General features: G+C 42.5%; 5 protein-coding genes and 1 pseudogene across 5 annotated transcripts; 2 read left to right on the top strand and 4 right to left on the bottom strand.

Annotated features, from left to right (window-relative positions):
• Positions 1-42175: 42175 nt before the first annotated feature.
• LOC145413435 (PRELI domain-containing protein 2-like) lies at positions 42176-46434 on the bottom strand. The gene is made up of 4 exons (XM_080283124.1): positions 46231-46434; positions 44467-44627; positions 43099-43179; positions 42176-42291 (listed from the first exon to the last, which is right to left on the bottom strand). The coding sequence occupies exons 1-4, from the start codon at positions 46432-46434 to the stop codon at positions 42183-42185; spliced, it is 555 nt and encodes a 184-aa protein (XP_080139250.1). The 3' UTR covers positions 42176-42182.
• Positions 46435-48625: 2191 nt separating this feature from the next.
• Positions 48626-57923, top strand: LOC145413431 (mitochondrial import inner membrane translocase subunit Tim29-like). Its single transcript, XM_080283121.1, has 5 exons — positions 48626-48679; positions 49704-49829; positions 51887-51988; positions 53033-53207; positions 57577-57923. The coding sequence occupies exons 2-5, from the start codon at positions 49730-49732 to the stop codon at positions 57875-57877; spliced, it is 678 nt and encodes a 225-aa protein (XP_080139247.1). The 5' UTR covers positions 48626-48679; positions 49704-49729; the 3' UTR covers positions 57878-57923.
• A 6708-nt stretch (positions 57924-64631) lies between these two features.
• On the bottom strand, positions 64632-65492 carry LOC145413467 (transmembrane protein 203-like). The gene is made up of 2 exons (XM_080283165.1): positions 65439-65492; positions 64632-64985 (listed from the first exon to the last, which is right to left on the bottom strand). The coding sequence occupies exons 1-2, from the start codon at positions 65490-65492 to the stop codon at positions 64632-64634; spliced, it is 408 nt and encodes a 135-aa protein (XP_080139291.1).
• On the bottom strand, positions 64723-73726 carry LOC145413388 (ribonuclease P protein subunit p20-like). The gene is made up of 5 exons (XM_080283076.1): positions 73618-73726; positions 67672-67850; positions 67292-67457; positions 65439-65820; positions 64723-64985 (listed from the first exon to the last, which is right to left on the bottom strand). The coding sequence occupies exons 2-4, from the start codon at positions 67825-67827 to the stop codon at positions 65681-65683; spliced, it is 462 nt and encodes a 153-aa protein (XP_080139202.1). The 5' UTR covers positions 67828-67850; positions 73618-73726; the 3' UTR covers positions 64723-64985; positions 65439-65680.
• LOC145413466 (small ribosomal subunit protein eS8-like) lies at positions 68278-86636 on the top strand. Its single transcript, XM_080283164.1, has 6 exons — positions 68278-68443; positions 81318-81424; positions 82836-82935; positions 84909-85084; positions 85998-86127; positions 86506-86636. The coding sequence occupies exons 1-6, from the start codon at positions 68278-68280 to the stop codon at positions 86613-86615; spliced, it is 789 nt and encodes a 262-aa protein (XP_080139290.1). The 3' UTR covers positions 86616-86636.
• Positions 86637-94448: 7812 nt separating this feature from the next.
• On the bottom strand, positions 94449-116210 carry LOC145413465 (lys-63-specific deubiquitinase BRCC36-like; annotated as a pseudogene).
• Positions 116211-117500: the final 1290 nt, after the last annotated feature.

Genomic DNA, 117500 nt, shown 5'->3' with positions numbered 1-117500 from the left:
GTGTACTCAAGCAACAGACCAGCTTAGTTATATCAGTGCCACCACATGAGGGCATCCCTCTCCAACACCAACCATACCCTGTCCTGACATTCATTCACGTTGCTGACCTGGGAAATTTCATAACATCTCTCCCTCAGTGATTTATTTTGCCCATCACACCTCCATATCCTATTGTATAATACTCCTGTAAACCATGTTGATAACAGTAGGATATAAACAATGATTTAGAAATACCTGTAAAATGTTCTATGCAAGGGAAACTGCTAGGGAAGAAATGCCACAAACTCTCTTCTGTCAACGAGAATATGGCAGGCCAACCCGCTGACTGCACACAGCCTTGTAATTCCTATATTTCTCCACAGCACCTTCCTTGGTACAAGCAGTTACAACCTCACCATCTGCAATCAGCAACTCCCAGGGCAACTCAGATATAATATCCCATGGCAGTTCTCCATGCACCATGATAAACAGAATGGAACCACAGACAGACCACAGATGTGCACCAATTCTTAACATAACGACCTATACTCCGTCCACTTTAACTTGGCCTAAAATTGCCATCTACCGGTATCTTAAATGCTGAGCTATCACACGAGATTAATGCTACAATATGGTGACATTCAGGAAGAAGTCCTATGGAAAAGATTCAAAACATACAATTTTGCAAATTATGTAAGTTCAGTGCCATCAATTCTCTTTGTTTCTCAATTTGTATGATTTCAGTAACCTGTTTCTTTATATAATACTTTTTATATTTAACATCATATAACATCTCCCATGTAATACAATTCTGAAACTGTTCTCTACCTCTTTCAACCTCTGGCAAGTGGGTATTTTCCTCTTCATCTACTTATTCCTTTTACTGTCACTGTTTAACTGAACTTTGGAATTTAAGTGAAGTCTTTTCCTTATCCTCTGTTTAGTTATCTAATCATTTTGTTGATTTGCCTTAACATGGAATCACTTGGGTACATCAGCTTCTCTCTCACTTAAAGCTTGAAACATGTTATTTGAGACATTATTATACAGTACTAACTGTGACACCAGAGATCACAGCAGCTGTCGCTCCTTCTTGCAGTTGGGTAAAAACAATAACAGTTTACACAGGAGCATCTCCCTCTAGCTGCACTAGCTGCTCCCCCACCATCCTTTCATACCATATTTCATTCTATCTGGTTATTTCTATACTGTAACTTGGGTTAAAGATACTATATACATTTGATCTTTTCATTGCACAACCCTGGTATTTTGACTGTTGTCAAATTAAGCATAATAACTTATTGCTGCCTTAAGCTTTTCAACATCAGAATCTCTTCATTTGTATTCTGGAAGCTACTGGTAATGTTTACCACTACTCCTTAATGCCTGTGTCTTGGTTGAGGTCACTGGTGTGAGTGTGTAGTATACTGCTGGATTACACTGGCATCTGCCAAATGTCCAGAAAATTTATCAAACAAAATATTTTTGATGAGGGACTTCCTCAACTGATTTAATTATGTGTAGTATTAACACAAAACATCTTCCAGAACTGCAAACTACAATGTCCTGAGAGATATGAAGACAATCTTGGTTAAATATCCTGGTTGGTTCTGAATCATTTTGGATGACAAAAACTGCACCTTGGTTTTACTGAACACGATTTTCAATCCGATCCATCAGCATGGAAGAAAAATTACATTTTTAAATATACTGTAGTACGATACTGAACCGACAGCACCATTTTGTTGTATGCTGGACACTTTTTTACCTACACTACAACACAGTGTTAGTCTATACTATGTCTGTTGGTGCTGTGTTGGAGTAACTCACATTTTGGTGTTGTGTACAGTAGGCTATATGGCATACGAGTGTACTGATTCCCCACCTAACCTAACAAACCAGGTTCACCACCACAGGACACAGTTCAACTGATCCACTGTGGTTGCTGGTGTGGTGCTTGAGCAATTCACAAAACATAAACATGATTGAATAGCAAATATCACAAACTATGACCGTCCCTTAAAAAAAAAAAATACTTTGGCACACGGACACGACCTTTCCATATTTCCTATTGAAATTAATCCTTCACAGGAGACTTATGTTTCATAGATTATCATAGTTACAGGGCGTGTTTTAATAATGTTATCTGTGAAATATGTAAAGACATGTTTATATCACACATTCCATCACCCACATAAAGGTACCACCAAGAGGCAAACCTTGCTGACAAACTCTACAAATGCATGTCTTACTTTTGGCATAAGTCGAAAGTCCCAACTGATATGTCAGGTTTGGAGAATTTCAATTGATTAAATTACTGTAGGATTAGCTAGGTTAAGATGGGCTTGGATTGGTTGTTTGAATAGGTTAGGTTATGACAGATTAGATTTATTGTTAGGACTCAAGACTGGGATTTGGCCTGACAGATACTCAAGGGGTCTCTAAGTAAGTGGCAATCCAAGGTGGTTAATATCAGGGGGGATGGGGGCAAAGCCCCCAGTTGGAATAGGTTAGACCTCCTCTCTTCCTGTTTCTCTCATCTTTCTTGTCTTTTTATTACTCTTCTTTCCTCCAGGTGGTTTTACATTGATATGGTAGGTGGCGGCGCTGACCATCCACTCACTCGATGTAGTGTTCCTCTCGGGTGTCTGCCCTTTCCTCTCGTCTCTCCATTCCTACCTTCCTCATCGGTCTTTCTTTACTTCATTCTTTCCTTGTCCTTCTGCCTACGGACCGAATTTCCTAGCCCCGGGCTTCTACGCTCCTCATGGGGCAAAGTAGAATTGGATGATGGATGGATGGATGGCTTTACATTCAGTGACCAGCCTAACGGGTTCCTATAAGCCTGGAAACCATTTACAACGGTGGGTGGTAACCATATAACCAATCCATACGTGTTCCTTAAGTGTCACCAAGTGGGACGGTAGAGGGTTAGTGCTCCTCCCGGCAAAACAATCTTCTCAAGACAAAAGGCCACCCCTTACGGGATTATGGCGTCTGGCTATAGATAGATAAGATACGTTAGGTTTGACTGGATCCTTTGGTTTCGTATAGAGTTCAATGTTTGATGCACCAACGTGTCCCGTTGCCAAGATAGTAATCAACGAATCCAGTCAGTAAACAGGCTGACACAGCCAAACTGGCGGCATCCTTAAATACTCCAAACAGTATATTTTATTTTTCCTCTACACATTTTGCAGTTTAAAATAACCAGATAACTATCTATGTTGCATATGGTAATAAAATTACTTTCCTGAAGATCATGAGATTGTAAGAAGACAGTTGCAATCACCACAACCATTTGCGATATCAAAATATTAAAGAACATAAAACGAAAGTTCGTCCATTAAAAAAACGTTATAACATATTAAGGAAACTTAGACCAGAGAAAGAAATATAGGTAAATAAAGAGAGCACAGTGTATTTTTCCCCCTTTGGAGCAGAGGGGCCTAAGGCTGGGCTGGTGTAGTGCAGAACACTTAAGGACAGGAGGCTGACCTACGCCCCTGGTAATGTCTACAAGACAGAAATACTTGTGGGACTCCAACCACAGTGCACAGCCACAGGCCACTGTGCATTCTGACCCAAAAGCTCTACTACCACACCACCATTAAAAAGGTAACAAAAGTGGTAACAAAGTAACAAATAACTCAGCACACAAAGTATACTCCCTCTGGCTACCTCTGGGACTTGAACCACAGCACATTTTGACCCGAGGGCTCTACCTCCACGCCACCATTAAAAAAAGTAACAAAGAGGGTAAAAAAGTGAGTAACAAGTAACATCAAAGAAAGTAAATGTCCCTCCAATAAGACAGAGTAAACTGAGAGTAACAAATAACATCAGAGAGTAATGTCTGTCCATAGAGATAATTCTCAGCACTAAGCAAAAAGACAAAACAAAATGTAGATTCCATTAAAGTAAAACAAAAACTTATAAGATGAATCAAATCACACCAGGTGTGGGGGTGGGGCCTGCCGCTGTGTGGGGTGGTGGTAAATCACACCAGGTGTGGGGGTGGGGCCTGCCGCTGTGTGGGGTGGTGGTAAATCACACCAGGTGTGGGGCTGGGACCTGCCGCTGTGTGGGGTGGTGGTAAATCACACCAGGTGTGGGGGTAGGGCCTGCCGCTGTGTGGGGTGGTGGTAAATCACACCAGTAGTGTGGGTGGGGCCTGCCGCTGTGTGGGGTGGTGGTAAATCACACCAGGTGTGGGGGTGGGGCCTGCCGCTGTGTGGGGTGGTGGTAAATCACACCAGGTGTGGGGCTGGGACCTGCCGCTGTGTGGGGTGGTGGTAAATCTCACCAAGTGTGGGGGTGGGGCCTGCCGCTGTGTGGGGTGGTGGTAAATCACACCAGGTGTGGGGGTGGGGCCTGCCGCTGTGTGGGGTGGTGGTAAATCACACCAGGTGTGGGGGTGGGGCCTGCCGCTGTGTGGGGTGGTGGTAGCGGTGGTTCAGGTACAGGGCCGAGACACTGACCAACAGTTTGACCACAAACCACGCCACCACCCCCACCCAAGCCCCATTCCACACCTCCCACACCTCTATCACCCCAACTATGGCCTCCAGGGGGTGAAGCAGCTGGGCACAATAGATGGCACTCAGTGCCAGCTGCCAACTCAGCATACTGACACCCAGAATTACACTCAGCACCAACAGCACAACCTGAAACACGTCATTTTTGACAAACCAAAAGCCAACCCAAGTGGTGAGGAACCAACAGTGATAAACAATAAGCCAAGTTAGACCCGCGTTGAGCTCATACCGCAATTGTGAAGAAATTACCATCCCGGTCAATTCAGACAACATTAGCCTACCGGGATAGTGACTATATTGTTCTCCTAATGACTTAATTGCCCAGTTAAGCCTTGATGGCTCAATATTATGTCGCAAAATTGTGTCTACAGGAACACCATTCTCAACAAATTTGGAAACAATATCAGAAATATCCTTACGGAAATAGGGAACACATGTTTTGACAAAAATGGTGAAACCTAAATCAGTAAGTGACACAATTACGAACCAACAAGTTATGAGTACGAACAATATCTTTTTGAGGAGGGGCCGAATCCCGTTAGTGTTGACGGGGATAGTGGTGGGGCGGTAGACCCCGTTGTCCATGTGTACAACTGTGTGGGACATTTTGGGATGAGCTTACCAAAACTTAATCGTAAGCTATATCACAATCCAATATCGTACTACACAGTACGATTAATTTTAACCTTACTAACCGTTATAAAATTACGAGTCACAATGAAAATGCGAGAGCGCGGACAACACACCCTCTCGCTAACTCGTCCACTAGAGTCGCTCACGCAGGTGCTCACCTTTTATAGCCCCAAGACGCCGGAAGTGGATATTATGAATACTTCGCGCTGCCAATATTTCGTTATTTTTCTGCCATAATTACCTCACTGCCATTCAAACCCTTTACACTTACACATTTTAAGAAAAAATAAAATCCGTGTTCTTAATTCTAGTAAATTAAGATTGATTTAGTGTTAAAATCGCATAATAAGAAAGGTCAAGTAGGTAATATTTTCGAGACTGCCTTTTTTCGGTCGTATCAACTTAAATTCAAATCGGCGTTTGTATTTTTGAATGCACCAAAGCAAAGGCAACATAAACCAGCCATATTGTTTTGTGAATATTGTTTCCTTTTTCATTTCCTACCTATTGTTTCTTCAAAGATGACAGAAATAAATGACTTTTCACAAAAACTTCTCCAACCTCCTTGGAAAATATCACGCATAGTTATGACACCTACCACAATACTAACCTACTGGCCTCTAACTCCATATCCTTTCCATAGCACCTCTTCGTGACTAGCACCATAGTCTATGTTAGTGCTAATCTCTTATTACAGCACAACACTGAAGATGGTTAGATGGCAATTTTACGCCAAGTTAAAGTAAACAGAGTTTAGTATCGTCACTATTTACTTTCCTCTAACTTCTCCTAAAGGCCTTACTTTGATCAGCTGGATTGGTGATAATTACAGTATAAGGGAAAAACATTCAAGCACCAGATTCTGTGGCTACTAATGGTGCTTTTAATAACAAAATCAAACAATTTATGGATGCTGTGAACTCTCTTCAGCTACAATTAGGGTGAGGTGGGGGTCAACCCTACTATTAGTGGCAAAATATTACACCAAACATTCAGATAAAGGTTTTATTATGAAATGTAAATATCAAAAGAAGCTTCAGGAATAGGGCTATCTTTGGTATGGTTATCACTTCTTTTGAAAAAAGATAAGTTGACTTAAAAGTGTATTTTCCAAAAGGTAGCCATGTGTATAGATAGTGGGGGTGAAGCCAACATCCTATTTGACAACACTTTAATGTGGTACCAAAGTAAATCTAAGTTTATATATGAAGTAGGCAATGTAAGAATTCAGAGCAGAGACATTTATCTACTCCATGACTTTCATATTGCCTTACAAGCAACACAACAATTTAATATTCCATTATTAAATGTTTAACCTGGCTGAATACTGAAATGTGGTGCTAAATTATTGTAAAAGTAAAGGACATATGCTGTCCCAGTACAAAAATGTTGGCCACATGTTACAGAAATATATATGCCATGAATGAAGAAAAACAGGCCAGGTTAAGACGTAGGACTGTTATTATTTAAAAAAGATATATGCTATAACAGTACATAAATAAAGGTGAAGGTACACACTGCACTCTTTAATCTACCTCGGGTGTTATGCCAGCATGTTAACCTGATGTTACAAGTCTACTTCATATTGTACTGAGTTAGAGCCACATTGAATTTAATTATTCTGGCAAGCCTCTGTTTTACCTCCCCCCCATTTGCAAGGCATGTTGATAAACCTGTGAAAGACATATTACGTGAGTTCTTCACACACAAATCACCTTACTAATACTGTATTTTGTAATTTGTGGTGGACCGTAGAGAAATTAATTGGTATTGTACGCCCTACAACTATTGGTAAAAATAAAATGACACAATATCTTTATTGGGTTATAGGCCAAATAATTCAATCTGCAAGGCTCAACTGCATATCCCATATCAACAAAACTATACATATATCCCTGCAACAAAATCGTACCGTATATGACTGAAAATCATGTTGCACCAAACACATGTACATAATTTCATGCTGGATTGCTAGCAGTAATGTTCTGTGAGTATCCAGGTACCTTCTAGGTATTTATTTTGTATGATGTGTCCACTACCCACGCCATAATATTTATAAATTCGACACAGGCCTCGGGATTCGATGGTCATCAATTTCTTCATATATATTATAGCAGCTAAGTAGACAGACTCTAATTACGACAGAATGCCCTACCATCAGAATCTACCAGTATTCATTGTCGATATACGATGTATCAGCAGTGCTAAATGTTATACCAGATATCCAAAAAACTGAAAACTCACCTCCCACATCCAGCTTTCCACATGTAAACATGGCGCTACCAGGCGGCCCAGCTGTCCTGCCGCGTTTTCTTCTTCTTAAGCGGTTACTATTCTAGACCCAATAGGGAGTAAAGGAAAGCGTCTGTACCACTCCCTAGAACGGTTTATACCAACCTCACCCTACCCTAGAGCGTCTGTATCACTCCCTAGCACGGCTTATGCCCACCTCACTCAACCCAAGAGTGTCTGTACTGTACCCTGGACTATGCATGTGACAAATGCCACGCGTAAAGAATATTATGGTTATAATCTCGTGGCATCAAATATATTTCATACTAATTATCCCAACAACATGCTAAAACACAAGATATTCGCCTACGTGGATATACACGTATAAACTTTTCTACTTCATGGAGTGCACGATTAACCTATACCTATTCTTCGCAAACATTCATATTTACTGGAATTCAATGTATAACAAAATCGTTTTATAAATACCTTTAACAATTATACTTACATAACACCGTGGGTGAATGATATTGTTGTAGTGTCTACACTATATTCTTTTACAGTAACTGTACAGATAAACTGGTATACACCACTATTATGTGATTAAACTGTGTACTATGCATTACGACTAGCCATTCAACATACCATGCAATGCTATCTGCAGCTGTGGTAGTCCATCTCTGTTCACTTCCAGGAGAGTTTCACCATGCAGTGCCTTCTCCAGCTGTGGTACTCTATCTCTGTCCTCTTCCATGGGAGTCTGACCATCAGGGTGGAAGGAATGGATGCTGCCATCTGTGTAATGTCATAAATAGTTTGGGATCAACGAGACATACCTAACCAATAATGTTGTTATATGTGTGCAATATGGACACCATCAGTATAAGGAGAGTGCATTGATAAAAAGACAGTTTACAAGCATTATCTTCACCATAATCACTGGGACAGGGGAGACTGCCTAACTCATAGTGCAGCTACTCTGTAATGTCCTCATCACAAATTGGTTATGCTATCATATTTTGTACATAAGACTACATGACACTTGTATATTATGACTATATGCCATAATGTGTTCTGTATCATAACATGTTATGGACATCCATACATCGTACTAGAGGAAACGTCTGTCAATCATTTGTGCCCCTTTTACAAAATTAGTCATTGCCATCAAGTTGCATGTGTTACATATAATCATTATACAATCCTGGAGGAGGAATGGGTGAATATCTACCATAGTCTGCTGGTGTCAACTAATGATGTACAACAGCATCTGGATGGACGTTGATGGAAGGACAATCTTCAGCACTTGTAGCGGGATGTACTGGTGGATCCTCGATTGACATATCCCCTGTGGAGGTGGAGCCAATTAATACAAACTATACTGTTACTCATAATACATAAGGGGAACAGTAGGTAATATGTGCAACATTTATCCATACATGAAGTACAGTACATAAATGTTTGGCAATGTAGCTTTGTTCTGTCTGCAACTGTTATGCAGGTTATTAATATAAAAATATCCACTTTATGGTATGCGGATGGCGGTGGCTGAATTGGTATAGAGGCTGCCTGCAGTCCTAATGGATCAAGGTTCGAATCCCAGCTGGGGCTGGGAACAGTTTAAGGATTTAAATTTCATAAAAAGCAGACTTTTTTGATCTACCAGAGACCCGCCGACATGTCATAAAAGTACCCCCGCTAATACCAGTACACCAGTCTTGTATGAGACAGCCATAGCATGTATTCAATATGGATGGTGTGTTAGCGCTGAAGTGGTGACATGTGGTAGGCCTATTGGGACTTAGGAATATATATATATATATATATATATATATATATATATATATATATATATATATATATATATATATATCAGCAGCAGCAGCCGTTTGAGTACGATATCCAATGCAGGACCGGCCTATCCCGACCGAAGTCGGGACGATACAGCCAATGTATCTCTGCCATGTGGCTTAGGCTGTCTGGTAGAGATTGTATGTAGGGTGAGAAGCGCTTGGAAGTGTAATTGTAGTTTTGGAGTGGCTTTGGATATGTGTGTAGTCTGTGAACCAAGTGTAATCGGCCCGCGGAAGCCGACTAGGTGCAAGCATACTTTACAGTAAGCGACACTGGTTCTACACAGCACCCCTTGTGTCCGCCAATGAAGTACATGGCCGGGTGAACACTCCCAAAGTTTAATACCCTGGCGGGGCGCGAACCCTGGCCCACTCGTGTACGAAACGCACACTCTACCACAAAGGCTATATATATATATATATATATATATATATATATATATATATATATATATATATATATATATATATATATATATATATATATATATATATATATATACATATATATATATATATATATATATATATATATATATATATATATATATATATATTGTGGTAGGTGGGGGCGCTCACCATCCACTCACTTGATGTAGTGCTGCTCTCGGATGTCTGCCCTTTCCTCTCCTCCATCCTTCTTTCCATCCATCATCTGTCTTTCTTTCCTTCATTCTTTCCTCTTTCTTCTGCCTGTGGGTGACTTTGCACTGCCCCTTGTGTCTTTCTTTCTTTCATTTTTTCCTCCTCCTTCTGCCTATGGGTCTCTACACTGAGTGACAAGCCAAATGGTTTCCTGTACTACAGGAAACCATTTACTACGCTGGGTGGTAACCATATAACCAAATTTTGGCGCCTGGTGGTTTAGTGGGTAATAACGGTGTCCCAATCGGATTGAGCCAGTGAAGGTTTATATCCAAGGGATGGTTGGGGTTTATTGCTCACGTAATGCCACTCAGGGATGAGTGAGGCTGGTCACTCTCATCTTAAATGCCAGGACCAACTATATTTTTCGTTTTCTTGGGGGGTGGGGTTGGTTGTGGGGATGGGGGAAGGGGTGGGACAGCTCCAGCAGCCCAAGTTATCAGCATCACCTGGAATTTCCTAGTTGAAGTAACATGTATTAATCGGTCACGCCTGGGTAAGCTGAAATTAAGCCAGGTCTGTATGTGGGGCAATATCACGCTGATCACATTATACAGACTGGGGTCAGACATGGGGCCCAAGCCGGATTAGGCTTCAAGACGCCATGGTTTTTAGGTCTTGGTTTTGGCTTCATGAAGCCATGGTTTTTAGGTCTTGGTTTTGGCTTCATGAAGCCATGGTTTTTAGGTCTTGGTTTTGGCTTCATGAAGGCATGGTTTTTGGTCGCGGCTTAGGTATCATGAAGCCATGGTTTTTAGGTCGCGGTTTCGGCTTCGGCTTCGAAGCCAAGGGCCTGGCTTCAGCCCCAACTGCTGGCTAAAGCACCAGACCCAGAAAATTCGTTACAGGAACAGAATATGCATAAAAACTGCCTGATTTTCATATTTTCAAGTCCTTTCTTTTGCATCCACTTCAGCTCAATAAAAATATCAAATATTATATACAGAATCCTTTATTTCCAGACTGACGATTCCTAGGGTCAACATTTGTATGTAAGAGATAATGGTACTGTACCTATTTGCCCCTAGGTAAGATGCAAGGTATTATGCACTCACTCACTTGCAAGGACTCACTACGTTTGAAGTTATGATTTTCTTACTGGCTGGTTACAACTGGCATACTGTGACACGAAGCTGATTACTGGCTTCATAAAATTCTGACAGCTTCGGCTTTGTCTCTGTGAATGTCTACCTGGCTTTGGCTTCGGCTTCACGACTTTCCAAGGCAGCCGGCTTCGGCTTCATGACTTTTGAAGGGCTTCGGCTTGGAAGCCAAAGAGGTGGCTTCAGCCCCATGTCTGACTGGGGTTGAGAAATCCATTGGTTGGGTACAGTGGTATGACAATACAAGTTGTTGATCCACTAACTGGATGGTAATACATAATTACTGACAAATGACATAACATTAATGGTACTGACAAGCAAATATGACTTATGGAAGGGGTCACTTTACTACTTTATACATATTTTGTATAAGACATGTATTGATGTTATCCATTCTGTGTACAAATACACAATTTAAGAATGCTGTAAATATCATTCAGACGAGTAAATATTCTATTAGGGAGTGCAACACATAACTATTACTGGTGGAATGGCGACAGCTGTTGGAACAAGTCTGCGTTAATAATATTCATCACAGAAATGATCGCAGCTTTAAGACAGATGGGGACAACGTCTATGTTCTTTTAATACAAATTTCAGCTATTCTGTGAAAATAAGACTATGTTTGATATAGGTAATGATAACACATTTATTGCTGGTGATGGAAGAAGAGGAAGAAAGTTCAAATTATTTACCTGTATCAAGAGATTTACCTTACTGTACACATGTACAGTTGCGGACATATCAAACAGAAACACCCCATCCATCAGCAAGGTGATGTAATGCTTTCCGCATCTGGTAACACTGATAGGTATGGAACTTAACTGGGATTCGTTCGGTCGCTAAGACGAACCGAACGCGGTGATAATTGCCGCTGTGCGCAGTTACTGGTATGTGCCACCTGGCAATATACTGAAAATAACATCGTTTTGTGATTATGGCAATAAAATAATATCACACCATATATATTCGTATTTTAATCACATTAAACACTAACGTTTCGTAAGTGTGACTTTCGACAAACTTCACAAATCAATCAACAATTACTGACGGCCAGCATTTAAGCAATTATAACATTACCTGCATTCCCGCACCCATCATAATAATCACAAAATTATCGTGACCCCCCTCCTCTCTGACCATGAACCTGAAACTGGTAGACTTCTTTAATCCACGCAATTTTATAAGAGGTGGCGCCACAGGAGGAGACAGGGTGGGGCGCCTGGGAGACAAGAGGAAGGATGTGGGTGAAGTGGGGGCAATAGTGGGAGGGGGCTGGTGGGAGGGGGACTCTACAAGAACTGAGTGATGGGGTAGGGGAGTGTGGACTGTGGCAGGAAGCTAGAATGGGATGGATAAATGATACGCTGGTGACATGGTGCCAAACCTGCTATAGTTCAATGTTGATTATCGAATTTGATAGTCAGGCAGTTAAACGTTATGTAGACTTTGGCACGTTACGCAGTCTGCCAGCATGTTTTGTTATACCGTCTATAGGACGACCAACTCCCCACTGGGTGGCGCATCACTCAAACCCTGCAATATTGGTGATATATGAAATGCCCCTAGAATGTTTGCCTGATGTCACACCTATCGGGTTGTCGTAAGGGATTATTCTCCGGGGCTAGACCTTGATAAATCATATACCCGTGCTTGGTGACACGAGAGCGCTACTTCTACCAGCAAGGCAGCTACCTGGGCAGGAAGCTAACATCACACCTGTTGTCATTGCGACTGGGGTTATTCTTGTTGCGTTTACGTAGCAACATCATGAATGACGACTGTGATATCGAAAGCAGGGGAGGGGGGGAAAGGAATCTTATCTTGCCACAACAGACAATAGTTAACAGTAGTGATTCGTGCTTATGGTTCTCGTTAATATCTGTATGGCACAGATGTAAACGAAAACGTGATTTACTAGGGGAGGGGGATGAACTATGTTCCAGAACTTAGGATGGGTTAATAGGCGAGTTGAGAGATGCCTTATCAACACGTTGGTTCGTTCGTTTACAGATTCCCTGCACCTATAGTGCAGGCCGGGCCATACACTGGCCCGGTCAGTGGGGTATGGGTTGATTGAAAAATAGTAAGGTGGGAGGACAGGGCCTGGGGATTGCCCAGCACACACGCCCTGTCTCCTGGCTGGCTTTGTGGTGTGTGTGCTTATCAGCTGTATTACATGATCTTTATGTCGAACCACTGCAGACCTCATACTAATAGAGTAAATTGTGGTATGGCGGACGTGTAACTTAAGAAAACTGATTCACCACCTCAGTATCCAGTTCACTGTCCGCCCCTCCCTCTTCCCGACACTGCGTGCATTCAAACATGGTCTCTCAATCTTGGGTACTGACAGGGAGGGGGAGATGGCCGTAATGCTACACCATGAACAGGGGATCACATGTTTATACATCAACGACAGTGGTTCACCAGTCCTCCTTAATGAATTGCAACACACACCGTTACTCAACCAGGACGGCAGCCCCATATTCGGACACTGCTGAGATGTGTGGCTCAATAGTTGCTTTCCATGAACAGGGCAATAGTCCTCGTATTTATCTTTATCCTGTCAATTGCATACAATGTGAACGCTACTTGGTTGTTAAGCATAACCAAAAAACACTCAGATATAATGTGTGTTTGCATTTAATACAAGCGATTTCTGTAACTCATGGCAAATTTGATGTAATATGCACGTGCTCAGACTGGATAACTGCAAACATTACAACTTTGTTCCACCATTTTTGGCGCGAGGATTTTGCTCGAGGATTTGTGAAGGAAGGCTTAGGGCATACGACAGTTGCTCAGTATGAACCTAAATATAACTAACAACAACAGGCAATGTGTAAAAATCAACAGTCAAACACGGCATACAGAAAACGGTAACGTAAACCTGGGTTAAGTAAATCCACCTTTATTTTAATTCGGTATCATAGATATTAATGAGAACCATAGGGGCCATCATTACTGTCAGACTGTTTATATTTATTGGTAATAAAGGAAAACTCTACATTGGTCTATCCCTACTCTGTTTACGATATTAGTCGTCTATCATCATACTACGTAACAGGCTACAAGAGTCATTCCCAATCACTATGACAACATCTGCAACATCTGACGAACTGTAGGGACATGCCATATATTTGCACATTAACAAATAGTCACCATACTCAAAATACACGAGTACTGAGCCACCCAGTGGAAAGTGTGTCGTGAACTGTCACAAACCATGACGGTCAGTTACAACATGTGGCAACGTCAACAAAACGTTTCATAATCTGACTAAAAGTCCATATTCTCCAAGAAATAATTATATGGCCCAGTCATCACCTTGCAATCTATCCCTCCCACTATAGCTTCTGTCGTCTACCAAAGTCCACCGTCCCCTACCCCATCACCCCTCTCCTCTAGCCCCCAGTTCGACCATTACTGTCCCCATCCTCACACACCTCCCTCCTCCTGTCTCCCACCCCCACCCTGCAGCCTCCTGTGGCGCCACCTCCTGTATGCAGTGAACTTGCTTCGATTTCAGAGGTCTACCAACGTCAGGTTCATGGTAGGGAGGATGGGCGTCACGATAATTCACTGTTCAGTGATACTTGTGGGACAGCTATTAACTATGACTTATATATATGATGAATTGTTAACTGTTGCATGGTTCGTGACTCAAAACTAACCCACTCAAGAAATCCGTTTCATTTATAATAACTGCCATTATCTTGTGTGATATAATTTTTAAAATCTTATCATAATCATGACATGCTATAACAAGTATATTTTCTGGCGGGACATTGCTTATTTACCACCAATAACTGCGCGCAGCGGCAACGATCATAACGTTCGGTTCGTCCAATCGACCAAACGAAACCAGGTGAAGTTCCGTACCTGTCAGTGTTACCAGATGCGTACAGCATTACACCACCTCGATGGTGGACGGGGTGCTTCTGTTTGACATGTCCGCAACTGTACCTAACATCACTCGTTCACTCCCTCACTCACGCATTCCCTCAGAAAATACACTACTGTATGTGTGTGCACACAAGAATAACATTTGTGGCAACTCATTTATTCCAGAGTACCCGGTATGCAATGCTGTCATCAGCACTGCACTGTTGCATTTCCCAGTGGCTAATTATCTCAAAGCTAATGTCACTTTACATCTGCAGATAAAAACACGCAGCCGGCCGGGGTAGGACGAGTTTAGAGGACTGGTTGGAATTTGGGGATGGTCGGACGTGGGATATGGGTGTGGCTAGAAATGGTTGGGATTTGGGGCGACATTAGACGTGGGATATGGGTGTGGCTAGGACTAGTTGGGATTGGGCGGGGCTGGATGTGGGATACTGGTATGGCTAGAACAGGATGGGATTTGAGTGTGGCTGGACGTGGGATATGGGCGTGGCTAGAACTGGTTGGAATTGGGCGTGTCTAGGTGTAGGATTTGGCTCTGGCTGGGCCTGAGAGTTGAATGTGGCTGAGCTTGTGGCTGGGCGTGAGATCTGGGTGCGGCGGGGAGGGGAATTTGGGTGAGGCGGGGCAAAGGATGTGGGTGAGGCGGGGCAAGGGATTTGGGTGGGGCGGAGCAAAGGATGTGGGTGAGGCGGGGCAAGAGATTTGGGTGGGGCGGGGAGGGGGATTTGGGTGAGGTGGGGCGAGGGATTTGGGTGGGGCGGGGCAAGGGATTTGGGTGGGGAGGGGTATGGGATTTGGCTATGGTTGTGCTTGGTAATTGCGCGTGGGATCTGGGCGTGATTGGGAGGATGGATGAGGAGTAGACAGGATTCAGGTAGGGCTGAGTGGGATTTGGGCGTGTTTGGGAATGGGATTTAGGCGTGGGATCTAAGACAGACGGGGGATTGGGGGGATTTGGGCGTGGTTGGAATGGAATTTGGCCGTTGTTGAATGCGGAGAGGTGTGGCTGCTGGGACTTGGGCTGGAGGCTGGAGAGATGTGGTGGAGTGAGGTCTGGTGGGGTGGGGTATACTGATGAAATCTGGTATGGTGTGGTGTTATGTGGTGGGCTGGTGAGACGTGTAGTGTGATGGGATGTCGTGTGGTATGTGGTGTTATGTGGTGTGCCGTGCTGTGATGCGTTGTGAGATGTACTATTATAAAGAATGGGAGTATATGAGGCTGCTGTAAGGAATGATGTGGTCTAAAGCCTGGTGTTGTGGTGGGTTGTGGTGTGGTGGGGCCACTTTTATATTATGTGGTGTGGTGTGGTTCAGTGTGGTGTGCAGTGGTGGTGTGTAACGATGAGTGGCGTGGAGGGAAAGGTAGTGTAATCCTATAGTGTTAGGCGTGGTGTGGTGCGGTGCAGTGTGGTGTGGTGTGGAGGGGAAGGTAGTGTAATCCATTAGTGTTAGGTGTGATGTGGTGTGGAGGGAAGGTAGTGTAATCCTTTGGTGTTTGTGTGGTGTGGTGTGGTGTGGTGTGGTGTGGAGGGGAAGGTAGTGTAATCCTTTGGTGTTTGTGTGGTGTGGTGTGGTGTGGAGGGGAAGGTAGTGTAATCCTTTGGTGTTTGTGTGGTGTGGTGTGGAGGGGAAGGTAGTGTAATCCTTTGGTGTTTGTGTGGTGTGGTGTGGAGGGGAAGGTAGTGTAATCCTTCAGTGCAGTGGTTCATAAATCTTTTAGACCCGATACCCCAAGATTCAACTGCGAGTCAACCCGATAGCCTACTCCCTCTGTAATACTGCTACTCCTTCCACTTTCAGTTTCCTGGAGGAAAAAAAAAAAAAAAAAGAGAGGACGGCTATGAACAAACAGTTGAATTCTATAGATTCGTTTATTTATATTTTCAACAAAATAACGTTCATACACAGATTAGTTAGTAGTTACCATACACGATTTTTTTTTTTTTTTCAGGATACCTTTCTGGATACCCCCAAGAAGCCATTTCGATACCCCCTGGAGGTATCGAGGCACTACTTTAAGAACACCTGCTTTAGTGTTAGGAAAAATGTATAATGCCGTGGTGAGGATGTGTGGTTGGTTAAGGTGCTGCAAACAGATACGCAGATCACACAGACCCTTATGGCAGTGTGGAATGTGACGACGTGAGGTGGAATTTGTGGTAGGCAGAGTGACAGGAAGCTTGGTAGGGGGGTAGAAGGGACCAGGACCAGGCTAGGTGGGGTTGGTTGGGGTGGAGCCAAGTTATAATAGGCTGTCGTGAGGTGGAACGGGATTATAGTGGATGGTGGTGAGGTGGAGTGGGGTTATAGGGATAGTGGTGAGGTGGAGTGGGGTTATAGGGATTGTGGTGAGGTAGAGTGGTGTTACAAGGATTGTGGTGAGGTGGAGTGAGGTTATAGGGATTGTGGTGATGTAGAGTGGTGTTACAAGGATTGTGGTGAGGTGGATTGGGGTTATAGGGATTGTGGTGAGGTGGATTGGGGTTATAGGGATTGTGGTGAGGTGGAGTGGTGTTACAGGGATTGTGGTGAGGTGGAGTGGTGTTACAGGGATTGTGATGAGGTGGAGTGTGGTTATAGGGATTGTGGTGAGGTGGAGTGGGGTTATAGGTATTGTGGTGATGTGGAGTGGGGTTATAGGGATTGTGGTGAGATGGAGTGGGGTTTAAGGGATTGAAGTGTGTGGTGAGGTGGAGTTGAGTTACAGAGGATTGTGGATGGCATTAGGTTGTGGTGGGGTGAAGTGGAGCTAAATTAAGTAGCAAATTACTGAAGTAATAGGTAAATTGTGGTAAGATGGAGTCAGGTTGGCAGTGGAGTAATACTGGCAAATGTGTGGTACGGTGGACTTAATAGTGTGGTAAGATGGAGTCAGGTTGGCAGTGGAGTAATACTGGCAAATGTGTGGTACGGTGGAGTTAATAGTGTGGTAAGACAGGGCTCTTGTTTGGCGAGCCACAGCTCGCAAATGCGAATATTTTTTCCCTTCTGCGAACAAGTTTTACATCCAAGTCGCCTTTCGGCGAGGAGAAAATACATCCACTTCAAACCCAGAAAACTACAAAATAAGTAAATCGCATTTAAATGAATAAACAAAGCACGTTGTGATCGATTATTAAGTCTTTCCTTGTCGCCATTCTGAATGTATATAAACAGACCGACGAATGTTGCCGAGCGTACCCGAACTAAAGCCCGAACGTTCCAGAGATGGTTTGTTTACAAATATTGCGGCTCGTAGTCAGTTTGGCCACTAAAAACTTATTTGGCTCGTAAATCTGAAACCTTAGGAGCCAAGTGGTTCGAAACCATTTGCAGTTAGCAAGAGCCCTGTAAGATGGAGTGATGTAATAGCATGTGATGAGGTGCAGCCAGATTATATGGAGAGTTATGAACCACAATGGGGAGTTATGAAGCAGTGTATTTTATGACTGGCTACAATGACATTATAGCACAACGGCACGTATGATGAGTGCCATAGCAGGCTTCGTGGCTCTTTACTTTAGCGATTTACCTTGCGTGGGACACCTTCACATTCCCTTGTATAGTATGTTTCCATTTATATCGATATAAGAGTTGTTTCCATCAACAACATAAAAAAGAACCTTAAGGTGCAATGTGCGGAATAAATCGGCTAATAACGGGTGTTGCGAAATTTCCAAAGGCACTCAGAGTGTGACTGGTCATGTGGCAATGGAGAGGACCTGCTGTATATGAGGGCGGTGGCATGGAGTGGAGGTAACACAGTATGAAGTCTACGGTACACCAGGGTAGCAAGAATAGACTGGTGTTGTGCTGTATAGTGTGGCGTTGTGTTGTATTCCTTGGCGTGGTGTTGCGTTGTGTTAAACGAAGAAATAAAGAAGAATTAGCACCAAGTCATAACACGGCCTTATGTACAGTCGTCAGCATAAATTCGCTGCAAGTCTACTCGTGTGATGTGAGTCCTTTTGTCTGGCAACAATGTAAGGGGACAGTTGCCACGTAGCCTTTTATACACTTTAACGAAGTGTTTTTTAAAAATGGTACTAGAGGCTGGCTAGAGTACAATATTATGTATACAGTATTTAATCATTATAAAAAAAAAAAACTGCAAAAGCTGACAATGTTATGAAACGACGTACGAGCGTAATACTCTGACATTCCTCATAACCTTGTCTACACTCCCTTCCCCTCTCTCCCCCTTTCTCCTCCTGATGTCCCCCCACCCCTCCTTCCCCCTCCTACTCCCCACTCACCTTCATGCCTCTCCACTTTCTCCTCTCCTCACTCTACCTTCATTCATTTATCCACGGCACTAACCCGACTGGTGCATCACAATTCTCTCTTTGTTTACTAAACCAATATTGTCCTGTTCTCAATTGCTCGAAAAGCTTTAATAAAATGTATCCAAGGCTAATTACCAATATTCCTTCCTGTCCTAATCCCATTCTCACCCTCCCCGTCTGATTCCCACTCTTTTTATTCCAGTTGTCATTCTTTTCTCCACCCCTTGTCACTAACAACAGCCTCTAGACACAGAAACGTTTGAGGTCTCGTTCTTGTGATATATTATTCCTTACTGTGTGTGTGTGTGTGTGTGTTTAGTGAGCCTGGCAGTTGGTGGCTATTATATCAGTAGGCGAAATTAAACAAACATTTGTGCCCATTCCTCCTACTTATTCTCTCTCTCTCTCTCTCTGTCTCAGTCTCTGTCTGTCTGTCTCTCTCTCTCTCTCTGTCTGTCTCTCTCTCTCGTTCCAAGGAAAATGTTCCCATCCTCCTCATACTGTTCACTGATTCATGATGCAGGATCGAACCCATCATGTTTCGAACTACTGTATCACGTTTGGAGTAAAGAGTGGGTGAAAAAGACTGAGGCATGGCAAGATACTCTCGAATGTAAGGAGCTACAAGGTTACAGGAATAGACAAGAAATGGAGAAGAGTGCAGTTCATTACGTAGATCTGCGCCGTGGTTAAGGTAGACAGGGTGCGGAGAGAGGGGAGTGGAAATGAAGGAGCATGGAGGGGGTGGGAGTTGAGAGGCAGGGTGGGGAGGGACATGGGGTGGGTACGAGGGAGAGAGCAGAAGTTTCATCACTCTACAACATTTTTCTGTCGTCTTTTGCTCACTTTTATGCTAATCAGATATAAAGACCATTGCATTCTGGGCAATTTATAGTACTAATTCTTACGAACACGTCTTTAAAGCGCATAAAAGCCTGTGTGGCAACTAGTTCCTATACACTGTTGCCAGACAAAACAACCACATCACACGAGCAGGCTTGCAGCGAATTTGTGCTGACGACTGTACACACACACACACACACACACACAATCTATCTATACAGCAGCCCAACGCCCCAATCCCGCAAAGGGTGGCCGCAGACAAAACGCCTACAAGTCTCTGTCACCAACCATTTGACTGCCCTCCCCCCGCCCTCATATACCTCTCAACTCCATCCCTCCACCTCATCCTCGGTCTACCCCTCCCTCTCCCTCCCTCCACATCACCTACACACACCCTCTCAGTCAGCGCTTCATTCTCCATTCTCTCCACATGTCCAAACCACCTCAGTGTATTTCTCCTAATTTTCTCAACCATATCCACATCCACCCCACAACGTTCCCTCACTTCTTCATTCGTCAACCTGTCCCTCCATGTCACTCTACATCCTCCTCTCAAGTAACTCATTTCCACTGCTCTCACTCTTGACTTGTTCCCTTCTAGCAAGGTCCATGCCTCGCTTCCATACGTCAGGGTAGGGATCACAATACTATCATGCAGTGATTTCTTAACCTCCATACTCACCTCCCTATTTCTCATCACTGCTTTCAGTAAACCAACAACCTTCCTTCCCTGCTCCACTCTTTCAAGAACTTCATTCCCCAAAGTTCCATCCTTACTCATCACAATACCCAAGTACTTGAATGCACTCACATTCTCCATATCCTCACCATCCAACGTCACTGTGCATTCTGTGACTTCATTTCTCTCAAACACCGTAATTTAACTCCTGTTTACATTCACTTTCAGATTCCTCTTCCTACACACTGTCCCAAATTCATTCACCAAACCTTGCAACTCCCATTCATCTTCACTCAACAATACTGTGTCATCAGCAAACAGCTACACCGGAATCTTCCACATCTCACCCTCATTCATTAGAGCCACCTCCACATCCACTGCCCTACCTTGCAACTCCTTTACAACCCCATCCATGTATATATTAAACAGCCATGGAGACATCACACATTCCTGTTTCAGTCCCACATTTAGATCAGAGAACTCTGCTCACCATCCACTCGCACCGTAACCCTAGCTCCGTCGTACATACTCTTCACAGCACTCAACAACTTCCCCTCCACTCCATATATTCTTAATACCTTCCACATACCTTGCCTATCTAGGCTATTCTGTCATAAGCTTTCTCCAAGTCCATGAAGGCAGCATACACTTTCTTTCCCTTCTCTAAATACTTCTCCACTACACATTTTAGAACAAATATCTGATCTACACATCCTTTTCCCTTCCTAAATCCCCCCTGTTCTTCTCCAACTAGCTCCTCTGTTATATGCCTAACCCTATCAATGAGTATTCTACCAAATATTTTTCCAGTCACACTAAGAAGGCAAATACCCCTATGGTTACCACATACTTCTCTCTCTCCCCCTTTCCTTTGTACAATGGAACAATAATACCTGATTTCTAGTCCTCTGGAACCCTTCCCTCTTCCCAAGCCAATCTACACAACTTCCATATCCACTCCACAACAATCTCACCCCCATACTTCAGCATATCACCACACACTCCATTAATTCCTGGGGCTTGTATACCTACTTTCATCCACACCCATACAATCCTTGCACCCACTTTTCCAAACTCTTTTATAGTCTTCTTCCACTTCTTACTTATCATCAGATATACTCCCTCTCTTGCCCTCTCATTCTTATTAACTCCCGCACATACAGTATTCCTAAACCGTATTCCCATGCTCTCACCTTACTATTTTGTTTGTCAATCCACATAGATCCACTCCTGCATCCTCAAGCATCTGAACAATCTCTCTTTCACTTCATCATTCACTCCTCTCACATTCCATGTCCCCACCCTTAGAATGTCCTTTGTCCGTTCCTTAGTCGTCAACGTATGGTCCGTCCTGGTCCGAGACGCTTTATTTGCTTATTTAGTTCGTTCTTTTTACGGGTTGGGGCACTAACCCACCACCAACCCTTTTAGTCGCCTCATACGACAAGTAGGGATACTGGGGGAGTATTCTTGAAACCCCCCTACCCTCAGAGGGGGTGTTATCATGATGCACGGGTTAGCGTTAACCTCTATCTCTACGATACATATATACAAGGTGCTACACCAAAGTTCCAATAATTTGAGCAGAGGGAGCCAACTGTTTGCAGTTTTGCCTTTTGCCACTAGGAGTCAGCAGCACCCCTTGTGCGTCAGTGTGGCCCCGGCCGTGTCTGTGGGCGGATGCGTTGTTGAGCTACGCTTACTACTGTAACGTGGTGTGTAGGTGGTTTGACGGTTTTGCAATGGCGGACCAATGGCGCAGCAATGTCAAGTCGATGTTGATCGTTTTCTTAAATATCCTAGGAATTGTTCACAACGATTTCGTCCCACCCGGTCAATCTGTCAGCGGAAAGTTTTACTGTGAAGTTTTGCTGCGTCTGAGGGAGAACATCCACCACAAACGTCCAGAACAGTGGAAGAACAAGGACTGGGCCCTGCATCATGACAACGCCCCCGCCCACACATCAATTGTTGTCCAGCAGTTCCTGGCTTCCACTAACACGGTAGTCATTCCCCACCCACCCTATTTGCCTGACTTTGCCCCTTGTGACTTTTTCCTGTTTCCCAAGCTGAAATTACGACTGAAAGGGCATCGATTTGACTCGATTGAGGAGATCCAGACAGAATCACAGGAGGCGCTCAAGACCATCACGCCTGAAGCCTTCCAGGGATGCACAGACTCGTGGAAAAAAACGATGGGACCACTGTATACATGCCCAAGGACACTACGTCGAAGGCAACTGTGAGAACTGGGAGGTTGTTACTTTTTTTCCTACAATATTCAAATTACTGGAACTTTTGGGTGGCACCTCGTGTGTATGTGTTATATATACGGTATATATATATATATATATATATATATATATATATATATATATATATATATATATATATATATATATATATATATATATATATATATATATCGTAGAGGTAAAGGTTAAACACTAACTCATGCATCATAATACCTTTTTACCACCAGTATAACGAGCAGGTAGTTACTTTACTCGCCTCTATACACGTGATAGTTTATGTGTCTGTCTCTCCGTCTGTTCTACTAACTATGAAAAAGCCTTGATCGACGAACTTAATCTTCTGTACAGTAGGTTGGTACCCACTGACCCTATCTAGGTCAAGTTCCTGTCGTAAAGTCATTAGGTCAAAGTTCAAGGTTGAGATACGACATCTATTTCTACCGGATGGTTGTCCTTACATTATATTTTTACCATTCTTCATCAATTCTATTGTGATTTGCAAGGGTTGATCGGACTGAAGGGATTTCAAAGATCTTAGAAAGTGAACGGTGTTGAGAGAGAGAGAGAGAGAGAGAGAGAGAGAGAGAGAGAGAGAGCACATAAGTACGATGGCTGGGCTGTAAACAAAGCAATTAAGGATGGTTTGGGGGTGATGGTGGAAAATGAAAGAAAAGGGTTTAGCCGTGAAGGTGTTTGAATGTATGGGTGTGGTGGTGTTCACGTTTACTGTAGTGTGGGAAGGGAAGTGTGGTGGTGTTAAGGTGTAACTTGTGGAAGGAGGAGGAGAAGTAAAAGTGTAAGAGGTGCAGTTTGTGAGAAAAAGTGGTGTGGTGAGTAGGTGACAATGAATGGAAAACGGAAGTGTGGGCAGAGACATGTTAAAGGCACGGTTTTGGGAGAGAGAAAAAAAAAAAAAAAGTGTGACTGTGTGGGGAGTGGGATAAAAGATGTTGGAAGGGATTGGAGTTTGATGTGAGGAAAACAAGAGGCTTTCACAGAGATGTGTAGGTGTAAAATGTGTAAACAAAAAGTGTGGGAAGAGCTACAAGTTAGATGTACGGTGGGGGAACAAAAAAAGAGGTAGGGAGAAAAGATGTAAAGGAAGGAGGTGTTAAAACAGGAGGAACTGAAAGATGCAGGATGAGATGAAAGATGGAAATGTAGGCTATGACCCGAAAGGTACAGGGGAAAAAAATCGATGTTAAGTGTGGAGGCATAAGTGTTTGAGGTGCAGAAAAAGGGTTGGTGGAGCAGAAAAGAGCTAGTTATGGACAAAAAAAAATAATAATAATAATAAAATAAAACTGTTGGAAAAAACTGTGAGGAGAGATGAATGTGAAAATAAAAAAAAAAATGTGTAAGGTGTGTACAAATGAAGCATACAAATGTGTATTTGTTATAATATATATTAGCTGCAGAGAAAGACGGTGTAGAAAAAAGACGTGCATGGAACTGAGAGAGAGAGAGAGAGAGAGAGAGAGAGGATCAAAACCTCTCGATAGGCTATGCGAGCCACCCAGTGACTGGACAACGATAATAGTGACTGGTATATACATATATATTTTTTAGGGGGGAGGGGGAGGACGAAGAGGAAAAACAAACTTAACAAAATAAAAACCCACAGCTACACCAGATTACAGGTGTCCTCCTTTCATAAACTGTAACAGCTGGACTTGAAGAACTGCTGGACGCTGAAGTTTGGGGGAAAACTATTCTGGGGAAGAGAATTCCAGGGAGATGCAGTTCGGGGAATAAAAGAATTTTGACTAGCATAAGTTCTGCAATATGGCAATGTGACAGTCAAGAGCGATACCAGATGCCCATGTAACGCGGGGGAAGGCGTGGAGAGGTGGCACAATGGATGCAACTTCGTCTAAGCATTTGCCATAAAAGTATCTGTAAAATATTGCAAGGGAGGCAACATTCCTTCTTTCTTGTAGGGGAGGAAGTTCATTTGTAACTGCAGGGTTAATAATAATCCTTCCAGCTTTGTCCATAATTTTGTCCAGTTGTTTTAGTGCAACCTCTCCAACCACTGCACTTAACATCCAGCTGTTTATCACGGCTACAAAATGGCAGTCCTTAAGGGGACATACGACCACCTCATCTTGCAGTTTTGTCTTTACCATAGTTTTCCATGGGATTCTATTTCATGATTACGTTTTCAAGTTTATAAAATATTTAAAATTCTTTAAAAAGTGGGGAAGAGTTTTTAAAGCGGTTTGTTTACAGTTCCTACCGACACCGAAGTCAGACGGACGCCATTTTGTGGGGTGAGAAGTCAGACAGACGCCATCTTGTGAGTCCAGAAGACAGACGGGCGCCATCTTGTGGGGCGAGAAGACAAACGGACGCCATCTTGTGGGGCGACAAGACAGATGGACGCCATCTTGTATGGCGAGAAGACAGACGGACGCCATCTTGTGGGGCAAGACAGACGGACGCCATCTTGTGGGGCAAGAACGCTATCTTGTGGGGCAAGAACGCCATCTTGTGGGGCAAGAACGCCATCTTGTGGGGCAAGAACGCCATCTTGTGGGGCAAGAACGCCATCTTGTAGGGCAAGACAGACGGACGCCATCTTGTGGGGCGAGAACAGACGGACGCCATCTTGTGGGGCGAGAACAGACGGACGCCATCTTGTGGGGCAAGACAGACGGACGCCATCTTGTGGGGCAAGACAGACGGACGCCATCTTGTGGGGCAAGACAGACGGACGCCATCTTGTGGGGCGAGAACAGACGGACGCCATCTTAGAACGTTCTGTCATTTTTTAAGGAAATTACCCTTATCGGTGTCAATTTATCCAAACAACCTAAATTTTCGTAAAATCCAATCTTACTTATCCTACCCTAACCTAACCTATCCCTTATGTAATCATACATTTTGTTCATTGATGGATCCCATTCGTACTCGAAAAAGCACTTTTGTACATCTTTACCAAATCACTGATTTACTTCAAAAACAGAAAAACAAAGGGGGAGGGGGGCTGATTTTTAAAACGTGGTCCTGTCTCCTTAAGGATTACCTACAAAATAACGCTTGACACAGTAAAGAAAGTGTTTATCATCACGGTAAACATTCAGTTTAGTTTTGGTCACGGAAATACCTTACTGATTCCCTTCCTCCTCTCCCAGGTTGTTTTCTGTATTTTTCTGATGACTTTTATGATAGTAAATGATTTACTGCTGATTTGTTTCCCTGTTGTTTTTGTCAATGCTCATTCTCTCAGGCGTAATGGCAGACTTTCTAAAACGTACTCTTATCAAATGAAATTTATTTTACAGATGTTGCAGCTTAACCCTCTATATTCACAGCTTATCCTTAATCTCCTTAAATAATCTAACCCAAGAAAACATCCTAACCTTACCTAACCTAACCTAACTCAACCTAGCCTAAACTATCCAACGGTAATAACCATACCAAATTTATTTCGATAAAACTGCGTAGCGTTTAGTGTGTCCGCCATTACGCCCAGGAAACATCACGCGTTGGGGAAGCAAATTATGGATAATAAAAACAATCGGGAAACAAATTCACCACCATAAAGAAAAAAATACTGAGCAAACCAACAATAAGAAGTGAACTGTTCAGGTTTCTGTTGATTAAACTACATTTACCATCATCATAACAGACGCTCTCAGTATCTGGATAATCGGTCGCCCAAGTGACTGCATATTTCATAACTTCGTTTATTATTTATTCTGTCCATTACATTATCAATATGCTCCTGTATGTTATAATGTAAAGTATATCGATATTCAAACTACATAAATGGCATAAAACAGGACGCTTACGTGAAATACGCAAAATGAATCATCAATAAACAAGTGCTGTAACGCCTCCAATGCCACCCAGAACATGGACGAATGATAAAAATGGCTGACCTTCCTTGCAGATGGCGTAGGGGGAAGCCGATCAGTCTACCACCTGACCCTTCGTTTGACCCAGCCTCCTGTACACCTCGAGACGGACACCACCACCAGGCCACAAACATCCACTCACTCGTAGTTTCGAAGATCACACGAACGCAGGGGGAAAAAAAAAAAAATGCTATTTTCCCCCCACCACCAACCCCCACTGCTCTGAACTCGAGACTGGCAGCCGCAGCGTGGCAGTGACGGCAGCGTGAGATCCTGCCGATGATGGGAAAAGCAGGGGTGACAACCATCCCGTGCCAGGGCGTCAAAAACCACACCGTAAACTTTCTAAGCGTCTATAAATCAGTCACGCCTAGTACTAGTTAATTACTACACATTGGGTTTACTGTTATATAATTTCTTCATGCCTAAGCGACTAATCTGCTGGAGTACAATGGAAGCAATAATCATCCTTGATTTATTAGACCATCCGAAATATTGGTACTCTTGATCTGTTGGACATGCGCGGCGCAGCGACTCATATTGCCACCGCGGGTCTATTTAAACATGCATCACGGGTTAGTTGTGTATATATTTTACATATTTTGTACGTTGTTATAACACCGAGTCAGTTAAATAAAGAAACAATACGATATTTCCTGTCTATTAAGGAAATATATGACACTTCCGACTTCACATTTTGAAACACTGAACGATGCTTTTGAAAATAATATCCGGCAACATTTCACGTACGTCCTTGCCCCCCCCTGCCCTTTTTTTTTTTTTTTTTTTTTTTTTTTTTACAGTATAAAAAGAAATTCAGTACATAAAATACTCTCCAGAACTATTTACCTTTGGAAAACTGCGAGCAGCAACAACGCTCATTGTACAACCATCGATCACCTGGTTGAAACGATGTTACTAACTTGATCGAGTGATATTTATACTATGCAACAGCAAGTGTTCACACTCCGGCCCAACAAAAATACTTGTGTGGTTAGATATGTGCTTGTGTGTGTGGTTAGATTCTTGTTTGTGTGGTTGATGCGTTGTGTTGTGAACAGGTAGGCCTAAGTAGCTGCGTAGTCACATGCTTGTTTGTGTGGTTTGACGTGTGGTGCTGTCAGCAGGTAAGTAGTTATGTGATCAGATGCTTGTTTCCGTGGTTTGATGCATGGTGTTGTGAGCAGGTAAGAATTTGTAATTCACCGGGTCGGTCAGAATCATTGATGGTCGTGATCGTCAGCTTTTACCCTCCCGGAAGGGCGCTGAGAGCTCATATAGTCCGATCTAAGGGCAAGGCTATGACCTGCACACACTCACACACCTGTCCCCTTGCTCAAGGGGGAGAGTAACCGCCCACTTCGTCATTGAAACTTTTCGCAGCCTGAGCGAGGCGCGAACTCCCGTCTGCCAGATGGCAAGCGAGAACGCTACCACTGAGCCAGCGAGCGGTGTGGTCATATGCATGCTTGTGTTGTTAAACGATCAGTGGTGTGGTTAGATGTGTTGTTGGATGCAAGGTTGCGTGGTTAGATGCCTGACTGTGTGGCTATAGACGAGGTTGGGCTGAAGTTGAACGAATATTCTGATTGCAAAAGGTCTCATGTCAAAACTTGGCACACACTTCCTGTTGGATGTGGTGATGGAAGGCGCTACATGAAATACAGGATGGGACATTTATATCTAAAGCATTTCTTAGTGTTGAAATATAAAGTTGTGGTGATGGAAAGCGCTACATGAAATACAGGATGGGACATTTATATCTAAAGCATTTCTTAGTGTTGAAATATAAAGTTGTGGTGATGGAAAGCGCTACATGAAATACAGGATGGAACATTTATATCTAAAGCATTTCTTTGTGTTGAAATATAAAGTTAGTTCACAACACATATACTGTGCATAGTACATGGATGAAAACATGTCAAAGACGAAGTAGTGACGTGACAGTTTAGTTTTAAAAATTACATCTGGCAAATGGGTGTCACTGGAGTTGTATTCACGACAGTGAAACAGCATACTGCTTATTACTGCATGCAATGTTGCTTTATCAACAGTGTGACAGCGTATTAGCATACTGCTTATTACTGTTTGCAATGTTGCTTTATCAACAGTGTGACAGCGAATTAGCATACTGCTTATTACTGTATGCAATGTTGCTTTATCAACAGTGTGACAGCGAATTAGCATACTGCTTATTACTGTATGCAATGTTGCTTTATCAACAGTGTGACAGCGAATTAGCATACTGCTTATTACTGTATGCAATGTTGCTTTATCAACAGTGTGACAGCGAATTAGCATACTGCTTATTACTGCATGCAATGTTGCATTATCGTGTCAATAACTGCAAGGATCTTTGTCATACACGCCTAACACTCAGGCCTTAAATGTACTATATTATGCCAGCCCCGCCTCGGGTGCCAACACCACTACGGGGGTGATATGCCACTGGCTGTTATCGTTATCTGTGCCCCGCCTCGGGTGCCAACACCACTACGGGGGTGATATGCCACTGGCTGTTATCGTTATCTGTGCCCCGCCTCGGGTGCCAACACCACTACGGGGGTGATATGCCACTGGCTGTTATCGTTATCTGTGCCCCGCCTCGGGTGCCAACACCACTACGGGGGTGATATGCCACTGGCTGTTATCGTTATCTGTGCCCCGCCTCGGGTGCCAACACCACTACGGGGGTGATATGCCACTGGCTGTTATCGTTATCTGTGCCCCGCCTCGGGTGCCAACACCACTACGGGGGTGATATGCCACTGGCTGTTATCGTTATCTGTGCCCCGCCTCTCACCTACAGTACAGTCTACAAACGCAATGGGTCGTATTCTCCTTATCTTAGCAACTTTCCCATCACCTATTCATAGTCTATTTATTTTGCCCATTACGTACTTATATTCTCTTGTATGTACTGATGCAAACACTGGAATTACAAAGATAAATAGAATACAAACTTATACTGAGTCGTAATTTGCGACCTAAATCGCTCAGGAAGATGTGTAACGACGTTTCCAATACAAAGCATCTGCGCCTCAAAGTCTTCCGTACACAGGCTCAGCAGTAGCCAAGAAGAGGGAAAGAAAAAAAAAATAAAGAACGAAATAAAGAAGAAGCAGAAGAAAAAAAGAAAGAAAGAAAGAAGGTGATGATGAATGATCTTAATCATAATAATCATCATCATCAACTTCAGCCAAATATCATCCTCATCATGATACTGCCTTCCTTCTGGCCATGACAAACAGACCAGACAGGCTGCAGAACCCGGGCCAGTAAAACACAGCAGCAGGATAAACTGCCATCAAAGTAGCCAGTGAAATGCGCCACACGGACACAAGGCAAACAAACTATACCAGCATTTGTACACCTGGCAGCCCAGCAGGGGTTTTTACCTGCTTCTCAACACGCTACAGAAATGACAGCAATGACTTTTTTTTTTTTTACACCTCATGTTTATGAAGAAAATATTGAAATAATCCTATACTACTGTCAAAACATTAATGTCAAAACGGCCATATTCATTGTGTATACTGTCTTGGCCTCTCCCCACCCCCACAATTCTACCTCATCCCACCAACTTCATCTACCACGCCCGTTTCTTTATCCCCCCCCCCTCGTCTTTCATTTTTGGAGGAATCTTTGGCATTAATCTTGGCTGCACTGCAACCAGTAATCCTGCCACAGCCATTTCCACAGGGTACACTCTCCTGCCCCAGCCCCACCGCCCACCAACATTCCAGTCCGTCCCACCCACTGCTTTGCTCACCAAGGCCAGTACTCTGCCCGCTCTTTGATGGGTTCATGGGGCGACGCAGGTCACCAGATCAACCAACGCCCTGGCTCATTTCCTGTTCCCTCTCTCTAGACAAGTTTACTCAGCACAGTAGCGACCTTTTCTAATGGAGGGGTTAGATATAAGCTTCATTATCTCCTTCACCACTTACAGCATCTCCTTAGTTGACTGAAATCGTCTGCTTGCATCAAGGATAAAATAAATCTTGTGTCCTCGGGTGTAAGCGATTAACACGCACCCGCTTACCAAACTATATTATGATCCGATTTATGTATGTTTGTTGGTTTGTTTGTTACCGTAACACAGCAAAAACGGCGCAACGTAGCGCAAGTTGTGTTAGAGCAAGGTACCGTTAAAATGCCCTAACTTGGAGAATAAAACAATTTCCAGTCCAGTCGGGCAACGGTTCCCGAGTTATGACTCATTTCTGACCTTTTGACATCGAGCGGAGGCCCCCGAAGGCTGCCTTTAAGCGAGTATGTAAAGAAGCATCAATCACCTGGATGCCATCGTCCCTATAGTTCATTCACCTCAACTTGGCCCAGAGGTTCGTCCTTATGAAGCATGTTTCCCGTAGCTCACTGGCAGGATAAGACAATACTACGGCTCTACATTCCTTCCACAGCACTTTTTCGTGACTAGCATCATATCCAAGTGTTAGTCTCTTACCACAGCTCAGCATTCATGATGGATAGATGGTAAATTTAGGCCAAGTTAAAGTAAACAGGGTATAGTATTCAGTACTGATATTTTACTAATGATAATCCTATTGGAAAAACAAATACCAGGTACAGTCGATCACAAAAGTATGGGTGCACACTCAGCACGAAGTAATTTGACACCATGGACGACGGATACTGGAAAATACCTAATGCTTATTCACAACGCTGGCAAACTTTTTTTTTTTTTTTACAAAAACCACATATATCACCTGCCTTGGACAAATCACCAGTTTTTATTATCATACATACTCAGGTGATAAGCAATTAATCTTCTTGAGACTGTATGAGAGTAAGGTGGAGGGGGGAGAGGGAGGGGGAGACCGAGGATGAAGTGAAGGGATGGAATGGAGAGGGATTGTCCAGTAGAGAAAGGGGGGTGTAAGTTGGGGACAGGGCAGCGAAATGGCAAGGGACAGGGGGGCATGGAGGCGATTTGTTTGTGGCCATCCCTTGAGGGATTAAGGCGTCTGGCTATAGATAGACAGACAAACAGAATTCACAAGCTATATCGAACAGTTTGGATATCATCGCACCCATCCTGCTCGATTTTTTGTTAATCAACCGTACATTTGTAGCTGATAATATCGTTCAAATTTTCAGTTGAACAATTATTCAACGTGTATACCGTATAATATTCTGAAAAGCTAGTTAGACTTGAAAGATCAAATCACTGGGTTTCAGATAAATATAAAGCAGGTGGATCAATATTTTTGTCCGCAACTGTACACAAACCATAACAGATTCCTAACAAATGAGAGGCGAAAAAAGACAATGGTTTATGCAAGTGTTGGGAGGCAGAACAGACGTGAGCTGGTGTGGGTGTTGGTGTTTGGTGAATATATGTGAATCAGTGAATAGTAATTGTGTGGGTGTTGGTGTTTGGTGAATATATGTGAATCAGTGAATAGTAATTGTGTGGGTGTTGGTGTTTGGTGAATATATGTGAATCAGTGAATAGTAATTGTGTGGGTGTTGGTGTTTGGTGAATATATGTGAATCAGTGAATAGTAATTGTGTGGGTGTTGGTGTTTGGTGAATATATGTGAATCAGTGAATAGTAATTGTGTGGGTGTTGGTGTTTGGTGAATATATGTGAATCAGTGAATAGTAATTGTGTGGGTGTTGGTGTTTGGTGAATATATGTGAATCACTTAATAGTAATTGTGTGGGTGTTGGTGAATATTGTAAATCAGCAATTAAAAATTGTGTGTGTGTTAACAGTACTTAGTGAATGAGTCACTGAATAACAGTTGTGTGAGTGTTGGTATGGTTTGTGAAGAGGCTTTACTGAATAACAGGTATCAGTGTGTGTGTGTGTGTGTGTGTGTGTGTGTGTGTGTGTGTGTGTGTGTGTGTGTGTGTGCGTGTGTGTGTGTGTGTGTTACTGAACAGCTTTTATAAGAGTATAATAATCTCCTGGTTTTCCCTCTTCCTTTTAAGTTCTGGATCCAACACAGTGCCCATCGCTTATATAGTAGGGGGGAAAGGATGATGATGATGATTACGGTGATGATGATGACCTTTGTGCAGGTAATGATGATGATGATGATTATGATGGTGATGTCGACCTATATGCATGTATAGATGATGATTATGGTGGTGATGATGATGACTTTTGTGCATGTAATGATGATGATGATCAGCAAATGAGGCAGCACCTAGAGTTGGACGTCGATGGCTTCGTTGCAGCGACCTCTCGTAGCTTGTGATGCTGTACTATAGTGAAAACAAAGGAAAAAGAAAGAAATAAAGGGCGAAAGAAAGACAAGGAGAAAGAAAGTGAGAAATGTGCAAAATAAAGAGAAATGAAGTAAAATGTGAAAGAGAAGAGAAGGAATAAAAGTAGACGGTCAGACCAAAGAGTTGGCCTGGGTACAGGTGTAGTAGTGTGCCAGGCCGCTCCACCTTACTGCATCTTGTGTCCTACCTCTGTCCTAGCTTGTGATGGCGTTATATAGTGGTGGCTTTGATCTAATGTAGCCAGTGGTGGTGGTGATGATGATGATGATGATGGTGGTGGTGGTGGTGGTGTAGTGGTGGATGTTATAACTGTACAGATTATTATATAGCAGTACATAGGAAGAACAGATAGCAGGAGGCCTACTGGCTTCTATCCAGGTTATCTGTTGGGGAAAAAGAGAAACGTATAGAACAGGAAAAGACGTTCCCTTGCCCAGCACACCCTCCGAACAAAACGCAGGAGAAAGGAAAATATCCTGTTCGTTGAAAAAAAAAAAAGAAAAAAAAAAAGTTTCTTTAGGAGGGACAGAAAATGAAATACTGTACAGTATGAAATCTGTAATCTACAGCTGTTAAAATAAGACCACACACAATGTCAGAATACTGTCACAGATAAGTAGGGTAAGGCCTTGTGTTTTATGGGGGTTACGTTACATGCACACCCACGAGAAACTAATTTCCGCCAAGTAATGACACCTTTATAAAATGTCTGCCACAGCCATAATTTACTATGTAATGGCCTAAAAACCTTTGTAGTGGCCATAAACATCACCAGACATTACTATATACTTGTTTAAAGTGTATTTTGAGATGATTTACCAACACACTTTGCTAAATTCTGCCAAAATACAGCTTAAACTTGTGCATTTGTGATGGTTTACTCACCCAGGAAAAACCGGAGCCGGCAAAGTGGAGTACCGCGAAAGACGAGGCTGACTGTACTCGTGTGACTGTCGTCAGGATACACGTCAGCCTGGAAATAAACACACGCCATTACTTATTGACTAGAGTCTACAAATATTTATCCCAGCCAGGTTTGTAATGTATCTATAGTTCTTGCACTAACCACTGTTGCTGTAGTATATTCCATTGCATTAAACACACGCCATTACTTATTGACTATACAAATATTTATCCTGACAAGTTTGTAGTGTAGCCATACTCCTTGCACTGCTGCTGTAGTTTATTAGACTGTTCATCTACAGGTAAAGCAGTTTTTCCCTATATTAATATTCCACTTCTTACCATGAATTGTAGACGTAGTGTCGTTCTGTATATCAAACAAAATATTCACCACAGCAGTCCACCAGGGTCATGTTAAGGCTGGGGATACAAATATTAAGCTACTACTATCATTCTTTTTATTTATCATATTCACTTTATTTATCATTCTTTTATTGGCCATGTGGAGAGGATGGAGGGTGAAAGACTGACGAAGAGAGTGTATGTGAGTGAGGTGGAGGGGGAAAGAGGGAGGGGGAGGCCGAGGATGAGATGGAGAGATGGAGTGGAGAGGTATATGAAAGAGGGGGGTGTGAGTTGGGAGCAGGGGAGTGAAATGGAGGGGGACAGGGCGATTTGGAGGCGATTTGTTTGTGGCCACCCCAAACGGGATTGAGGCGTCTGGCAATAGATAGATAGATAGATAGATAGATATTCTTTTAATTGTACCTATTTTCATTATATTTGATAATACCTTACGTAATATACTCATGATACTTTCTCTTACTCTGTTTCTCTCAGCCATTCTGTCTGTATATTATACTGTGTCTATTTTACTTTGCAGTATTGTATTCCAGCTGCCGCCAAACGATTGTATTCAGTTCAGAAGAAGAAGAACAATAGGAACCTAGTGCCAAAATCCAGCACAAAGCCGGATCATCGGCTACAAGTTGTGTTCGTTAGGTGGGCCGGAAGAAATGGATCAATGGAAGGAGTATATCATATCACAGATGGGGCTATTGAAATAAGGAACAGAATTAGATGTCGGAAAGAAGACCAACAGAGGTAAGGAAGGACATGATATTATGGAGGGAAAAATACGATGACTCTCGAAGAAAGTCTGCAAGAAGGGGGGGACGTTGGAGGCGAGACAAAAATGGAAATGCAACACGTCGCTGTAGTGTGTAGAGTGGACAATCAAGGAAAATATGGCGTACAGAGAGAATGGTATTGCAACGAGTACAAAAGGGAGGGCGACCACCAGACATCAAATAAGAGTGGGTAAGTCGAGTATGACCAATTCTTAGGCGAGCTAAAGCCGTCTCCCACCTCCTATTACGGTGGCAAGGGGTCGACCATGGAGAAATAAACGGTTTAACAACACGTAGTTTGTTATTAGTGATAGAGTCCCAACAAGACTGCCACCGGTGATGAAGGAAGGATGACAGAGCAGGAAGAAGGTCAGAGACTGGAATGAGGAAGGAAGGAGAGACATCCCTGGTAACTGCCATGCGAGCCAACTGATCAGCACGTTCATTGCCCGCGACGCCCACATGTCCCGGGACCCAACAGAACTGGACTCTTTTACGACGAGAGGAGATACGGAACAACCATTCCAAGATACGAAGAACTAGAGGATGAGAAGCAAAAGGTGACTGAAGAAGGGTTAGAGCACTATATGAATCAGAGAATATCACAAATGAGGAGGAGGAGGCACGACAAATATACCGTAACGCAAACAAGAGGGCATATAACTCTGCTGTTAGAACACTTGCATAGGTAGGAAGGCTAAAATGATAAAAAGTGTCAGGAAAGAGTATCGCGAATCCAACGCCAGCAGGAGTTTTTGAACCATCAGTGTATATAGGGACTGCAGAGGAATGTTGGGAGAGATGGTCTGAAAACCGAGAACGGAGAATGAATGGAGGGGAATTGGACTTGGAATAAGGGAAAATGGAAGAACAAATGTGGGGTCGCGGAAGTAGCCACGGAGGAAAAAGACATGTGCGGAAAGGAAAAACATTACTAACAGTAAGAGAGGAGCGCGAGAGAAGAGTACGGGCTCGAACTACAAATGGTGGCTTGGTCCTAGGAGTGGAAAATATGCCTGAGTCAGGACTGGGAGGAAGTAGAGAAGGGGTATGAGGAAAACAGTGCAACTTAGCATAGGTACGAAGAGAAAGAAGAGCACGACGACGGAAGAGTGATGGAACTCCTGATTCAGTATACAGACTCTCAACTGGGGAGGACTTAAAAGCACCAAGAGCCAGACGCAAACCGTGATGATGTACAGAATCAAGTTGTTGGAGGACGGTGTCTGAAGCAGAAGAATAAACTTGGCAACCATAATCAAGTTTGGAGAGGACGAGAACAATATGGAGGCGAAGAAGAGTAGCTCTATCAGCACCCCATGACACATGAGACAAAGTTTGTAAGAGACGGAGGCGTTGTAAGGCTGAGGTTTTCAAGGAGGCAATATGATCTTTCCAAGTAAGACGGGAGTCGAAAAGAAGGCCAAGAAAGGAAGCGGAGGTTTTGTATGGGAGAGGAGAGCCACAAAGAAAAAGAGGTGGTTGAGGAATATGATGAGAACGAGCAAAGGTAATAGCATGAGACTTAAGAGGAGAGAACCGAAAGCCATGAGAAGTGGCCCATTCTGAGGCAGCAGAAACCGCACGCTGAATAAGAGCGCCAAGGGCAGAGATGTCAGAATTTGAGGCATATACTGCAAAATCATCAACATACAAAGAAGAGCGGACGCCAACTGGGAGACAAGAAACAATCCCATTAATTGCCAATAAAAACAGAGTAGTGCTAAGAACACTGCCTTGGGGAACACCTTCGTATTGTGGAAATGGATCTGAATAAGTATGCTGGACACGGACTCTAAAGAAACGAGCTGATAGAAAATTCTTTAAGAAGACACCAAGGTTACCATCAATACCACAAGAACGAACTGTGCGTAAAATATGGTAGCGCCAGGCTGTGTCATAAGCCTTCTCAAGGTCGAAGAATACTGCGATAACAGATTGTCGAGTGGCAAAGGCTGAACGGATATAAGTCTCTAGATTTAGGAGGGGAGTTAAGGTGCCGCGAGCTTTTCGAAAACCAAACTGTGAAGATGACAAAAGTTGCTTGGATTCTAGGAGCCACATAAGACGATGATTTATCATACGCTCGAATAATTTGCAAAGACAGCTGGTAAGAGCAATGGGACGATAGTCTTGAGGAGCATGGCCTTGCTTTCCCGGTTTAAGAAATGGGAGGATGGTGGCACTACGAAAAGAGGGAGGAAAAATACCCTCTGTCCAGATACGATTATAAATAGTTAATAATAAAGCCATGGCCTGGGGGGAAAGGTGACGGAGCATATTATAGTGTATGCCATCAGGACCCTCACAAGTGTTCTTACAAAGACGAAGGGCAGAGGACAATTCATGGAGCGTGAATGGCGCGTTATATGACTGACTAGACGACAGCTTGAAGACAATTGGCGTACATTCAGTAGCAGCTTTAAGGGTATGGAATTCAGGTGAGAGATGAGAACCGCTACTAACATTACTAAAATGAAGACCTAAGCCGTTAGCAACTAGATGCGCATCTGCAACTGACTCCCCATCCAAATGTAGGACAGGGGAGGGCATGGGAAGATGTTTACCTGCTATTTTGCGTATACGTTTCCAGACGGATGCAATGGGTGTATTGGCAGTAATGGTGGAAACGTATAATCTCCAGCTACGATGTTTAGCCCGTTTAACAGTCTTACGAAGAACCGCTCGGGCCTTTTTAAACAGCAGAAATGCACTCTGTTCATCCGGAGTGTTGCGTTTGCGTAGAAAACTCTTCCAACGTGCACGTTTAACACGGAGTGCTACAGTACAGTCCGAATCCCACCAAGGTACACACTTCAAAGTAAAAGGACGGGACGACCTAGGAATCGCTGTCAAAGCTGCACTTAGAACTAACACATTAAAATAGGTGAGTATATCTAAAACAGTGGGTAAGGAAGAAGCGTGCATAGAAGGTACAGTTAAAGAAGTAAATAACGGCCAGTCAGCTTTCGAAAAACTCCATCGAGGGGGCCTGAGTATGGGACAATATGTAGTAAGAGTATGCCTTATAGGAAAGTGATCACTATACAGTATACAGCGTCTGAAAGAACGGACCAATGGAAATGTAAAGAAATAGAAAAGGAGCACAAGGAGAGATCCAGACAGGAAAAGGTATGAGTTTTGTCGTCAATATGTGTTGAAGTTCCTGTATTTAGAAGGGATAAATCATTATTAAAAATAAAAGTCTCAAGTTGGCGGCCACGCGAATTGGTAACGGTGTCGCCCCATAAGGCATGACGACAGTTAAAATCTCCTAACAATAAAATTGGGGTGGGTAATTGTGTTAATAAAAGAGATAAGGCAGGGAAATCGATAGGTTGGGAGGGAGTAAAATATATGGACACCACCGTAATCCATCGTTCGAGGAAGACACGAACAAAATGACACGGAACCGTAGTGTGAATGGATAGACGTTCTAGCGGAACTGTGTGATGAACTAAAATGGCGGAAACAGGAAGAGAAGCAGGAGAAAATAAGAAACTATAGTCAGGTATGGGTACTGGGGGGGCAGACAAACGGGGTTCTTGTATGCAGACTAATGTAGGACGATGAACTGCGAGAAGATAACGAAGGTCATTACGATGGGCCGTAAAACTTCTAAGATTCCATTGTAAAATAGACATGTTAAAATTTAAAAAACTAAAAAAAGTAAAACCAAGGGAAATAAAAGCTTAAGAAGAAAATTTACAATGGATAAAATACAATAAAAACGAATTTATAGCAGACTGGTATTATATATCACCGGGTTGGTACAATAGTTGGAATAGGAGCAGAACGTGGAGGAGGTGGATGAGCGGGATGGTCAGTATAGCCCGGTGGCATCGGAAGGGATAGAGGAGAGGGATTAGAATAAGAAGGAAGGGAGGCAGAAGGGGAAGGAGCTGTGGGAGTGGGAGGGAGATCAGAAGGAACAGAATGGACTTCGGCTGTATGGACTATTTTTTGTGGACTCATGGGTTCCTGCAATGGAGTCGCCAGAAACTCCATGATGTCTGTGAGGGTTTCACTCTCGACACTTGCTGGGAGTGTCGTCTGTGGTGTCGGCAATGGATTTGATACAGGTTGTGTAGTTTGTGGGGTTGGGATAGGGTTGAGACTAGTTCGTGGAGTCGAGATAGGGATCTTTGATTGAGTGGTTGTCGTGGAGGGCAAGGGGCGGGAGGTACGCATTTTACGGGTTGGGGGGGAATGTGTGGGTTTTGTGAAACCCTTGGCATCCGAAGTGGTGGGAGGAAGTCCACGTTTGTCAGAGGAAGGCGGGCGGCGGGCATCACGCTGTGGCAGAGGGAGTAATTGTTGGTGGAGAGACGAAGAGGAGCGAGGGGTAGCAGCAGAACAGGAAGGGTGTTGAGGAGAAGTGATAGGAGTAGACAATAGAGGCGACAGGGAGGAAATTGGAGTGGAAGAGTCTAGGACAGAGAAAGAGTTGGAAAGAGTAACCAGAGGGGTTTGAGAGTGTGAAATGGAACAAGAAGAGAGAGAAGGGGAGGTCGAAGAGGGTAGAACAGAGACAGGGGGGGAGGAGACAACACTGACAGTCGGAGAAGGTGAGGAGGAGGTATGAGTAGAGACTGGAAAAGAGGTTGGGACAGTAGGGGAGCAGGAGACTGGTGATACCAAGGGAGTAAATGTGTTAGATTGGGAGGTGACGGCAGAAAAGGAGGTAGAGGTTGTAATGGTGGTAGAGTGGTGGGACTGGGAAATGGGGGAGGTAGTGGGGACAAGACGGGCCACTCGAGCATATGTAGTATTGATAGAGAATCCTAGTTCACGGGCACGTTGACGAGCTGCACGGAGGGAAAGACCTTCTTTCCAGCGAATCCTGGAGACTTCGGATTCAAAGGTATACACCGGGCAGTTCCGGGACGAGGCAGCATGAGTGCCTTGGCAGTTCGGGCAGACCTGGGTCTTTGCTGTGCAGGCTGAGAAGGTGTGGCCGGGTTGGGCGCAGGTAGGGCATATTGCTTCTGATCTACAGTATTTGGCAGGATGTCCACAGCGCCAACATGAAGAGCACTGTCGCGGACGAGGTATGTATTCTTTGACACTGAGTCGTGTGCCACCAATAATGGCAGAATTGGGAAGATCGCGGCCCTGAAAACTGATCTTAGCGATGTTGGAGGAGTATTTCCGGCGCCCCTGAGGTGGAAGCGTGTAACACTGAACGGACAGTACTGCTAGGTCTTGGGCTGACAAGATGGCTTGTATATCTGTGGAGCATTCTGAGAAACTGCGATCTCCTATAGATATATATGAAGGGATTAGAACAGTTCCCGTGCTGGAGTTTAGGTGGGGATCTGGTACTGCTGCAATGGGTTGACCAGAATGATCGGTAAGCGCCATCACCTTCTCAGCCTGCGCAGCAGTCTGGACAGTCAAAAGGCGGTCTCCATTTGGTCGTGATGCAAACGTTATGTCAGGACCTATCTGTCGAAGGAGAGAGAGATGGAGAGTGAGGTCATTTGTTGTCGGCTGAATGTTGAAGAACTTAGGCCATGTCTGGCGACCAAAAATTGATGTTATTGATGGTGGGTTTGGAAAGAGGGGGGGAGGAAGGAGAGGGGGGGGAGAAGAAGAAACAGAAGGATAGGAAGAGGAGGAAAGTGGCGGAAAAGTAGGGGATGGGGGATCCGCCTGTCCGGGAGAAGGTTTTGAAGGAGCATCTCCCGTTGCTCCTTGAGAATTTGTTAATATGTCATTATCGGCCATGGTGAGCCTAATTGTACATAATGGGAATTAAACTGGTCCACTCCAGAGAGCCCGGTCAAGAGTAAGGGCGAAAAATACAAGGGCTACCGTACCCATGGTTCCCCGAGGCCGTTAGCGACTGACACAGAAGAGACAGCCTTGCATCCCATCAGCACGGCTCTCACACCTTAGGAAGGTGAGAAGAAAATAAAAGAAGAGAAGAGAAGAAAAAGGACCAAGCAAAATTAGTAGGGCCAAGGACTGGGACCCAAGGACGGGGAAGCAGGGCATAAGGACACCACCCCCATCATCAGGTCCCAGCCCCAGACCCCGGAGCCCCCCCACGACTACAACGGGCTTGGTTTTGGGGGGGGACTCATCAGACTGAAGCGGTCAATAATAAGGTTCTGATTACCTGCTCTGACATGAAAGGCACTGTGAACTTGACACTGCAACAACTTGTTAAAAAGAATTTTTTGTACCACTTATACCACTTCTGGAAGAGCAAATGTAAAAAACTGAGTTATCTGAGATCAAGACATAAATTAAGAAAGAGATAAAAAAACATACAGTACCTAATCACAGTAATCACACTCCTCTTAAACTATACTTTAGCAAAAACAACCATGGGCTCCACTATAAAATCTGCTTTCCATCTTGTGCTAAAAAATACCCGGTATATTGTAAATGGAAAGGAAACAACACAGAATTAAACTACTGTTGTAAATACACCTACTTTTACCTTAACCATTCTATCTCTGAGCATGCTGATGTACCCTGTTTCTTCCTGAATATGTTTCCTGCTTTCTTTCCAGAAGCATTTACACCTCCATTCTCTCTCTAGTATACAATATATATATATACTGCATTGCATGAAGTAAACTACACACAGTCTTTTCATATTTAGGAACAATTCTCCAACAAAAACCAAAATCAATGCAGCTTCACTCAAAAACAACTCTACTGTTAGGAAAGTAAAAACCCAAGTGGAAGGAACTGGATCAGGTAGTACTGAGAGTACCTCAAAGAAAAACTTGTGTTACTGCAAGGCAATGAGAACTAAAATAATGTGACTGTAATTATAACAAAGTCAAGAAAAAGAATGCTGACACTTTTTCTATCCTGGCATTTTTCACCACTTAAAGAAAGAGTGAAGTACTATGTTCTTACTTCATAAATATAGCTACAGTAATACACTCAAGAAATCAGTATGCTTTTGAGCTGATTAGCACAATAAAAACATGTCAGTACACTGCCAGAACAACCCAAACATATTACAGTATTTTATATAAAGATACAGTACACAAGAATAAATATGCATCTCTGGAGAGGGACAGAGAAAGACAGAGACCTATGACATTATTAGTTCTTCCTACTTCAAGCAAAGAGAAACTCTGAATACCAAAAAGATTTAATTTTCTTGCCCCTCTCTGCCATAAGCTTCTCTGTTATTGCAATACTGCGCTGGGCACCTACACTCAGAAACCTGCCGAGGAGAAAAAAGTATTACCCAAACAGAAATGGAAATTCATTAAAAATAGTCATATTACCACTGAGCCCCATCAATCCAATGACACACTTTATGTTTGATTCTAACTTGCTACTCCTCACCCAGCCCTAGGGTGGGAAAGGAGGTCTGGGTGATGATGACGATGATGATGATGACTATGACCATATAATTATCTGCAACTTAGGCAAGACTTGTATTAGAGGTGTTGATGAAGGTTGTGATGAAAAGGACTGCCTTGAGAATAATCAGTTTTTATATCAAATGCGATACTCAGAATATACTCGTACTAAAATATTGTTAGGAAAAAGAGCTACACATTGACTCAATGCGAGTTTATAACAACGAACCAAACGGACACTTGGTGGTCTATGGGGTTATGACACTCCATTCAGATGTGGTCTCCACCCCCTTCTTAGGGGTGGCTGGTATTTATTGCTCACATAACACTCTGGGGCAGATGGATGGTCACTCTCACTTTAATGGTCTGCATTAGTCCTAGGCCTTAACCCTCCTGATATGGTAATAAAGTATTGGTACTGTATGGCTGACAGATGTTGTTTTGACCCTTGGCTCATCTGGATATGAACCAGCAGAATACACGCTGAAGTTACCCTTTCTGCAGTCTGCCATCCTCCTTTTGGAGGACAGAGAAACTGAAGGACATATGTATAACCCGGTTATAATGGTGCCAGTGCAAGACAGTGTCCCTCTCCAGAACCAAAATACTGGTAAACTGATAGCTAGAGCACAAGGCAGCACAGTTAAAATTGCAAAAGACAGTACCTCTTCCCAAACATTTCAATAAGAGAGCCAAGTGTTCCAAGTCCATGCACTGTGATTACTCCCTCCTGTTCAAAGTGTGTCCTGAAAAGAAACATAACTTATTAGCACAAGGAAAATTTCACATATAGTATTAGTTGCTGCTGCTCAACTCCAGTCTGCCTGACTCAACAGAACCATCAACCATGGGTAGGCAACTACTCCTACAGGGTCATCCCACGGGTTCCCTATACTATACCAATGTTGTTAATGTGCCAGCATCTTGGTGTGGCATGTGCTGTGTGGTGCTCTGTTATGTAAGGTATGTGTGTCAGCCTATTCAACAAGCAGACCATGTGTCACCTCTGATTCCACCCATACCAATAACTAAGCTGATAGCTGAGGAAGGCTGGGTGATGCCCTAATCCCAAGCCCAGCTAAGAAAACTTGATCAGCTCTTTTTGATACCTCTGATGTGTGGTTGCTGGGATGTGGGCCTGTAATACAGTGTTGACAGAAATGTAGTGCTCTGCACATGAAGGTAAGATGTAAGTGATTCTTCATTGCTAATGCTGGAATGTTGGGAGGTGTGATGTTGTTTAAGTGGGCCTGGTTATGTCTGTGTGGCAATTATTTTATGTACCTAGTCGTGCTGTGTGGTTCTGTCATACAGTGACAGGCACGTTCTGTGTCAGCACAGACTGACAAACAGAACTGTGTGCATGGAGGGGAGCCATGATGTTATTTCGCACCTCTGGGGAGGAGAAACAACTGAGATTTCAATCTGGGAGCATCTCCCCAATATACCATGCATCCTGTGAGGAAGCCCACGGTCAATGTGGTAGGGTGCCATCTTCCATGCAGGCACAGCTGCTCCCTACCTCATTTTTTACATCATAGATAACTACTGATAAAAACCTTTTTTACTAAAAATAACACGGTAATTAAAAACTGCTTTAACCTAAGGGTACAATTTTCTTTTATTCTTCTGGACAAATTTATTCAGCTTGCTAAGAATCCCTTAGTAATAATGGGGTTAATTAAGGCTTTATCTGACCTTTCTAGTTCCATCTCACCTAAGCTGAATAAAGTATCTGGTAGCAGAGGGAATACACACACACACACACACACACACACACACACACACACACACACACACACACACACACACACAAAACTTGTATAGATTAACCCCTTGACTCTGGATGATGTCTTTCTTAGTTTATGTAGACTACAGCAAAAATAACTTCAACCACCTTAGAGAAGGCCTCTCACACTGAATGATGTTAAGGCTGTAATCTAAACCTGCCAGTTTGAGATGGCAAGATACTGCACACTGAAAAAGCATCCACAAACTCAAGGGTACAAATACAGGATACATAAGATCTCTACCAATTTGGATTTTGGTGGTGAGGACTGTATGTGGAAGCTTCAGCCAGGGTGACCCAGTCAGTGACGGAGAGGTTACGAGATTTCACATTAAACTTCCTTAAATTTCGATCCCACCAACATTCCTCCTCAATCTGGAACTCTTCTTCTTGCAGGCTCTTTACCTGTAAATCAAATAATAATGGTTTACATACAGGTATAGGATGTCCTCATTATGTTCCAAAATATTACATTTCCTATATGGCAGTATTGATATTCTAAATTAGCCTAGGGGGAAATTGGTAAATCAGCCTTCTGATTGCAATATAGATTTACATCACCCACTCATTTGATATAGTGCTACCTACTTCTTCCTTCATGTCTCATTCTGTGTCCATCCTCCTCACTATGTATTTCTCCCACCTTCCTGCTGCTGTTTATTACTCTTCTTTCAACTTCGGGTGGTTCTAGATTGAGTGACAAGCCTAAAGGTTTCCTGTAACCCAGGTGACAAGCTAATGGTTTCCTGTAACCCAAAAAACCACTTACACTGCTGGGTGGTAACCATACAGCCAAATACTGGGGTGATGTAGAGCCTACTATGGCGCCCATGTTAACTGGGTGAAGAGAAGCAAATGCAACATCCACCAATGAACCAAGCCTTCACACTGTTCCCCACACCACAGTGAAGCACTGTGAGCTGCATGGGAACATCAATTAACTGCACGGGACAGCCTTGCAGGGGCGGTTACTTGCCTACTGTTGATGTGTCTGCTCGATCAAACAGACTGGGGTAGCACAACAACAACCAGGAAATTATTTTGCATTTAGCTACTGTTGACTTTACAGCTAAAAAAAAAAAAAAAAAAGGTCAATAAAGGTCACTGATCATAAAGTCTAACAATATTCTATCTATCTACTATCTACTGCCAGATGCCATAATCCCACAAGGGGTGGCCACTTGACTTTGAGTTATTTGTTTTACGGGGAGGGGCACTAACCCTCCACCAACCCACTTGTTGACACGTAGGGAGCACATATGGTTTGGTTATATGGTTACCACCCAGCGTTGTAAATGGTTTCTTGACTTACAGGAAACCATTTGGCTTGTCACCCAATGCAAAGCCACCCAAAGATAATGGTATTCCAGAACATGATGTTTTCTGTGACAGCAGCACTGACTCCTGCAGGGGGGTCTTGTTGCAACCAGATAGAGCCAGGATTATACCTGAAAATTACCAAAGCCTACACAATGAAGTTAACTAGTATTCAGTCTTAACCCTACTTCCCCAATAAAACATAGGGCATTTAGATATAGCACTGTACTGTACTGTGCTGTATTGCATTTACGACAAAAATAAGAGAAAGTACGAGTATAGTGGTTACAATGTACAGGAATTTTGTAATGAATGTGACATTCAGCAGGCTTATCCTAAATCTTTCTCCCTTAGGTACCTTCTCCACCTTTAGCCTTTAACACTCATCATTCACACATCTAACACTCATGTATGCAACAGGTCAACTCTGGAACTGTTTCCCTCTGTCTTTATTTCCTACTGCTTATGCTCTCCAGTCTTTCAAAAGCAGTGTGTCCAGGCATCTTGAAATTAACAGATCTTAAATTTGGCTCTCTGTTATCTTGTTTTTGTTTTTTCTTGGGGGGAACAATTTACGGGCTTCTGATCTTGTTTCACTGGGCCCTGGAACCAGATCTGAGACATACCTTATGTTTTTTTTATGTTTATAAAAAGTTTTACAGGTTTTCTTCCCTCAAATCTAAGAACTTACTCTTCTTAGTATGTGAGGTAAGACATTCCTAACAGCAGCCACTCTCCTGGTGTAGGTGCAGCCATCCCCCATTCGTTTCTTCTCGACTGTTGTGCAGTTGAGAATGTTTGGATCATAGTCATTGGGGAATTTGCAGAGGTGTGTTGCTGCTACCACTTCCACTGGCTCTTGGTAAACATGTTCTGCTGTGACTGTGATTGTCATGCTTCATAGCTGTAAAGGAAAAAGGATATAAAAAATCAGTTTATCCTGTACACAACATTGAAAGCAAATGTTTAATTTTTTGATTTTGTTCAAAAGTCAAGCTGTATGGCTGGTATGGTATGATCACATGAATTTTTTTTTTTTTTTTTTTTTTTTAATGTGCTCGACTCCGGGAACAACAGATGCTGTTGGCATAACGTTCTCCCTACGTGTCAAGTGGGGTTGGTGGAGGATTAGTGCCCCTCCCTGTAAAACAATTAACTCTAAGCCCTTGGCCACCCCGTTTGGGATACATGGCGTCTGGCAATGAATGAATGACTCTGGGCATAGGCTTCACAGCCTGCTCCCAAGGCCCAGTAGCCCTCCTACATATCATACACCTCTACATGTCACCACTTCAGCACTAACACCAACCATCCATACTGAATACATGCTAGGGCTGTCTCATACAGGACTGATGTATTGGTATTAGCGGGGGTATTTTCACGACATGTCGGCGGGCCTTCTGGTAGATCGGTAAAGTCTGCTTTATATGAAATTCAAATCCTTAAACTGTTCCCTGCCCCAGCGGGGATTTGAACCTGGGTCCGATAGGACCGCAGGCCACCTCTCTACCGACTGAGCCACCGCCTCCCTCAATAGCCTACTAATGCTTCTGATCAACCCGGAATACAAATTACAAGTTTGCAATATTGTAATTACAAAGGCTTGGCTGGTAACAGAGGCAACAAAATGAAGAAATGAAGCTATAAGACATCTGTTCATTAAGACTTTAATCTTACCCCCTTGTTTGGAACAGCTGTTACTAACTCTGGATATCAGACTGTTTTAATCTTAACTTAGCCCATATTTTCATCCCTTTGCAGTCTATTTCATTCACATCAGTGGCACAATAAGACAATACTAAGGCTTTACATTTTTTCCATACTACTTTCTCATGGCATGTATAATTTTCTAGTGTTAATCTAATTACTCTGCACTCCAGGAAGATGGCAATTTCTGGCAAAGTTTGAGTAAAACGAGTATAGGAACACCATTATTACTTCTATCAACTTACATAGTTCAGTATTATTTTACACTTTGCTAATATGCATTTCAAGGATATTACCAGCCGTAGTTCTGGACTGCTAATGCACTCATGATACACACATAGTAGGTACTGTAAGCCTACCTTGCTATCTTATCATGAGGGTGACCATCCCAACACCACCACCTATTCAGCCATAGTATCAAAACAATGAAAAGATATGAGCAAACCCCCTAGTTTTTAAAATATTATGGAACATGTACAACTGTTAAAAAAAATCTTGACAATCATGTGTAATGGCTAATATGATCAGTCTGTATACCACACTGTAATGTTGTCAGCAACGACACTGTCTAGGCACGTTCTGCCATCATCACACACGTTTATCATTTTTGGGGTCACACTTCCCCTATGTGTTGAAGTTAGTAGGCCAGTGGGCTCCTCAACGAGGCTTAGACTGCTAAAATGTCACCTTGGAGTGTATTATGCCGACAGTAAAGCCTGATAACACTGTGGTCCCTTTGGAAATCCAGTGTTATCACAACACAACCTTCCAAATATGATCGTTCACTGCCCTCCTCAGACTCTCCGTATCCTCACTATCACTCTTCACCGGAAGCATCTCTATTTGCTTCAACCGGCAAATTATACTGTTACTGATTAATTACCAAATCATTCTGTGCCTGTCATATACTATTAAGAAAATCATTACAAGCCTCCCAGATGTCAACCTTAGGCAGAGCAAATAAAGCTCCCGGACGGATTTTAGTAGGACTGAAAAGCGAATGAGAAAAATACTCCGAATAATCAGGAAATAAAATAAGATGGATAGACAAGCTCCTTTTGATGATGTCTCCAACTGGAACTTATTCCAATGATAAAAAATAACTGACACCTGTTTATGTCTGAGGGGAGAGGTGACTGGATTACCCACTGTTGCGAGAGGTACTGTCAAGAAGGCGACCATGAAGGTTGGGAAAGAATTTAGTATATATCAGCGGATGATGGGTGAAGCAGAGACAGCGAAACTGAATCAGTGTACCCTTTACAACAATAAATATTTCGTCAAATCAAATCTAGATTCAAAAGGAGAAGAAGATGAATGTCGCTAGTTTTTCCGGGCGGGAAGTAGACAAATTGACTACAATCATACACACTATTTCTGGGATCCCTCAGCCCTTGCAACTAACACACTGTGGGGAAAAGAAGTGCAGCCGTGTGAGTGGTCAGGAGTGTTTCTTTTACCCTAAGTTGCATAAACTTTGCCTGTTACAACATACGAAGCTCAGTAACAGCTTAAGGTTACTGTAGCTCTGCCCTTTCCGTAGCACTTCTTCATAACTAGCGTATTTCATTGTTAACCCTATCAGGTTTCTGGGCCGGGTAGATTATGTCTGTGCTAGAGTCAGCCACTCACGCCAACCCACATCTTTGCGGCCCAATATTTTATTTTGATTGCTCAGTGTAAATACACTTTTCATGATGGAATGTTGGTTTTGATGTCATTTTAAAGCTGAGTAGTTGTACTTTATCGTAGTATGTTCAAAAAAGGAGAACAAAGAAAATAAAATTTCAAATTAACGAGTTGAAGTTAGGCAAAATGCAAAAATTTTATACCTTGCCGTAGAAACACCTATCTATCTATCTATCTATCTATCTATCTATTGCCAGACGCCTCAGTCCCATTCGGGGTGGCCACAAACAAATCGCCTCCACGTTGCCCAGTCCCCCGCCATTTCACTGCCCTGCTTCCAACTCACACCCCCCTCTCTCATATACCTCTCCACCCCATCCCTCCATCTCATCCTTGGCCTCCCCCTCCCTCTCCCCCCCTCCACCTCACTCACATACACTCTCTTCATCAGTCTTTCACCCTCCATCCTCTCCACATGGCCAAACCACCTCAGTGTATTCCTCCTAACGCTTCCTATCACATCCACATCCACACCACAGCTCTCCTTTTTATCCTCATTCGTCAGCCTGTCTCTCCATGTGACTCCACAGGCTCCTCTTAAATAACTCATTTCCACTGCTCTCACTCTTGACTTGTGTCCTTCCAACAACGTCAATGCCATCAGGGTTAGTAGGTGGGTCATCTACTCTTTCAGTGTGCTGAACTATAGTAGCCTAGCCTTGCTTGGAATTCCTACACATGGAAGGAGGTAGAATGGGATTGGCGGTACGGTAACTATTCTCTCTCTCTCTCTCTCTCCTTTTTTTTTTCATTTGCCCATATTTTCAGTTAGCTGCATACGGAAAACAGGAACCATGCTGTCCCATGTGCGGCAAATGTCATCACTGTCTACCACAAAGCCTTGGAGAATCAGGCTGCCACAGAAACTGAAGGGTGGTTTTTTGCAGAAATGGGGTAAGTTTTTTATTTTTTTTTTTTTTTTTTTTTTATGTATGGAATACAGTACAATATTCTTTATTTTTTTGTGTGTGTGAATTAGCTAACCACTGCAAGTTATTAAGTGTTACACTTCTGTTTTCTGTAAGTTACTTTTTAAATTTGATTATACAGTAGACCCTCTATAATTTGGATTAATTGGGGGGAACCCTATGTCGAATTATCCAAAAATCTAAATTATTGGAGCTCATGCTTGCTCCTATCCCCAAATCACACCCTTGCTCACTAAAACATGGCTTTTACACAAAAGCATTGAACAGTACAGTATGTTATTACTTTATACACAAAGAGTGCACAATACAATAAATAAAATAATGTCAAACCTTGATAATGAAGTCTTTTAACACAGTAGTAGAGTACAGTATACTTAACTGTATATACTGAAGGTACTGTACAGTTCTTAAAAATTACATTTATTACTACACTTATCATTACAAAAACTGTTCACGTCCACTTATCACTGGAACCATTTTCGGACTTGTCTCGCTAATTTAAATTTCTGTCCAAATTAAAATTATTTGTCTGGTGGTTAAAAAAGATTCAAATTAACCGATTTCTGAATTATTTGGATTCGAATTAGAGAGAGTTTACTGTATGAATGATTCTTTGTTGTACAGTTCTCTTACTCAGAGTGGTAATAATAGCCCAGTCAAAATCAGATATGCCTTTAATTTAGTGGCCATTAACTTCCACGCTATATTGATATGTTATGTCTGTTGTTGCTTCCAGGCAATTTTAGTAAACTTATGATTGATTTTTGAACTGGATGTGAGATATGAAGGTGTATGGAATGTGGCTAGGAGATCTGCAGGACCTCAGAGAATGGACTTTGCTCAAAGTCAGACAAAAATACAAAAATAAAAAAGCCACTACCAAGAGGCTGTCTTGAGCTGAATAAAACTACCTGCTATCAGAATAACAAATCCCTTCCTCCCCATGCACACTTAATTGTGCAGCACTGTACATGTGCGCGTACCCTCCTAGTACTGTATAGGGGTTACTGTTACTAGCCTAGTCTGACTAGGTTTTCCTTAGCTTGGTAAATACCTGTAGAAGTGCATGTCATGCATCAGATATACTGTTTGAATGAATGAGAGAAATCAACAGTCTGGTACCAATGGTGCATTTTTCTAATCTAAAGAAGATCCCTAACCCCTCTCAGCCCATTTAGTGGTTAAGTGGATGATTAATCTGACTAGTAACTAAAGAGCCTTATTCCTACCTCATAACTATGGCTTATCAAATTCCATGCAACTACAGCTTCGTATTCAAGTTGTAGGAATGCCGCAGTTCCACCTGCTGAAAACAGTCTGATTAAAGCAGGATAACCAAAATACTGTACAGTTGGTGGTAGGTGGGGGCGCCTATCATCCACTCACTTGATTTAGTGCTGCCTACTTCTTCCTTCATGTCTATCATTGTTTTTCTGTATTTACCCCCCTCTATTCCTATTTCCTCCATCCTTCTTATCACTGTTTATTACTCTTCTTTTCACTTGAGGTGGCTTTACACTGACAAGCGGAATGGTTTCTTGTAACACAGGAAACCATTATAATGCTGGGTAGTAACCATGTAGTCAAATAATGAGGTGGTGTGGAACCTACTATGTTGCCTCTGTTAGCTGGGATGAGAGATGCAAATGTGGCATCCACCCAAGAACCAAACCTCCACACCAGTCCCCACACCCCGATATGGCAACACACCGTTATCAGCATGTAAGACATCAGTTCACTGCATGGAATGGTCCTGTAGGGGCAGTAGCATGCCTGCAGTTGATGTGTCTGCTCAATCAGACAGACTGGGGTAGCACAACGATAACAACTGTACAGTACTATACAGTACACTAGGCCTATATAGATTTTGTCACTTATGGTAGTGTACTTGTGGCCCTTGTAAACAGTAAAGAGTTAAATAATTTCATTGCACAAACTTTCCATACTGACACTGATTTTAGTGTGAAATTTTTTTATATACGGTACTGTTATACTAGATTTATCAACTTGTATCTTCTGTAGGTGATTACTGGGTGACAGTGGCTCAAGACTACAAGGAGGTTGCATTTGAGTTGGCAGCTGACTCTCGGAAACATCCTGTGAAGGCTGGCTGTTACATTTCACGTGAGTACTTTTGTCTTAGTTCTTTTGAATATTAGACCAGAATGTAGAATATCCGTATCCTAGTGTACAGTATGACCTCATTGTACAATACTGGTATGTTGATGTGTTCATTTATTGTCATTCAACTGTTTTATTCTAAGAAGGCAAAATAACTACAACCAGAAGAAATACTGTACAAGGAAGTAACTGTAGTATCTGGCAATCCTAGCTGAAGCACTTATATGTTGATCCTGGGTTAGTCTTGTACATTACTTGACCAGTTTCGTTCTTCGCTGAATGGTTTTGCAGGAAGGACTTTTTCTCGGAGGTCAAGCCTCTCGTGATTTTATTAATTGTTTTATAGAGTTATTCAGCAAGTATGTCATTGTGGAGTAATTTCAGGGTTCTCAATACAAAATCTTTTTTTGAATGATTAATCTACATCTACTATCTGTCACAAAGTAGTATTAATTGTAACAGCAGTGTAATAGATGGCTGCTAATATAATAGTGATATACAGTAGTAGATCAAAATATTAAGTACCATACTAGTAGTTGTAATAGTAATGGAAACCAAGTAATTGATACCATGTCTGTTAGTAGTAGTAATAGTAGTAGCAGCAGCAGTGATAGCAGCAGTAATAGCAGCAGTCATAGGTTCATCTGAAATATGAAGTCAGTGGACTGCAGGCTGTGGTTGCCCCCGTCTGCAGTCCACCTCCTTCCTTTGTGGGGGGTGGGGGGTAATACAGAATTAGCTGTTGCCATTGTATCTTTCATACCAAACACATTGACCATGTTAATCCAGTGTTGTATTTTATAGCCACTGTAGTATGTTCTTGCTACTTTTGGATGATTTAATCTTAGAAAAAAATACTTTTTGAACTAGTGGGTTTAGATATATCTCTCAATGACCCTTTCATTACAAAATACCTGCCTGAAAATAAATAAAATCATGTGTAGGTAGCAAGAATAAACCTATAGATTACAGCACCCGATTCAGTGAGTTAATTGTGGCAACAGTGACTATCTGTGCTTTATTACTGTAATATTCTTCATGTTTCAGTTATATCTGGGCTTATTTATGCTGTGAAGACAAATCCTGACTTGAAGGATTACGAGGACACATTGCAAGAATTCAAAAATGAATCTTCCATGCTGAGCTCTAAAATCCGTAATCCTGAGGTTGACAGTCACTTCAATTACATGGTGGATTGCTACACACATGGCTTAGTTAGGAGGTAAATACAGAATAGCTTTTTATATTTATTTTTACAGTATTGTCTTGGTCTGATGAGTCACAGTATGCACCTTCTTTCTGCATGTCCAAACCAATCACCAATGAGAGCCTACAAATTGTAGCACTGCACGTTGAGTTGGGTAGCTACAGCATCCACCTGGGAGCCAAACCTCCTCCTATTTCCCTGTATCTTGCCATGGGAAGGACCCTGGTGAGCCACTGTCTATAACAAGTGGCACTGGATCCCTACAAACTGTCCATGTAGGATGACCGCATAGAAGCAGTTACTTACCTTAGGTCAGTGAGTCTGCTTGGCCAGTCAGATGGAGGTTAAGCAACTGCATGTCCAGATCATTTCAGTCTGCCCATGAGGTGATGCACATGGATAATCTGTGGTGGATTAGACACGTGAAGAGAATGTATAAGAGTAAGTGGGTAAAGTTCTGTAAATACCTGAAATTGGAAAGAACAGTCCCTGCTGGTAGATCAAGAAAAACATGTGATAAGATCCTGAGAAATGCCCATAGGGTTAGAGGATGACCAGAGTGTTGCAGGAGACTGTGTTCCTTGGAAAGCAGACATTGGGTGAAAAGATGACCCATGCAAGCATGGGAAACATGGGAAACTGCCTGGACCAAAAAAAAAGTTTAAGACAGCTGATATGCATGCAGAAAAAAATCAGATTAAAAGAAAGGTGGTGAAGATAATCTGTAATGCAGGTACTAAGACCACTCTTTACCTGTGTGTGTGTGTGTGTGTGTGTGTGTGTGTGTGTGTGTGTGTGTGTGTGTGTGTGTATTTGTTTGTTTATTTGTTTAGTTCACTTCAAGAATACTCCCCCAGTATCCCTGCTTGTCGTACGAGGCGACTAAAAGGGTTGGTGGTGGGTTAGTGCCCCACCCCGTAAAAAGAACTAACTAAAAAAGCGAACAAAGCGCCTCGGACCCGGACGGACCATACGTTGACGACTAAGGAACGGACGAAGGACATTCTTAGGGTGGGAACGTGGAATGTGAGAGGAGTGAATGATGAAGTGAAAGAGAGAGAGATTATTCAGGTGCTTGAGGATGCAAAAGTGGATATATGTGAATTGACTGAAACAAAATGGTAAGGTGAAAGGGTGAGAGAATGGGAATATGGTGTAGGTATATGTGCGGGAGTCAGTGAGAATGAGAGGGCAAGAGAGGGAGTATGTCTGATGATAAGCAAGAAGTGGAAGGAAAATATAAGAGAGTATGGAACAGTGGGTGCAAGGATTGTATGGGTGAGGATGAAAGTAGGTATACAAGCATGGGCGATTGTATGTGTGTATGCTCCAACAGAGGATCGAGTGGCAAGAGTGAAAGATGAGTTTTGGGCGAGAGTAGAAGCATGTATGGACAAGTTTGAGAGGAGCGAGAGAGTGCTGTTGATTGGAGACATGAATGGCAAAGTTGGGAATGTACGAGTGGATGGAGTGGTTGGTCAGTGGGGTGTGCCAGCTGAAGTAGATGGGAACGGTAGTGCTTTGGTGGACATCTGTGCTTGTAAGGGGTTGGCAATAGCCAACACCTACTTTCGTCATAAGATGATCCACCGATACGAGTATACATGGAGAGTGAGGAGGAGGATGGATGGTGAACTTGTTGAACGAAAGGCAATGATAGACTACGTGTGTGTGGATGAGCGAATGAGAAGACAAGTGTTGGATGCAAGAGTGTGGAGAGGGTGGGGGAATGGAGTCTCGGACCATCACTTAGTGATGGCCAAGGTAAAGATGCAAAGAAAGTGGTTGAGGAGGCGAAGGGGAAGACAGGAGGAAGCAGCTCCTGTGAGAAGAGTGGAGAAATTGCAAGATAGTGAGAAAATGACAGAGTATAAGAGCATAGTGGAAGAAAGATTGGGAAGGTATGAGCTAGAGCAGATGGAAGGGGTGGAAGACGTATGTAAGATATTCACGGAAGAGATAGGCGCAGCGTGTGAGGCGGTTTGTGGAGTGAGGAGGAGATGCAAGGGTGTGCAAGGGACAGCATGGTGGAATGATGAGGTGAAACGAGCAGTGGAACAAAAGAAGAAGGCATATGGTGAATGGTTGGCGAGTAGAGGTAGGGGAGAAGATGAGAGAGAGAAGAGAGAGGTATATGTGAGCAGGAGAAGGGAGGTTAAGAGACTGGTGAAGGAGAGTAAGAAGAAAGTGGATGAAGAGTTTGGGAGGAATCTGAGTGTGAAACGGAGGGAGAGTAAGAAATTGTTTTGGAAGGAGGTAAAGAAAGTAAGGCAGTGTGAAAGGGGAAATAATAGGGGAGTGAAAGATAGGAATAATAGATTGTTGGTGGAGAAGAGAGAGAAATTGAGGAGATGGAAGGAGCACTTTGAGGATATGTTGAATGTAGAGAGTGAGAGCAGTGTGAGTATAAGTGGTTGGGGAATGGCTGGGAGAAGAAGATATAAGAGTAGGGAGGAAGAGATCAGTAGGGCGGAAGTAGTGGAAGCGATGAAGATGATTAAGCTGAGAAAGGCCCCAGGAATTGATGGAGTGTGTGGTGAAATGCTTAGGTATGGGGGTGAGATTGTTGTGGAGTGGATATGGAAGTTGTGTAGATTGGCTTGGGAAGAGGGAAGGGTTCCAGAGGACTGGAAATCAGGTATAATTGTTCCTCTGTACAAAGGAAAAGGGGAGAGAGAAGTATGTGGTAACCATAGGGGTATTTGCCTTCTTAGTGTGACTGGTAAAATATATGGTAGAATACTCATTGATAGGGTTAGGCATATGACAGAGGAGCTAGTTGGAGAAGAACAACGGGGATTTATGAAGGGAAAAGGGTGTGTAGATCAGATATTTGTTCTAATATGTTTAGTGGAGAAGTATCTAGAGAAGGGAAGGAAAGTGTATGCTGCCTTCATGGACTTGGAGAAAGCTTATGACAGAATAGATAGGCAAGGTATGTGGAAGGTATTAAGAATATATGGAGTGGAGGGGAAATTGTTGAGTGCTGTAAAGAGTATGTACGAAGGAGCTAGGGCTACGGTGCGAGTGGATGGTGAGCTGAGTGAGTTCTTTGATCTCAATGTGGGACTGAAACAGGGGTGTGTGATGTCTCCATGGCTGTTTAATATATATATGGATGGGGTTGTAAAGGAGGTGCAAGGTAGGGCAGTGGATGTGGGGCTGGCCCTAATGAATGAGGGTGAGATTTGGAAGCTTCCGGTGTTGCTGTTTGCTGATGATACAGTATTGTTGAGTGAAGATGAATGGGAGTTGCAAGGTTTGGTGAATGAATTTGGGACAGTGTGTAGGAGGAGGAAGCTGAAAGTTAATGTAAACAAAAGTAAAGTTATGGTGTTTGAGAGGAATGAAGTCACAGAGTGTGCAGTGAGGTTGGATGGTGAGGATATGGAGAATGTGAGTGCATTTAAGTACTTGGGTAGTGTGATGAGTAAGGATGGAACTTTGGGGGATGAAGTACGTGAAAGGGTACAGCAGGGAAGGAAGGTTGTTGGTACACTGAAAGCAGTGATGAGAAATAGGGAGGTGAGTATGGAAGTTAAGAAGTCACTGCATGATAGTATTGTGATCCCTACCCTGACGTATGGAAGCGAGGCGTGGACCTTGCAAGAGGGGAACAAGTCAAGAGTGAGAGCAGTGGAAATGAGTTACTTGAGAGGAGCATGTGGAGTGACATGGAGGGACAGGTTGACGAATGAAGAAGTGAAGGAACTATGTGGGGTAGATGTGGATGTGGTTGGGAAGATTAGGAGAAATACACTGAGGTGGTTTGGACATGTGGAGAGAATGGAGAATGAAAGACTGACTAAGAGGGTGTATGTAGGTGAGGTGGAGGGAGGGAGAGGGAGGGGTAGACCGAGGATGAGGTGGAGGGATGGAGTTGAGAGGTATCTGAGGGAGGGGGGGGGGTGAGTTGGCGGGAGGGTAGTCAAATGGTGGGTGACAGAGTGACTTGGAGGCGTTTTGTCTGCGGCCACCCTTTGCGGGATTAGGGCGTCGGGCTATAGATAGATAGATAGACTTTTAATGTTAAGACTCCAATATGCTTGCATGCATCAGTCTTGGTCACCTAATGGCAGCTGTCCATGCTGCTCAGTGTCTGAATTCTTTTCACATTGCCTGAAAAGCCATTAGTATTTAACTTTTTAGTACAAAGATTGTTGGAATTTTTTAGATGTTATGGGGGTCCAGTTCCAAATACGTTCTCTTTGTATGACTTCTGTTTATGCGTGTGTGTGTTTGTGTGTTTTTTTCCAGTCCCAAATATTGTGACCAAGGTCGTATTGTACTGTTTGAATACTGTATAAACCTAGAGCCAGGTACACTTTGGAAAAAAATATATTGTCCGCATTTTTGTGAAACTTATTATTTTTTTTTTTTCCAGGTTAAGCATTGGCTTTTGTTCTTTCCTGTGGGTGGATAACTACTCAAAAGAATGTGGTGTGTTCAAAAGCCAGTGTGAGTACCTCAAACCACGCTATTTGACATTTCATCAACGCATCGTTGATGTGGGCTTCTTAGGGAGGTGGTGGGTCATTGACAGGAAGATGAAAGACTTTGATATCAACCCAAACGAATGGCCAGTAAATGAGGCCAATGAGTCAGTGTTCACTTCTGGCTGGAAAACCGTGAAAGAAGCAGTGTCCTCAACAGTAACTTCAGTATTACTTAAATCTGAGAGTTAGGTTAGTAGATAATTGTATATAGGGATAAGAGTAAGTTAGTATGTAATAATAGGGGTAGAGTAAGTTAGTACAGTACATAATGATTGTGCATATAGGGTAGAGTAGTATGTACTGATTCTGTATACTGTATAGGATTAAGAGTAATATACCTTTCAGATATAATGAGATTCTTTTATTTGACACATCATAGAGTCTACTTCTGTTTTCAGTCTACAGTACAGTCTCAGTTTCTGGATGCATTTCTAAATATGTATATCATTTTTGTTTACGAACTTCGAGTTATGCAGCAATAGTGTTAAGTCATATTTAATGACATTTTTTTCCCCCCCATCACATGGAAACATACAGCTAAACTGAAGATACAGTTAAATGTATGAGTTCCTAATATGGCATGTACTGTTCCATAATATTTTTTTCATATAATATATATGATGTTCTGAACTATGCTTTCATGAACTGATTACAATTAATAATGACTGAAGACAGGCTGTATTTTCCCTGACTGATTTTGTGCTAGGCTATACCAGTAAAATATTGTGGTACATTCAAGTATAGTATCCAAGAATGAAAAAAATTCATGGGGTTTTGAGGAATGGTTTGTGGAAATTCATGTACTCATTGATAGAAACTACTTTGGATGAGACCATTTACCATCATAATTTATCACTTATGCCTTGCTTCCCCCAAAAGGCAATGACCATGGCAGAAATATATCGTGGTTGCTTTGACCTTACATCTCTCAGTTACTGTTAATCTCTCTCTCTCTTTCTCTCTACCTCTCTCTCTTCTACTTCCTTACCCTAGTGGTCATATGAAGTACCACATTCTCTGCACTATCACATACAAAAGTTTGCCAATAAACCCTTGCCAGCATTGTTTCCTGCCTTTAACAGTTCTCATTCATCCCTGAACTTAAGATAATCCTTCCTTCTCACACTCTTTAGTTTTGTGCTTCATATTGCTATTATATAAAACTGTTTTATGTACACCTTTCATTGCCAGACAGCAGGGAAGTATTGGTGAATGTTTGATTGTGATGCAGTAGTATTTTGTTGTATTATTCTTTTGTCTCCTTCAAGCAGTAATACATTCATAATGTAAAAATAACATTTATAGTGTAAAAATAGCCCAATATGAACTGTTCTGAGGTGGGAAGTAATGAATATACATCACACCCTGGTTATTATAATGATATATACTCCCTGATATATTTAATCCATATAAAATGAAGAATGAAATTTTTACTGTACAGAGTATTATCACATCAATAACGGTACTGTATGCAGCTCATGAAGATGAACTAGAAACTTCTCTCCTTCTCTTCTCATTTAGATAATGGATAAGTGTATATCCTAATATAAGTACAATATACCTTGTACTGGTAGTTTAACAGACTGAAAGATGTCTATGTACTCTAGTCTTATCAAGACTTACTTGTATTCCTTCATCCCTCTGTTCTGCCATCATTTAGACATTCAAGTTTATCCTTTCACTTTCCCCATGGCCATTTTCTTGTCTTTTGTGTTCCACATGATCAAACAATCATAATACTTTATGTCTGTTTGTTTATATGTAGCCAGAGGCTATGATCCCTAAGGAGGTGACCATGAATAAATCACCTCGATATCTCCCTGTCTTCCACTATCAGGCCGCCTTCCCTGCATTTCACACCATTCATCCATATACCTCTTCATGTCATCCTTGGTCTCTTTCTCCCTCATTCACAATGTACAACACATTGATTGTATGCACAGAGCATCACATAACAAAGGTATGGCACTTTTTATAAATTTGGTGGCAAATGGAATGACTATCAACAGGTATCTATAGAGAAATGTAGAAAATAAAATGCAGAAGTTATGCTTGCAAGTTGGGAACACGACTTCAAAGGCTTGAATGACTGTGTGGCCCATTTCATTGGGGCATGCTGTTGATATTTCTCTGGCCACTCTTATGCTTCCTCTTTCCTTGCTTCTATAATTATCTTGCCTCACCACATCATTAGGTTTGGAATAATGGCTGGGATGATGACTATTATTGTTTGATCCTTTTACTGTTAGAAATTCCTTTGGGTAAATAAATTTGTCTGTCATTAGCCTTAATGAAATTATGGTGTCTCTACCACCAGTACACTGTATCAAGATGTGTGTCATATACCTCCATTACTATCATCACAATTGGTGCAGGAGAGGGATGCCTTCATGTGGTGACACCAATATGACTTGGCAACTCTGCCATGAATAAATCAGTGAACTACAGGAAAAGGGCAGCTTCAGCTTGCAGTCTACGAGGTTAATGTCCAGATCAGCTTGAGGCAACAGCAACATCACTGTCATCACCACCATGTCCATTCCCATTTTTTTGTAACATGCCATGGGAAGAATACAGAAATTAGATTTAGAAATAAGCAAGTAACTATACTATGAATGTCAGCAAAATGAGTAACATTCATTCACTTATTCATCATCATCATTTTTCACACTCAATGATGGGGTGAGATGGATCCAGAAAGTGAGAAAAGATAAAGCATAACAGAGGGAGTACCATTAACACATGCCCAGTGAAAGAGGCCAGACACTCATTCACTCACCATTCCACCCCTGGAATTATTGCTCTCTCTCACAGGAAGTGCTGGAGAGGGATGCCATTATGTGGTGGCTCCTATATGACTGGGCAGTTCAACTACAGTCCATTCACTTAATACGCAAGAGTTTGGGTGGTAGAAGACCTCGCTGTCTAGAAATTTTATCATCATCATCCGGACCTCCTTTCCTTATGGGGAAAACTCTAATTGGTGAGGTGGCTGCCTAAAAAGTCACCCTTTAGGCCCCTAGTCTGTCATTTTGTGTACCGGGTATGTATTATGGGACATTAAACACATATACACAGTAAGTATAACCCACACAATAACCCCTTACTTTAAAATCTATGCAGGAAAGGCTTAGTTGACTTGAAGAGATGGGGTTCCAAGGCAGGACGAGGCACGGTGCCCCAGCCTCAGCACCCTCCATCACATCACCACCACCACCAACACACTCACATCAGTCATGAACCCCCCAAAGTCCAAGGCAGACACAACAGATGCACCATCGTTGTCATCCTTGGCTGATGTTGAGGGCACTTGATCTTGCTGTGCTTGAGTAAAGGTGGTGATCAGAGTCTGATGCCTTCGGTTCACTTCCTTGGCATGCCTGTCTCGGTTATAATGGAGGCTATTTTCCATGGCATCCAGAACCTCTTGACCACACAATTTACAGATTTCATTTTGTTGACTCTTCATCTTTAAACTCATCAAAGACGGCCAAGATTTTGCTTACATTTCAGATCGACAGATCTTCGCTATCCACGGCCATGGCTTGTGAAGATGAAACAAGTCACTTCCTCGTGCACTGTGCAAGGGTAGGCTGCGTCATGCGGCATGACACTGGATTCGGCTCACTTTGCCACACCAATTTCGCATTTTCAAAACCAACTCATGCACTACAGATTGCTTAATTTTTTTCAACCTCCTTCCCCTCCGTTGCACTCTAGGCATTTCGTGTCATAGAAACTTGCGTATTACTCTAAGTGAATGGACTGTACTTGGTTTTACATTCCTCTCTCAGCTGCTTCCCTGTCCCCTGAAAGGTGGATGCAAGACAGCAGCATATGGGCGACTTAAGCATGCTGTTCACTAGGGTCATGCTTCAGAGGAGCCTGGAGCCACAGAAGCAAGTCCCACAGGCCTACCTCTTTGCACATACATTTATTGGTTATTTTTGTTACAGATATACATTAGCTGCCAGATATGGTCAGACAGTAAAGCTTCTAAACAACTCCATTCTACAGATTCTGTAATGTACTTCCACTGTACTTCAATATAGCGACATCTTTTGTACAGTAATTTTATTCAGTTTAGAGACATCTGGTTGTGAAAGGATCTGGAACAGTGGCCATTAACCCCTTCTATATATATATATATATATATATATATATATATATATATATATATATATATATATATATATATATATATATATATATTTTAATGCGAGGAAGAAGGAACCAAAGGCCATGAGCCCGCAGTAACAGTTCCCTCCAAGAGAAAAACAAAATACAATAGAGAGCCAAATTCAAGATCCGATCATTTTGAGATGCCTGGACACATTACGTTTGAAAGACTGGAGATCATAGGCAGCAGGAAATACAGACAGAGGGAGACAGTTCCAGAGCTGACCTGTTGCATAAATGAAAGACTGGGAGTAACGGTTAACTCTTGCATTAGAGAGTTAGACAGAAAAGGGATGAGAGTTTGCTGCCAGACGGGTGCTACGCGCCCGTCATAGAGGTGGAGGAATGCAAGCAGACAGTTCAGAGGAGCAGTGACCATTAAAGTAGCGATAGAAAAGAGATAAAGATGCAACAGTGCGGCGAAGAGACAGAGGTTGAAGGGAGTCAGTAAGAGGAGGAGAGTTAATGAGACGAAAAGCCTTTGACTCCACCCTATTGAGAAGAGCTGTATGTGGGGAGCCTCCCCACACATGAGAGTTGTACTCCACACAGGGGCGGATAAAACCCCTGTATAGAGTCAACAATTGTGCAGGGGTAAAGAAAGAGCGGAGTCGGCTTAGCACACCCAATCTCTTGGAAGCAGATTTTACAAGAGATGCAATATGATCTTTCCAAGATAAGTCCCGAGTAAATGAAACCCCAAGCATGTTCAAGGATGATGCAGGATTAAGCTGAATATTAAACATTAGAGGGTATACCTGTGGAAGATTTTGTCGGGTTGATAGGTGTAAGAACTGAGTCTTAGATGCATTAAAGACAACCATATTATTTTTACCCCAGTCTGAGATGTGAGCCAAGTCGGACATTAGGTGTGCCATAGCCTCATCCCTTGTTTCTTGAAGTAACTGTTGAGATGGGCGTTGCGGGAACCGAATAGAAAGGTGAAGGGTGGAGTCATCAGCGTATGAGTGGATAGGGTTAGATGTACAGCTTAGAAGATCATTGATGAATAAAAGGAAGAGAGTTGGTGATAGGACAGAGCCCTGAGGAACACCACTGTTGATAGATCTAGGAGAAGAACGATGGCCGTCTATAACAGCGGCTATATTCGTAGAACGACCAGAAAGGAAGCTAGCGATGAAGGCACAGATAGAAGGATAGAAACCGTAGGAGGGCAGTTTGGAAATTATAGATTTATGCCAGACTCGATCGAAAGCCTTTGAGATGTCAAGTGCAATGGCAAAGCTTTCGCCAAAGTCCCGAAAGGAGGATGACCAGGAGTCTGAAAGGTAGGTGAGAAGATCGCCAGTGGAGCGTCCCTGACGGAACCCATACTGACGATCGGAAAGAAGGTTGTGATAGGAAAGATGCCTTAAAATTTTTCTATTAAGAATTGACACGAAAACTTTTGAAATACAGGACGTTAAAGCAATTGGACGATAGTTGGAGGGTTGGGGGTGGTGACCCTTCTTTGGGACTGGCTGAATGAGAGCAAACTTCCATCAAGAAGGAAAGGTACAAGTTGACAGACAAAGGCGAAAGAGTTTGCCTAGGCAGGGTGTAAGCACAGAAGCACAGTTCTTGAGAACAACAGGAGGGACCCCATCAGGACCATATGCCTTGTTAGTACTGAGGCCAGTGATGGCAGAAAATACATCAACTGAAGAAATTTTAATGTCAGCCATGAGGAAGTCAGAGGGGGGAAGTGATGGAGGAACAGCACCGGAATCGTCTAAGGTGGAATTGGAGGAGAAAGTCTGTGTGAAGAGATCTGCTTTATCAGTAGAAGAAATAGCTACAGAACCATCAGAGTAGAAAAGAGGAGGGAAGGATGATGAGGTAAAGTTGTTAGAAAGATTTTTGGCAAGGTGCCAGAAGGAGCGGGAAGAATTCGAGTTGGAGAGTTGAGAGCATTTAGTATGGATGAAATTATTTTTAGTAGAGCGAAGAACAGACTTAGCACGATTCCGGGCAGAAACGTAAAGATGATGTGATTCAGGGGTGGGTTGGCCCCGGTACCTTTTGTAGGCCTTCTCCTTGTTGCGGACAGCATTAGAACAAGCGTGATTAAACCAAGGCTTTCTTGCGTTAGTCAAAGGATATGAGAAAGGAATGTATGCTTCCATGCCCGAGAGAATAACCTCCGTAATGCGCAAGGCACACTCAGATGGCTCACGGCCATGGAAGCAATAATCATTCCAGGGAAAATCAAAGAAGTACTGCCTGAGGGCCTCCCAGTCCGCAGCTCCAAAATGCCACAGACGACGTTTCCCTGGAGGGTCCACAGGCCGTACCGGAGTGATAGGACAGGTTAAGGTAATAAGGTTGTGATCGGAGGAGCCCAACGGAGAGAAAAGATTAACAGAGTAAGTGCATGGTCTCTCATGCACTAAATACAGCAGTGTGTAGGTAGCAGCAGTAAAATCTTGAGTCATCATGTTGAATGGGTTAAAAAGTGTGGGGTGTCTGTTATTTACTTCCAGTTTTATACTGAATACTTAATGGTTTAAAATAAAGTGGCAAATTTTTCTCAGTTTATTGAGGATATAAACAAAAACACAGCCTTGTCTGACATGTGCCAGGGATGACATGGCATCCTGAAAAGGATCTGTACTGTAAAAGAATATTTAGTAACACCACCCTCATTTATGTTACTTAATGCTGCATTCAATTACCTGGTAATACCAAGAAAGCTGTAATTAAGATAAGATGGAAGAGTTTTCTATTGGATACTCATCATAAGAAGAAAGTAAGCCCTGGGCTGTCAATTCAGATGACATGCACGTATCAGGATGAGCTGCAGCAAGACAAACACAGGAGACATTACAGCCAAGTACTCAAGGTGTCCCTGATTAGACAACTTCCGGCACAGAAGGAATTTGAAAGTGAAACCTAAGGTGAGAACAGAGAAGCTCCAAAGGGCCCTGAGTGCTGCTGGCTTCAGGTCTGCCACCTGATACATGCGGATGAGGACGATGACACAGAAGTACGTGTTGAGCGTATCAGCCACAAACATGGGACCAAGAACAAGCCACCAGCTTACATGTGAGATGACATTCTCAACGTGAAGTACCACTAGAACCAACGTCACCAGCAGTGCTGTCAGCCAGATAAACACCTGCAACACATACAAATACCACTAAGACCTCCCAAAATGGTGTCTTTTTTGAAGCTCTTACATTTAATAAGATGTTCTTAACCTGAAGTACACCCTGAACCAATTTCATTATAGTGCAGAATTTCATTTTAACCCTTTCAATCCAGTACAGTATTGTATTTTGTTAATATATCAACATCCCAAACTTTTTCTCACCTAAGGATGGGGTCAGATAAGTCCGGAAAATATGGGAAGGGAAAACATGATTGAGGGGAAAACTATTCAACAGCATGTCTAGTGAAATGTGCCACACACTCATTCACTCACCATCCAAGTCCTTGGAATCCTGACTCCACCACATATCATACGCATGACCAGCATACATGCTTTTCATTTTTTTTTTTTCCTGGTCAGGTTGAATAAAGTAAAATGCACCAACCACAAGAGAAGGTTTAAAGGTTTAAATTGACTTACCTCGAGCACTGTAACGCCAAGCCACACTGTCAATTCTCTCAGGCTGAAGAACATCTTTGCTTTTTGGCCAATCTGTTACTAGTAAATATGACAGACACTCTAGGTGATTTTAGTTCACAGATTAAATAGCTTCCATCACTATATTACAGAGATTTTAGTAGTTCATTATGATGGAAGAGTCAATTTTTTGTTTTTATTCATGAGCACATTGCTGTTCAAGTCTATAAACTTAGAAATTTCGTCTAAGATGATTTGCTTGCTCCATGGCTTTTGCTCGCCTCTTTTGTTGGGGGCTGCTGAAGAGATATTTTGATGTGGATAGCTGGGTAGCCTTTAGAGTTATTCTCTTGATCTCTCCCCCTATATGAAGGATGTGCATCATCTGAAATGGTGCAATAAAGTACAGTACTGTACAGTATAATAATACGTAAATAATACTTCGCATAAGACAGCTGTTTATACTGTATTACAGTTCATTCTCCTATAAAGGCCTGATTAACTACACTGGAGTTTTAGTGAATAAGTATGTACACACAGCAAAAAAAAATATTGTTACAGGGGGGGTCCGATGTGTTTCATACTGAACAACCTGGCTGTCTCGCTAGGGTTGGTAAACCTGACAGTGGGTGAGTTGCCAAATAGGACGAGGTAGAAATATGCATGGGAGAAGCAATGGATATAGCTTATAATAAATATGCAACAAACACACGCAGGGATACCAATGGAGGAGGCTGTTATCAAAAACCTTCATTCGTGTGTCATTTTATATCGCGCAGAAGGTGTAACGATAGTTTTTTTGTTGTGTGTACATACAGAGGTACAAATATCTTCCCAAAGTTCAACAAATACATAACTGAATAATCAAACCATTTGAAGCCAGCACAGGTATAGATATGGTTTTCACTGTATTTTGCCAGCTGTAAACTTTCATCACACACAGCTAGGAAGATAGTAGCTTCTTTGACTGTACCATAATTCTGCAAACCATACTTAAAAAAAGCATTTTATAAGAATCAGCAACTTGCACCTCAGCTTGTCTGCCCCCCCCCCCCAAGGAGGAATTGTCAGTCCCATACTACTGTACCTCCTTTGAGGTGTATGACCAAGGATGGCGAATCTCCATTATCTGATGTGTATGAGTCACATTCTACAACTTTGAAGAGTTCATAATACTTCTTCCTAAACAATTCACTCTGCCCATTACACCTCACTATTCTCTTGTATGTTACTGAAGCAAACTATGTTGATAATAAATGACCTAACTTACAAAAGACAAGGTGTAGTATCCACAGAAAATTGCCGAAGAATGGGTGATATAAAGCCTCCTATGTCACCTGCAATATAAGGGCTATAACTGAATTAAAGCACATGAAGTCCACAGGTCACTGATGTGTTTCCAAATTGCAAAACTTTTTCCAAACAATTGGTACTTGTCCTGTAAGCTGGGAGAAAATGGTAAATCAGCTGTACAGACAGCAATGGAACTTTTAATAGCCAATTTTGGGGGAACTTACTGTGAACCTGATTTATATACCAGTATATATAAATATAGATAGATAGATAGATATAGATATATATAAACTCTGAGTATCTCTTGCAGCTTCTATACTCAGCCCCTGCTTCAAAGTTGCCATATGTAAAAAAAAAAAAAAAATGTACTGTACAAGTAATACACTATGCAGTACACAACAAAATGGCATGAGAAGGCAGGATGCCCACTGAGGTTGAAGGAGAATTATAAATATGGAAGTCATAATGCAATAACAGGGAGGGCGGGGGAATGCTGAACTTTTTCATGAGGTAGTCATAGCGATGGCATGGAAGTGACAATGAACTTTTGCTTGTAACTGTACCTGTGAGGAAGACAGTGGAGGTGTTGGTATGGAGTGTGGTCAAGGATACGACAGCAGACTGGAGGGAGAGTGCTAAGGTTATGGCCTGTGGCAAACACTCTCCCAGTCCATGAACAACCACCCACCCTTCCTTGTTCAGCAGACTCACTCCTCGCTCCTGTTCTGCCTACACAAAATATAGTCATAAATGCCTACCCAGGAGCCTCTGGTAGTCACTCTAAATCTCCCTATCCAATGTGAGACTGGGAAGGTAAACCAGGATGATAATAATGAAAAATGATTATTGAAAAGTAACAGCACTCCTACAGGAGTAACATACCATATCATCTTATGCCGCTCACAAAGCTGATTAAAGAAATTAGTATTGTTATAACTCATACCTTAAAATCAGAGTTTATGTCAAGGTATATATCATTTGGTCGCCTTGGGAGATGGCGTGGCAGTCTGTATCTTAGTCTTGACTTTCCTGCATCCCCACCACTGTTGCCAATACCAAATATATTATGTTGAGGAGGTTCTCTCTGCTCATATGCCATTACATGACCTTCCTCTTTTCTACCTGAAAATAAAATGCAGATAAGTACTGTAATATACACACACACTCACTGGCAAACCACCAGATATCATCAGGGGCATATCTAGGCCACCCAACACTTGACTTGTGAAGTCCCAATGGGGGTGAAGACAAGGTTTCTATGCTTCCTGATCCTGATTAATGATGCACTGACTGACACAACTCACCACTGGAAGTATGTGGATGACTCAACTGTAGGGATGGCTACTGACAACAGTGTTCCAGACTACAGTCAGCACCAGCACATCTTATATTAACGGAAGGCATGAGTGTCACTAAATCACATCTCCCTCAACCACAACAAGATCAAGGTGATGCACTTCAACATATATATTCGCTCTGGCAGTCCCACCACCTGCGTCACAACTGGCTCACACTCACTCATAGTGGAGGACACCAAATTTGTGGAGTTATGGTTGACTCAAAACTTCACTGGAACCCCCATACATCAAACACAGTCAAGCTGGCCACGTACCAACTGTACATGCTGAAAAGCACGAAGTGCCTTGGCACCCAGCAACAGCTCTGCGATAAATATGCCATCTTCATATTCCCTAAACTAAAGTATGCATCCTCAAGTTGGTCATCCTCTTTCACTGCCACACATTATCAACAACTGTAGAAGATATAAAAGAGGGCATGCACAATAGAATAATTCTGGGTGCATCATGCACATCCTATCACCAAGCACTAGATGCCCTGAGTCTCACCACTCTGTTTCGGCGGTATCAATTAGACCTACAGCTGTTTGGTGAGAGGCTTATCACTCACCCAAGCCACTGACAATTTCTCCCACCTGCATTTCCCCCCTCCATCAAGTGCTGCCAGATGCTATAATAAAAACAAGAAATTATCACCTCAAAAACAGTGCTATTTGAACCACAGTCAGATTTACCAATAATAACTAGCCTACGAGAAGCATGGAAAAGTAGCATAAAAAGAAGTCATTTGTAACTGCTTCAAAAGAACAGCAATCACTAACAAATTACCACATCCTGTTTGTCCAAACCAGTTGTGGTGACACTACTGATGTACTGGGAAATTCCTCATTATTCTTTATTCCTTTATTTGTATCATACTGTTCCATGCTATCCTTATTCAAAGCACTAAATTAATGTATTAATGCTCTTAAATTATAAGCCACTGGTTACATTTATTTGTCATCTCGACAGTAAGTGGTGGTAGATGGAAGCGTCCATCATCCACCCACTTTGTGTAACTGTACTGTACTCTATTTTAGGGTAGCTCTACACTGAGTGGCAAGCCAAATGATTTCCTGTAAACCAGGAAATCATTTACAATGCTGTGTGGTAACCTTATAACCTACCAACACATGTTCCGTACTTGACAACAAGTGGGTTGGCAGAGGGTTAATGCCCCTCCCCGGAAAACAACTAAAAATACAAACAAGAAGCTCGGACCAGGACTGACCAACAGTTGATAACTAAGGACCAAACATAGGATATGGTACGGACTGCGACATGGAATGGTAGGGGTGCAAATGATGAGGTGAAAGAGAGACAGAGTGTCCAGGATTTTGAGGACGCAAGTGTGGATTTATGTGGAATAACTGAGACAAAATGGGAAGATGAGACTGTGACAGAATGGCAGTATGGATCGGGTATATGTATGGGAGTAAGTGAGAATGAGAGGGCAAAAGAAGGAATTTGTATTGTTGTGTGCAAGAGATGGAAGGAGAATATAAGAGAGTATGAATCCGTAAGGTCAAAAATTGTGTGGGTAAGATTGAAAGCTGGACTACAAATGTGTGTGACTGTGAGTGTGTATGGCTAACACAAGATCATGCAAGCAGAGTGAGAGAAGAGTTCTGGAAGAGTGTGGATACGTGCATGGAAAAGTATGAAAGGAATGAGAGAGTGTTTTTGACTGGAGATATGAATGGAAAAGTAAGGAATGTGAAGGTGGATGGAGTGGCTGAAGAGTGGGATGTGCCTCCAGCAGTGGATGAGAATGGCAGTGCTCTAGTGGACATTTGTGCAGGGAGGGGGTTGGTGATAGCTAATACCCTCTTTAGACAGAAAATGATCCACAGGTATATGAGGCGAGTGATGAGAAGGGAGGGTGGTGAACTGAATGAACTGAAGGCAATGATTGATTATGTGTGTGTAGATGGTAGAATAAGAAGGTATGTAATGGAATCAAAAGCATACAGAGGTTCAGGGAGTGGACTTTCTGACCACCACATGGTGGTGGTGAAAGTCAAAGTTCAAACGAAATGGAGGAGTGGGAGAAGGGAAGGAGAGGAGGACGTAGTCCATAGAAGGAGGGCGGAAAAGTTACAAGAGGATGGAAAAAAGGCAGAGTATAAGAGGAAAGTGGAGGAGCAATTGGGTAAATATGATTTGGAACAGATGGGGGATGTGGAAGGTGTGTGTAAGATATTCACAGACAATATCTGTGTAGCATGTGAGGTGGTGTGTGGGGTGAAGAGAAGATGAAAGGGGGTGCAAGGAACAGCATGGTGGAGTGAAGAGGTGAGACAGGCTGTGGTGCAAAAGAAGAAAGCATATGGTGAGTGGATGAGAAACAGGGGTGTGGAGGAAGTTGAGAGACAAAAGAAAGAGTTACATGTAGAGAGGAAGGGAGAGGTGAAAAGATTAGTATGAGAGAGTCAGAAGAGAATGGATGAAGAATTTGGATGGAATTTGAGCATAAAGTGGGGGGAATGTAAGAAAACGTTCTGGAAAAGAGGTAAATAGAGTTAGACATGGTGATAAAGAAGTAATTCAGGGAGTGAAAGATAAAAATGGTAGACTGCTAGTGGAGAAGAGAGAAAAAGCGAGCAGATGGAGAGAACACTTTAAGGAATGGTTGAACATACACAATGAAAGGAATGTGAGTATAAGTGGCTGGGGAATGGCTGGGAGAAGGAGGGAGGTGAGAAGAGAGGAAGAAATCAGTAGGATGGAAGTACCGGTAGTGGAGGCAATGAAGAAAGCCAAAATGGGGAAAGCCCCAGGAATTGATAGAGTATGTGGTGAAATGCCGAAGCATTGGGGATAGATAGTAGAAAAATGGATATGGAAGATGTGCAGATTGGTCTGGGAGGAAGGTGGGGTCCTGGAGGACTGGAAGGCAGCTATAATTATTCCCCTGTATTTAGGAAAAGGGGAATAAGAAGTGTGTGGTAACAATACGGGCATTTGTCATCTTAGTGTACCAGGAAAAGTATATGGTAGGATACTAGTTGACAGAGTTAGGGAAATAACAGAGGAATTTGTTGGTGAAGAATAAGGAGGTTTTAGAATGGGAAGAGGTCACATAGATCAGACATTCATTCTTTGGTCTTTAGTGGAAAAGTTTCTTGAGAAGGGAAAGATGTTGAATGTGGCCTTCATGGATTTGGAGAAAGCATATGACAGGGTGGCCAGACAAGAAATGTGGAAAGTATTAAGAATACACAGAGTAAATGGGAAGATGCTGAATGCTGTGAAGAGTATGTATGAGGGGACTAAGGTTGCAGTGCATGTGGATAATGAACTGAGTGAATTTTTCTATATGAATGTTGGATTGAAATAGGGATATGTCATGTCTCCAGGGTTGTTCAATCTGTAGCCTATATGGATGGAGTTATAAAGGAGGCACAAGGTAGGGCAGTGGATGCTGAAGCGACCTTAATGAGAGAGGGCAGTGTTTGGATACTCCTTGGACTGTTGTTTGCAGATGATACTGTATTGTTTAAGTGAAGACAAAGAGGAACTGCAAGGCTTGGTGGATGAGCCTAGGAGAGTGTGTAAGAAATGAAATCTAAGGACGAATGTAGGGACAAGTAAAGTCAAGGGCTTTGAGAGACTATGAAGCCACTGAATGTACCGTGAGGCTGGATGAGGAGGAAATGGAAAATGTTAGCATATTTAAGGATCTGGGTAGTGCAATGAGTAAGCATGGAAGTTTAGATGGTGAAGTGCTTGAAAGGGTAGCCTACAGCAGGGAAGAAAGGTTGCTGGTTCTTTGAAAGCAGTGATAGGGAACAGGGAAGTGAGCATGGAAGTAAAAAAGTCACTGCATGACAATATTGTGATACCAACCCAAACGTAAGGAAGCGAAGCTTGGACCTAGTTGGAAAGACACAAGTCAAGAGTGAGAGCAGTGGAAATGAGTTATCTAAGAGGAGCATGTGGAGTTACATGGAGAGGCAGACTAACAAACGAGGAAGTGGAGGAGCATTGTGGTGTGGAAGTGGATGTGGCATGGGGAGAGGATGAAGAGTGTATGTAAGTAAGGAGGAGGGGGGGAGAGGGAGGGGGAGGCCAAGGATGAGAGGGAGGGTTGGAGTGGAGAGATAGCCTATATAAGAGAGGAGGGGTGTGAGCTGGGAGCAAGGCAATGAAATGACATTGGATAGGGCGGCATGGATGTGATTTGTTTGTGGTCACCCCTTACGGGATTGAGGCGTCTGGAAATGGATAGACAAATGGACAATAAGCTCTTAAGAATCATCCAACTTTCACATCACATTAATGTATACCAGTACTCTTATTATGGATATTATTAGTCTTCAGTTGCAGACAGTGAATAAACTGTATTATTATTATGACTGTTATTATTATTATGCTGCCTCCCCTTCAACTCACATCTCCCCTCTCTCCACTCCATCCCTCCATCTCATCCTCAGTCAACTGCCGCAAGGAATGAGCCTTAATTATTATAGTTCCCTAACCTTAATTTGGCACAGATTTCTATCCTCATGTGGCTATTTCACGTACCCTAGTTCAGTAGCGGAAAAAAACATATACTGGTACTGTACAACAAATCTACATCCTTTGCTTAGCATCATATTCTAGATGGCAATTCTTTGTGACTAACACCATATTCTATTGCTAATCTCATTACAGTTCAGCCTTGGCATTTAAGATAAAGAGTTGACAATTTTATACCTAATTAAAGTGACAAGAGCATAGTGGGATGGCAAGAAAATGGGTGGCTTCGACTGCTTTCAGGTCGAACTGGCTCCAAGATCAATCTGTCCTGTCATTTGTTCTCTTCACCTAACCTAACCTTATTTAATCAAACCTAACCTAACTTAACTTTATATAACCAAACCTAAACAGAACTACTTGGAGGGATAATATGCTAGATTTAGGGGCCGGATCTACCTGTTAACCTGCCATAATGTAATTCATGGCACATGAGCATGCACGGAAAATCTATATACGGTATCTATAGCTAAGACGCCTCAATCACATAAGGGGTGACCACAAACAAATCGCCTCCATGTGGCCGACGCCATTTCACTGTCTTGCTCGCAGCTCACACCCCCCTCTCTCATATACCTCTCCACTCCATCCCTCCATCTCATCCTTGGCCTCCCCCTCCCTCTACTCCCTTCCACCTCAACTCGCATACTTTCCTCGTTAGTCTCACTCTCCACATGGCCAAACAACTTCAAGGTATTTTTCCTAATGCTTTCTATCGCATCACCATGGAAAATGCTACAAGTAAAAGACCAACACAGGATGCTTTTCTCAGTTACTCGCAGTTGACCTAGCTGTATTTGTGGTTGAAAATTATTTGAGTTAGTCATCCCAGGCTCCATTAGGAATGCGTGGTGAAGAATTTCCCAGATTTACAGTGTAAGGTTTCATCACAGCTTCATGAAGTTTAATGTACATGGCCTGCACTTGACTTAGAATATACAGTACTGCAAAAGTTGCACAGTACAGGTGAATCTTTTAATACAGCTCATTGTGTAGTCCTTAAAAGATTTACAGTTGCAGATTTTTGTATTTACCGTCCTACAGAACACCACTGTTCTTCTATTAGTCTTGTAAGGCAATATGGCTTGTTATACGGCATATACAACAACCTAATTTTCTACTCTTAATAAAACAACACTGAAATATTGCACTCCGTCTCTATAGTTGGGTCGGCTGCTACAATATCCGATTAATTAATAATACTCAAAAACTACACCGTGGTTATCAAAAGATCCAGCATAAAATCGACTATATTTTTATGTAAGTCCCAGAACAACTAAAATTGCTTTAAGAGGCGAAATATCCAAACTCAACGCTGTGTGCGCAACTCTCTCGTCAGTTGTTTCCAGTTTGTTTTGCTGCTGAGCCGACGCAGTGTTGCCAGAGATGGGGAATATTTTCTGTGGAGTTGGGGATTTTTATTTTTTATTTATTTTTTTTATTTTTTTTTAGAGGGAAGATTAGGTAGAATTCTGTTCTACTTCAGATATTCTGAAACAAGAAGAACATGCCGCATCCCAAATATGCGACAAAATCTTACCCTTTTTTACATATATCAGTTTCAGAAATAAAAGGGAAAAAATGTTACTAATATTTACATGTAACGTACCATGTATTTATCACATTTCATAGCAGCTCATCTTTTTAAGAAAATCTTCGTTTTTAAATAATCAATAATTAATGGAATTGGAAGAAAAAGTGAAATATGGGGATTTTTTCGCCTTCTGTTTTAGGGGAAATCTCGGACTAGACAATCTGGCTACAGTGACGCCAGATCTTTCTTCACTCACCATCCGCCGCCATGGGTGAGTACGGAGGAGTTGAAGTGTTTTCAGCTTTAATTATCTTGGACATCTTTGAATACAGCTTCATTTATGTAGTGTTTAAGTTTTTTTAAGAGTGATGTGCATTATGTAAAGTTCAAAATGACCAGCATTTAGGCTCATTTTGCATGGAAGCGAATCTTTGAAAATTCGAGGCCGAGGAACATCGCTGGTAACGAAGAGTGGACTGGAATTAGGTTTGTAAATAGATATCCTTGTTATGGTAATCTTCCTTGAAACTTATTACTTTCTGCGTGATTGTAATTCGAGGCAGTGTATTTCAGTTAACACGGTTTCATGTGAACGAAGAAATTTCGGCCTCTGTTATACTTGTCTGGGTGTGTATGCATTTGTCTTTTGGTCCCACAGAGTCTTCCTGGTCGTCTATTACCTAATGCACTGTACTTATCCCTCTGTGTTGAGGGTTCTGTAAGCTCCTCAACGGGAAGTATATAATGCCTCATGGCTTAATAAAACATTTTATTAGGGGAATTATCATTTTGTAGTTCAGTTGGTCTCCTTTGGGGTTCATCAACGGCACGGTGAACCATCGCCCACACGCATGCTCTCTTCGTTTCGTTTTTAAAGGCTCCAACATGCTTGCATGTGTCGGCCTTGGTCACCTAATGGCGGCTTTCCATGCTGCACGATCCATTGCAGCCTCCCTGTTCAGTCCCTTAACCCTAAGGTCACACTTAATGACCTCGTCCCATGTCTTTCTCGGTCTACCCCTCATAACCCCACCCCCAATATTAACACTTATCACCTTCCTCACCCAACTATCATCCCCCATCCTCTCCACATGTCCAAACCACCTCAATCTACCTCTCCTCATCACAACACCAATACACTCCAGTCCCATCCTACCTCTCAACTCTTCCATTGTAAACCCAGCCCCTCCAGGCCTTGGACGCAGGCACGCACTGCACATCCACCTAATCATTGTCATTTCTGTACGTCTGAGCCGGCGAATGTCTTCCTCCTTCACTGCCCAGGTCTCAGTGCCATACAGCATTACACTCCTAACACACGCTGCATACAAAGACCCCTTAGCACGTAGGGAGAGCCCCCTCAATGTCAGGAGAGGCAAGAGCTCCCTAAACTTCTTCCAACCACTTCTCACCCTAGCCACAGAGCTAGCTCCAGCCCCACCTCCAGCACACAACATGTCTCCTAAATAACAAAACTCTTCCACACACTCAAGAGATTCACCAGCAAGTTCAATTCTTTCACGTCTGACGATCTCCACCTGCTCACCCCGGCACGCCGTACACATAAAATCAGCATTATCTCGCAGTCTACCTCTGATACCACTACATCTCTTATGCACCCATTTATCACACACACCGCACAAGATGGAATTACTTCCCACGCCCTTGTGGCAAACTGCACATGGCCACTCTCTCTCGTCTTTGACAGTACCGCCACCAACCCTAGATATCATCACTTTTGTTTTATCTGCATTTACCCTTAAACCCTTTTGCCCCATACCATCTCTCCACTTCCTAAACCTTTCCTCCGCCTCCCTTTCATTCTCTGCAATCAACACCAAATCATCAGCATACAACAACTCCCACGGGAGTCCGTTTCTAAAGTCACGTGAAAGGGCTTCAAGTACCATGATAAACAACATGGGACTCAAGACTGACCCCTGATGCACACCAACATTCACGGAAAACTCATCACTCAAATCTCCATTCACTCTTACCTGGGTGTGAGCACCCACATACATGGCCATAACCACCCTAACCAGCCACTCCTCCAAGCCAAGCTTTCTCATTGCCCACTTCACCACCTCTCTAGGGACTCTGTCAAAGGCCTTTTCCAAATCAACAAAAACAAAATAAAGATCCCTTCTCCTACCAATATATTTTTCCTGAAGCTGTCGAACAATGAATATGGCATCAGTGGTCCCCCTACCTGGCATAAACCCAAACTGCATCTCATCAATATTCACTCTTTCTCTAATCATACCTTCTAAAACTCTCTCCATTACCTTCATTATCTGATCTAAAAGCTTTATACCTCTATAATTCCCTCTTTCCAGGGCATCACCCTTCCCTTTATACACATTTACAATTACACTCTTCAGCCAATCATCTGGGACAACACACTCATAAATAATCCTATTTATCAGGTCAGTGACTAAACTCACCCCTATATCGCCTGAGGCCTTCAACATTTCGGCAGTCAACCCAGACACACCTGCTGCCTTCCCCACCCTCATCCTGCCTATTGCCTCACTCACAGTAGCAGTATCAATCAAAGGCCAAGGGCCAGACACTGGATCTGCTGGCTCCAAACCTTCCCTGTCCCAGTCAAACTCCTCATTCAACAACCGGTTATAATGCTCTCTCCATGCATCTTTAATATCCTCACTGTTCACCACTACCCTTCCTTCATCATTCTTCACACACTGCTCACCTATGATATCCTGATTATCCCTCTTCACCTGACCTGCCACCCTAAATATATTTTTCCTTTCCCCATGATTTAGGTTATCAAGTAATTGTCTCTGTGACTCAGACTTTGCCCTGTATACCTCTCTCCTAGCCCTACGCTTGGCAGCCAAATATTCCTCTTTGCTACCACCCTTCTTCCATTCCCGGAAAAGCCTTCTTTTCTCCTTAATTGCAGCTTCTACACCCTCATCCCACCACCAAGTTACTTTATGTCTTGGTGGTCCTCTTGTCCAGCCGCATGTTACATCAGTAACTCTCAAGAAATTGTTCTTGAGGGCTCTGTACTGTTCATTAACGCCTCTGTCTACAGCTCCCTGTTCAGCCACCACTCTCCTCAACTCGCTATAGAAGGCATCCCTTACTACTTGGTTTTTCAGCTTCCATATTTTCCTCCTAGGTACATAAGTCCTCTTTTTCATCATTTGTTCTTTAAGCACCATATCACAAATCAATAGTTTGTGCTGCTGCACAAACTCCTCACTTCCTATAACTTTAACATCCCTCACTAACCTCCTATCGGCCCTCCTAACCAGAATATAATCTATCTGACTGCTATTTCCCCCAGACTCATACGTAATTAACCTACTGTCTCTTTTCCTAAAATATGTGTTGCACACAATCATATCCGTTGCCTCACCAAACTCGAGTATCCTTTCCCCTTCTGCATTCCTTAGACCATATGCACATCCCCCATGCACTCCTTCATAACCTTGGGCTGCTTCACCTACATGACCATTTAAGTCCCCTCCCAAAATCACTATCTCATCATCCCGCATACCACCCACTACACGTATTAAATCATCCCAAAATCTATCTTTCTCTGATTCATCCAATCCTGCCTGTGGAGCATATGCCGATATAATCACAGCTATCTTTCTTCCCAACAGAATTTTCACAACCAATATCCTATCGCTTACTCTCAAAACATTCATAACATATTCCACCCATTTCTCCGCAACCATCACACCAACACCTCCATATCCGTCTGTCCTCCCCTGCCAAAACAACTTATAGCAACAGTCCTTCCCAACAATCTTTCTGGCTGATCCACCCCTGTACCGGACTTCCTGCAAACACGCCACGTCCACCCACCTCCTACTGAATGCCTCAACGACTTCCCCTGCTCTTCCCCTCAAACTTCCCACATTCCATGAACCCACCCTCATCCCCATGGGTGATTTACTGTCCTCAGGCTTGCTTTGAAACCTTTTTTGTTTTGTCATCTTCAGTATTAATAAATGGGGACAGACACAGCACAGGTCCCACTCACCGCACAATCCCAGGTCCAGGCAATGGATCTGGGACCCCTAGCCCACCAGCTTACCAGTGGCTGAGGTAGTGGCCTCGGGGCACCCTGCCAGGACAGCTGCAGGGACACCCTCCAAGCGCGTCTTGGCACTGCAACTATCCCGCCATTATACACCCACTGATAGGGCAGCCTCCTGGGACGCTACTCCCAGGTTCGGGCCCCTCTCTATTGGGCGGAAGCGGCAGCCTGGGAACCGCAATGCCCTGTACCCTCTAGCACAGGCCCGAGCCCCATCTCGCCCTGGACCCATGATCTATGCCGGCGGAACCCCCGCCACGCCTCCCCCCAGAAGTCCGCCACTAGGTAGCGGGGGCAAAGTTTTCTGGCCGCATGCCCTTGCTGGCGCCAACCCCCTGTAACATAGTGGGATACGTTGTGTGAAATGTAAAGTGCATGTGGTGTAGTGCATATATAGCTAGAGGAAATGTTTGGGAGAGTATGATGGTCTACTCTCCATGTTACTGTCACACTGAAAAGGTCAGCAAAGGGGATGGTTAGATAGCTAGTGAAACAGGAGCTCCAGCTCTCCCTATCACCAGCATTCCCATTCCCCTCGGGAGTACTACCCTGTTCGGCCCGTGCTACGGCCTCCTCCAAATAACCAAATTTGAGTCACTTCCCATCCTCAGTTATATTTTTGATCTGCAGTTAGTTTCATCTATCTCTGCTTCCACTCCTGGCCCTGCAAAATACCTTTAAATTCTCTTGACTCTCTCTCTCTCTCTCTCTCTCTCTCTCACTCTCCCTCCCTTCCTCCAAGAATAACAAATTACGCCGCCAGACATAGTTGTCTTTATACCAACATGGATTACTGCAGTTTTGGCACATAACCTCACGTGATAAAACACTGTGTCGATGGAAAAAGTCAAAGCTGACTTATTTTCATACGTATTCTAGATGAGTTTTAATGAAGAGAATGATCATGACATGACATCTTGAGATTCCCTATCGTTTCTCAACAGGGCTTGTCATTGGGTCGCCTCAGCTTTTGTTGGGTCGATTAAAGGCTGTCATTGATTAATTTAAAGTGCGTTCCACCCCAGGTATCACTCGGGTCGTGCCGGGTCAGGCAGTTCTAAGAAGACAGTCAGGTGGCAGCACCATCAGAGCCTATAACATTCTAGCATTTTTGATGGAAATTCCTTAGAGAAGATCCCCCCTCTCTCCAATTTGGAGATAGAATGGTATACAGCACACGAAAATAACAGACGGATGTAGGAGCAATGAAGAAAAATGATTCTGATTTAGTTACGTTTTGTTTTTTTGAAGGTCCAACATGCTTGCATACTTTGGCCTTGGTCACCTAATGGCAGCTCTCCATGCTGCTCCATCTGGCAGCTTCCCTATTCAGTCCCATACCTCTGAAGTCACACTCAGTGACATCATCCCAGGTCTTTTTTGGTCTGCCTCGCACAACTGTATGTACTTCTAACATGAACACTTCTCACTTTCAGCACCCAATTATCATCCCCCATCCTCTCCACATGCCCAAACCATCTCAATCTACTTCTCATCTTCACAAGACCAATACACTCCAGTCCCATCCTGCCCCTCAACTCTTCCATCGTAAACTTTCCCCCCCAGGCCTCACACTCAGGGATGCACTGCACATTCACCTAATCATTGTCATTTTTGCACTTTTGAGCCTGTGAATATCCTCTTCCTTTACTGCCCTGGTCTCACTACCATACAGCATTACACTCCTAACACATGCTGCATACAGTGATCCCGGTAAATTTTTAGAAGTAACCAATGTTTTCTTTTATTATTGTTTTTATGGTTTCCAATGCAAAATACCATGTTTTAATTAGTTTTGACCTTCATTTTTTGGGGAAAATCCCCCTTTTGTAATTTGAGTAAGATTTCCAAAAGTGGGTTTATCCCCCCAAATCAAGATCAAAATTAATTGAAAACACACTATTCTGCACTAACCCAAACTAACCTAACCTAACCTAACCAAACCTAGGGCCTGACATAGACCTAGTTCACATTCCTGCACCAGCCAATATGGCGCGACATTCATCCGCTACTGAGAGATAGCCTAACCTAAGCCACTATGTGACGACCCCTACAAAATTAGCTCCCCCAACTCAAACTAGCCTTAAAAGGTAAATCTTGGTTAGAATAGTTCAGGGACGTAATATAATGAAAATCGGTAATGTTGGTTACTTCTAAAGTTATACTGTGATCCCTTTGCACGGAGGGAGAGCTCTCTCAGTGTCAGGAGAGGCGACAACTCCCTGCACTTCTTCCAACCACACATCACTCTAGCCACAGAGCTTCAGCCCCACCTCTGGCACGCAACATGTCTCCCAAATAACAAGACTCTTCCACACACTCAAGAGACGCACCAGCTAGTTCAGTCCTTTTACGGAAGTTAGATAAGGTTAGTTTAGATCGGGTTTAGTTAGGTTAGTTTGGATTGTTTTGTTAGGTTAGTCCTGTAAGCCAGGAAACCATTTACAGTCCTGGGTGGTAACCATATAAGCAACCCATAAGTGTTCCCTACATGCCGAAAGGTCAGTTGGTGGAGGGTTGTTGCCCCTCCCCATAAAACAGCTGAGTCAAAACGGCCACCCCTTACAGGATTATAGCATCTGACTGTGGATAGATAGTTTAGGTTAGGTAAGGCTAGCCTACAAATACCGTATGTAAGGATAGGCGAGTAATAAATTGTGATAGATTTGAGGAGGTTTTAGAAAACCTGTCATTGCTTGAGAAACAGACATGATTGAATCTGAATGAACATTAATAAAAACAATAGAGATAACAAAATCAGCAGTAAACAATCCATTGCCATCATAAAAATTGTTAGGAAAATGAAGAAATAACCAGTTACAGGTAGCTGTATCATGAAAATTCTGGCACAGTTATCATGGTTGCAATCATGAAAGTTTATTGGAGCCTTGATAGAAGTAATCTTGTTGATGTGTTTGGAACAGTATGAAGTCTGCAAACTCTTGCTTGAAAGTCAGTTTGATTTTTTATTATTTTCATTATGTGTGCCGCAATGTATATGAATTATGTGGTCTTGTATACAGGATAGCAACATTTCAATAAAATGCTTGAAGATGTAAGATGTTTTATATCTGGTTTTGTCTTTATCTTCAGTTGTACAAGTAACGTCTGTTTATCTTCAGGTATATCGCGTGATCATTGGCATAAGCGGCGAGCCACTGGAGGCAAGCGTGTGCAGCCTCGTAAAAAGAGGAAGTTCGAGCTTGGCCGGCCAGCAGCTAACACTAAGGTAATTTTAGTGGTTTTAACATTATTGCATGAACTTTGAAAAATTGCCTGTTAAAAGGTAAAAGAAGACTGATCATTTCATTTAATTGTAGATTGTCATAAGAGTGAAGGCTGTGTCATGGGCACAAGGGTTTGAAACTTTTCAGAGGTGATTGTAAGCATTTGAGTCCTGCATTGGTTCCTAGGATGTAGTGCAGGTCAGTCTGCATCCCATGCTAATGTAGGACCTCTCAGAGACCCCCACACCCTTACAGTGGTAATTTGGGATTGATTGATATAATTTTATTGTACAGTATTGGATTAGAATTGCACACAGGCTGGTACAGTAGTATATCAATCCATAAAAAACATTCAGGTGCTGTAATTAAGTTGTTACCTGGTGTGTTTCATTATGTCACTGGGTATTAACACCTTCCATGCTGATTGTAACAAAGGTTACTTCCCCTTAGTCATTGCTAAAAATATAATTGTACCTCATATGAAGCCTGCAGCCTCGCCTTTACAGACTTTCATTGTGCCCCATATAGCCTAAGGCCTGCAGCTCTACAGTGATTAACCCTTTATTACCCTGTAGTGTTTGCAGAGGGAAATAATCTGGTGATATTTAGACCATGATCATATATTAATCCAGTGTCATCATTGCTTACTGGAGCAAGTTTTGTGAAGAACATGTTGTATATTAACCCTTCCCCCCCGGTTTACATTTACCATATGTACATGGATGTAGGGAATGTCATTTTACGGAAATAAATGTTTAGTCATATTGTGCCATTGTTTGCATAGTTGTATGGCTCAGGCTGGTTGAGGTTGACAACAAGGGCTATGTCTTTCCCCCATATGGGAAATTGTGGCTTACAGTTCCCTCAGTGACAACCGTTGCAGCTTCCCACCACTCTTCCCCCCTGCCAGCCCCACTGCCAGGCCCCTCACACACTTGCACATTCAGCCCTCCTTCCCCGATCACGCATCAGTAAAATGGAAAGTCTGTGTATTTGTTTGCTAACTGTTTGTTGCATGCCCACTTGTTTTGTGAGACTGGATTTGCAATTTTCTGAAATTAATTTAGGGCTAAAATACACCTGGATGGGGGTTACAGACCTCCCACCAGGTACCCGGGAAGGAGGAGTTAAGAGTCATTATACCATCATAAATTGGAAGCAAGCAAGCTCAGTTTAGATGTATAATAAGGAACTTAGATTTTTTGCATTATATACCTTCTAGTTTCCTTTTTTTTTTTTTTTTTTTTTTAATGTAGTTTTCAAAATAGTGTGTTACTTTTGTTCATGATGAATCAACTTTCCTCAGATCATTAGTGAAGATACTTTTCACGGTACTGTTCCTGATGCAGCTTTATGTTAGTGGTGGGTTTTCCCTATTTGTCCTCCCTTTAACTGAACTTCCATCTGCTGCAGCTTGGACCCCAGAGGATCCATACTGTAAGAACCCGTGGTGGCAACAAGAAGTACCGCGCTCTTCGTCTTGATACTGGCAACTATGCTTGGGGTTCCGAAGGTACGTCTGTAGTACCTGGTTATTTATTTAGCCAGCTAGCTCAGAGTAAAAGATTACAGTCCAGTTGCATGCCACACACTGTGTTTACAGTGCAACATCTAGAACATAATTCACGACTGACTGACGTAATACTATAGCGAGTGCTTACGTGAATCATATGATGGAATGCAGTCTGACAGTAAAGCCCACTAAATCTGGCCTCACTGAGTGTGGCATGACTACCTGCCACAAGACTGTTGAGAGTAGCTGACTGGTGAGTGAGTGAGAGACTCGTCCAATCAGTAGTGTAAACCACCCAGGCAAGGGGGGGTGGGGGGAATCAGTCATCTGTCAGGCGTCATGTTCTTTGCGAAGATTCCCGCCATATTGGTATATTTTTCAGTGGGTTACCCTTTTCCCCATCTTCCTTTCAGTTGGTGATTTAACATTACACGTCATATATTTTTGCCCATGTATCTATTGAGGTAATTCTGAAAATATGTTCAAAGAACAATGACAGGAGTGGAAGAGAAAGGATCACAACCAGTTTACAAGTTAAACAAGTCCTCATAATGCTTAACTCACAGACCAGTTTGTTTTTTATGCTTGTTCAGTTTAATAATTGATGGTGAATTACTTCAGTTAAGATTTTTTCTGTTTTTGAACAAGAATATACCAATCTTATTATTTGGGGAGATTAACTTCAGCTTGTTCATTGTTGTATTAGCTAGGAAGTGAGTGGAAGTATGACATGAGTGTTGTGGCAGCTTCGCAAGTCTGAGAGACTAGTTCTGGGAGGTTAACATTTTTATTGGCTGTAGGCATAGATTGGCCATTCTTCCAATTAATAGTTGGTAGCATTTTGGTAACGGAAGGGTGGTTATAGTGTGTGTGGTTGAAGGGTAAGAAGGAAGATTGGGCATGAGGTTGGGACATATTAACCATAAATTCTTATTAATTCAAAAAATGTAGGACACAACAGATTTTGGAGATGAAATTCTCACTTTGCATATGATTGAACGGTTCTGGTAACACTTTGTGCACATTGGAAGTGGGTTGAGTTTTGTTTAGGCTAAAATTGGATGATTTTGCTCAACTGCAGGAATTCTAGAAGTTAAAATGGTCAGCAGTGTACATTTGAACCTTTGTTGACTCCTTGGATTGCCATTATCTGAACCAAATTGGTGTGCTAGCCTTAACCCTAGAATGCTTACGTTATTATCCTCACAGTACTGCTTTCGCTGGGAGAATTTTACCCAATTTTGGAAAATTAATAAAAAATACTTCGACAAAGTTTTTATAAACTGACAATGCAGATATCAAAAGTAACTCATATACTTCCTTCTTACATAGTAATAACCATCAGGGTAAGAAAATAAATTTTACCTGAATTTATTTAGGAGGTACTAAAAAAAATGCTTTTTTTTTTTTTATAACATGAACATTAAAATAAAAAACACTAACTATGGGCTCAATTGCCACTGGGCTTGGTGGCCCCCTCCTTGGGACGTTGAAGCTTAAGACTAGGTAGGTGGCTCCCCTCACATATCACCCTGGCCTGAAATGGGGGAAACGAAAAAAGGGGCAATGTCGGGTGAAAAACACTTTAAACCCAAATATCATGGTGATAAATGCGAGATGAAACCACACCACTACCTATGTAGGTAGGGGGTAGGGTGGATTGAAGGTATAAGGAAGGACAGCTCCAAAGCTCTTATCATAACAAAATAGCAAATAAGTAAATCACGAACAGGGAAATTTACCCGACGTAAGCATTCTAGGGTTAAGAAAGTTCCCAGTTGTGGCAGTAATAATGTCGAGGGTAATGTAATTTTTTAAAATTTATTTGTTTTAACTACTCATTGGGATATCAGTATAGTATCTAGTTAGATTTAATCAGTACACTAGTTAATGAATTACTCAGATATTTTTGAAATGGTGAAATATTAAGATTAGTTTTGGAGTTAATTTACTGTTTGTGGATTGTATTACAGGCCGAACGAGGAAGACTCGTATTGTTGATGTCGTGTACAATGCCAGTAACAATGAACTGGTTCGAACCAAAACCCTTGTAAAGAATGCTGTTGTGCTCGTTGATGCAACTCCTTTTAGGCAGTGGTATGAGAGCCATTATGCTCTTCCTCTTGGACGCAAGAAGACAACTAAGCTGGTAGGTGTCATGGAATTGTGATACATCATCATACAGTAGTTTATATTGCATGTTCATTATTATAACCCATTTACTACAGTGATGTCTTTGGTTTGTTTTTGCTACTGCCAAATGATATTGTTCAGTCTAGGAGAACTCCCTAATTTTGAAAGGGTAAATGAAGGTTGCATCTAACCCATCTAGGTTGAAAATTCTGCACCAAGTATTATCTAGAAATAACAAGAAAAGAATTTAGAAATAGTTGAAATTCTGTCCAAAGCTAAAATAATTTAGAGATTGTCATAGATTTAAAGGGGTTAATGCTCAAGGACAAATACTGTAAATACACATTTACAGGTAACCTCTTGAGTGCATTATATTGGGCTGTTGGCTCCCTTAACATTAGATCAGAGACAGACACTTCAGTTGTCTTTGTTGTTATCATCTGCAGAGCTTTGTTACTTTGTGGGAACTTCTGGATAGGATAGCCATTCAAAATAGCCTCCATGCTTCTTTTTGTCCTTACTGTCAGTTTTTTCTTGCATTAATGTATTGTTCTCACTTTTCATACTATGTTAAGTTGCCCTCCTCCAGGATTAATTCGCCAGTTTTACCTCCCAAGCCCCCCCCCCCTTCTGTCTCTGTCTGTCTGTCTCTCTCTCTCTCCCCCCACCCTGCCTCTATCCATCTTGAAGAAGATATTATCCTGTTAAGGATAGGATGAGGTAGGATTCAGAAAACAAGAGGGAGAACCATCAGTTGTAAACCAAAAGAAATGAATGCACAAGAATTTTCAGTTGTAAATTTAATTCCATCACAATGATTATATATTTATTAGTTTATTCCTGCTACTCCTAGATGGTTATTCACCATAGGATAGATTTTTCAGACTTTTGTGTATGAAACATGCTAACTTTCTTTTTCCTGCTTTTAGACTGATGCTGAAGAAGCTGTTCTTAACAAGAAGAGATCCAAGAAGACTGAAAAGAAGTACAAAGAACGTCAGCGCACTGCCAAGGTAGAGTCTTCTCTCGAGGATCAGTTCATGACTGGTCGTATCTTGGGTGAGTGTGATGAAGTTTTGTTGGATTTTTTTTTTTCTTTTTTTCCCATCATTAAGCAACTTACTCTATTAATTTTTATTACTCTTTGCATATATGGTATTCTCCACTGCAACAACTTTAAATTTTTTTAGCTCAAAAGTGTTACATTGGTTAGAAGGCTTAGTGAACTATTTCTTTTATTTGGTGCATTATTTTCTAATAAACTTTATGATTCTCAGTGATTAAAATGATGATAAAACTCTCAACTAGACCTGTATTGTCTCGTCATTCTGACTGGCATGGTCAATGTAGTACTTTTCATAGTTACGCTGATTATACTAAAAGTTTGTTCTCTTTATAGTATCTTTACCAGAGCTAATTGTTCCTGTTCCGTTCCAGCTTGCATTGCTTCACGTCCGGGACAGTGTGGTCGTGCTGATGGCTATATCCTTGAAGGGAAGGAGCTCGAGTTCTATCTCAGGAAGATCAAGAGCAAGAAGAATAAATAAAGGATAACTGGCTGAATGTGATCTGTGTTTTACTTACCCGTGAAAGCTTTACCTAAATGCAGTAAGTCCTCATTATGTTCCTTTTCTGTTGAAATAAATCAACAAAAAATTTATTGCTGAAGTTCTATTGCTATCAGTGAAGCTGATTCGGCATTGCACCTCAATTAACAGTATCAGACGTGAAAAAGGTAAAGCCATGACTTAAAGTGAGGACTTTCTGTACCTTTGTCAGTAATTTGCATAGCCACATACTAGTCTGATTTTGTACATTTATCTATTGCCAGTGAGTGTGATGAAGTTTTGTTGGATTTTTTTTTTTTTTCCATCATTAAGCAACTTACTCTATTAATTATTATTACTCTTTGCATATATGGTATTCTCCACTGCAACTGTTGTTTGCAGATGATACTGTGTTGTTGAGTGAAGACGAAGGGGAGCTGCAAGGCTTGGTGGATGAGTTTGAGAGAGTGTGTAAGAAACGGAATCTAAAGGTGAATGTAGGGAAGAGTAAAGTGATGGTCTTTGAGAGAGGTGAAGTTAGTGAATGTACAGCGAGGTTGGATGGTGAGGAATTGGAAAATGTGAGTACATTTAAGTACTTGGGTAGTGTGATGAGTAAGGATGGAGGTTTGGAGGGTGAAGTGCTTGAAAGGGTATAGCAGGGAAGAAAGGTTGCTGGTTCTTTGAAAGCAGTGATAAGAAACAGGGAAGTGAGCATGGAAGTGAAAAAGTTACTACATGACAGTATTGTGATACCAACTCTAACGTACGGAAGTGAAGCTTGGACATTGTTGGAAGGACACAAGTCAAGAGTGAGAGCAGTGGAAATGAGTTATTTAAGAGGAGCCTGTGGAGTCACGTGGAGAGACAGGCTGACGAATGAGGATATAAAGGAGCGTTGTGGTGTGGATGTGAATGTGATAGGAAGCGTTATGAGGAACACACTGAGGTGGTTTGGCCATGTGGAGAGGATGGAGGGTGAAAGACTGATGAAGAGAGTGTATGTGAGTGAGGTGGAGGGGGGAAAAGGAGGGGGAGGTCGAGGATGAGATGGAGGAATGGGGTGGAGAGGTATATGAGAGAGGGGGGTGTGAGTTGGGAGCAGGGCAGTGAAATGGCGGGGGACAGGGCGACTTGGAGGCGATTTGTTTGTGGCCACCCCAAATGGGATTGAGGCGTCTGGCAATAGGTAGATAGATAGATCTATTGCCAGATGCCATTATCCTGGAGGAGTGACCACAAATGTATTGCTACCATGTCATGTTTCTTACATCAGTGTGCCTTCCCTCCTACTTACATTACACGCACTCTATACCCTGATACCCCATTCCCCCACTTTATCATTGATCTCCCTTTTCCCTTCTACCCCTCCACCTCACGTACACTCATAAGCAGTCTCATTTTCCATTTTTGCCAAAAGCCTAAACCATCTCAGGGTACATCTAACGCTTTCCAGCAAATGAAAGAATAAAATAAATTTTGGAGGGATATTCTCATTTTTTTGTTATTTGTGTTGTTAATAGTTACCTTTTTTTCCCAGTATGCTAACTTGCAATCAATTTACTTTTTCAAGTTACTGTATTAGTTACTGATGCATTGTACTGTTCTTGTGGATGAAATATAGGGATTGTGCTTTAGTAAATTGAAATTTCAGGTTGGTACTGTGATGTTAATTTGTATAGGTACTAGATAATGAATTACAGTAGTTGATGCAAGATTGAAATGGCTTAAAAAAGAAAAAAATCAAATTTTTCTTCAAATGGAGAGTGAGTTTTCCAGACAAATTCATCTCTGACTGTATGGTAGTATGCCAGTACTAGTCCATCGTCCCTTTCGACCGGCAATGACAGTGAGGATGTATCTGGCCGCGGAAGGTCACAAGCATGGGTGGAGGGAATACTCAGTGGCAGATCAAGGAAGATGTGGGGTGAGATCTCGTGTGGTGATGCATTGCCAGCCATGAGAGTCAGCGGGAAATGGCCCAAGATTGCAGTACATGGGGAAGTTCCATTAAATGCAGACGTACTCACAACATAGTGGTCTGTAAATGTAAAACAACAATAATGGGTACTGTGTTTCGGTGAGTGGAATTTTTATTGGATAAGAATCCTTATGCAATTACTTAATATCTTCAGTCACCTCATTTTGTCCTTCAACTTTTTTTTTTTTTTTTTTTTTTTAACCAAAATGACACAACAGGGATTTCTTGCATTCTCTTGCATGCTTAAGCCTCTTAGAAATCTTTAACCTTATGCTTCATTGTTGAGCAGTCTTTTACAAAAAATGACATCATTTAAACAAGTGAACTATGAACTTGTTGAAAATGTGTTGACTGAGGATCTACAAAAGCTTGAAGTGATTTTTGTTTTCGTGATAAGAAATTTTTAAAAATTGTGGCAGCTTTGGCTTTGCAGCACTGTATTTCTAATTGCTTTTGGAATAATTGACAATTATTCTCTCCTAGACATGGAGTTGTCCTTGAAGATACAAGAACACTGAAAATCACCGAAGCAACAGTTCTTGGGCTGGACAAGTGCCATTGTAGCTGAATTTGAGATTGTCAGCTGTGGAATCAAGCATTTTTTCAGGGAGAGAAGGTCAGTTACAGGAAGGAAGTGTAAATAGGATTAAAAATATTTCCAAATGATGTGGCTTAGAATAGTCTGTAAGGCTTACAATGTAATTCTGTATATTTGCATTGGTTTTTCATACTTATGGCCAGTGCTCTGTTTAGTAGCCTGCTTTCTGGTAACTTGACATGCCCAAGCAGCTTGATTGAATGTATGGCCTGTTTAATTGGGCTTGCTCTTCAATTGTTCTATTTAGTGTTTTCTCTGTCTTTGTCGGTTATATCTCATCTTGTAGGGGGTGTTTTGGGTTGAGCTGGTACTGTAGTGATAACAAGTGGGATGGTGGCGGTTTTGAATGTTGAGTAAATGGTTGTATGACTCCAGTTCCATGTGTATCCTTTTCATCTCCCTCCTGCCCCCCCCCCCTTTTTTTTTTATCCTACCCATCCCATTTATACTTGGAGAATTAATTAACAACTGATATACTCATATGATATTGTTGAATTGACTCTAATAATGATTCTGTATTTTGGAAGACAACTTCTATAGTGATTAATTTACCCCAAGTCTGGGGTGTTCTTTAGAGGAAACATGTCATTGTGCTCATGACCTTTTCTGCTCCAAAATGAGGGTAGAGTCCAGAAAGTACAGAAAAGGGAGAGCTGTTGTTGTTAAGTTTGATTTTGAAGTAAGTACATTTCGATTAATACTGTGATGAAAAATTCTTCAACTAGACCAGTAATGCTTAGTCGTTTTGACTGGCATGGTCCATGTGCATTTCATAGTTACTCTGATTAAGAGTAAAAGTTACCTGTATTAGTGACATGTTGGCTTGAGTTAATGTTGAAATTGATCTCCAGCTGTGCCTCCTCCACAACTGGGACAGTGTGTATGTCATGGCTTCACTTGACCTTCACAAAGGCAGTACTGTATATGGCAACTTCAACTTCTGTTAGTAAGTATCGGTGAACATCTAGTGGATTTTTGGTGGAGGATGGTTGAGAGGATGTTGGTACTGCATGCAGACTGTTGTAATTCCTTTGTAAGAGACAGTAATTGTATTAATATTGAATAATACTTTTTTGTGGTAGGTGGGAGGGCTCACCATCCACTCACTTGATGTAGTGCTGCGCTTGGGTGTCTGCCCTTTCTTCACCTACATCCTTTCCTTCCATCCTCTTCTGTGTTTCCTTCATTCTCTCCTTGTCCTTCTGCCTACAGGTGACTTTGCACTCCCTCTTCTGTATTTCCTTCATTCTTTCCTCTTCCTTCTGCCTGTGGGTGACTTTACACTGAGTGACAAGCCAAATGGTTTCCTGTACACCAGGAAACTATTTACTTCACTGAGTGGTAACCATACAACCAAATTTCGGTGCCTGGTGGTTTAATGTGTGAGTACAGCGTTCCAATGGGATTGAGCCGGTGAAGGTTTATATCCAAGGGGTGATTGGGGTTTATTGCTCACATAATGCCACTCAGGGATGAGTGAGGCTGTTCACTCTCATCTTAAATGTCAGGACCACCTTGCCTAGCCCCGGGCTCTTACGCTTCTCATGGGGCAGTGTAGGATTGGATGATGATATTTTGTTTTGATACATTTGGACAGGATTTCTGTGATGAGAGAAGTTCCAGCTAGACCCATAATGTTTAGTCATTTAGAGTAACTTGGTCAGTGTGCATTTCATAATGAGGCAACAACAACTCTGATTATACTAAAAGGTTACTTTTATTATTGAAGTGTTTGCTTGAGGTAATATTGACATTGTTTTCCAGCCATGTCTCCACATCTGGAACTGTGTGGTCTTGATGATGGCTGCACCTGTTGACAAAACATTCCCCGCAGCCATGCACAAGGCTTTGGTCCCCAATAGTGACAAAGGTATACATTCAAGTTGTTTGATCATCTCCAGTCTGTCTGGCTGAGCCAACCCATCATTAAAGCCACTAAGCAAAGGTGCAAGAAGTAGAAGGGCAAGGGGGGCAGTTGCCTTCCCTGAATTTTTAGTGTGTGAGGGGGGGCAAATGGGGGGGGGGGATTGCTTCCAAATCTAACTCATTACAGATATGCCATGTAGCACCATCAAGAAATAAAATGGAATTCATTTGCTTGTGGTATGTTGTTCCTAACAACAGTAGTTTTCCCATACTAATCAATTGATTACCTGCTTATGTATAACAGTATAATTTTTTGTGGTCAAGAGTTTAAAGACAAATATGAGGATCTCTATGTCATGTAATTACCGTTACTTTTCATTTTTACCTGTGATGCATTTTTCCCTCAGGGAACTCCCTCCAAAGGGTGGCAACATGGCAAGAGTTCATTTCAGTCTTTAGCCCACACTGGCTGTATACACCCCCCCCACCCCATGTTGGAATACTTATGACACTATTGCCACTAAGAAAACTGTTGCCTGGAAGTCGGTGAGGCTAGGGGACTGACAAGATATTGAGCTGGCTGGATGAATGTTGTGAGGAGAAGTGCATGATCAGGGGTTTGGCACCCCTTTGTAACGTGACAGCGTCCAGATTGAGATATGTTTATGTAAAGCTACAGAATGTGTTGAATGTTTTGGGTGTATCAGATAGAGCCAGGATTCCAGGGGCTTGAATGGTGAGTGAATGAAAGTGTGGCCCAATGGATTGGGCAAATTTGGGCAGTCTGAACGTTGCTACTTCTCACCCTGCCCTAGGGTGGGAGAGGAGGTCTGGGTGATGAATGATGAATCTACATAAACTCCCTCACTGCTAAACTTTCCCTCATCTGAAGAAAATTTGTCTTTTTAACCAGAGTAATATCCATAACAGAGGACAAATTGCAGACTAATATGGTAGCATATGTGCTATGGTGTACCACTTTAAGTTTCATCTTTAACATTTAGTAAATTTTACGAGGTTCAGTAAAAATGCTGAATGTACTGTAATTTTATTTAACCGCAGTAATAATATATATATATTTTTACTACATAACCTAAATTTAAGATTACTTTGATCCATAGTATCAGTGACTCACCCAGAAGTGGCATCCTCACCAAAAAAAAAAAAAGTGCCTAACAACCATGCGGGGTTGGGCATCTCCCATACGACAAATTGTGTTACCAAGGATTACTATAATTTCCATTAACCCTTTAACCCCTTTCAGCCTTATGATGCCTCTTCTCAAGATTATATTCATTGGGGGGAGGCGGTGGCTCAATCGGTAGAGAGTTGGCCTGCAGTCCTGACAGACCCGGGTTCAAATCAAGCTGAGGCAGGGAACAGTTTAAGGATTTGAATTTCATAAAATCAGACTTTACTGATCTACCAGAAGGCCCGCCGACATGTCGTAAAAATACCCCTGCTAATACCAATACACCAGTCCTGTATGAGACAGCCCTAGCATGTATTCAATATGGACGGTGGGTGTTAGCGCCGAAGTGGTGACATGTAGAGGTGTGCGGTACGTAGGAGGACTACTGGGCCTTGAAAGCAGGCTGTGAAGCCTATGCCCAGAGTCGGTCACATAAAAAAAAAAAAAAAAAACTGACATTAACCAGACAAAGAAGACATCCTTGAGCTGAGAGAGAATGATTTCTAAGTCTAACCTCTTTAGCTCTAGTGTCTCCTGAACTGAATATAATTATCAGCTGTATGTCAGAATATATACAAACAAATAGCTTTGAGATAAAAGACTTAATGTTGGGTGCTGAGTAAAAAAAAAAAAAAAAAAAGTCTTACATGGGAATTAGTTAAATTTAGTAATTCTAATGCCTTTATATCAAGGATTGACACTGACAATGCTGCCACCACTTGAAATATCACCGAGTGTTCTAGTACATCAGTTATGCAACATACAAATTACAGTCAAATATTGTCTTCTAAAAACTTTATTGGCCTCCATTACATTACCATTTTAAAATTCACTGCTCACTGTTTCTTATTATTGTTCACTGTCTCTTATTATATCATAAGTGGGTCAGCATTTTGTCCACAACTATGATTTAGTTTACACAGTATGTCAGAGTCATTCATGCTTGTGCTATATTACTTTGTAACCTACATTCTTAAATATTTTTCCTTTTAAATAAGTATGTAGAACTACTTCCAACTCCAAATTCTAGTCCATGGACATAAATGTTCATGCTTTTTCCACATAAGAAAAATTCATTGTCCAAACTGAGCACTAGTGCGTTTTATATATATATATATATATATATATATATATATATATATATATATATATATATATATATATATATATATATATATATATATTTATTTATATAGAATATCTCTTTACTTGATTATTAACACCAATTTTATTTTTCCCCCCTCCAGTTGCAGGGAACTTTGAACTGAATGGGTTAGATACATTGGTAACCTTGAATGACCATCTTCATTTCTAGATATTTTTGTTGACCAAAATCAAGTGGTAGCCCCCTTCAGCCAGATTACATAAATTATATTTCAGGTGGGGTCACTCACCACCTGCTCTCTCAATGTAGTGCTACTCTCAGGTGACTGCCCTTCCCTCCTTCCTCTTCTCTGTCTGTCTTTCCTCTTCCTTCTCCCTGTGGGTGACTCTACACTGAATAACAAGCCAAATTGTTTCTTGTACACCAGGAAGTCATTAACTTTGGTGCGTGGTAACCATATAACCAGTTTATGGCGCCTGGTGGTTTATGGGTAATTAAGGTGCTCCAGTCAGACTGAGCCTGAGCAGGTTTATATCCAAGGGGTGGTTGGGGTTTACTGCTCACATAATGCCACTCGGGGATGAGTGCGGCTGGTCACTCATCTCAGATGTTAGGACCAACTTGCCTAGCCCTGGGCTCCTATGCTCCTCATGGGGCAACACAGGATTAGATGATGATATTCATTGGTTTTCCTGTTGAATATTATACAGCTTAAAATAAGCTTTCCTAAGTGAAAGAGTCGGACATAGCCAACTTTCATTCCTTCATGTGTGCTCCCCTGGATGTAGCAAGAATTAAATTACTTAAGTACCATCGATAAAAAAAAGTATTGGCACCCTTTCAGTGTGAGACAACGATACACGGACTATGATTTACAGGAAATGACACATTTGTCGCTTTGTATCCTTCATTTGTGTTATCATATATTTTAGAGATATATAGATGGATTAGTCAGAGCAACATTGTACTATATGGTAAATCAACCATTTTTGTGAATTAAACAGGCATGCCAACACTACCATTTGAACCCGAGACGAAGTATTTCACATCTTAAACTAAGGGTGCTGATACTTTTTTTATCGAGGGTACATAACTAGGCTGAAGGGGATAAGAGGAAATATAAAATCATTAAAAGGAATCATACACTTCACTTCTTATATTCTTGCAACTTTCAGAGACTTTGTTCAGCCTGAGTCACTTTTCAAACTAAAGGGTTTGGATATAGCCTTCATTAACCCATTCATTAGTTTAGGTCCTTCCTAAGCAGGATAGTCATCTGCAGACTACAATAAGAAAATACAAAATATATCACTGTATTAAAAAGGTTAATCATGCTTTTGGCACTTTAATGTTTTTTTCTTTAAGTAGACCTCTGAGGTATTCGGCCTCTTGCTTGAGATGGCGTGCGGTGGTGTGGAGGTGCCCCAGTCGCTCCTCCATCATCGCCACCAGAGGCCCTGACACCAAGCTACTCAGACCACACACACTTCGCACCATTACTAAAAGCAGAGAAATTTTGGCCATTAATTCACTAGCTTTCAAAACAGTAGCATTCACTACAAGATATCACCACTAGAATCTGCATAATTATCTGGTCCACCACCCTTGGGCTGACATTTAATAAAGTGGAGTTGTATTTCCTTTCATGTATTAGCATTTTTGGACCTTAATGAGGTTTGCTCAACAACATATACAATCTCACTCAACTACTCCAACACAAATTTCCAAATGTGCCTCTCATCCCACCTGCCAAAAGCCAAACAGGGTGTCGAACCCTTGTATGTTCCTCAGTACATTATTCAGCCATGCACCTCAGTTCCTAGCCAGGTTCCTAGCCTCTTCAACTCATACTTTGCTCTCTTATACAATCACTGACCATATCCATTCATTCTCCTTGGTCCACCACACCTCTCGCCTTCATTCATTCGTTATACTCTGTCAGTTTTCCAAACAGTGACAAAGTAGTTGCCACCTTTGAAAGAACCACTACAACAACCAGCAAATCTCTTATCTCTTATGGGTATGATAAAGATTTCAATCCCAATGTCTCTCAAGTAAAACTGCTCATTGAAGACAGTAACAAATTTACAATGCATGAACATAGACAATCCTTTAACATAACCTCATCAAAAGACCTGGGACAATGAAGATGAAGTGGCTGACTTCCTGCTGTCCACTGGTTAACATTCAGATGAGCTTAAGGTTGCAACAACAACAGAACTACCGGTATCTACTGTATATTCATTCTTTCCATTTGACCACATCATCTCGTGTACTCTTCGATTCACTCTCTCCATTTACAGTATATACACACTCACCTGCTGCATTGTGTAAGTGAGCAAGGGGATACTGAGATGATCGCTTCCGAGACACTTGAAGCACCTCACTCTTCATCATACAGGGTGCTGCACAAATTCTCTAGTGCCTGAAAAACAAGTCGTGATAAAAGAATGAGATGATACATAAGTATAGTATGATATATAAACTACTGCCTCTGTCCTAATATTTTGTAAAATGCCTGAAAGGAATAATCCACCCAGAGTCACTCAATGTATATAACAATAATAGTAGTTGTAGCCCCACGTTCATCTGAATGTGAACTCAGTGGACTGCAGAGTGAAGCTGCTCCTCTTCTGCAGCCCACCAACCTCCTTTCTGGGGACAGGGAGGGAGATATGAGACATTTGTATAACCATGTAGCTCCACCACAACACTGTCTCTCTGGTACATATGGTATGGCAATGCACAAGGGAAACAAAACAAAAACTAATGGTGACTAAACAACAACACAACTCAAGGTAGTTTAGGTTAACAACACTGCACAGGTGAAAATGTCTTAAAACATACTGCATAATGGATAACCTGGAGTATACTACAGTCTAGTGCAGGTTACTACCTACACTACTGACAACAATAATCAAACGCTAAAACAATAAACAAACCTGCTGATTGTTAATTGCAATAGACGGTGTTGACAAGATCTCCAGGGGAACAGGTAGGCGTACAAGCTGGGGAGATTCACCTTCTGGACTTTGGTTTGTTGCTTGGAAACATGTTACTTGATGAGTTCCAACCTGAAATTACAATACAGTACATGGGGTCTGAACAAAACACTATTCTCGAGTGGAATGTCTGTACACAGTGTTCCCTATGCAGTAGAATTAAGTGTTGTTATTCCTGACAATGACATCAATTTATATATTTATTCTTGCTACCATCAGGCATCTTTACTGGGCTTGTGAGAGGCATTATGAACTGAAGGCTTCATACAGCTTCCATTATCTCCTCCACAACATGAGCTCTCTAAACTGAACACTGGTAAAAATTTTTAGAAGGTAACAAGAATAAACTAATAATATACTTGTAATGTCATCAATGGAGTAAGCAAGTCATAAGAACATAACATATGAAGAGAGGTTAACTGCAGTAGGCTGGTTGGCCCATGCTAGGCAGCTCCTAGAAGAGTCCCAACATCCTGAAGGGAGTGGATATGGGATTGGTAGTTACAGTACTGTTTTCTGTGTTCCAAACTCTCACAGTATTTCTCATATACTCTGGCCTATAAATTGGGGGAACTGGCACCAGGTAACAATGAAACTGTGATGGGCAATTCCTCTCCAGTTTACTGTGGTATTAACAGCAATTACGAATGTCAGAGGCAACATAATTAGGCCTTACAGTGGACTGCCACCACTAAAGTTAGTTTGTCTTCACCTGGCAGAACAGAACCGCTCCCACAACTTGAATACGAAGTGATGTGAAATTCAGTGAGCCATAGTTATGATGTACGAAGATGGGGGTCTCCCTGGTTACTTGCAATAACAACCCCTCAATCCGAGTACTGTACACCTGATTGTCAACTGAGCTGAAAGGTGCTAGGGATCTTTAGTTAGTGGGCTATAATAACAAACCTTGGTCTTTTTATCCTCATTGTACACAGAGAATATCAGGCCAATAAAGCGACTGTCCATCTGCTGGTACCCTGCTTGAGTCTGAAGGTCTGAAATAAAATTTAACTCATTAATCATCAGGAAAACTCTAGAACAGGTATATCATTCCAGTTTTCGTTAGACAACTTTATTCAGCAACAAAAACATAACTATCTCAGGATCAGCAAGGCTTTAGTACTGTATATTATTCCAGCTTTATTAGGCAATTTTATTCAGCAACAATAACATTAACTCAGCATAAGTAAAATTTACGTATTTTCTTCCAGTTTCCACTGAACAACTATATTCTACTGAATGATCTTTCCCCTGTCACATCTGAATGCCTTCCCTTCATGGTACACTTTCCTGATGCACACAGGGAGATCATGGGTGGGTCTTTGTGCTGTATACTAAGGTAGGGCATTAACCCCACTGCCCTCTTACACTTTTTAGGCTTGGTAGTACAGTGAGTTATAGCACTCCAACTAAATGTGGTCCATATTAATTATTTCACTGGATCCAAGACATTATTAATGGATGCAACTATAGTGTTTGGTCTCATCTGACAGAACTGAGCTAAATCCTACAATTTGCACAGTAACTCATGACTGAATGAAATTCCATATGCCCTATTTATGAGGTAAGAATGCCTCTCCTTGGTTACTAGTTAAGTTGAACATCCGATCTGATTATTCTTGGCCATCAACTGACTTGAGTGAGGGGTTTGGGATTTCTGTCACATCAGAACAAATACACCACTACTGTACCAATATCCGAGGGCCAAACAGTTATGTGCGGATGAGAGTGATACCACCCAACAATGTGAAGCTCCTGACCACTTGATGCTGACATCTGCTCTGCTCTTTGCTGTGCCTGGGAAAAAATAAAAAAATAAAGAATATACATGAGTCCCTGACATGAGAAGAAATATTTTAATACCATATTACTTGTATATACTGTAATGTACTTCATGTCCAAACAAATGCAAAAACATAAATGACTTCCCAACAAGCATACAAATATGTACTACTGTATGTGGTTTTCTAGCAAGGGAAGAAACATTTTGATATGGTACCTTACACTGTATGCTGTAAATGATTCTCAAACAGAAACAAAAATATTTTAATATGGTACTGTTCGTGACATCCCAATGAAGAGAGGCAGAAATACAGTACTGCAGTCTAACAGATTTCAAAAGAAAATAAGTTCAGTATATTTAGGAGCTAATAAAAATCCTTACTCTACTGCAGGACTATTCTCCTACTCTAGAAGTACGGTCGCATTATGAAACTCGGACTAACAAAAGGGCCACATATTACTGTACTTTACCTGTTATTTTTTTCCCTCTAAACACTTGAACACAAAGAAATGAGAAATTCATATATTATTTGTAATTATCTACTCTGCTAAATACACAAATAAAAAGAAAAATGCAAAACTTTCTGTTTTATGCTTGTTTATGTATTCTTTTTTGTTCTGGGTCAGTCAAACGGCAAAACAAAAATTACTAAAGGGCAGGTTTGGCCCACGGGGCACCAGTTGAATAGCCCTGCTCTACTGTACGCATGATCCAGGCATATCAATACTGCTTCTAAAATGATAGTTGTCCTATTACCTAAAATGTACGGTACCATACTAAGTACAGTATTTACTTTCTAATATGAGAGTTAAAGGCTCGATCAAACAAAAACCACAAAACAAAAAGGCTTAGCCACACAAGAATGAAAGAACGAAATAAATTTCTTATCACTGGACTGCTAAAGATGCAGTTAATGTAATTTCGACAAGGGGAGCCAACTGTTTGTAGTTTTGCCTTTTGCCCCTAGGAGTAGTCAGCAGCACCCCTTGTGCGTCAGTGTGGCCCCGGCCGTGTCTGTGAGTGGATGCGTTGTTGAGCTGCGCTGACTACTGTAACGTGGAGTGTAAGTGATTTGGCGGTTTTGCAATGGCGGACCAATGGCGCAGCAATGTCAAGTCGATGTTGATCGTTTTCTTAAACATCCAAGGATTGTTCACAACGATTTCGTCCCACCCGGTCAATCTGTCAGAGGAAAGTTTTACTGTGAAGTTTTGCTGCGTCTGAGGGAGAACATCCACCGCAAACGTCCAGAACAGTGGAAAAACAAGGATTGGGCCCTGCATTATGACAACGCCCCCGCCCACACATCAATTGTTGTCCAGCAGTTCCTGGCTTCCACTAACACGGTAGTCATTCCCCACCCACCCTAATTGCCTGACATTGGCACCTGTGACTTTTTCCTGTTTCCCAAGCTGAAATTTCGACTGAAAGGACATCGATTTGACTCGATTGAGGAGATCCAGACAGAATCGCAGGAGGTGCTCAAGACCATCACGCCTGAAGCCTTCCAGGGATGCACTGACTCGTGGAAAAAACGATGGGACCACTGTATACATGCCCAAGGAGACTACTTCCAAGGCAACTGTGAGAACTGGGAGGTTAGGCTACTTTTTTTCCAACAATATTCAAATTACTGGAACTTTTGCGTAGCACCTCGTGTATGTGTGTGTGTGTGTGTGTGTATATATATATATATATATATATATATATATATATATATATATATATATATATATATATATATATCGTAAAGATAAAGGTTAAACACTAACCCGTGCATCACAATAAACACCTTTTTACCACCAACATAACGAGCAGGTAATTACTTAAGTCGCCTCTATACACGTGATAGTTTATGTGTCTGTCTGTCTGTTCTACTAACTATGAAAAAGCCTTGATCGACGAACTTAATCTTCTGTACAATAGGTTGGTACCCACTGACTCTAGGTAAAGTTCCTGTCGTAAAGTCATTAGGTCAAAGTTCAAGGTTGAGGTAAGACATCTAGGCCTATTTCTACCGGATGGTTGTCCTTACATTATATTTTTACCATTCTTCATCAATTCTATTGTGATTTGCAAGGGTTGATCGGACTGGAGGGGTTTCAAAGATCTTAGAAAGCGAACGGAGTTAATTGAAAGAGAGAGAGAGAGAGAGAGAGAGAGAGAGAGAGAGAGAGAGAGAGAGAGAGAGAGAGAAAGTGTGAGACAGAAAAAGAAAGGGCTGGTAAATGGAAAAAATAAAAAAAAATAAAAAAGGAGGAAGGGGAGTAAAGGAGAAGAGGGAAATGAGAAGGAAATGGAGTGAAAAAGAGGAAGAAATTTAGGTAGCAGGAAATGGAACAGTGATGGGAAGGAAGGGAGATAAAAAGGGGAGAAGAAAGAAAGGGGGATGAAAGAGGGATGGGGAGAAAGATGTGAGAGAAAATGGGGGAAAAGATATATAATGGAAGAGGGGAGGAGAAAATCTGATAATAGCGAAAGGAATGGGAATTAGCAGATGAGCAACTACCCAATTCTGAGAGAGAGAGAGAGAGAGAGAGAGAGAGAGAGAGAGAGAGAGAGAGAGAGAGACGGGGGGTGGGACTGAGAGGGGATAAGCTAGAGGTTGAAAGAAAGGGAGGAGGAGGAGGAGGCCGAGGACGAGGTAGGGATTTGGAGATAAAGATAAGCGGAAGAAACAATGGTGTGCGTACGTCACCATCAACAACAAAAACAATACATTTTTACCCACAAACTCTCTTACACACACACACACACACACACACACACACACACACACACACACCACGCCTGCCTCTTTCTCCCACACACACACACACACACACACACCACGCCTGCCTCTTTCTCCCACACACACAAGCACGCACACCACGCCTGCCTCTCTCAAACACACACACACACAAACACACACTTATGCTACCTACAGTTCAGAAAAAAACGTACACACGAAACCTATACGCACACAGTGGATTTACATACATGAATATATTAATACTAGGGTGACATTAGTGAAGGGTAAACACAGGACATAATAAGAGTACATGTTTGTATTTTGTTTCTTACGTTTGGTTCTACACACACACAGGTAGATAAATGAGAGAGAGAGAGAGAGAGAGAGAGAGAGAGAGAGAGATGGGGGGGAGGAAAACAGGATAATGAGAAGTACAGACAAAAAACGCGACGAGACACGACATAAGGGGAGGGGGAGGGGGAGAAGGGGAAGGGGGAGGGGAGGAGGGAGGCGGAAGGGGAAGGAGAATTTGGGAAGAGAAAAGGAAGGAGATGGGAGGGGAGGAAGGAAAAGCGATGATCCTGAGGGAGAAAGATGGGGAGTAGAAGAAACTGGGGAGACGGGGAGATGATAATGTAAGAAAGGAGAGGGAAAGGAAGTGGAAGAGATGAGGAAGACAATGGAGGGATGACAGGAAGAATGAGAAAGAGGGAAAAGAAGGACAGAAGAGAGGTAACATAGAAGAGAAGTGAGAAATCAAAGCATACATAATAATAATAATAATAATAATAATAATAATAATGTTACTGTAAATGAACACAAGCTAGTAAAAACAAAAAAGTCAACACAGCCACCCACACACTGGAGAGTAAACAACAGTACCGGACCTAACTCCCCCTTTAACGAAGAACACAGGTAAGAACAGAGATAAGAAGCCACGCACTAACTCTCCTTCAATTAACACCACTGATAAGAACGGATACTGACTCTCCTTTCAACCAATAACACAAATAAGAGATCAATTGTTACTAACTCTCCTTTAACCAGATAAGAACAGAGATAAGAAGCCATGCACTAACTCTCCCTCAATTAACACCACTAATAAGGACTGATACTAACTCTCCTTTCAACCAAAAACACAGATAAGAGGTCAATCGATACTAACTCTCCCTTCAAACAAAACTTAAAAATCAAAATAAATACATGAGTCATAATAAACAATAACCATAACCCAGCCATCGAAACAAGCACCAAAATTCCACACAACCAAAACCATTCATTAAAAAAAAAAAAAAAAAAACATACATCTTTATAAAAACAGGCCAAAATTCCGGTCCCACCAAAAAATAAAAATAAGAAAAAGGTAAATGAAATCTGGCCAACATCTGCGCCAGTGGTCATAAACAAGATGGTGTAAATGCTTAATATAGAAGTGTGTCGGGGTAAACAGTGCATTTGGGAAGCAGCACAAACATTATATATAAGTACTAACCAACTCCAGTACACATCTGCATAATGTAGCCACGATGAGCAGGGAGGGAGTGGGGGTGAGAGGGAGGAGGGTGAGGAGTAAGGGAGAGGGGAGTGGGAAAAGAGAAGGGAGGGAGAGGAAGAAGGGAGAATGGGAAGAGAGGGAGGAGAGTGAGGGGTAAGGGAGAGGGGAGTGGGAATAGAGAAGGGAGGGAAAGGAAGATAGGAAGGAAGAAGGGGAAGAGAGGGAGTTGAGGGGGAAAAAGAGCATAGGAGAGGAACTGGAGGTAGTGAAGGAGGAGAGGAAAAATGAGAATGGAATGAGATCGAGAGGGAGAGGAAAGAGAGAATGGAGAGGGACAGGGAGAAGGGAGGGAAAGGGAAAGAGGAAGGGGCAAAAAGGGAGAAGGGGTGGGGAGGAAGAATGGAGGGAAAGGAAAAGAATATGAGAAACACGAATGAAAGAGAGGAGAGGATGCATAAATGACGGTGTACGAGTATAGAAAGGGAAGGAGAGAGGGAGAAGGGGAGGAGAGCAGGGGAAGATGAGGGAAGCATGAATGAGGAGAAAGAAAAAGAGGCTGCATAGATGAGGATGAAGAGAAAAAGGGAGGATGTAAGAAAGGAGGAGGGAGGAAAATGAATGTGGAAGACGGATGGAAAGAATGAGGAAGTGACTGAGATGGGGGGGGGGGAACACGCTTCAGGAATAAAGGTGAAGAGAGAGAGGAAAGGGAAGAGGAGGGTGGAGAAAGGATGAGGAAGAGGGCTGGAATCTGCTAGGAAAGAGGAAGATGGAGAGGAAGGGAAGGAAGAGGGAGGGGAAAGAATGAGAGCGAGCAGAACGAGAGAAGGAAGGAGGAAGAAAGGATGATGGGGAAGATGAAACAGGGAGGAGGGGGTAAGAATGAAGGGGAGAAAGAGAGAGAGGGGGGGTGGGTACCGGTATTGTGTGGGAGGTTGGAATGAGTGGGCATGAAGGAGGTGGAGAGAGAGGGAGGGGAGGAGAGAGAGGGAGAGGGAGGGTAAGAATGATGGGAGAAGGAGGAGGATAGGCTAGGCATGAATGAGAGGGAGGGTACGAAAGAGGGAGCGGAGAAAAAGGTGTGTGTGTGTGTGTGTGTGTGTGTGTGTGTGTGTGAGAGAGAGAGAGAGAGAGAGAGAGAGAGAGAGAGAGAGAGAGAGAGAGAGAGAGAGAGAGAGAGCTGGAAGAATGAAAATCAGAGAAAGGGGAAAGCATGAAGCAGAGAGGAAATGCAAGTAGTTAATGAGTGTGTGAAGGAAATAAGAAAGCGAAGGAAAGGAAGAAAGAAAACATGGAAGTGGAAGGGAAAGAAGTGAAGGAAGAAGAGGATGGAAAAAGTACACAAGATGGAGAAAAGTAAGGAAAAAGAAAGAGGAAGGGAAGGAAAAGTAAGGAGGAAGGGAGAAGCTAGGAAAAGGGAGCAAGGAACAAGAGAGGAAGGAGGAAGGGAGATGTAAGAGGGAGAAATAGCTAAGATGAAGGAAGGGAGAAGGGAGGAAGGGGAAAGGAGGGGAGGAAGACGGAAGGGGACCGTAAAGAGGGAGGGAAGAGCATGACCGGGGGAGGAGGAGGACCAAAGTGGGAGGAAGAAAAAGAGGGTGGTAGGAAGGAGGAGGAGGGAGGAGGAAGAAAGGGGGGGTGGGGGTGACAAGGGAGGAACCAGCACGCAAAGTAAGGCATATTTTACATTGATGGCCACCCTTCCCTACCACAACTACCACCACCATCACAACTGCCAAAATTACAACCACCGCTACTACCAAAAACCACCCACCCAACCACAACTACCTGACACGGAAGGAAAACCCACCCCTACAACAACCACCATCATCAAAACTACTACCACCACCATCACCACTATCACAACCACACGACTACCTCCACAATCACTACCACGGCTCTACCTCCTTTCCACTGCACTTCTTCGTGGCTAGCATTATATTCCAGTGTTAATATTGGTTACAACTCAGCAAAACCTAAAAGACGGAGAGGTGGCAATTTTAGAGAGAGAGAGAGAGAGAGAGAGAGAGAGAGAGAGAGAGAGAGAGAGAGAGAGAGCTATCGCCCCTGCTAACCTAACACTAATGCATAAACAATAGCACATTACGGGAACAATACTTAATTTTAACCCCAGACAAAAAATACCAAAAATACCATATCCCTTCCCATCTTTTTTTTTTTTTCTTCTTCTTCTTCTTCTTCCATCTAACGGCACTTTTTTTTTTCCAATTTCCGTTTTCCAAAATTAAACTTTCAAAACAATGGATGCAAGTTTATATTGGATCTGTTGTGCGTGAGACAGACACAGAAAACGTGAATATAAAATGGTGAAAGGAATATGAAGATTATATATAGCCTAACGTTTTACAGATAAAGAAATAGATAGATAGACAGACAGATGTAGATAGATAAGTTGATAGATATATTTTACACGGAAACTCTGGACGTTATTCACAAAATAATAACTTTCTTTTCGTGACAGATGAAGAACAAGGTATAACAATAACTTCCCTATCGTTTAATAGGTTTTTGAATACGTAACAATAACTTTCATCTAATACTTCTGAAGAACATAGAACAATAAATAAATAAATAATCGTGACTTACATATGCATGAAGAACAAGGCATAACAAACAGAACAACTTTCCTATCACTTAATCCTTTTTAGAACAATAACTTTCACTTTATACTTTTCGAAGAACAATGAGTAGCTAATGATCATGATGATGATGATGAGGAGGAGGAGGAGGAGGAGAAGGAGGAGGAGGAGGACGGAGGAAAAAAAGGATGGATGATGATAAGGAGGAGGAGGATGGACGGACTGATGATGATGATGATAACGAGGAGGAGGGGAAGAAGAACAGATGGTTGGAGTGATGATGATAAGGAGGAGGAGGAGGTGGACGAATGAGAAGGATGGATGAATGGATGGATGATGATAAGATGGAGGAGGCTGGATGGATGATGATGATGGTGAATGGACTGATGATGATGATGATGATGATGATGATGATGATGAGGAGGAGGAGGAGGAGGAGGAGGAGGAGGGACAAGGAGGAGAAGGATACCAGGATGAATGATGATATGGACTTGCTGTACGCATTTTAACTTCCGTCTAACTTCAGGTCGGGTAGACTAACCCAATTTTGGTACAAGTCAGGTGAACAAAGGTAAGTTAGCCTATAAATAATACTATAAAGGACAACCGGAATTAGATTACATGATATATCGATGAAATAGCTCTCTCTCTTTCTATCTATCTAGGTATCCATCTATCGCCCTTCCCTCCTCTCCCCCCTCTTTTTCACTTCCTATTTCCTTCCCCTCCCCTCTGTTCCTAATTTCTCTTCCCCCCTTTCTCCCTATCTCTCTCTCTCTCTCTCTCTCTTTCATTACTAAAGGGAAATTCGATAAACACAGCAAAGGAACCTACATTTTAAAGCTTAATTTGTACACACACACACACACACACACACACACACACACACACACCATACAAAGGGACATTCGCTCTATAAATTAAAGGACTTTGACCAAATTTGAACATCAATCAAAAATACTGGTACCGATTTTTTTTTTTTTTTAACCAAATTAACTCTCTCTCTCTCTCTCTCTCTCACACACACACACACACACAAAATGGAGGATAGGTTTAGACAATAGGCGATATAAAAATAGTACAAAGGAACATATAAACTGGATCCATCAGTAGTGTAGTAATTTTTTCATACTTTCCCACAAATAAATTACACACACATTCTCTCTCTCTCTCTCTCTCTCACACACACACACACACACCCTATCTCTTTCATACACACACACACACACACACATTCTCTCTGTCTCTCTCTCTCTCACACACACACACACACACACACACACACACATTGTCTCTCCGTCTCTCTTTCACACACAAAGTACAACATACAAAAGAACAAGGAAAAAAACACAAACCAAACTCCTGCAAACACATATCTCGATAAAGGGAAGGTTAGGAGCAAACAGATAACAACAATAACAATAACTACAATAATACCAATAACTGTAGAAAAAAAAACAGGATTAGCCACAAGAAAATAAACAGTAAACACAAACCGATAAAACAGACATAAATACCTGCACTAAATCAACGTTGTGTAGCAGTTCACTTTATTTACCGTTAATAATAAAAATAATAAAGATCTTAAGGCTACAATATAATCCCTGAACAGCAATAAATAAATAAATAAAACACCGAGAGTGCTGAAGTTAAGCTCACGATAATTAAAGATGATTAAAACACCAACACACACGACTACCAGCATGTGTACTCGAGAATAACGAGAAAAACACGGAAAAAACACAAACATGAAAACACAAACACACACACAAACCATGAAAAGACACACAAAACTATGAAAGTACACACACACAAAACCATGAAAGTACACACACACAAAACCATGAAAGTACACACACACAAAACCATGAAAGTACACACACACAAAACCATGAAAGTACACACACACAAAACCATGAAAATACACACACACAAACCATGAAAATACACACACAAAACCATGAAAATACAAACACACCAAAAAAAACATGAAAATACACACACAAAGAAAAAAACATGAAAATACACACACACACACACACAAAACCATGAACACACACACACAGGCCAAAGGAGAGACAGGTTAGGTGCACGTTATATCAGGCCGTGGAGGAGGGGGGGTACGGCTAATGCAAAATCCATTCTTGCCCCCAAAACTTTGCCAAGCCGTTATCCAACTTACCTTTGGCGACTTTAGGGCTCGGCGGAGACACAAACTTAATCCGAATAGGCGCCAGGGTGGACTTTTGACATGGGCTGGGGGTAGGAGGCAAAGCGGAGAAAAACAAAAACGGTAAAATTCAAAACACGGGTCTTCAGTTTTGCAAATCCACTGCGAATGGCCTTTTTGGAGGGTAAACGGTCCTTTGGCTTTTTGAAATGGTCACACAGCACTCAGAATATGCCATCCTTGAAGCCTCCGTCGCGCGCGTTTTTGGAAATGTGTCAATCGGTGGTTAATTCTCACATTTTGTTCCGTTCACAGAGACACGTCGGGAGCGCAGGGACACACAACCTTCCCCTTAGATGGTCTGTGCGCGACTGAACCTGCAGGGAAGTGTTCGTCCGTCTGTCTGTCGGTGCTCTTGGCTCTTACCTACCTACCTTCTTCCCCTCCCCTCCCCTCCATTCCCTCTTCCCCTCCACTTCATACCTCCCCTCTCCTCCACGAACCCTCACTCTATTCCCCTCGTCCTAACCTCTCCCTCCCCTCCCCTCTCCTCTCTTCCCTCTCCACACTCCCTCTTTTTCCTCTCCTTGCCCTCTTTTCCTGCCTTCCCTTTTCCTACCTTTCATTTCCTCATCTCTTAGTTCCTCCTAATTTCTTTTCCTTTTCTTCTCTTTCTTCTTCCTCTCCTCCTCCTTCTTTTTCTTCCCCTTCTTCCTCTCCCTTTCTTCTTCCTCTCCTCCTCCTTCTTTTTCTTCCCCTTCTTCCTCTCCCTTTCTTCTTCTTCCTCCTCCTCCCATTCTTATTCATTTCCTCCTCCTCTTCTTTTCATTTTCTTTTCTTCTTTCCTTTTCTTATTCTCCTCCTTTTTCTTTCTCTTCTTCTTCCTCCTATTTGACTTCTTTTCTTCTTCCTCTTCCCCCTCCTCCCATTTTTATTCATCTTCCTCCTCCTCCTCCTCTTCTTCCATATCTCTACACAAATCTTTCCACGCCTATCTCTCTTCTATTGTAACACCTTCTTATCATACTTCCTTATCTTTTTATCTCATCTACATCAAACATCCCGATTTTCACTTTTCTTCGTCCTGTTCTTTAAGATTTCGTTTGTCTTTTTCACTTCCTCCTTTCATAATTTTTCATTCCATCCCTTTTCGTCTATTTCCATTTCATATTCTGTTTTTCTACTTCGTTCTATCTTATATCTTTCATTATTCTTTTGCAATGATAAAGATAGATCCAGACAGAGATAGATAAATAGACAGATAGATAAAGACATAGGCAGACAAAGGGGCAATGATAAATACTGAGAGAGAGAGAAAGAGAGAGAGATTTAGCTGTCGTCATAAGCGGCTAGAGGGATTACATACACGATACATACGTCAATCCCGGGTTAAATAAATCTCCTTGGTTACTAGTCCAGACACGCACTCGGCATCAATCCCCTTGCGTCAGAGGAATACACAAACGATTTTCCTTTAGCGATTTAGTCTACTTTTTCCTCTTTCGCGGCTCCATGACTCAGCTGAATAAAATCGTCTGCTCAGAGGGATACACAAATGATTTTCCTTTGGCGATTTGGTCTACACAAACGATTTTCCTTTGGCGATTTAGGCTACATAAACGATTTTCCTTTGGCGATTTAGTCCACACAAACGATTTTCCTTTAGCGATTTAGTGTACACAATTTTCCTTTGGCGACTTAGTGTACACAAACGATTTTCCTTTAGCGACTGAGTCTACAAAAACGATTTTCTTTGGGCGATTTAGTCTATGCAAACGATTTTCCTTTAGCGATTTAGTCTACTTTTTCCCCTTTCGCCACACCTCTAGAGCAGTCTCGGTCATGAAGGGGTTGTTGATAGCAATGTTAATTTTAGTTTTATTATTTTTATTTTAACTACAGGAAACGTGATTAAGATATAAGTGGATATTAACTTGATGAACATCTATTTATCTATCTATCTATCTCCATTTATCTGCCTGTCTACTCCTATCTATCTAACTATATCTAACCATCTATCTACATCTATTTGTATCTATCTTTGCCCTCGTATGTCTATCTAATCCCAGACACCTTAATGACTGAAGGGGTGGCCACAAACAAGTCACCTCCACGTCACCCTGTCCCGCGCAATCAGGCTACCCTCTCTCCAACACACACACAATGATAAAAAGATACTTGTAATTCTCCTAAATCCCACCACAGTAAATCGCTGGGTATATAAAAGCAGACCTAAGTATATATATATTGTGTGTGTGTGTTAGAGAGAGAGAGAGAGAGAGAGAGAGAGAGAGAGAGAGAGAGAGAGAGAGAGAGAAATTTTTTTGCCCTCAATAAACTCTACGGATGTTAACAGCCCAAAATGGCGATCCGTCCAAGGAAGAGAAAGAAAAATGAGAGTATATAAGGGAGGGTGGCGTGGTATGGGAGGGGGGTCGTTAATGAGTAGGGATGGACAGGCATGGGTGTTAAGGCTGTAATTCTTCTTTTATACTCTTCTTTCATTCATTCAATTCTCTCTCTCTTTCATCCCTTCACTCTTTCTTTCACTTTCTATCATTCTTCATACTCCTCTTTTCTATCACCTTTTTCTTCGTTTATAATTCCCTACTCTCTCTCTCTATTTTCACCTCATTCATTTCCTTCATCCCCCCACCTCTTTGTCTGTCTCTGTCTCTCTCTCTCTCGTCCCCACCCGTTGCTAGGTGACAATTAAAGCATCTATTTATACCAGCCTCAAACTTTTAACACAGCTGCTCTCTCTCTCTCTCTCACACACACACACACACACACACACACACACACACACGGAGGTCAAGAAGTTCACAGCGTCTTTTAACCCTTTCTTCCCGCGCACCGGACACTCCTTGGCGACGTAAGATGGTGCGTTGATACCCGGCAGACGCACCGATGGAGGCTGTACCGTAAAGCTTTCTCTCGCCGACGCAGGTATTTCACACAAAAATAGTTACAATACCCATGAATAACTAAAAAAAACAAATCAAATATAACTAACCAAAGAAGCAAATATTTCAACTTAATAAATAGCCAACTGTTAATATAGCCAAACCAATTAAATGTGAAGCCAATAAATGAAAATATGGTACCAGTAACTAAGCTTCCTCTGTTCATAATAATAATAGTAATAATAATAATAATAATAAATGCAACCTACTGAACATAACTAGCCAAAAAAAAACAAAAAAAATACTAACAGAATTTAATTGATCAAGAAAGCAATAAATCAGGTGGCAAAATTGTTAAACGAAGCTGAACCAGTAATAATAATAATAATAATAATAATAATAATAATAATAATCTCGAAGTATTAATCAAGGGAGCAAGAAATCAACTGACGAATCCAAACTATAATTAAAAAAAAAAACTAATTGAAAACTGGCAAAATAAATAAATAAAGGAAATAGCCAATGGACAAGCCCCTACACACAGACCAACTAAGCCGGACTGACCAAAGAGGCAGGAAATCAATTGACAAATGCACAAACTTGGCTGCAGCAATCAAGTAAAGCCTCTCCACTGTTGCAACATCCGGTAACATCCATCACAACTCAAATGGACCAATCAGAATCGAGAGCTGAGGCTAACACTCCACTCGACCAATGGCGAGGTTTGTTTACCTCTGACGTCATCGGCTGCCCAACGTTTTTCTTCACTCCTTCAAAGCTATGATTATTTCTCAAACATTCTGACAATTCTAAAACTGTAGTCGGCTTTAATGATGGCTATGGAGAATTTTGATCGCCTCTGATTGACTTTATTCAGTTCAAAAAGTGATGTTAAACTGCTATAACTAACACTGGACAACTTCAGGAATGTCAAGACTTTTAGCAACACACTCTTTACTTCTTCCTTACATTACTTATTCCCTATTACAATTCTTTTTCCCTCTCTCTTCCTCTTCCATGTTCTACTATATATACCATTCTTCCTTCATCCACCAATTTCTTCTCCTCACTGTACTTTCCATCCTTCTTCCTTCTCCCGCAAATCCCTCCGCCATCCATGTGTCGTCCATCCTACCTCCCTCCCTCCTTCTCACTGTATTTTTTTTTTTAAGAAATCCACCCTTCCATCCAACCAACTATCTATCAATCTACCTATCTATCTATCTAGCCAGCCAGCCTTCTCTCACTAACTCATACAACCATTCTCCCTCCCTTACCTCCTCAACTATCAGATCCTATTTTCCTCCCTCATCCCTTCACCTATCCACCCTTTTTCCCTCCCTTCTCTCCTTCCTTCCTTTCTTTCTTCCTCTCTCCCACCCACATTCCCTTCTATCTTTCCACCCACCCTTCCTCCCTCCCTCTTCCTTTCCCTTCCCTTCCCTCCCTCCACCTGTGAATGACAAGGTGACAAGGGAGGGAGATTGTCAAAGGGTGAACACAGGGAGAGGAGGAGGCATTGGTAGGTGCTTTCTCTCCAGGGAGGAAGGGAGGGAGGGAGGAAAGAGCAGTAGGGACAAAAAGAGAAAAGAGGGAGGGAAGAGGTGAGGAAAAAAGAGAGATGTAGATATAGATGGATAACGAGAGAGAGAGAGAGAGAGAGAGAGAGAGAGAGAGAGAGAGAGGTACAATGATATATGGAGGAAGTAAAAGCAGAAAAAAGAAAAAGGTGAGAAAGAATAAGATAAAGGCTGAAGGATGACAGGAAGAAGAGGAAGGAGGGGGGAAGAAAGGAAGAGGAGGAGGAGGTAAGGAAGAGTTATGGAAAATGGAGGTGTGAAAGGCACTGGGCTGGAAGCGACGGAAAAAGTGAGAGAGAGAGAGAGAGAGAGAGAGAGAGAGAGAGAGAGAGAGAGAGAGAGAGAGAGAGTTACAACCAACAATAAAAACAGCTCAACCAAATTAAAGAAGAAAACAAGGAGAGAAATAAGACGAAGGAAGCAGTAAAGGAAGACAATAAAGACACTCGTAAAGAAGAGGTGAAGCAGATGAAGGGCAGCAGAAGGGATGGCACGAGGAATACAGAAAAAATTAGAGAAAAGTTTGGTCCTGTGATATCTATTTTTTATCTTTCTCTCTCTCTCTCTCGTTATCTATACATTCCTCTTCATTCCTTTATTCATTCATTCTCTCACACACTCTCTCCCTCATCCCTATCTTGTCTCTCCCTCCCTCTTTCCTTCCTCTCCCTCTCTCTCTCCCTCCCTCCCTCCTCCTCCTCCCTTCCTCCTAGGCAAGACACATAACGAGCCAAAGTTCAAGAGGCTTTATAACTACCTCTCTCCTCCCCTTCTTCCTCTTTTCTCCCTTTTCTCTTCTTCTTCTTTCCTCTCTTTTCTTCCTCCTCTTTCTCCTACCTTTCATCTCCTCTTCTAACTCGTCTCTCCTTTCCGTCTTTATCCCTAACTCTTCACTCCCTCCTTACTTCTCTTCTCCTTTCCTCCTTCCCTTCCATTTCTTCCACACTCTCTCCTTCACTTCCCTCTCTTTTTATCTCTTCTTTTTACCAACAAAACTCCCTCTCTTTCTTCCACTTCCTTTATTTTGTCTTCTTCCTATAAATCTTTCTACATTTCTCTCCTCTTTCTTCCTCCTCTTCTTTATTATCTGTGTACTTCTCATATTTACTCTTTACCCTCTCTACTTCATTCTTTTTTTGTGAAATAAAGAAGAAAAGATAAATGATGATGAAAATGAGAGAGAGAGAGAGAGAGAGAGAGAGAGAGAGAGAGAGAGAGAGAGAGTGAAGCAATCAGAGCGTGAGAGAGATGAGTAAAGAGGAGGGAAAAAAGAAGGGAAATGGGGCGACGAAGAAAACGAAATGGCGTGGAAAATGGAAAGACGGAAGGAAGGAAAGAAGGAAGAAAGAAAAAGAGGGAAAGACTGAAGGAAGAAGACGATGGAAAAAAGGAAGGAAGGAAAGAAAAGACGGAAGTGAGAAAAAAGGGATAAACGGACGAAGGAAAGTAAGAAAGACGGACGAAGGAAGGAAGGAGGAAGGAAAGACGGAAGAAGGAAAGAGGAAAGAAGGAATGACCGGCGATGGAAGGAAGGAAACAGAAGGGTGATAAAATAAGAAAAGAGGGAAAAGAAAGGGAAATATGAGACGAAGGTAAAAGAATTTATTTTGAGAATAATTGGAACAAATAAAAATGGAGAGAAACGAGAGAGAGAGATTAAATAGAGGAAAGAGAGATAAAGAGAGGAGAGTTTTGTTAAGAAAATGGGGCGATCACACACACACACAAAACCATATGCCATAAACACTTCAGCCTTTCTCAGATTTCTCTCTCTCTTTCTCCCTCTCTCTCTCCCCACATGCCATAAACACTTCACTCTTTCTCAGATTCCTCTCCCTCCCTCTCTCTCATTTCCACCCTCCTCCCTTTCTTCTTCCAACTCCCTTAAGTCACTCTCCCTTTCTCAAGCATTATTATTATTCCCTTTCTTCCCTTCATCTCACATTTATTCATCTCCCCTACATTTCCCAGTGTACTTCCTTGTTGTCTCTTATACGCATTATTTCTTACCCTGTCCACCCTACCCATTACCCTGTCCACCCTACCCATTACCCTGTCCACCCTACCCATTACCCTGTCCACCCTACCCATTACCCTGTCCACCCTACCCATTACCCTGTCCACCCTACCCATTACCCTGTCCACCCTACCCATTACCCTGTCCACCCCACCCATTACCCTGTCCACCCCACCCATTACCCTGTCCACCCTACCCATTACCCTGTCCACCCCACCCATTACTCTGTCCACCCTACCCATTACCCTGTTCACCCCACCCATTACCCTGTCCACCCCACCCATTACCCTGTCCACCCCACCCACTACCCTCTCCACCCCACCCACACACTGGGCATCAACTTGGCTGACAGAAGTGACGGATCTTTGTCAGCTGAAGTAAACGGACTACAGTCAGGTCAGCCTCAGACCTACCTTCCCTTGCCACTGACTGGGCTGAAAGGGGTGGGCAGCTTAGAACAAATGCGCTGTAGTAGGTATAATGTGTAGACAGAGCCAGGATTCCGGGGGCTTGAATGATGAGTGTGCTGTACTGTAGTAGGTATAATGTGTAGATAGAGCCAGGATTCCAGGGGCTTGAATGATGAGTGTGCTGTACTGTAGTAGGTATAATGTGTAGATAGAGCCAGGATTCCAGGGGCTTGAATGATGAGTGTGTGTAGACAGAGCCAGGATTCCAGGGGCTTGAATGATGAGTGTGTGTAGACAGAGCCAGGATTTCAGGGTCTTGAATGATGAGTGTGCTGTAGTAGGTATAATGTGTAGACAGAGCCAGGATTCCGGGGGCTTGAATGATGAGTGTGCTGTAGTAGGTATAATGTGTTGATAGAGCCAGGATTCCGGGGGCTTGAATGATGAGTGACTGGGCTGAAAGAGGTGGTCAGCTTAGAACAAACGCGCTGTAGTAGGTATAATGTGCTGACAGAGCCAGGATTCCGAGGGCCTGAAAGATGAGTGACTGGAGGCGTGGCCCACTGGACAGGACAAACGTGGACTGTCTAAATCAGGGGTTCTTAACCTGGGGTCCATGGATGAGCTTCAGGGTGTCCGTGAAGGTCAGAATAGTTGAGAACAATTTTGTGATGCCGTTTGGCATCATTAAAAAAAAAGAAAAAAAAAAAAAAAAAATCGAGGAGTCTTGAAGAATTCTGGTGTTCACTGCCACAAGCGTCCGTGTGTGTGGCAGGGCGAGCTATGGTGCTGTGATTCCCTTTGCCGCTACGTACCTTTGTGAGTCAGGGTTTTCAGCGTTTCTTTTTTCTTTTTCTTTTTGAGTTTTACGCCAAGTCCCCCTTTTTTGGATAAGGGCTAAGGCGTTGCCCCTGGGTAGAGGACTTTGGTTTGGAGCGTGTAACATTTTATGACCGGATGCCCTTCCTGATGTCTACCAATGACTCTTGGGTGGATTCGATCCTCCGACCCTTCGGTCAGAGTGGAGCGCTTTAACCAACTGATCGTTTGTTTCTATCAAAACGAAAAGTCGAAATCAACTGGATGTTAGCGATGACATGCGCGTTTGCTTGCCAAAGACCACTCCACAAACTCATATTCAAGCCAAACAACAACCCTGTCACTGAAATAAACTTTTGGGCAGAATTAATGTTTTGTTTTGTTTAATTTGCACCAGTTGGATGTATTTCATTTTTTCATCGAGTGGCCATTAGCTTTTCGATGAAAGAATGGAAAACAGTTTTTTGTAAAGACAGTTTTATACTTCGTGTATGTCATACACTGCGTGAGGCAGTTTTCAGTAAAATAAAGTACAGGTACATTCATTGCATGCAAAATGCTGTGTTTGTGCTTATGTGCATTTTTCTAGGTTCATAGCTTTCACTAGAATCGCGAAGGTGTTCGTGACTCAGAAAAAGGTTAAGAACCACTGGTCTAGACGTTTCTACTCCTCACTCGGCCCGAGGGTGGGAAAGGAGGCCCGAATGATGATGATAATGTATAAAATACGGTGTGTATAATTGGACTAGCTGTCTGCAGAGGCCGTATCTTTGATCCGTGGCGCCCCTTCGTCTCCGCCTCCTCCCTCTTCCTTTCCCTTCTCCTTCCCCATCAACTCACTCTCCTTCTAATTCCCCCTCACCCCCCTCATAATTAACCATTTCTTATTCATCTTCTTAGTCCTAAATAATTTTACATTTATTCATCAAAATCAAAATGAACTTCCTCCTCCTGCTGGTGGTGGTGGGGGGGCGGTGTGGGGCAGTGGGGGGGTAGAGGGGGCTCGGGCCCGGGGTGCGGGTCGCGGCGGCGACGCGGCTGCCGCACGCGGCCTGGAGGCCCGCGTGCGCCAGCTGGAGGCGCACCTGCACACCTACGGGCAGGCGATTGAGAGCCTTCGGGAACAGAAGGCTCAGCTGGAGTCTCAGAACCTCGCCCTGCAGCAGGAGGTTCAGGCGGCCCGGGCTTCGCTCCAAGATTAGGAGGAGTTTGCTCGGGTGCTGCAGGAGTAGAAAGACGAGGACGCGTGGGGCATCCTGGCCGACAAAGACGAAAAGGCCAACGCCCTCGCCACACGCCTGGACGCCGCCCATGAGGACCTGAAGGCCAAGAGCCATGAGTTGGATCACGTGACGGGCGAAATGCAGAAATTGACGGACGCCCATGCAGACCACCTCCTGCTTCACCACGCCGAGACGCAGAAGCGGGAGGAGGTGGAGGGGCTCCTTCACGACGCCCAGAGCTCCCGTGATACCTGGAAAAGGCGACACCAGGAAGTCTCGGGTCAGCTCGAATCACGCGCTTAGCATGCCAGAGAGCTGGAGGAGGAGCTGCAGGCTCTCCAAACCATACACCAGGACCGCCTGCAGCGCCTGCAGGACACAGAACGTCGCCATGATGAAGAAAAACGCAGGCGACTGGACCTCGAAAGTCACCTTGAGGAGGCGCAGCGGGCGCTGCAGGCCTGGGAGCGGCAGCACGCCCAGACTCACAGGGACCTTACCCACCACCAGGAGCGGGGAGCCCAGATGGAGTCCGTGCTGAAGGAGGCCGAAATGGTCTTATCTTCACAAGACCACGAACTTGGTTCCTTACGCCAAAAGGTGGTGGATCAGAGCCAGGCGCTGGAGGAGGCCCAGGCAGACGCCCAATCAAGGGAAGCCGCCCACGCCAGCCTCCAGGCAGGTATGGCTGACTTAATGAAAAAACATGAGGCGGCCCAAAACCAACTGGACGAAATAAGACAAGGCCACGCCCAGGCCCTCCGGCAGCACCAGCACGGCATCAGCCGGAGGGATGAGGCCATAAAAGGTCATAAGAACCAGATCAGGGGTCACCTACGAACCATTCGTCAACGTGAAAACCTGATCAATGACCTAACTTCGGAAAATCGAGGCCTGCACAAGGCCAGAAAGGACTTGCGCAAAAACAGTAATGACCTTCAAGCCCACCTGGCCCGGCACCATGGCCTGGTCCTGGCCCTCGTCAAGCAAGATGAGGCGCTGCGGGACAAGGTCCTGGCCCTGGCCGGCCAGTGAGTGCATTGTGTCCAATTACACTCGAATTGAACTTTATTGTCCCACACCAAAACGGGACTCGCATTAGGGGGTGTCGCTCCGAGGGAGGCAGCCCAGTAAGAGGTGTTGGGTAGTGAGGTGTAGCTGAGTACAGGATGTGTCAGAGTAAGAGGTGTTGGGTAGTGAGGTGTAGCTGAGTACAGGATGTGCCCGAGTAAGTGTTGTGTAATGAGGTGTAGATGAGTACAGGATGTGTCAGACTAAGAGGTGTTGTGTAGTAGGAGATGGACGGTAGCACGCCAGAGGTGTAGCATCCTAGAGGTGTAACACCCTAGAGGTGTAACACCCTAGTGGTGTAGCATCCTAGAGGTGTAACACCCTAGAGGTGTA

The sequence above is a fragment of the Coenobita brevimanus genome, chromosome 96 (genome assembly GCF_032717465.1).
Source record: "Coenobita brevimanus isolate Jiangsu-jjx chromosome 96, ASM3271746v2, whole genome shotgun sequence".
Classification (NCBI taxonomy): domain Eukaryota; kingdom Metazoa; phylum Arthropoda; class Malacostraca; order Decapoda; family Coenobitidae; genus Coenobita; species Coenobita brevimanus.
This window is presented reverse-complemented; position numbering and strand designations above follow the sequence as displayed.

Bases quoted from the DNA above. Each gene is read 5' to 3' on its own strand.
- LOC145413435 (XM_080283124.1), bottom strand. From the start codon at position 46,434: ATGACAATCACAGTCACAGCAGAACATGTTTACCAAGAGCCAGTGGAA. The intron at 43,180-44,466 runs GTAGAGATCTTA...GTTTCTTTTCAG, and splicing joins CACCACCAAAATCCAAATTG to GACACACTTTGAACAGGAGG. The intron at 42,292-43,098 runs GTACTGTCTTTT...TCTCCTCGGCAG, and splicing joins ATTGAAATGTTTGGGAAGAG to GTTTCTGAGTGTAGGTGCCC.
- LOC145413431 (XM_080283121.1), top strand. From the start codon at position 49,730: ATGCTGTCCCATGTGCGGCAAATGTCATCACTGTCTACCACAAAGCCT. The intron at 51,989-53,032 runs GTGAGTACTTTT...TTCATGTTTCAG, and splicing joins GGCTGGCTGTTACATTTCAC to TTATATCTGGGCTTATTTAT. The intron at 53,208-57,576 runs GTAAATACAGAA...TTTTTTTTCCAG, and splicing joins ACACATGGCTTAGTTAGGAG to GTTAAGCATTGGCTTTTGTT.
- LOC145413467 (XM_080283165.1), bottom strand. From the start codon at position 65,492: ATGTTCTTCAGCCTGAGAGAATTGACAGTGTGGCTTGGCGTTACAGTG. The intron at 64,986-65,438 runs GTAAGTCAATTT...TATGTGTTGCAG, and splicing joins TTGGCGTTACAGTGCTCGAG to GTGTTTATCTGGCTGACAGC.
- LOC145413388 (XM_080283076.1), bottom strand. From the start codon at position 67,827: ATGGCATATGAGCAGAGAGAACCTCCTCAACATAATATATTTGGTATT. The intron at 67,458-67,671 runs GTATGAGTTATA...TATTTTGTGTAG, and splicing joins ACATAAACTCTGATTTTAAG to GCAGAACAGGAGCGAGGAGT. The intron at 65,821-67,291 runs GTACAGTTACAA...GCACCATTTCAG, and splicing joins CTCCACTGTCTTCCTCACAG to ATGATGCACATCCTTCATAT.
- LOC145413466 (XM_080283164.1), top strand. From the start codon at position 68,278: ATGGTTGACTCAAAACTTCACTGGAACCCCCATACATCAAACACAGTC. The intron at 81,425-82,835 runs GTAATTTTAGTG...CATCTGCTGCAG, and splicing joins GGCCAGCAGCTAACACTAAG to CTTGGACCCCAGAGGATCCA. The intron at 85,085-85,997 runs GTAGGTGTCATG...TCCTGCTTTTAG, and splicing joins GCAAGAAGACAACTAAGCTG to ACTGATGCTGAAGAAGCTGT.